Source organism: Oxyura jamaicensis, chromosome 1 (genome assembly GCF_011077185.1).
Source record: "Oxyura jamaicensis isolate SHBP4307 breed ruddy duck chromosome 1, BPBGC_Ojam_1.0, whole genome shotgun sequence".
In the NCBI taxonomy this organism is placed as follows: domain Eukaryota; kingdom Metazoa; phylum Chordata; class Aves; order Anseriformes; family Anatidae; genus Oxyura; species Oxyura jamaicensis.
The window spans coordinates 44,238,548-44,374,657 of record NC_048893.1 but is presented as its reverse complement, the minus strand read 5'-3'; the positions used below and the strand labels follow the sequence as shown (position 1 = coordinate 44,374,657).

At 38.4% G+C, this 136,110-nt stretch overlaps 4 protein-coding genes and 1 long non-coding RNA gene across 17 annotated transcripts in view; all 5 read left to right on the top strand.

Annotated features, from left to right (window-relative positions):
- The window catches only part of SLC17A8 (solute carrier family 17 member 8), a 28,336-nt gene extending 13,193 nt beyond the window's left edge, over positions 1-15,143 (top strand). The window contains exons 4-12 of the mRNA XM_035336352.1: positions 1,562-1,676; positions 2,132-2,219; positions 4,940-5,026; positions 5,809-5,948; positions 7,348-7,497; positions 9,302-9,434; positions 10,771-10,881; positions 12,276-12,403; positions 13,060-15,143. Of these exons, the coding sequence (XP_035192243.1) occupies positions 1,562-1,676; positions 2,132-2,219; positions 4,940-5,026; positions 5,809-5,948; positions 7,348-7,497; positions 9,302-9,434; positions 10,771-10,881; positions 12,276-12,403; positions 13,060-13,398 (1,291 nt within the window). The 3' untranslated portion in view covers positions 13,399-15,143. The remainder of the gene's footprint in view (positions 1-1,561; positions 1,677-2,131; positions 2,220-4,939; positions 5,027-5,808; positions 5,949-7,347; positions 7,498-9,301; positions 9,435-10,770; positions 10,882-12,275; positions 12,404-13,059) is intronic.
- An 11,480-nt stretch (positions 15,144-26,623) lies between these two features.
- NR1H4 (nuclear receptor subfamily 1 group H member 4) lies at positions 26,624-71,258 on the top strand. Of its 3 annotated transcripts, none has more exons than XM_035347351.1 (10): positions 26,624-26,753; positions 37,899-38,035; positions 47,396-47,758; positions 53,196-53,348; positions 56,749-56,882; positions 57,391-57,489; positions 58,545-58,644; positions 60,179-60,325; positions 68,764-68,877; positions 70,304-71,258. In XM_035347351.1, exons 2-10 carry the CDS (start codon positions 37,951-37,953, stop codon positions 70,540-70,542), a joined length of 1,434 nt encoding a protein of 477 aa, XP_035203242.1. In that variant the 5' UTR covers positions 26,624-26,753; positions 37,899-37,950; the 3' UTR covers positions 70,543-71,258. The 3 variants fall into 3 exon arrangements, with proteins under 3 accessions (XP_035203242.1, XP_035203250.1, XP_035203234.1); XM_035347359.1 differs by lacking the exon at positions 26,624-26,753 and adding an exon at positions 31,225-31,381 and having other exon boundaries at positions 53,196-53,336; XM_035347343.1 differs by lacking the exon at positions 26,624-26,753 and adding an exon at positions 31,225-31,381.
- Positions 71,259-71,555: 297 nt separating this feature from the next.
- GAS2L3 (growth arrest specific 2 like 3) lies at positions 71,556-87,816 on the top strand. Of its 4 annotated transcripts, none has more exons than XM_035336281.1 (9): positions 71,556-71,591; positions 76,088-76,135; positions 77,138-77,306; positions 77,967-78,085; positions 79,372-79,513; positions 83,164-83,227; positions 83,944-84,082; positions 85,005-85,112; positions 85,822-87,816. In XM_035336281.1, the coding sequence occupies exons 2-9, from the start codon at positions 76,106-76,108 to the stop codon at positions 87,244-87,246; spliced, it is 2,196 nt and encodes a 731-aa protein (XP_035192172.1). In that variant the 5' UTR covers positions 71,556-71,591; positions 76,088-76,105; the 3' UTR covers positions 87,247-87,816. The 4 variants fall into 4 exon arrangements, with proteins under 4 accessions (XP_035192172.1, XP_035192181.1, XP_035192162.1 ...); XM_035336290.1 differs by lacking the exon at positions 71,556-71,591 and adding an exon at positions 72,145-72,163; XM_035336271.1 differs by lacking the exon at positions 71,556-71,591 and adding an exon at positions 74,672-74,819.
- A 13,892-nt stretch (positions 87,817-101,708) lies between these two features.
- ANO4 (anoctamin 4) overlaps positions 101,709-136,110 on the top strand; it is a 218,113-nt gene continuing 183,711 nt past the window's right edge. For 2 of the 8 annotated variants that reach the window (XM_035336220.1, XM_035336205.1), the window contains exons 1-2: positions 101,719-102,066; positions 104,609-104,845. In XM_035336220.1, the coding sequence (XP_035192111.1) occupies positions 101,895-102,066; positions 104,609-104,845 (409 nt within the window). In that variant the 5' untranslated portion in view covers positions 101,719-101,894. Of the gene's footprint in view, positions 102,067-104,608; positions 104,846-132,741; positions 133,174-136,110 lie in introns of those variants that run through there. The other 6 variants (XM_035336210.1, XM_035336222.1, XM_035336231.1 and 3 more) reach the window with 4 other exon arrangements.
- LOC118172427 lies at positions 114,017-115,780 on the top strand. Its single transcript, XR_004753694.1, has 2 exons — positions 114,017-114,069; positions 114,771-115,780. It is a non-coding gene; the product is annotated as an uncharacterized LOC118172427 (long non-coding RNA).

Here is a 136,110-nt window from a genome sequence, read left to right as displayed (position 1 = left end):
AGGAAGGAAGGAAGGAAGGAAGGAAGGAAGGAAGGAAGGAAGGAAGGGAGGGAGGGAGGGAGGGAGGGAGGGAGGAAGGGAGGAAGGAAGGAAGGAAGGGAAGAAGGGAGGGAGGAAGGGAGGGAGGGAGGAAGGAAAGAGAAAAAGAATCTGACAACAAAAAGTTGTGACACAACAACCCCATGCAAATTTTCAGTTCTGTAACAGGATCTAAAAGGGGATCCTCCTGTATATAAGCTTCCACAGATGCTAGAGTCATGAACTCTTATATTCAGTGTGACACAGCTTTTTAAGATCATTTGTGGTACAGAAAGCAAACCTGAGGTTTCAGTCTGACAGGTGTTAAGATATATGAAATCTAATAAATCAAATATAGCTCAATCTTCCTAATGGTAGTAATTTAAAGGGTTGTTCCAACAGGTTGTTCTCAGTCCCTTTCTTGGTTTCCAGTGGTGTTTTCCATAGTGCAACAGCCTCAGCTCTCCAGATGTCCTTTTATGAACTGCATAAGGGAACATAAGTGGGCACCCAGGGATGCTTTTTCCTTGCACTTCAGCATCAGTGCCTGGCAAACCTGCAGCCCATCCCATACTGCAATGACTTCTTTGTGTCCCAGCTGTCCATCATGTCTATAGTCACTATGTTTTATTATTGACACAATGCAGTAAGCGTGCACCACTCTTTGGTTAAACTTAGGAAAGCCCAAGTCTGTGTGGGGAGAGCTCCCACAGAGCTCCCACTATGGTAAAAGAGGCAGACCCAGCTCTGAGTATCATCCCGGGGCCTCTGACTGTCCTGGAGTTTCAGTGATGCTGCTCAGATCTATAACTATCACACAGAGATTTCTGCTGCCTGTTTCTCTAATGGGAGGTAATACCTGGGGAACTGCAAATTATTTCCCAAAAGCAACAGGCTTCATGGGCATTTAGACTTGTACCCAGCTCTAGGAAGTGCTCTTCCTGAGCAGGATAAAAAAATATTTGTATCACGTTTTTCATAGAAACCCTCTTGTAGAAACATCCCTTCTATGCCACAGTTACAAAGGACACTTGCCGCTATTATTTAGAGAACTGATGTTGGAAAGGAGTTAATCTTTAACTGTTCTGTTCTATGTTTTAGCAGCAGAAAGTGAAAATAATCAGCACACTCACATATTTCTGAAAGGCACTTACATCAGGCTTTGCCTGATTTAAGTTAAGCCCTACTGATATAACAGAATTCAAGTACTTTCAAGGATAGATGTGCTTCTCACAGTTCAGGTCTCATACAAGCAGCTTAGCTACCAGCTGGTGGCATAAAAACACCCATGTCTAGTTCTCTGATATAAAGAAAAAGCAAACAAACAAACTCAGAATCTTTGTTTCTGTGTACATTAGACTCCCCTTTCATTCAGGGAAAAAATGCGTTGACATTATGGGGACTTACCCGCTTTTAATAATAAAACTGCTTATGAGTTGGTGGGCAGCGGTGAGATTGTCTTTGAGACAGAACCTAAGTACAGTCTGAAAAGTAGATAATAATATTCTCTTCTATTGTTACCTTATTTTTTTTTCCCCCAAAGGGTATTTGGAGCAGCTATTTTTCTAACATCTACACTGAACATGTTCATCCCTTCTGCAGCAAGAGTGCATTATGGCTGTGTGATGTTTGTAAGAATTCTGCAAGGTCTGGTGGAGGTAGGAACACTCACCACTTTTGTTTTGGGAGATCTGGTTCTAAAACATAAAAATTTTGGTCAGGTTTTCTGATCTCTCTGCAGTTTTACTTGGTACTCATTTTTTCCATTGGTATTTTTAGGATGATATTTTAAAATCATGATAATTTATATTTTTAAGTTTATCTTAAAAGGAGATAAAGAGTTTAGGTTTATAGTGCTGGAGCTTTATCTAGTTTAGAATATTTGTGCCATCCATGGTATATGTTAAACAGCATTTTTACCCCAGCACACCTTACCATTTGACTTATTATTAATTAAGTTTACCATCTTTATACTGCAAATATAAAGGTCTTCCAGGCTTACTTAACCTTTTCTACATAGTTCCATGGTGACAGACAGGTTAAGAATGTCAGCAACTGCTTGAAGTAGAAATTCAGTGAAAGCAAATCATGTGATGTGTGAAATGTCTAACAGGGTGTCACCTACCCAGCCTGCCATGGGATGTGGAGTAAGTGGGCTCCTCCATTGGAGAGAAGCAGGTTGGCAACCACATCATTCTGTGGTAAGTTGATAGGTTTACAAGTATATAGGCATATATTTTAGTCATTTTATGATTTACATGAGAAATGCAAACCCTCTGCCTTTTGCCTTTTGCTGCATCTGCCCATGGCCACATTAGCTTGCACTCTGAGCTCAGGAACATGAGTCTTTTTTTTTTTTTTTTTTTTTTTTTTTAATGTCCTCCCTTTATTATTTAAAACCAATCCTCAAAATGACTCCAACAGTAAAATAAAACAAGTCTAGAGATGTCAGGTGAGAGAAATTACACTTTTTTTTTTTTTTTTAATTTGCTCATCTTCAGGGATTCTATTTGTTATATGTATTGAATTGACTCTTCTAATCAAGTATGCACTTAATGATTATTTTAAAGGACTTGAGCACTTGGTCAGACTTGTACTTTGCTCTGGTTACTGGGTCCCTTTCTAATGCTGGCAGTCAACTTTCTGGAAGATGGCTGGTGAACAGTTTCAGAAGACTCTGGGGAGAGGAACCCAGTGGAGAGATGGGAGAAATCAAATTCTTTCATTCCCTTTGGAATTTTTCTAGCCTCTTGCAAGAGGTCCTAAACCTTTTTATGGCTCAGGGAGCAGGAAAAATACTGAGGTTTACTTGTTCTTCAAGGAGGATACTGTCTTTTTGGTTACAGCCACACTATGAAAAGTATGGCTTCTTTTAATTCCATTTCCTGGGTAGCAGTTTTTGAAAAGAGATGCTGCAGGTCACTCTGCACTACCACATTGTCTTGCTAGAAAAAATGACTGTGACTCTCACACCTTTCTGGCCCTTTCATTTCTTCTTTTGGCAAGCCTGCCTAGCTGCTAATTCCAGAGAAAACTGTGAGTACTAGTATCTCCTCATTGACTCCAGGCTAGATTTGTGTAGATGGCTACATGGGAGGAATGTAAAGTATAAACCAAATGTACTCCTTCCACTCTCACCCTAAAAGGTCCAGACGTGGAGTATGGAGCTGAAATGTTTCTGCTGCTATTTCAGATGAGTTGTGTTGAGAGTGACAGAAAAGGCACTACTCATTATTTCAATCTGTCATTTCTCATCCTCTAAGACACCCTCATCATCTGTATTTGGTGTCCTTTCCCATTTGTAAAAGGGAAATTGGACAAGTGAGCCGGTGTCTAATAATACTGAAGAAAAAATAGAAACAGTGAGATTTTGAAGAGTGAGCAGGTCAGAATGGAGGAATAGAAAGCAATAAAAACAAATGTAGGTGGTAGGGTAAAGCCACCTGTAGATAAATGTCTGTTAGAGATAATATTCAATAGAAAATGTAAGAGTCACAGAAAAAAAACAGTCTGTCCATTAGCAGGGGAACTGGAAGCCTTGGGAAAATACAGTACTAAAATACATGTGGAATGGTAAAAAGAAGAGTAAAATGTGAAAAAAAGCCTTCTTTAATACTGTGTGAATTTTATTTTTCTACAAATGACTCCAGGGTATAGTGATTATTTAGGCATTTCAAATTACTGCGGAAGAACAGACCAACAAAAACCCTCTACACTCAATGCTGAATTCCTAGCATGGGGTAGAGAAAGATCCTCTTTCTAGCTCAGCACCCATTTCAGTTGCTACAGAGCACCAGTACTTACAGCTGAAAGGTGAAGAGGAACAATGGAAAAATTAGGAAGCACTGTGTTAACCATGTTCCCCATTTCTCTGTTTTCTTGCCTGGGGCTTTGCTACTGCTTCAAGAACACTGACTTACACAGAGAAAAAGGAGAAGGGTCACTTCTGATTGCAGAGAAGTATTTGCTGAAGAACAGAATGAGGTGTTCCTCTGCATTTGCCAGCTATTTTAGGTTAAAGGTGTTCATTAACAAAGCACGTAATAATGTCAAAAAAACTATCTGATTCTCTGGAATAATTCAAAGCAATACATCTCATATGTGAAGCCACTGGCATTGTCTTGAACTGAAATCAAATATTCAGATTACAAGAATTCACCTTCGGGTCTTCATGGAAATTCCTTGCCAAGCATTTAACTACTCAGCACTTTCTGCAAGTCACTCAGCAATATGTTTCACCAGTTTTACATATTTCCCAATCTGAAAACTTTGGCACTGCCCACTTTTTTTTTTTTTTTTTAATATATATATATATTTTCTTTTTCCTGATAATATTTGGCTATTTATTCCAGCTGTTTGTCCATGCCGCTGACATGAACTAAACAAGGTTAAACAGACTCAGGGTTGGTCTGAATGCTTCCAGCCCTCATGGTGCTTGTTGGGTGGTGGGGCTAGAGCCAGGATATGAGCTTCTCAGCATACCTGCAGCCACTGGGATTTCTGGACACCAAGAAGGTTTTTGAAACTTGGGCCGCTGGCTTCTCTGGACTTTACCTTCAATGCCACAGGGTTAGGAGGGACTCCCCTCTTCAGCTCATAAAACTTATGCCTGAATGGTTGTATGCCAACTGTGTCAGCTTTGCGAATCCCATTTACCCATTTAAAGGGCACAGCCCTTTCTAGCTGCAAAATGAGCCAGGTGATCCCACCCCACTTAGGGTGAGTCCTTCTCACCATCCCAAGCAAAATTTCATAGTTCTATCACATATCCTAGCATGTATGTTCAAAAGAAAGCAAGATGCTGCTCACGCAGAAGCATCCCTCCAGTTCTGCCCCTGTGTGCACCCGCCTATCTGGCTATAGTGAAGACTGGGCTCATCTATCATTGCTGACATGTTTTCTTTACTCTTTTTCTCCCCAGGGTCTTATGCAGGTGCAGTGGTCGCCATGCCATTGGCAGGTGTGCTAGTACAATATATAGGATGGTCATCAGTCTTTTATATTTATGGTGAGTTGCTCAACATAGAGGATCTCTGCTCCTGGATTGGTACTGCCAGCAGTTTTGTTAAGTCTATGTATGTATCGAGTATGAATCAAAGTTGTTCTGGGGAGTGAAGTGGTTACAAATGGGTCTTCCACTTCAGTCTCAACTTATTGCAGCTTCTAAAACTTTTTTGTAATCTGTTGTACTGTGTTTTAAAATTCTAAAGGCCAGACTACAGCCCGCAGTCACCCAGTGACAGGACTGGATGCAGCTGGGCAGGTTGCTCCGTAGCAAAAACACTCAAGTGTTTAGTGTCCAAGAGCACAAACTACAGCGCGTGGGGCAGCATGTGCTGCCAACGGGGAGCCTAATGCCTCTGAAACCTTCTGCTCTGAGAAATCTGCCTCATGTGGCTGAGTTGGGTTTTCTCTGTCTTCTCTGGAGACACAGAATGCACCGTAAGATTTGCCATTGAAATCTGTTTGTGAAGTCCTTGTATGCAGAGTGTGACCATGTTAAGATGAGACTGTTTTTTTCCTTCTCCTGGTTCTGCATGAAATTTTGCTTCTGCCTTTTCTCTGTCCCACATGTACCATGTCATATGAGTGACAGAATACTCAAATGCTTTGCAAACAGGCATACAATATACACAGAGTTGGGAATCATTTTTTGTTCCTTCCCTGAGCATATTTTCTATGTAGACTTGGTTTAATCGGTTCTTGGAAAAAACTTCAAGGCCTGTAGATGTTGAAGTATGACTTTATTGGCTTTTAAAACCAAGCTTTGCTTTTCCTTTCCCTCTATAGGAATGTTTGGGATAGTTTGGTACTTGTTCTGGCTGCTTCATGCCTATGAGAGCCCTGCTGCACATCCAACAATAACCAGTGAAGAAAGAATATATATAGAAACAAGTATTGGAGAAGGAGCTAGCCTAGCTAGTGCAAACGTAAGTAAAAAAAGCTTTTTAGTGGCTGGTTATAATTTATGAGCACTTTGCACAATGTTAGCATATAATGGGATGGATACTGTTAGCTTCATAAGAACAGCAAAGCTATTTGTGTTGATGTTTAGGGGCTTTTCATCTTATGAAATTTGCAGGATCAAGCTCATGCAGCTGGACAAGTGCAGCAACAGGCAAAACATGTAGTGCTGTTTCATCTCTTGACTTACAGAGCACCCTCAATCTAGGGAGGGGAAATGAGTGGGGAGAGCAGGGAACAACACACTCTGATCTCCTGATCTTGAGTAATAACCAGGCTTGTTAAAAAAAAAAAAAAAAAAAAAAAAAAGCTTATGGAAATACCTAAATAAGAAGCCCTGCTCTCTCTCACAGCACTTCAGTACATTATTTCTGTCTCCAAGAGGATCCTGGAAGATCCTGCCAACTTAAAAGCAACATCTTATTTTCCTATCACAGTTTTTTTTCATTACTTCAGGTTATACTTTTTTGCTAGATATGAGAACAAAAGATATTTCTTGATATACATTTCCTTCTTGGATTTTAGCCTTGAACATTATGAAAAAAATAACTTCATACTCTTTCCTCTACATGTTTTGAATAACAGTCTTGGTGAAAGTATAAAGTATCAGACTCCTTTTGGGCATGCTTCTGAAAATTGGCTGAAGTTACTCAGGTCTTTTTTGGAAACACACACTTGTTCCTGGTCATGCTTTTGCTCTTGCTGTACAGTGATTTTACTCCAGAGGACACTAGTAGCACCATCATGTGTTCACACATGTCTGCAGGCATACAGTTGCTTGTAGAACACAACTACAATTTTAATGAAAGGTGAATACTAATGCATATTGCCATAGTTACTTGATTTACCAACTGTGGGTTTTTTTATTTTTTTATTTTAATAACTACTTGTTTTTTTATTATTATTATTACTTTTCTGAATGAAATGAAGTAGGTTGAAGCTGCCTGCTGCTGCACTACCAGGTGTTTTTTAGCTTGGAAAATACTTTTTTCATAATCCCTTTGCTGGAATGTCTCAAACCTCATTACGTCATAAAGTTGGGAACAGCACAGTATTTTCTCTAGTTTTCTTTGACTCTGATTGATCCTGTTATCTCAGCTATGGGATTTCAGACGACCATTTGTAATTTCAGTAAACAGAGCAGTAATAGTACGGTAGTGATCCTAAAAATCTTATCTATTCCAAGAAAGTTTCTCTGCCTCTCTTTTGCCACTAATTCAGGACATATCATTTCATCCACTTTCATTGTAAATTGGATGCAATACACTGAACAGTCCTGATAAAGAAAGATACTAATCTCTTCATTCTGCCTTATGCCTACTCAAAAATGTCTTTTTTGTTTGTTTGTTTGTTTGTTTTTCCTAGAAATTTAGTACTCCCTGGAAAAGATTTTTCACTTCAATGCCAGTTTATGCAATCATTGTGGCAAACTTTTGCAGAAGCTGGACCTTCTATTTGCTCCTTATAAGTCAGCCCGCTTACTTTGAAGAGGTCTTTGGATTTGCAATAAGCAAGGTAAACGTCTGAGATGAAGCAGTGACCTTCAGACCCCACCACAGGAGATCCAGAGTGCTTGAGGATCTCCAGATCCCTCTTGAACCATTTCAGTAGATTATTCCCAGTAGCTGGAATGGCATACTTTTACTGATCTGATAGATGTGAAAGCTTGCTAGTATCAAATTATTAACAAAAAGACAGAACTGGAAAGTTACTTTCATTGATAAAAAAGAAACACATCATCAAAAAAACAGGTAAGTAAAGAGAAATGCACATTTTGTTTAGTGTTACCTGCCAGGCAACTTTTATCCTCCTTTTCTTTGTTTTTCATTACATTTCATTGACAATCAGGGGTCAAATTCTGCATGGACTGATATTGCCTGCCAACTCAGTAAAGCCAGTGTTCCTACACTACCTCTTCAGATCTTGAATGAGGACTGAAAAATTATTGTTCCAGAAAAGTTTTTTTTTTTTTTTTTTTTTTTTTAAAAAAAAGCAACAGTACTGGTTATGTTGTAAATTATTTCAGTATAACACTATATTGTTTCAATATAACAATAAATTATTTATTCAGAACAATGATGCTCTAAATGGCCAAGTGCAACACTAATATGAAGAAAAGGGCTATTGAGACAAAATAGGTTTGTTTATTCTGAATTCCCTTTCATAAATGCTAGAGTGTTCACTAATTAAAAATGAATGTAAAACTGCCTTAGTGTCAGTATAAGGAGGCTATACATCCTAGAAAATAAACTCAAACTTCCCACTAAATTACTTCTTCAAAGGAAAACTTCTAGATGATGATATGCTGGCCACTAAAATTTTGCAAAATACCATCTTATGGTGTATATGGGATAAGTACCAGAGCTAAGAGTAAAAGTAAGAATTCTTTGCCAGAAAATGAGAGAAGAGGAACAACAAGGCTCTAATCTCACAAGAGTAGAAGAACATGCATGACTTCAAAAGTAAGCTTAATTATTTGTAAAATTATATAATAATATCAGGTTTTATGTTGAATATTCATTTGTTGCCTACACAGTCTGCAGGTGCTACCTTCATTAAAATAGTGGCAGGTAATGGAGAGAGATTTGTTATGCCGAAAGGCACTCCTTAAGAACATGAATAATAAAAACACATAAAAGCAGTTCAAAACCGAGGCAGAACAGCCTAACATAGAACACATAAGGAAGGGCTTTCTGGTATCTACAAAGGAAAATGTTAACAGTTCTCTATGCAAGTTTTTACTGCAATCACTGGAAAGCAGGGACAGTGCATGATATTTCTAAGGTGAGATTCTCACTTTTGCTCTGGCTTCTCCTCCTGGGCCATGAGGAGGTATTCACATCACCCTGCTTTGGGCATCTACTCTAACTAGCTAAATTAAAGCAGACTTGTGCTCCTTTGCTGGTTGTTGGAAAGAGGAAAAACTACTTCGGAGCAGCAGCTCCAGACTTTTTAGACAGGGTTCTCTTCTTTTTGTTATAGCTTGGGTCTTTTGCCTGTGACCCCTTGCATAGGCACAAGGACTCAGAGCATGAAATTCCTGGGAGAAAAGCTGGTACTGGCTGAATGGGAGCATGCTGGAGTCTCTCAAGCTCCTAGAAATCCTTAAAGCCTAAGGTCACCCAGGTTTTGTTTGCAGGTCCTGTTGGAGGAAGGACCCATAATCCATACAAAGATTCATGTTAAAAATATGTCCAAGGGAGGGAAAAAAAAAAAAAAAAAAAAAAAAAAGAGAAGAAAAGAGATACAGTTCTTGATCTTTTCCCCCTAAATCCTGAGGAAGTATATGGGCAGTAAGCACTCATTTGTCTAATTGCAGGTTGGCCTTTTGTCTGCAGTTCCCCACATGGTCATGACAATCATCGTACCCATTGGAGGGCAGCTAGCTGACTTCTTACGGAGCAGGAAGATTTTAACCACTACCACTGTAAGGAAGGTCATGAATTGTGGAGGTACTGCTGGATTCTGAAAATACAATATTACAGTTGTGTGCTGCACCTGATGCAGATATCATAGTTTGGTCCACGTTTTATTGTAATAAGAGAAAAAAAATCTAGCTTACTTTTACAGCTGATTAATCTGAAGCATTTAATAGAGAGCTGATGTTAGATGTCCTCTTGCTGTAAATCCTTACTCATCAGGCACATCCTTTTACAAAGAGAGGAGGATAGACGCATTGTTAATAATTAGAAAGGCAATAAGGACTCACTCAGATGAGATTGTGATAAAATAGGTCTCATCCTGCAAATTTGGATCGACTAAGCTAGCCATGTCCTGTGGTGCTGGAGAGACCCCTTCCCAGTGGAACCAGCTTTGCATTAACTGACTGTGTTCCTGTGTGTTACTTCCAGCAGAGCCCACTGACAAATTTAGGCTGGAGGTGTCATGTAAAAGAAAAGTGGGGGAAGGACTGACTCATTTTTACTCAGCACATAATATTTTTTTTCTAGTTCAGTCACTAGAACTGAAAAATCAATGACATCTGCATGTAACTGGGATATACTAAATTAGAGCAAAAATTTGAAGCCAGATAGCCTGTGGAGTCATGCTCCTCTGCCAGATCCTGTCTTACATTATTTATGGATGGCACAGGCTTCCTGAAATAGAGATGCCTGCAGTTAGAGATGCCACACAGCCTGGCTATACATCTTCACAAAGAATTCTCATTTTCTCATTATTCATTGTATTTTCAGGGAGTACTTTCAGTGTCATTCAAAAAAATAAACAGAAGGATTGTAATGTTACATATTAGAAAATGATAATTTCCAGTAATGCCAGACTAGAATTGCCTGTGACACCCAGTCATGTCCTATTGTCTTGATTACACACTTATCTGGAAAATACTCTTTTGTTCCATCTGCCAAGAACTTGTCACATCACTCTAGCCATAAAAAATTGAAGGCAAAATGTACTTTTCTCCTTACCCCGTCATGTGTTTTGTTCTGTGAATTTTACAGTGCTTTTCACAGAATCACTTTTTCATTATTTCTCTCTACTGCTCAATGAATTAACTTCCCCTGTTCCTTGGGTCACTCATACAACAACAGGGAGTAAAAAGTATATTCTGAACAAAAATAAATATTAAAATATTCCTACAAATATATTCTCAACAATAAATATTTTAACATTCTTGCAAATCCACAAGGCTGCCAAGTATGTTCAAGAATAGCTTTAAGATATGACAGAACTTTGAGTCATATTAAGCTACTATTTTGGCTAGATCTTAATGCTATCTCTGTGACTAATATTATTTAGAATGTAATTTATTCCCATGTGTTTAATTTGAAGGCTTTGGAATGGAAGCAACCTTGCTTTTGGTGGTTGGTTATTCTCATACAAAAGGTGTGGCTATTTCCTTTCTGGTGTTAGCAGTAGGTTTCAGTGGCTTTGCAATTTCAGGTAAGAATAATCTTAATATTGATTTTATTATTATTATTGATTTTATAAAAGTGATGTTATCCTCACTGTTGTCACTAACATAATTTCTATTATTGTGTTTCCTCTTAGCATGGCTCTTTAGGGGGTATTCCCTTCTACTTCCTAGATCAGGAATAATTTATTTCTCTATCTATGAAACGTGTTGCATGTAGAACATGAATCTTTGAAAGAACCTGCTCTATATTGTTTGCATTTTACAACAGCTTTGTGCTGTTTGGTTTCTAATGCCTATTTATGGTGTTGGACACCTCTTATCCTTCCATAAAGGGTATCTCTTAAAAGAGGGAGAAATAATTACTTTGAAATTAATAGTTACTCAAAGAGTATTGGTTGCAGCCCCATGGCCAACTGTAGCTGCCAGTTTGTTCTTTCTAGGCCAGTTCCATCTCTGTTGTGTCCTATAACCACCCCTTCTCCAGAACAGCTGTTTCTGCCAGTTGCATGGGGCTTGCCAGTCTCAGACTGACTTTGTAGCTCCACCACTACCTCTGCTATTAAAAATAACATAACTCTTATGAAAATAGAAGCCCACCAGCTGGAAAATGCCAAGGAGGTGGACCTACTGAACAAAACTGACCAGCAAAATAACTGCTGGTCTTCAGTCTTCTCAGGGTTACACAGATGGGAAATAGTTGTGCTACTCAGTTATGAGGTTTTTGCTTGGCAGGCCATTTCTATAAATCAATTTTTATTGTAGAATTTTCCCAGCACTCAGCTTTTTACTGTACTTAATCCCATGAATTTGGAATACATCACCCTTTCTTGTGATCATCCATGGTTCATATGAGAATTTTCATTACCTAAAGCCTAATTATTATCTGAGCTGAGTCTTACTATTTGTTTTTATTTCTTAATTAAATATTTACCCAGAAGATATGCTATAGTCAGGGTAATTAATTTACTTACTGTTTTATATCCTGATTTTGTTGTTGACTTTTTGTTTGTTTGTTTCAGTATGTTGTTAAAATTTTCTTTAAGGAATTGGAAAATGTGTTTAAAAAACACTACAATGTAAATAAAAAGAAAACTTTTTTTTTAAACATCAGACAAACAAACATCAGACCTCCACTTCCTAATTGAAAATGTTTGCTGAGTGCATTGTTTCAGTATAAGATGGGACTTCCCACTACCAAGAAGCAAAAACAAACTGTTTTCTATACAACATAGGTGAGGAAAAAAGGGTGTTTGACAAAGAGTAAAGAGTTACAACACATCTTCCATCTTTATCACTAAGAAAATACTACCCTTCTTATATGTGTTTTCCTACCTGTTTCAGCCTTGTTCAGCCAGACTGGCTGGAGAAAACCCTGTTGGCTTGGTAGCACAGAGTTGATTATTTCTCTCATGTGTTGTAGGATTCAACGTGAATCACTTGGACATAGCCCCGCGTTATGCCAGCATTCTCATGGGGATCTCCAATGGCGTGGGGACGCTGTCAGGCATGGTGTGCCCACTCATTGTTGGTGCAATGACAAAACATAAGGTAACAATTCTCCATGTCTTCTAGGAAAAGGATTACATTATGCAGCAAAATTTAAGACATTTCAAAGCTTCCTGGGAACTCCATTTCATCATCAGTCTCTGCGGCTTCTTTCTGTTGTTGTTTGTTTATTTTAAAAGTCCACTTCTACAACAGTGCAGGGGCCAGATTCTCAGCTATTAAAAACTAATTATCTGTGTAGGGAGATATTATTTTATACCACCTCAGGCTGAGTCTCTGCTATATATCTATTCTAATAGGAAATGATTAAGGGGCCGACTTGGGAAACTCCTCTGCAATGCAAATCTGGTAGGGTTCCTAAGCAATCACCGATTTATGATTAAGATTAGCTCAGTTGTTAGTGAGAGCTCAGCTTTTCCAACTCCATTAATATTTCATTTTGCAGAGAGAACCTTCACTGTAGTAAAAAATAAGCAAACAAAAACCAAAATAACAAAATCCAACATTTTTCTATTCCATTAGCCATTATTATGAAATAAAAAATCTTCACAATACACCTCATATTTTTTTCTATCTGTACCATCAGGAATCAAACAATGATCACAGTCATTGTTCAGTATGTGCTAATTCATGGTCCAATTCACACATTAATATTTCTTTTTACTGCAAACTTAATGAAACCTGCACTGTTCTTTCAGACCCGTGAAGAATGGCAAAACGTCTTTCTGATTGCAGCCTTGGTGCACTACAGTGGAGTGATATTCTATGCTATCTTTGCTTCTGGGGAGAAGCAGGAATGGGCTGACCCTGAAAATCTCAATGAAGATAAATGTGGCATAATTGATCAAGATGAACTGGCTGAAGAAACTGAGATGAACAATGAAACTTTTGTAAGTCCGAAGAAAATGTATGGTGCTACCAGTCAAAACACTGAAGTACAGAGAAGGGAATGGAGAAAACAAAAGCAAATAACTCAAGACATGGAAGAACAGACTTCTTACCATTATGAAAATAGAAATTTTCAAGATTTGTCATAGTACTTGAAATTGTAAGGTTTGTATAGCAGTTACTCCCATCTCCCCTTCTGCCTAGCTGCCCCAAATCATCTGGTATCCATATTTATTTTCTTATTCAATTGTGTAAAATTGGCTTTGTGGCCAGACACAAGGAGTGGTAATTCCCTTCTAACAGTGGCACTGAGAGAAGTGACACTAGGTCTTCACTCTGCCACTGGATCCCTTTGGAAGAAGCTCCTGTGTCTGGTAGGGGATGTACAGACCTGGTAAAGATCCTTCCTGGTGGAAGCCTATGACTGCGGGTACAATGAGTGCCCTCACCTTCTCATCTGAATAGGGAACGGACAAGGTCATATCAAATGGAGGATCCACAGTGATATATGTGGTTGTTGGGGCTCTAGCGGTGTGAGAATTTGCCCTGAGGGACCCTGTTTTACCTTTTTAGGATTGTTGTAGGTTGACATTTGAGCTGCTTAACCCATGTCAAACTGCAAGCTCATGCTAAAAGATCAAAGTGGAGGGAAAAAAAAAAGATTTATGACATGAGGCTCTAATTAATTACTAATAGTCAGTCAACAACAGGAGGAGGAACATATAGCAAAGATAGCACAGTATTGCTTTAACAGTTCCTTTAAATTGATCATCAGCCTGCTTCATATGGATAGTCCACAGGGTCTGGATAAGGAGATAAAATGGATACTTGTAAGATTTGTCCCCCTCCAAAGATTTTGTGCCGGCATGAAATAATTTTGAATACAAAATCATCATTAGTGATGCGATATTATTAATCCTTATGAAAGGAAATCATCATCCTGCTGGGATTAGGTTTCTCACTCAATTCATTATTGTGAAGTAATTTAAATATATTTTTCTAGTATTATAATGATAGAATTCCTGATGTCAACCCCAACAATCTTTATTTAGGCAAATGAGCTTACACAAGTAAGGTCTTTAGTTCTAGATCTGTAACTTTTTATTCATCTATGCCACAGTCTCACTGTTGCTATAAATGAAGCACCGTACCATCTAAGAATTAACAGAATATCTGTGTCTAAAAGTAATTTTATTTTGCTATAGGTATGTGGTTTACAATATAACGTGGCTATAACATTTTCCTACAAGTTTAGAATCAACCAGTGGAGCATGCTGTGTCATCACAAACAGTTAGCTGCAACTCAGAGACCCATTGTGGCATTAATATTCATTTCATAATGGAGAATTTCAGTAAGATATGATTTAAATTGTCTTACATTATTATTATTGCTTCATTAAATCAAGTGAAAGCGATCCTGTCTAGTCTATGATGTGCTTTGTGATATTTCATTATTGTTGTTCTCATGTACCGTATACAGCCACTGTGATGCACACAAGATGAGAACATTTCTAATACTCATTTTGCTGTTTTGTTGAAGCACAATTGAATACCATGAGTGGAATTACACTTGTACATTCATTTGAATCTGTGGATGATTTATTTTCCCTACAAATGTAACTAAACACGGAGATCAGGAAGTTAGTGAATTCTCTTTATATGCCACTTGTTCATTTCCTACCCAGCAAAATCCAATCTACAACAGTATATATGGATGAGAAGTAAAGTGAGGTGAAGGCATGTCTAATGTCATTTCAGTGAGGATTTTAATTGGTATTATCAGATAATTTAATTATATGAGCATTGTTATGGTACAGTGTAATCCTACCTCGACACAATGCAGTTTATTAATAAGCCTCTTCATATAGATACTTATTAAAAATTTTACACATCAGTTTAGACTAGAGTTGTTTATTTCACTATTGAATTTTAGAACAGATAGAGGAAAATATAATCTTTCTTGCAGTTGATAGTCAGCATTTGGGGATTTAAGTGGCAGGAGGCAGACAAATGCTCTAACCAGTATATCAAAAGCTGGATCAGCTGATGTCAAACTAGGTTGCAATATCCATCACATCTTGTGATAGAAAGAAGGCCACTTCTTCACATATGCACAAGACAGGCAGCTTCTCCTTCTGCTTCAGTCATGTAATATTCACATAGTTACTACAGGAACTCTTTATCTGGAAAACAGCATTATGAAAGGATTTAATACAAGAATCTAACTGTAATCTGGCAGAGCAAAAGAGGAAGAAAATCAACTAGCTTTAGTAAGAGATGACCACGCGATGATTTTTCAAGTAATAAAGACGGCTAACACTACAGTTTCACTAAGAGGAACACAAAGTGAGTGAATGGTTTTATTATGACAAAGAATTACAAACATCCTGAAAATTTCAGAAACAGCCAAACATGAGAGCTTGGTTGCCTCTGTGGTCAGTGTAGCTGCTATTTCCTGCTGACATAGATATGTATCACAGCTGTCAGAAGTGACACTTGGTCAGTGTGGAAGAGTCATTTCATATCCACAAAGAGACTACACTGAGTTAGTTCAGAAAATGTTTGACTTCATTGAACAGTTGAGCATAATTTAAAACCTTGGAAGAGATGGTTCAAAAAATTTTGAACAAGCTTTTGCATATAAGCCCTTTATTTTCTAAATGTAAGTTCCACAGGCACAATATTATGTCTGAGAAGCTGAAGTTATGTACGTACTGCAAAGCTTTTCTGGGCATTCAGACATTTGGGCTTTCTCCCTTTTCATCTGTTTTAAAACTTTCTGTTGTATTGCATAAACTGTAAACACCAGCACTGATTGAAGTTACTTTCTTTCCAGGAAATCTTTGTTACTTAACTGTTTGATCTACTTTGTGGCTTCCACATTACTGTATGACCAAGGATTAAGACAATTTATTGAGATTAAATAGGCTTCATAACTCCAGGATTGCTGGATCTCTTTGCCTGCAATCTACTTCAACAGTCTTCTCTTGTGGGATCTGAGAGAACACAGTCACCGAGGGTGTTTCTGCTAAAACTGTCTTCTTAAAATATGTTAGAATTTGAAACATTTAAAGAACCAGGAAAGCAACTGACATAACCCGAACCTGACTCCTAAAAAGTCACAGCTCCAATGTAATGGATGCAAATAACTCAAATGATGTTTTCTAAGAAATATTATTTTGATTAAAATTCAGTTATTGCATTATTTGCAGATTTTTCTTTCCCCATGTCAAAAAATGTTTCTTCACATTTTCAAATATAAAACATCACTTGTACACTCAGTGTTTGATTTGAAAATAGCTTTCTGATTGTAGAAGGAAGAAAGATTTGGTTTATATCAGAAAAGAAATCTGAATCAAGCTAGAGGAAGATACATCCCTCCTCGATGTCAAACAGTAAAATAGGCCACAAAATAATAATTTGAGTAGAGGAAAATAGCACAGTAAGTCCTGTTCACTGGTCTTTCTTAACAAAGCTACAACTATTATTTCCTTGACACCTGTTTTTTTTCCAGGTACCACAACAGAAGCTTAACAGTATTTAGTACTCCTCTTACATTTATGTAAGCATCAAATGAAATTTTCTTTGTAGTAAGAAGGGACAAATTAATGACAGAAACAATGAAAGTTCACCCGAGTAGAAACTTATCCAGGGAAATAATCACTTGGTCCAAAAAAGCATACAGACTTCTGGATAAAATACATAACAAGCACATCCAGATGTTAGCAAAGTGCCAGGAGGAGTCTCATGTGTGTAACATAATTAATTTGAAAGTAGCAAGGCAAAAATTAATTCAAGGTCATGCAAAATGTGTCATGGCTTTAAATGAATATTTCCAATTGACTTCTGATGTCAGTTAGTTGCAGAGAGCTTTAAGCTTAGGCATATCTTTAAGGATTTTTTAAAAGGAAAATTCCTCTAAAAAAAAAAAAAAAAAAAAAAAAAAAAAAGATTTCTTAATTCCCATTCTCCTTTGAAGACCTTAATTTGAAAGTGGTACTTAACTATTTGTATTTTAAGAGAGGAATGAGAATTCTGTGATGAAAAAAGCAGAAAGCAAAAAAGAGAAAAAGCAAATGCAAGTTGTATTTGAGAGACACTGCAGAGAGAGGGCTGATGAAGGGCTGAATTCAGCATCAAAATTCCAGAAACAGAACTTTGTGTTTTGCAGATTTTTGAGTTCAAAACCTACAAGATGGGTCAAAACCTGTTATTCTGTATGGCACCAAAGTTCAGGGAATTCCACTCACGTCTGATTTCAAAGTTTAACTGTCATGAAATCAGGAATAAATAAATTGAGAGATCCAAAACCTTCATTCTTATGCCATATGAATGCTTATGTTGTGTAGACAACATGACTCACACTACATAGCTCCGTGTGTATATGCAGAAGAAAGTCTGGTAGGCTTCTTTCTAAAAATGCTTTTAATTACTCACATACTGATACCAGTCATTTCTTAACATCCAGTTGATAAGAGTGTTTAGATGTGACAGCAAAAGTTGTCCCCGTTATATCTCAAACATTTTGGGATTTAGTGCTTATAATGCTTAGCATTTTTACAGCTCTTCTACATGCAGAATTCCATGAGGAATATGAGGAATATATGTAAAAAATGCAATAAGATTTGGTTTCTCTGTGCTGAACTATCTTTGAAATAACATAATGAGAGACAACAATTTTTTCCCTGAGAGCATACCATTTGGATATTTTAAGTCTCCTTCATAATAAAAGTTTGCCTCTTTTAGCTTCTCATTTAATTAGTGTATTAGATATCTGCAGCAGCCAACAGACTATGGTTGTTTATCTATAACTGGGTTTATCTGCTCAATAAAGCCAGAGCTCAGAATCTTGCTGTAGAAAATTGGCATCTACTTTGCTCCTTGTTTTAGGCTCAGTTCTAGCACACAACAAATTTAGAGCTCCTTTGAGCAGGTCATGGCTGCTCAGTTAAATATGTGTTAGGCAAACTAGAACTCATGAAAAATAAATCTTCATTAGCTCAGAGTTCTGGTTGTCCAGAGGTTTTGTCATGAATCACCTTCAGTAAGAGAACAACTTTTGTAAACCAGGAAATATTTAAGGTAGCCAATAAAGATAGCTATCCTCTCAGGAATTGGCAGTCACCGCCAGCACTGTGCCAGGTATTTTCTGTCTGCTGGGCATAGCTGTAATGAACAGCAAGGGAATTAGTCAGAGAAACTTGCTGATGCCATGATTAAGATAAGGGAATGGGGCTTTCTCTTGTTTTAGGGAGAGAACTTTGATCCCATCTGCTTGTTCCCTGCTGCCTCTCCATGTGTGTAATCAAAAGAAAGATGTCCTCAAAGACTCAATTTATTTCCTGACAGCAATCAGTTCTGTAGTTTGTGCTGGTAGAAATTTGCAGGGATTATAAGCAGCTTATGGATCCCTGCTGATTCAAAATGGGCAAGGGAAAATCATAGTACTAAAGTACTAATCTGAATCATAGTACTAAAATCATAGTACTAAAGTACTAATCTGAACTTAGAAGACATTACCTTTAATGAGAAAAACAAGTGAAGGACAATCAACATGAATGGGCATATTGTTACTCCTGTGGAATAGTACATTCATATGGGGCAGGCAGAGTCAGCTTGGAGAACCCTAGGAAGTAGGTTTTCCCTTAGCAAGGGAATGCAATATCCTCTGTCCTGCACTGTTCACTTCCCATTTCCCATTGCTCTATGCTGGCTGCAAATTAAGTGTTTACAGGGCTTTGGGCATGGTGCAGAAAATAGCTACAGTTGCAGTGGATCTTATATTTATTGTGTATGTTCTTGTTTTTACCAGTGGTTTCTCCTGACCTTTGCCACCTCATGAAACGGTACATGAGACACTGGGAAACATGCAATCAATAATAACAAAAGTTTGTGTTTTTTAGCAACTTCTGTTTTTTTTTTTTTTTTTTTTTTTTTTTTTTTTTTTTTTTTTTTTTTTCAGAAAGAGGGTCATTTTGGGCCGACAATCCTGTTTGCAGCAGCAGTGCAGCTGCAGCAGTAGCTGAAGCATTACACTGGCTGGCCAAAGGTCAAGGCTGCACTGGCCTGCCCTGCTCTGTCTGCTCTGCCAGTGCACAAAAGGAAACACCACCCTTAGACAGAGCTGAGGGGCAAAGTCACTGACAAAACTGGGAGGGAAACTGCAGTCGGGATCTCTGTGCCCTACCCTTGTTGGCTGAACTGGTTACAGGAACTGTAAGACCATGAGAAACAGCTGGTGTTTCCAAGTCCATTTCTGCATAGTTCATGAACATTTGTCCGAGTTCCAATCTCTGTCTCAGCTTTTCTAAAAGCTTAAAGCTGTCCCTTGCTGATTGGTACCCACTGCTGCTATATTTACTTCTGGCAAGGTGCAGTTCCTTCTCTCCTAAGCTTTATCCAGAGCTAAGCCTCATATTTTCCCCCAGGCTAGCCCAGCTCAATGCTCTTGAGTTGCTCCTGTGATCCCTGTGCACATAGTGCATCCATATGTGCAGTGGGAGGGCATATTCGTATCCCCACCATGCAGGAGCTTGAATGACTTCAACCTGCGCTGGTGGCTCTGCTCTTCCTTAACATTGTGGGGTCCCCTCAAATTGTGGCATGCACAAGGCAGGTGTAAAGGCAGGCTGAAAGCCACTACGCTGCTGGCTATCACATGCCATGGCTCAAGCAGCAGGATTATCTAGCAGTTGCTCTTGGGCAATTATATATCTTTCAGAGATGAAATGATGTTGACTTGAGCCAATTATTGAGAAAGAATTCCCCAAAGTTTTACAAAAGAATTTGCCTCTTCAAAAAGGCCCGTAGGAGCAGTTTGCTAACAGGCTGTTCTCTGGCTTGTGTCAATGGTTGAGTTTATTCTTAAAAGACACAGGCACTTGTTACGCTCGAGAATCATAGGTTGTTTCCTTGAGCCATCAAATAGTTGTAAGTGCTGAAGCTCAGCAAGCCCTCCAACCCAACATAACAAATATGTAGATTTCCTTATCAGGAATGTTTTGTTTGAACCATTTTAGGGAGCATAGTTTTTCCCTTCAGCAACATTTTTTGTTAGCCCTTCCCCCCAAAATTATGAAATAACTAAAGATAGGTAACGCTGTCAAATTTGTGTGGAATTTGAGTTTCAACACATGGAGTGCCTCACAAAGTGTAAGTAGGCTTAGCGTTTTATTTTGTGATGCTACATTTTCTTCAGGAAGCTGGATTTCTGTAGCTAGGGACTTATTGAAAGGGATGTTAATTAGTTTGCTTACTCCAAAACATGTAATTTATTACATCATCACAGAACAATTGAGGTTGGAAGGGACCTCCAGAGCTCATCTAGTCCAAACCCCCTGCTAAAGTAGGGTGAGCCAGAACAAGTTGTCCAGGACTCTGTCCAGTAGTGTTTTGAGTATCTCCAAAAATGGAGACATCACAGCCTCTCTGGGCAACCTGCTCCAGTGTTTAACCACTATCGCAATGAAATATTTATATTTTTTCTTATATTTATTTTTTTTCCCCTGTATTTCAATTAATACCTCTTTATTCTTGTACTGGCTGGAACAGAGTTAATTTTTCCTTGATCCTTGGCTGGGATAGAGTTAATTTTCTTCTTGGTAGCTGGTATGTTGATGTGTTTTGAATTTAGGAAGAAAATAATGTTGATAACACTGTGACATTTTAATTGTTGCTGAGCAATGCTTACACTAAATGAAGTACTTCTGAGCTTCTCCTGCTGCCCTTCTATGCCAGGTTTGGCATAGCAGGTTGGACATTCGTTGGCTGGTGGAGAGCAATTGTGCTGTGCATCATTTTTTTTTTATTTTTTTTTCTTTTTTCCCCCTATATTTTTGTATTAAACTGGCATTATCTCCACCCATAAGTTCTTGCAATTTTACTTTATGTTTTCAATTCTCTCCCATCTCACTGAGTTGGGGAAGCATTGAGCAAATAGCTCTGTGATACTTAGCTCCTGCTGCATTAAACCACAACATCTTGTCACTGAATATTACTGAGAAGAATCTGTCTCCATCTTCTTTACTTCCCACCTTCAGGTATTCATACACACTGATGAGGTCCCACTTGAGCCTTCTCTTGTCCAGACTGAGCAGACACAGCTCTCTCAGCCTTTCATTGTATATCAAATGTCTCAACACCTTAAACAGCTTCATGGCTCTTCAGTGGACTTGCTTCAGCAAGTCTGTGTCCTATTTGCACTGGAGAGCCTAGAACTAGACCCAGCACTCCAGATGGGTCTGACTGGGGCTAAGGGGAGGTTTCACCACCTTTGACCTGCTGGTCTTTTTTGCCATGAGGGCATATTGCTGGCTCATTTTCAATTTGGCCAGGACACCCAGGACCTTCTCTGTTAAGCCGTTTCCCAGCCGGCTAGACCCCAATATTTACTGATGCACAGGGTTATTCTTTCCCAAGTGCAGAACTTGTATGTCCTTATGTTAAACTTCATGAAATTCCTTTCAGGCGATTTCTCCAACCTGCCAAAGCCCCTCTGAACGGCAACACACTCAGCCAGTGTATCAACACCTCCTCTCAATTTTGTATCTTCTGCAAAGCTGTTGAGGGTATACTCTGTCCCATCATCCAAGCCATTAAGGAAGATATTAGGGCCCCAACATTGACCTTTGGGGCACATCACTAATGACTGCCTCCAGCTGGACTTCATGCTGCTGATCACAACTCCTTGAGACCAACAAGTTTCCTATCTACCTCACTGTGTGCTGATCCAGCCTGTACTTCACTTCATCATTTTGTCAATTAGGATGCTATGGGGGACAGTGCTGAAAGCCCTGCTAAAGTAAAGCTTAAAGCTCTCCCTTTGTTCACCAAGACAGCCTTCTCATTGTACAAGCCTGATAGTCTTTCAGCACTGTCTCCCATAGCATCCTACTCCATTCTAAGGCAGACCTCTATGCATTCCTCCTGCTCCTGCATGCAGGGCAATTCCAGTTTCTCACTGCCTTCCTCTGCCCTTCTTAAAGAACCTGTATTCATCCAAGGCAGCACTCCAGTACTGTGAACTATCCCACCATGTCTCTAATATCCCAATGAAATCAGAGCCCAGCAGTTGCACACAGACCTGTAATTAGTCTTGGTTTTCCCCCATGTTGCATTAGGGAACAGCTAATTTTTCAGCAAGAACTGAGTGAGTATCCACCTTAAAAGGATTTTTTTAATTCTTTTTTTTTTTTTTTAATAAAAAAATGGAGGCACTATAAATTTTTAATTCACTTCTAAAAATCCGGACTAGGAAGTAGATTGCTAAAATACTGTTACACTGTGATACTAAGTAGAGGGATGAAGGGTGGGTACAGGAAAATAGTGCTTTTTCACACCTCAGTTATTGCCTTGAAGTAATCCAAGGTCAGGTGTAAAGGCAGTCAAGGTCTCATTTCATTTCAGCACTTGCTGGCTGACATTCCTATTACAGAAATCATTGTGTCTCTGCCCATTTTTCTGGCAACCTCATAAAAAAATACAGTTATTTGGGCCATCATAGATCAAGCTTTTCCACTTGAAGAAATAAGAGAGAGCATTATTTACAGGACAAAGATTTATAACATTCAAGAAGCTTAAAGTATCTAGTTACATACAGTTAAATTCCTGGAATATATTGACAATATTCCAAATAAGACTTTATCAGCTTCTTTGCAATACAGTCCGTTTTACTGGCATGCTGTTCAAAGGTTTCTGTTGCAACTCATTTAGAAGAGTTACGTAAAACGATGTAGGAATGAGTGACAAAGGTTTTATTTATTTCATTTTATTATCTGTTGACTTTTAAAGACCTAAGTAACAAGACAGGTTAAGCAATGAGTTAATGATTAAAATGATAAAATAAGTATCAACTATGATAGTTTCAAAAGCTCTTTAGAAAGTATACAGTATATAAAATACACTTTTCTGAGGTATAAGTTGAAATGATTTGCAGCTTCAGTGATGATTTGTCTTTTTTTGTGCTACCACTTAATTACAGTCTCCAATATTTATTCATTATCATATTTCTTGGGCAAATTATTTTTGTTTAAACTTTAATGTCAGAGGAGAGGCACATGTTTGGTATATCACATTTTTAATTCAACTTTACTCTATAACAAGTTATGCTTTGCTATATTTTCCTAAAAGATTTAAGAATTGGTGATTTTTCAAGCAAACATCTGAATATAGAGGGTATTGTGCTACAGCAGTGACACTAATGTCTGGCATAGTTCAAGGTGCTCATTACCTACTTGGATAGCAGTTCTCTCACTGGGACAAAAGCAGTTCCCTAACATTTTCTAATTTTGAGTTATCTTTCTTGGACTGAATTGAAAACTGTAAGAGCTAGGTATGCCCTTCTTTGGCCCTCCCTGGAAAGAGTTGGATGTGCAGCAAACACAATGCTGTTTCAGGGTTTATGTATACTTCCAAAATGATATCACATACTCAGGAGAAAAATACTTTCTGTTCTTAAAAATTGATGTCACTACAATGATTTTTTCCCCTTCTATCAATCTTTTATTTGGCAAGATGTGTATTTATTGGCTACACATTAATGAAACAACCAATCTGAAATAGTCATCTGCTAATATCTGTGTAATTTCCATGCATAAAGGAAGGAATCCCTTTTGTTATGTTTACATGAACAAGCATTACATGTGGGAAGTCATCATTTTAATAGCTTTAGAACAGCATCTTTAGAACAGCATTATTTGTATCTAATAATCATACTGTTGTTCAAGTTATTGCTGCCTTTGATGCTTTCATCAGCTTCTATTTCTGTTTTTTATCATTAGCAGATATTACAGTGGAAAGTACTGGAAAAAAATTAGGGCACAATATTTGCCCCTCAGATGTCAGTGACATTGATTTCTTTGTTAATCACAGGTGCAGATTCTGTTTCCTTTGAGTAGAAATAGCAACAGCTGCACATATGCACACACATATGCTTCAGCCAAACAACTTCCATATATAAGTTGTCTGCAGCTAAGACTCAGCTGTAGTCCACATGATAACCAGAACAGCAGTTCCCTAGCTCTTGATCATTTGCTCTGTCTTGTTTTAACTTTTCACTCAAATTTAATTCATGACTTTGAGTTTGTCTGTTTCTATAAATAGGTGTGTAGGACTGAGATAAGTTATGTAACAAAGTGGGAAAAAGCAGTTCAAAGCATGGCATTGTTTTTTTTTTTTTTTTTTTTTTTTTTTTTTTTTTTTTCTCGGTAGAGTCTTCTCACAAATATGGAGCCAAACCAGATCAGAAAGTGAGACTTAATTTTCCATGCTACATGGAGGCTGTTTCATGTGGCCTGGAGAATTTTTCATTGAGCAGTTCTGTACATCACAGTGGCTGGTAAGAGGGTTCCTGCTTGCTGCTGAAGCCCACTTCTCCACTAGGTCTTGCTAGACAAAAGAGTTAACACCAATACCAGCTGCTTGGTCCAGCCTTTGTTCAAAAGAACTTCCTAGCTGCTATTTCTGTAAAAAGAACACCTCTCCTTCCCCCTTTCCCATTGTGGTAATTAGTTTATTTGCTCAAGAAATACAAGTATGTCTAAAATAAGATGTTGAAACATTGTGACTAATCCCAAAGACTCCTGAGGACTTATTCCACCATGGATTAGCTGCTGAGGCTGAGAGCAGCCTCCTATATGAGCAGGGTTCATCCTCCTGGCAGGACACTCCATTGCTCAGGGGAAAACACCAGTACTGGGGAAAGACTTGTCAGTGAAGAGAGGAAGACCACATTCCCTCCCTAGCTTGAGGCAATTTTGTGGAAACCTGGAGGGAAAGGATAGGAACTTCTAATTTGGCTCCAAATTTGTGAGGAGCCCATGCAGAGGGAGGAACAGTGTCATGCTTTGAACCGATTTTTCCACTTTTTCACATAAACTATCTCTGTCCTACACAACTATTTATAGAAATAGGCAAACCCCAAAAGTAAAAAAATTGTAAGACTCTCTTCCTTGTCAAGGTTTGGCAGGAGGCATCATCAAAGACAGAAAGAGAACTATACAATTTTCTCATGCATATAATCTACTCTAGATAACACGTTTTTGTTATACTATTTCTGTTGTTGGGTGAGATGGGAACATGAAATATATCTGCCAAGTGAGATTTGAAATAAATGAAGGATCTGCCAATGCAAATGTTCATGTTTTGGGATACAACCCAATTTTGGACAAAAGGGGTATTCAGATTAGGTTTTGATAAATAAAGCTTTTCTTTATAGTGAGCCCATGTTAATACTGCTATGAGATAAGTAACATCTGCATTTCCTGGTTTGTGTTGTTTAAATCTAATAAAATTACTATTGCATTTATTTTCTTTCTTCCATAAAGGGAAGTAATATATTTTTTTCAGAATGGCAAGATGTAAATTGAAGATAAGAAAAGAAAGGAAAATAAACGGAAACCCTCAATTCTCCCAAGATCTACTGTTTCACATTCCCTTCTTCAACATTCACACTTACTCATCCTTCAGATTTCCTTCTCTCCTCAGTACCAACTGTTTTTGAGGTGGCTGCCAAGAGGATGGTATCAGTGACCTGGGCCCTAGTGCACGGAATAAGGATCCTCTGCCCAGGTGTCTGTTCACCCTTACTGTCCTCCGTTTCACCTGTGTTTCTTAGTCCCCATAACACAGACATTGCCTACTCACTTGCTCACTTGCTCACAAGCACCCCACATAACCATGCATAGCCAATGTTACTCCAGATTAATGAGCACTTCACGTGTGTCACAGCAGGGGACTATTGCTGTACCTCATGCTTTGTTTGTACCTCTGTGGGCCCCTGTGGTTAAGGATACCATTGTTGTGGGAAAGCCATGGCCTCTTTGCTGGAATGTGTCTATGAGCTGTGTAATTTCAGTCAGTCATCTCACCAAAATTCCCTATACTGGGGTGGGAAGGGCTCTACAAACACATTCATGGATGCCTCTGTTGGAATTAAGATGGGGATAATCAAAAGATAAAGGTTATATACTTCCTCACTTCACCAAATTTGACAAATTTCACCTATGTCCAGGATCCAAAATTATCTAATTTTCAGCCCCTTTTGTTTTTCCTTAGGTGAGTGGAGTCACAAATATTCTTCAGCTGAACTTGTGACATGGACTTTTCATCTTAGTCTTTCCAGCACAAGTTGGACATTAGATGTCTAGTCCTGTTCGAGGTATCTGAAACTGTGTTCACCAGTTGTCCTACTTCTGACAGGAATAAAGAAACAAGCTGCTCTTAAAATCAGAAAAGGCTTTGAGAGCAACTGTATATCAGGAACCAAAGGACATTAATAGGTCTTGATGGCCCTGACTGTCCTCCGCTGGGGCCTCCCCTACACAGAGTCAATTGGGTCAGGGTACTGTTTAAGCTCAAGCCAGGGCGTTCATTCCTGGCCTGAGCAAAGCATGAGGTGTTTTTGGTGTCTTCTCCTGTGCTGGCTTACTGTAGGTAGTTGACTGTGGGTAGGAGCTGTAGCCTGCTTCATCTCCAGTCCTGGGATGAAAACAGGCTGACGCTGCAGGTAACGTATCTCTAGTCCTATACCTGGCCTTGACTGATCTCTGGATGGGCTGTGGGGCCTGATTTGCCACCCTGCTTTTTCTGGGCCTATTGCGATTAGAAACTGGGCCCTGCTCAGCCACTGTGGGACTATCTTTGGTTATTGACTGCTTCTCCTCATGAAGCAGCCCTGCTCCTCCCTGATCCAAAAATGTCTTCCTTGCATAAGGAAGAATGCAGTTTCTTCCAAATGGAATCCTGAATGACTTCTCACAGCCAAATCTGATGTTTCCCTTCCCTCTGGATGTGTAGGCAGATATAATGAGCTTTCTATCAACTACCAAAAGTATGATAGCCCCCTGTGCCCTGGGTGGTCATGGAGCTATTGGGGTAGGATGGGGCTGTTCCCCTGAGCAGTGGGTGCCCATCTGGGGTGCAGAAATGCAATGAAAAGAGCTGTTTGCGTGCCATGCTTCAGAGCATGGTAGTTCCTCTTCTAGAACAAAAAGTATAGAACAGAGGAATGGACAACTTAAAAGGCCAATATTGCCTCTGACTTGCTAAATTGTATTAGTGGATGCTCCTCCTAAACCTCCAAAGTTATATGGCTTATACAATCCATTCATGTTATGCAGACTGTACTTCCTCCCCTATCCTAAAATAAATGGCTTCTTGTTAGCCATTGAACTACTATTAAACATCTTTCTTTTCCCTTGATGCTAAACACATTATTAAAATCAAGTTGAAATTTAAATGTTTGTAGAAGGAATTTTCTTAGTATGTTTCAGACAACAATTTAAAAGCCCATTTAAAAATATCCCGATATCTATTTATTAATGATACTTCACTCATCACCTTTGACATTTAGTTTAAAATAACTGCTTTTTAATGAAAGGGTAGAACATTCAATTACTGGAATAGATCAGCATTTCATATTTTTCTTTCTCTCTCCAAATATTTACATAAATGAAGGCTAACCCTTATTGAACTCAATCACTGTCTTACTGTATAACATCAAAATATCAAGAGGAAAAAGCTTTACTTTGAAGCCTCTAGGAGGACTTCTTATCAGCTAATACTCTATGAACATATTTAACTGAGTTTCCCCTAGTAACTTAGCTGTGATTCCTCTAGTAACTTTTAACCTTGTAACCCCTAGCAGGAAGCAGAACAATATATGCATGTAATATCAGTGCCTTAATTAAAATGTAAAATAAATGAGAGAGAATCTGATGTTATGGAATAACTAGAACCTATTTATAGCAAAATATATTCTGAATTTCAGTTGCAGTCAGCTACAGGGAGGTAGACCATGCTCCACATAATGAAGTGCATTATCTGACTCTGTTGCTGATTCCACGTATATTCAGCTCTTCCCTTGCACCGTCAGCTGTAAGATGGTATCTTGTTAATAACATATATCCTCTTCCCAGAGCATGCTAGTTAACTATTAACTGCCTGCCATCAGAGAGGAATTCCCCCCTTAGGACTGATTGTTCCATGGTCATCTTACAGCTTCATGACTCTACTTTAAATATGTGAGTGATAAAGACAAAATACTGCATTACATCTGTGCAAAACATATGATTGTTGAACAGTCATCCCTATTCAGATACCACATAATCAGAGAGCAACTAATAACTAAAAGGCTCAGGTCAGTGAAAGGCTTATTCAATAATCAAAACTAATCTTAAAAGTGGAGTTAATTCTCCACTTTTTAAATACAGGAAGGGGAAAAAAGATGAACAACTGCTAGGGTTCATTCACCAAAACTTTGCTTCCCATTTCTTTCCTATTATTATTATTATTTTTTTTTTTTTAGCCTGTACAGAAGCAACCTTATCTATTAAGATTACTTAATTATCTTTGTATGATAAAATTTATTGTAAGCTGCTGATAATTTGGCTATCCTTCAAGAAATAAAATATTTCCTTTTCATTACATTGATGAACAGTGATATTTCTGAGAGTGCCTAAGAGTAAGAAATGGCCAGCCCAAGTAGACAGGCACCAAAAGTGTTTTAAATGACTTGTGTTCTCTGTGCAGGAACAATAAAAACAGAGTGCTGAAGGGATGCAAGAAAAGGTGTGGGTGACTCTGTTGTACAGTGTCCATGCCACTGTTTATAACCAAGCTAGAAACTTTCCCAGCTAAAGGCAATGGCTTGTTCTGGGACACAGCATGGTCTGTGGTGTGGGCCATTTAGAAAAGATATTCTGTATATAGGTAGCTGGATTTGGATAATTATCCTGCCACTTCTCTCCCTTAATGCTGTTTAGATAGTCTCATTACACTACAGAAGACATTTGTTTTGCTCTAACTGCTTTTTATTAAATTTTCATTTGCACATCAGGCACAATAAAATATGAACACCTGGCTTGAACTAGTAATGCCACATGTCATTGCTACACGCAACATCTCTTTTGATTGTGTGGATTCTTTCTTTGCTTTTTCCAATAATGTGTTGAAAGTATTGATTAGTGGACAAAGCATCACTTTGCCACTTGCCTTTTTATTATTGTAGGGGAAAGGAAAAACATTTTAATGCAACAAATTAATTGGTGAATGGAGATATTAAATTTTTATTCTTTATTATTATTATTATTATTTTTGTGAGCTCTTCTCTGTCTGTAAAACAGCATCCACACAGTGAGTGAAAAATGCTTTTGTGGAAGTTTTAACAGAAGGTTGGTCTCTAGGGGCTTCTAAATAGCAAATGTGCTATGGCACTAAATATCTAGGACCAGTCTTGCAGGAAACAGAAAGCTGAAAAAGGATTTAAGGTCTTCAGGACTTGTCAAGAGATGAGACATAATATGATGTGAGACATAACATTTGTTGGACATCATGCAGCTTCTGCTGCCTCACCTGGTAAAGGACAAATCCCATTACTAGCCTGAAGATGACTGAAGAAAGCTTTTTTTTTTTTTTTTTTTTTTTTTTTTGGCATGTGTTTCCTAGACACCAGTAGTGGACATTTACTGAAAAGTGTCAAATAGGATGTTGGCATGGTCTGAGTTGTAGAGACCACCTGCCTCTTGTGAGCAAGAGCATTTTGGAAGAATTCTTTTCTTAGCAAGCACTGTCAATTTTGCTAAACATGAATTTGTAAAACAGAAATCTCATCATTTAGAGTGTGGTGACGACTTTCAGAGAGTCAGCCATGAGGACTGAGATAACTTTGGTCTTAAATGTCCTTAGTAGTGCCTGATAGAATGAATTGTAGGCAAAAGTCCCTGAAAACAGTGGTATGCAGTCTTATGGCTTTGATCTCTTCAGAAACCTGACAGACCCATGTGTGTTTGGCTACCAGGGAAGGGAAAGAATATGAGAAAGACATAATACATTTTAAAGAGAAAGATAGACAGTTCCAGTTTCCATGAGGCAAGACTGAGCATGAATACACCTTTTCTATTTTTTTTTTCCTCTTAAATGGAAGGGAATGTTACTGTTGATAACTTCAGGGCCAGTAACTCTCACCTTTCTCCCAGAAAGGAATGTGTTTGTTGCCCAATGCCTCTCTCCTGGAGTAGGAGGCACAGCTTTTGTGTATGCACTCTTGATCAGGCAGTGCAAATATGAAGAGGAGAAGGAGGGAGAACATATACTGTAGGGCAGACATGAACTCATTAACCATGACTGATGCTGCCAGCTGTCCTTCTGGCTGAAGTTTGTCTCAATTCTATTGCCAAATCAACTGATTCCCAGAGGATATGTTGTCAATACAGAACAGAGAATTATTACTCTTACTGTGTAGGTGTGATGTTGTAACAGAACAGGCTGCATTCATCCTTTATTTTATTTCTCTGCTGGGTAAATGAGGACATTTTTGTTCAAGGCTACGTTTTTGTCAGTAGCAAGAGATCAGTATTTTCAGGTGAAGTGCAACCATGATTTGATTTACCTTCTACAGGTACCAATTTCTTCCCTTTTTGCACAAACGGTGCATGAGTGTGCTAGGCTTAAAGTAAAGGGTCTTAGTTTCATTCCTAAAGCTTTATGGGATGAGCCCAAATCAAAACTATGTGGTTTGTTAGAGAGTGTGGCAGATCTGGGAACTAAACTTTAGCGTCCACAAATCCCTGGAATGCTGTAAATCATTCTGCTTCTTCAGTACTTGGTGTAATACTCTGAAATGCTCTATTGCCCTCATAAGTGTAAAATACAACAGAAATACTTAAAAGTCAAGTATATGTTTTGGAATGCCTTTTGGATTCCTTGTCTGGAAAAGAAAATGATGCTGACAGTGTCGTAAAAAAAAATATGTATGCAAGAAAAGTGCACAACACTTTTCAACCACACAGTGCTATTACCCTACCTTTTGAGCCAACTGCCCCCCTGCACCCAGCCAGAGTATTAATGAGAATTTCAAGTCTCTGTCTTGATGGGCAAGCTGGGATTCACAACATTTTAATACAGCCTGCATTTAGGAAGTTTCGCAAAGAAAGAATTGTTAATGAGTAATCCTTGTCCATTAGGGCACTGAGCCAATGAGCCCAAGCTTTGATTCATTGTGTTATCACTACAGGCTTCTGCTAAACCTAAAAACAAAACAAAACATAAATGTTCCTGTGTGAGAATCACTAGGATACTGAACTGAGTGCAGAACTGTTTTACATCCTGCCATCCACAGTCTTGCAGAAAAGGACAGTAAGTAATAATTCCTTAAATAAATATATTTTGCTGTGAAGTTGCGTAGTATGGAAAATTTTCTCCTCTGAATTACTTAGAGTATGTTAATGGATTCTTGGCCAGAAAAAAAGAAGGATTTCTAAAACTAATAATTTATGAAAGGATAATATATGGAGAAATGATTTAATCTACAAGACTTGTGCAACAGCAGAAACTCTGCTTGGGAAACATGTTAAGGTTATGGAAAAAAATGTCAGTGTCGGAATTTGTCATTAGAAAACTGAGTTCAGTGTCTGTGTGTCAGTAAAAAGGAAAGGTTAACTTTGACATAAGTTTTTCCTTCAGTAACGCAATCTAGTTAATTATGTGCCTCAGCTTTATAATTGTACCGGTTTGCTCTTTTTTAAATTTATTTTTAGAAAATAAAAAAAAAAAAAAGTGTTTAATAGGAAAATGGGATGATCTGTGAGGGGATAGTTATACTTGTTTTATGTAATTTCTTTAACTGTCTTGTGTACAGATTCCAGGTGCATCTTCCGAAGTCCAGGACTTTAGCACTTATTTCACAAAACTAGTACAAACAAAAGGGGGTTTCACATTTCAAATGGCTACTGTTTAATTTTATTTTATTTTTTTTTTTTAAGAAAACAATATTTTATTTTGAATACTCCCGCTAGCCATTTATCTTCAGAGTACTACAAGAGTGGCACAGTTTTGACTTAAATTTATTTTTACTTCTATTGCTCATGTTACAGACAGCTTAGAGATCTTGTACTAGATGGAGGTCCCGCTAGGCTAGAAGGGAGTTCAAATACAGGTTAAGATAGAAACTTTGCAGTCTTATGAGGTTAGCCAGGAAAAAGATGTTAGAGAACGGAAGGTGCAGAGAAACAGTATTTAATTCATCCCAGGGACAGTCAGAAACTACCCCACTCTTTGAAGTTACATGCCTAGGTTCAGAAATGGCATCAAATCTTTTGGCAGAGTTTTCAGTTCTACTTGTCCCTGATGTGAAGATTCACATTTTCCCTCAACACAAGCTGTATGAATATCCCACACTTCATCTGTGTCTTTTGTTGCCTTGTTCCTTTGATTTTAAAGATCATATTTAAACAAAACAAACAAACACAGTAAATTTCAACCAACCCCAGTAGCAGTCCTGCCCTTGGTTCTCAAACTTGCTGGTATTTTTGCTTGTATTCTGCATCAGTTGCTGCATAGCTGCCACTGGTGCCATGCATGCCAAAGCGCACTGGCAGTGAAAGGCTAGAAATGAGGAGTGCAAATCTTCATAACGCTTTCATGTCTTTGATACAGTTTACAACAAACAAGAAGGCAAATAAAAAAGCCTTTCATATATGTGAGGCACCACATTAAATATTCTACAAAAAGGCTATGAGGCCAGATCAAAAGCTTGTGAACTAGATGAGAATATTCCCATTAATATTAACAGTGTGTGGATCAGGCCATAGGCTAATGTTGTTACAAAAATTTCTCTTTGAGAATTGGCAGCCAGATGTGTAAAGAATAGGACTAAATTACAGGGCAGAAGGAAGGAAATGTACCTCACTATTTGTATTATTATTATTATTTTTTTTTTTTTTTGCCAGTGCTTTGATATGTCTGTCTTTACTGAGTACTTGAAATATTCAATGATTTTTTTCTGAAGGTAAAATTCAATTTGATTTTTATGGAGCTTTTCTGATGATCACACATATTTATTTTACCTGAAAGGATGGGTCTATAATGCTTTTGTCTTTCAGTGAGCCCAGTTGATTTTGACTTTAATTACTTCATTAAGAGGATTGGTTTTGCTTACACAGAAGCCAGGGGAAGCTTTGGTATTGGCTACAGAAGGGTCAGAGGCAGTCCACTGTTAAGAGTCCACAATAAACTGAAACTTACACTCACATGCAAGTGCATTTGTGTATACATATATATATTGGAATACACCCAGGAACATATAACCCATAAGAAACCTGAATAAACATGTATGTACATACATGCTGTATTATGTGACTTATTTCACCATATGTATCTCAATTTTGATCTTAAACATCAGATATATAAACATGCATTGACTGACTGTTTTGAAATATAATTGAAAATAATGTCAAGTAAATGGGCATAGATTTTAATTTATATATTCTGATCTTTTTCTTTAGTGCATAATTTAACCCTATGACATAATTTCAAAAGGTGGAGTAAATAGTTTTTTGAATAAATTTAGCTAAAGCAGTTTTTTAAAATACTGCTTTGTTACTTACATCATGACTCTTAATTTCTCTTGAGAGGTTCTTATTTTGAAGAGCACTATTGATTTCCTGTCCACCTATTGACTTTATTTCAGCTTTTCTCCTGATTGAGTATTTTTTTTTTTTTTTAGTTATGCATCAGGGTGGAACATAGAATCACAAAATGGTTTGTGTTGAAAGGGAACTTAAAGATCACTTGTTTCCATTCCCCCTGCCAAGAGCAGGGACACCTCCCACCAGACCAGGCTGCCCAAAGCCCCATCCAGCTTGGCCTTGAACACTTCCAGAGATGGGGCATCCACAGGTTCTCTGGGCAGCCTGTGCCAAGTCCTCACCACCTTCTGAGTGAAGAATTTCCTCCTAGTATCTAACCTAAACCTGCCCTGTTTTATTTCAAAGCTATTACTCTTGTCCTGTCACTCCGCTCCCTGACACCAAATCCCTCCCCAGCTTTCCTGTAGGCCCCCTTTAGGTACTGGGAGGCTGCTGAAAGGTCTCACCGGGGCCTTCTCTTCTCCAGGCTGAACAACCCCAACTCCCTCAGCCTGTCTTCAGAGGAGAGGTGCTCCAGCCTCCTGATCATCCCTGTGGCCCTCCTCTTGACATGTTCTAATACATACGTGTCCTTCTTGTGCTGGGAGTCCCAGAGCTGAATGCAGTAAACATCAGTCAGGTATGCTAAGTTAGTTGAGTTTAATCTAGATATAAGTAGATAAAAATACACTTCATGTAAGGAAACTAACAGGAGGTATAACTATTAAAGTTTAGTCATACCAAAGGTGAGAATATCAAAAAGCACTTCACAATTTAATGAGTGTAGTTGATAAATAAACCTGAATTAAGAGAGTAATTGCTGATCCCAATTCATATAGATGAACTGATTCTGGAAGCTGAGATTACATAATTTTGCCACCAAACCAAAAAGCCTTCTATCTTCGGAAAAAAAATATTTCTGCTGAGAGGTTCTGTGCATAGGTACTGTGCTGCAGATGGCACTGTATGTCACCTGGCTGTGTCACCAGCAAGTTGGGTACTGGGTACATCTGTATGTCTGCTGGGTGGGACTACCCTGCCAGCCAGAGCAGTGCTCCTGGAGTTGTGCAGTGGGAGCTGCAGCAAGCTGGGATCCCAGCTGTTTAACTGCAGCAATGGCCAAGGAGGATTAGGCTGAGAAGTGGCTAATAATAGGACGTAAATCATGGAACCAGCTCTTTGAAGGCAGAGGAGTCTACCTCTGGGTCTGTGATGGCTTGCAACACTGACTTATGGTGGCCTATACTATTTTCTAGAACTGAATTTGTGAAAGAACTGATGTTTAAGTGCTCTGTATTGTGTATGTGGTGTAGGTCTGAGAGCTGGAAATTAGTTGCTGCTAAATTACTAATTAAATTAATTGTATAAATCTAACAGGATAGGTGGTTCACAGCAGGTTGGATTCATGAGCATATCAAAGCAAAATATCAATCAATATTTAACGAAGAGTTTGGTGTTCAGGAAAACTTACAATAGCAAAGCTACCTGTAATGGAAAGTACATTTCTAGCCTTTTTAATGGTGATCCTCTCTTATGCATTGCAGAAATCCTCAGAAAATAGTATTAATTTATTTCATGAAATCCAGTAAATGGCCTACATCAGCTGAATATATTAAGGGAAATGCCTTATTTATTATCTTATTATCTTATCTATTTTATCTATTTTTTTATCTAATAATAAAAAAAAGGGAACTCTAAAATCATCATGAATATTTGACTGGAACTGAGTTCATCCAGTTCAAAATTGATGTGGTAGGAGAGGTGGAGTTACAAAATTCATAATATCCTTACATACTAAGAAGTTGCACTAAATACATCCCCAAATTTATTACCAGGAACGATGCACTATTAATGAAATGTGTGTATGTGTAAAGAATAGCAGATTCTAAGAAGTCTATCTTGAGGTTAAAGAGTGATGTTAATTACTGGTGTTAAAAATCAAAACAAAACAAAACAAAAATGTGATAGCCTGAAAGGAAGAAAAATGTTTATATACAGTTCAGAAGCTGTAAAAATACAAACAAAATATTAGGGCTGAAAATGCAGCTTGCTTTCTTTTCCCTATCTGCAGCACAGACTAGAGAGATGTAGGTTATATACCCAATAATCTAACTGCTCATTAAATATATAACTGTATACCAAAATACTTTGTAATTGATGTCTTTTTGGGACTCCATTTAAAATGTCCTGATATAATGCCCAAAATTCCCTAAGAAAATAAGTTCTAGGTTTTGTATGAACATATAGAAATTCACAATGCCAACATCACCATTTCAGACACAGCAATGTTAGCTCCTATTATAAAATCCAATAAAGAAACACGAGAAGTAACAGCAGTGATGGAACTTCATCTTCAAGTTTGGCTGCAGGGAGAGAGAATCCTGCAAGGAACTGACAGAATTGCACTCCTCTGGGCTGTAAGAAATCTATTAATGGGCTTGCACTTGAAGACAGGGTAGGGATCGCCTCTCTCATATCTTCAGCATGAAAATCCAGAGAAAACTTCAGAAGCCCTCTGAAGATGCCTGATTTTGATTTTTCTCCTTATAATTTTCCATTATAAGAGTCCTGACTGTGCTGCTGTCTTGTCCACTGAAGGACCCTTCGAATGGAGCTGTAAGAGAACCCCCATCCCCTTTTCTTGAGGTGTTTTGGCAGGGGATACCTTCCCCAGCAAATGTGATGGAGATGATGACATGGCTGGAAGTAGATGTGGGCCTGCTGGGATGACTGGGCCGGTTGTTAAACCCCATGTCAAGATTTGTGGAGTTTTTTTGTTGATGCAAAACTGTTTCTGTGCTAGATTCGAGACTGTGTGTTTACATGTTATTTGCTGCAGGACCCGTATCTGGTCTGTGACACAAGCAGCTTTTGACATTTCTGAGTAAACTGTTTAAATTATCTGTGGGCAGATATTTAAGATGCATCTGTCTAATTAGAGGGCCTTTGTTTATGTTAAGAAAGAACTTAATGAATCCTTGTGGACAAATCTGAATATAATTACACAGTGTGCTTGCTGGTCTTGCAAACTACTTCCCAGTCTGCTCAGCTCTGGGGCCTCCTGCTGCATTCACATTTTTGTCAGATGACTTCACTTTTGCTAGAGAAACACGCTGAGCCCTCACTGGGAAGCAGACCAGACTCTATCTCTCAAAAGACTACTGTGATTGGAAACATAGTCCTAGGGATAATCCCATGGGAATGAAAACAAAGAAAGAATTACTTAAAAAAAAAAAAAAAAAAAAAAAAAGGTTTTTTATCAACTTTATTCAGAATCTTCTTGGTGCCTGCGTGAGCCCCTGAGACACCTCCTTGCTGGACATCTGTTCTTCTTCTGCCCCAAATGTCACCTTGAGCTGTCCCAGCTCACCCAAATGAGCACAACCTCTTTTCCTCCACCCAAACTGGCCAGACCTGGGTACGGGAGCCTCTTGGCCTGCCTTTGTCCTGAATGCAGTGCTGCCCTAACTATAGCCCCCACTTCAGTAGGAGGCAATGGCAGGGTCCAACCCCTAGTGGTTGGAGTGGGAAGGAGATGACCCCGTTGGTTTTTCTGGGTTCAGTGCCAATGTCAACCTTGGGAGATAACAGCTGCTCTTACCCATTAGGAAAGTATGCCAGTGACCAGGTACAAACATCTCCCAGCTTCCTGATCTGAGAGAGTTGTATGGCTGCTTGAAACCACAAAGGGAGGAAGGAGGTGGGCAAGCCTGGTTATTAGAGCAAGGCTTTGCTTTCTGTTTTTTGCCACCGTTTCTCTTCAGCCAGTAATTACCCAAGGCAAGATAAAGAGCCAGTTGCTGGAAACTAAACTCAAGTTTCCTGACTTGGAGTCTTCTGATCTAACCATAAGCTTGTACTTTTTCAGTAAGTGAAACCAAAGAAATGATGAAAGAGTGGTGAAAAAATAATGCAAACAATTAGTATTTCCCGGGAAAGGGGCTGGGCAGCATGTCCTCAGCAGGTCAGCACAGTGTTTCAGTCTGAATATTTGAGCAAGGTTAAGCATAAACTGCCATTGGTTTTAATTGAACAGCAGAAGGATGGCAAATAAGATACACCACAGTAAGGAAAAAACAAACAAACCATATGCAGCATTTTATTTGAAGGCTTAATTAAATATTGTAACTTCAAGCCAAGTTTTGTTACAGTAAATATTGAAACAATCTCCTCAATCCTGCCTTACAACAGGTACACAAAAATGAATTATGTTGTGTTAAATATCGTTTTTGTTTTATATCTTCCAGGATCTCCTTTTGATTTTTTTCTTAATTATATTCCTCCTGAACTGAAGAATAAATGGGATCTGAAATGAATTTAATAGGACATCCCCAGCTAGCTACTGCAGATGGATTTTCTCTTGTTGAAGGTCCTCATTTATTTGGTAAGTTACCAAATTAAGGATAGTTTGCTCTTTTAGCTTTACTTGGAAACCTAGAAGAAAATGCATTGAAATCATGTCAAAGTCAAGGATGTGCAGTTGAGACATGCCAACCTTCTTGAATCATCAGTTCCTATGGAAAGAAAAATAATGAATCTGTGGTATTATATAATATTTCACACTATATAATCTTTCTTGCTATTGCTCTCATCAATGCTGATAGTAGGTTATTATTGTAACACTTCTAATACCTAATGGACAAAAAAAAGACACTTAATGTATAGGCTGGATGTTAACTTCACATGAGTCATTTAAACAAAGCTAAGCAAATGTGTTTTTAGTTAATTACTAATAAAAGTATACTGCAATAAATTTGCATTGCTATACTATGCATATTTATGACAGTAATTTCACCTAAATTAAAACTGTGGGATTACTATTAAAAACTTACACTATTAATGTCAACACACAAGAAAATGTGTAATGTGGGCTGCAAAATCTCTCCTTTTCCCAGTTCCACTAATTTTTTAAAGGCTAAACATGGGCTTGTTAATGAATGAAGAATTCTTGGTCAATACTTTGTGACAAAGGGGACGCTCTCTTCTGCTCAGAGAAAAAAAAAATGAGAGAGAATAGCACATTTTTTAAGCCTTTGTTTTGGCAGCATAGGAAGACCTTTGTTAAGTGACATGATATATTGAGAGCCTCACACATAATACAGACCCCCACAGAAAGTGCTGTAGGCACTTCAGAAATTTCCACTCCAAATAAGACCAGATTTCTGTCTTTTTGAATGATAGAAGAAAACCGAAAACATTTACATTTCATCTATCTTAAATAAGAATAGCCTCTTGGGTTCTGAGAGACTCTGAAATGTAGAGCTACTCCTGCTGCAGAGCATCTAGAACTTGGGAGTGTTTCTCTGAAGAGGACCACCTCCATGCAACTAACCTAAAGTTATTAAAGATAACCAAAAACATTGTGTTACTGTATGTTATTGCATTTTTTTTCTCTAAATGTGTTTTGTTGTTGTTGTTGTTGTTTTGGTTTTTTGTTTGTTTTTGTCTGTGTGAGGAATACTTTTTAGCAGAGGAAATGTTTTGCCAATAGTTAAAAAAAAAAAAAAAACAAGCAAACAAACAAACAAACAAAAAACAACAACAAAAAAAACCAGCTACATATAAATAGTTGAAACATTGCTACCTGTTAACTCCAATGTCAGGTCATAATACCCAAAGAAGAGGATGATATCCAAATTTAAGGTGCCAAATTTTATATTCAATCATCCCTTTAAAAGTCCTGATGAATTGAGCTAATTCAGGTCTTTAGGTTTTTCCTCTGCTAGTGAATTATTTTGAAAGAGAATCAGGCAGCTTCAAAACACAAGGGAATATGTTAATGTAAAAGACTTTTCCTCCACATTGATGTCTCATTCAGAAATTTTCAGGTGTTCAGAAGAGGGATTGTCTTCCTCATTATAGATATTCAGAGTTTACCACAACGGAGATTAAATTCAAACTGACATTTCTGTAACAGAAGGAAATAACATATTAAGGGATTGAATCAGAGGTTCTGTTAGGAAGGAGACTTAGCCTTCTTGTTACTTAAGCTGACTTCCAACTGGTTTTTATGGTCACTTGGTCCTGTTTTGTGGGTTGTCACTCAACTAAGTCTCAAAACTGAATTCTTTATAAATTTGGTGTCTTTTGCTTTTAGAGATGGAAGAGAAAAAAAGAAAAAAGAAAGAATATGTAGCTGAGTCCATAGAACAAGTTACCCATTGTGGAGTGATTTATGATTCCATCTTATCAAGATTCTTGTAGGAATTGGCATTGTCTATCAATTTTATATTTGCAAACTACTTGCATTTTTTTGACATTGACATTCAGTTTTGTCAGGTAGTGACTTGTACACCCAAGGAAACAGGAAATAATTTTTCTCTTAAATGACCCTTAGATTATACATTTCTCACAGAAATTCTCACACATTACTGCTCTGATGTAATAAAATTAGAAATTGCTGACTTAGAAACATCAGCCTTTATTAAAAAAGTGTCCTTTTCAAAGATATATTTTCACTTTCTAAGAAAAAAAAAATCCCAGATGAAAGAAAATGCAGAGGAGTGTGGGCCTCCATGGGACCTGTCCTGTTAAGGTGCTTCTCTTCCTCAGTCAAATCCTATTCTTATTTCACATGCCCCTTTGAATTAAATAGGGCCAGCTTTGTCAAGACTGGTCCAATTTGCTAACCTGCATTTTTGAACCCCTGTAACTTAGGACCATAATCCTGGTCTCATTTAAAACCTTTAGGAGCTTTGTAGCTCACTTTAGAGCCATTAGTCTGTTCTGTGAATGCTTCCACAATGATACACATGGACTGAATTGAGCTCCTCTGCTTTGCTCCAAATTGGCTGGAGGTAAGCTCTGCCCCAGATGATGCTGAAGGACATTAGAAGAGCACTGTGCTGACACTAACAAGCCTAGCTGCAAGGTTTAAAAATTCAGCTGGGGTGGCACTGTCCTAGAAAGACTGTTGCAAAATGATATTTGATTACAGCTACCAATTACCTTAGAAAGTTTTCTATTTTAGGGCCAATACATATGTTAGATACCCATATATCCAGTATCTCATCTCTTTCGGTGGTTATCACTTGTCATTTTTTAAAAGGGACTGAGATAACTTGCAGACACCAAAAATACCTCCTTCATATTTTAAATGTGGTGTGTAAACATATATTTGTATGGCATTTGAAATATATACAACATTACACAACATACACGTAATAGCCCCATTCCATTTTCTGTTAAAGCACCTTATATAGGAGTTATTAATATGCAAGGTATCAGTTGTAAAACTTCAGCTATGACAGAATGATTTTTTGAAAAGAAACTCAAGAAATAAGTCAATATTATTATATGTTTAATTTGAATAGAGATATGTTTGAAGTATTTTTGGTGGTCTGACAATATTTTCTTATGATGTAATGTCAAAACAATATGACAAGAAATGCTATCCTCATTGTACATGTCCCTATCTGAGAAAAGTATTTTGCAGTGAAAAAGCACTCTTAAAATCTGTATTGATGTGGACAAACAAAGAAACAAACAAAAGAAATGTAACAAAGGGGAAAAGAAAGCAACACATCTAAACTTGTCTTAAATATTTGACAATGTAAGAACAACAATTGCCACTGCAAATTGTAAGAAAAGAACTGTACCTAAGATGAACTAAAGAGACTCACTCCTTTCAGATAACTTTATATTTGTTCTGGTTATGCCTTTTAAAAAAATAAATATATATTTTTTTCAATAGTAGCAGGAACAAGTGTCCAAACTGATTAAACACCTTCCAAATCATAAGATCTGTTAAATAACTATTTGTCTTCAACACCACCTGGCAGGTGATGAAACATCTGTCTTCATCCTTGCACAGAAGATAATTAGGCTTGTAACAAACCCCCAAATCAAAAAGAAACAAAGCAAGACAAATTAAAATAGAAAATCATGTATATATAATAATTATTGTGAAGAGAGACAAAGTAAACAGTGTGGGATCTGAGGAAAAAAAAAAATCAAGAAAAAGAATGTAAATGAACAGGACTCTGAGAATGAAGGTTGCACCATAGAGAAAGACAAAACCAAAATGCATGTGTGATGCTTCCTTTTGTGAATATGTGTGAGCTCTATGAATCTTAGCCTGGAAAGCAAGATGTTTTGTGAAATTACACAGTAATTTTGCACTCTGGGGCTTAATTCTCTGGCTATTTACTTCCAGGTGTGGTCCTCAGATGTACTTCTGACCACAAATCTGATGTTGGGTCTCAGGAGCATATTCACAGTTCTAAATAAAAGAGGCTGAAGGGGCCTGAAGGGGCACAGCACCTCTGACTGTCCATCCTGACACTATACAGTTCTTAGATTTCTCTAGGGCTCTGTTTTGGATTGCTGTAGTAGGTGTCTTTAAGACATGGGCTAACTCCAGGAACTGTACCGAAAAAGGCAGCTTTTAGACAAGACTGCAGAAGATTTGCATACCTTTACTCTACGCTGTCCTCTAACACTGTCTCAGTGGGTTCAGGTCTTAGCTGCCATCAAACCAAGGCATGCAACACACTCTCATTGCTTCATGCCACTGTGATGGCATCCAACAGAACCCTCACATTATTACTTTGATTATTACTGTGATGCTTTGAGCTGAAATTACACATATTAAACAAGAGTATCTGAGCCACAGGGAGGCTATGTGGGCCCAGAAGAGTAAGGTCAGCAGCAATGCCTTCAAAGTGCAGGTGCATCCTGTCCACTCTAAAGAGAGATACCTTTACCCCTAAGTGACATAAAGGAGAACTGATCCTTGGCACATGGCCTTGAGTCAAGGAGGTCTCCCTGGCACTCTTCTATGTCATCTTATAGATGTGTCCAGTAAGTCCTAAGCACGCTTTCCTGTTTTGTAGAATACAAGTATTTGTTTGCTTAAAAGGCACACAAAGTTAATCCAGTCAGCTAAAACATGCTTTTTGTGACATGGAAGTGGTTAATCTATTGCACAGAACTGCCTGACGTTGTTATACCTTTACTGAGAAATGTTTTAATAAACTCTAATAGTTACAAAAAAGCATCTCAGCTATGTGGAGGCACCCCCTTGAATGGAAACCAAATTTTATGCAGGTAAATTCACAGTGGGAGCAGGTGTTGCTATTGTTTCAGGCATTTACAAACAAGTTTCTCTGTAATGAAGTTAATCAGTAAACTATGTAACCTCTGGCCTGTGTCACTCCTTTGCTAGTCTTAAGGAAAGTTCTCACTGTAAAGAAGTCAGCAAGATATAGACAAAGCAGAACAAAGAAGTTTTGTTTCTAAATAGTCTTTAGGGAAAAGGAGAGAAAAAGAGAGAAAGGACTGGGTACCTTAAAGACAGCATTTTTCTTCAAGAAATGGTCTGACTGAAGACTGCCTAAGGTAGGATAATTCTGTGATCTCATTTAGGTGTGTGTGTTATCTGATCTTATGTTCTTCATTGAAACTATAGGTTGTTATAAAGTTGTGTTGCTAAAATCCAAGTGGTCTTTCAAGATCTAAAAATTATTTGTTTGGAATTAAATCAGGATTTCATTAATGGTTGTGCTATGGTTTCCAAATAACTTAATCATGAATCTTGTGCCTATTTCCTTAAGTTCCTTCATGAATATCCCACAGAGTGCCAGAGGCTCATATTTCAAACCTGCTCAGATTTTTTTTTCCTTTATTAGCTTTATTTTAATGGAACAATAACTTTTACATTAAAATGTGATATCATTGTACTTTCTGTAATATTCTGAATAAAACTGTATTATTCTTGAATCTGCACATAGCCTCAGTATAATTGAAAACACTTTCCTTAAGTTCTACATGGAAAAATTATTTTCATTTCTACAAGCACTTAAGCCTATATCAAATATTTTTAAGGTAAAACAATCTGTGCAAAATTTAAAGAAACAAAAGCAAAAGTCTGATGTGTTTCAGTTGCAAATGGAAAGTAGATGAAAAGTAGAAAAATATTTGTAAAGTTGTGACCACTTCCATGTAAGTGTTTCACTTTGATATTGGTGAATGTTTCAGACTTCTGTAAAATGTTTTAATTGAAAAACATTCTTTTGTAAAATATAACTTAAAAGATCAACTATAAGTAATATATATTTGTGTATATTTAAATAGTCTTTAAAATTTTAGGAAGTAGGCTTCCAAAAGGAAAAACAGATAAATGTTTCAAAATAGCTAAGACTATGCAAATATAAAATAATACCATATTCCAGTGAGTTCATTTCTGACTTCACTTTCACTCCTTTTTACTACAGCACCTCCAGCGATTTCAGTGGGCTGTCTCATGCTTTACTGCCACTGCATGAGACCAGCCCATCTCAGACTACTTCTGATGTCTTGATAAAAGCTAATGTGCATTGTGCTTACCAAGATAAGATTAATAATCTTTTGTGATAAGAAACTGTTCTAGACTTACATATACTTTGCAAAGCATAATACTAAAATTTGGTGTGATTTTAAAATGTCATGCAAGACAGTGTAGTGCGCTGTATGCTTCTGAAAGCAGAATCCCTCCAGCCTTTGTTAGAAGCAATGTGCACACAGCTGGCTGGGGAACACTACTTAGACCACGTTTTGGATTGGGTCATAGAAATTCTTTGCTCCGGTAATTTCAAAGCAGTTAGTTACTATTTCAACCTCACCATTTGTTTCATTTTTTTAAAAAATATCTCAGAATAAAAGGACATTTCAACCAAAAAAATGAGACAGTTTCATATTTATAGTGTCTTTATGGAACACCTCTACATTTCAAAATATTTTTAGGAAAGATTTAAATCACTGATGCTTTGAAGCAGACCATTTCTTGTAATGTTTAATTCTAGCCTTATTGATAATTTTGTGGGAAAATCATCATTTGACAATTGTTGTTGATCTGCTCTGGGTAAAAGGCATCTCGCTTAACCAAGTCAGCTAATTTCTAAGGATGAAATAAAAATGTCCACAAAGCTCTTCAAAGAAGACTAATCAGGTCAACTTAAAACAAAATAAAACAAACAAAAACAGCCTTAAGCTGTAGTCGGAAAACCTATATAGTTACAACATAAATATCCTTAAAAGTCACTCTAGTCTCCATGAAAGTACAATCTATACACTTTCCAAAGTTTTAGCTGTAACTTGTTTTACATAAAACAAGATTGTGTTCTCTCAGTCTCTCTCTCTACCTTGCCTCTCCCTTTTCCCTTCCTTTGTTCTGAGCATGGAGAGAATTCAGCTGATTTTTTTTCTCTCTGTCTCTCTTTCTTTTGTATTTTACTTTACAGATTGACTCAGATGATTTTTATCGTTCCCCAGAAGCTGAATAAAATTAATGATTATGGAGATTTTTGTAAACATCTGCAATGCAATTGGTCTGCACTAGTTTAAATGAATGCCTAATATTGTCTCAGTATATGCTGCAGTTCTTTAACTATCCTGACTTTTTAATAAGTCCTGAGATAAGTTTCTGCTGTGGAAGGAATGTTGCCTTCTCTTGTTCTTTCAAAGGACCAAGTAGTTCAAGAGACTGATACAGAGCTTTTGTGAATTTTCCAGGGGATGGCACAGAAATAAAATCAACAGTTTCTTTGTTTTCATTTTGGAATATTCCCACTTTCCGTTAAGAAACTCAATCAACTAAGTAATTACAAACTAGCAAATGACAGCTTAGGTTTCCATGGTGAACAGATTCCTTTCCAAAGAGACTGGATGATTTGTGTAATGATTGAACATCTTGCAATTAAAATAACACTGTTTTTTGTACCTAAAGTACTTTGAACGGTCTCAAAGAACAGCAGTACCAGCAAACTGGAAATAAAATTAAAGAAAGACCACATTTTAAAATCAAAGACCACCATTAAAGCTATAGTTTGCAAGACCTTTCTTTGCATTAGAATTTCATACTGAACAGCAAAGGTCAGCATCAAATCATCGCTGCCTTCATCCTTCCCATGTTTTGTCACTGCTGCAGCTGACGGTTATCAGTGACATTTTAGTTTTGATGCACAAAGCTCTGACTGCACCTCCAGACTCTTCTATGGAGTCCTCCAAATGCCTGTGTTTTTTCTGAGGTCTCCATATTACTTATATAAAGGACATAAACTTTGGCTTGGGGAGTGCCTTCTGCTATACTTTAGTGTAGTAACTGGGGCCTTGGCATCTTCTGGAGCAACTAAAGGCAACCATAACTAAACTAATTGTTAATAATAAATGGCACCATTACTTTTATTTAGGTTTCTGTCCCATTTGTCCAGACTTGCATCTTGCTGCTTATGCTTGAACGAGAACCTCCACATTTGCTATTGGCAAAAATGTGCTGTGGACAATACAGTGCTCAGGAAGTGCAGCACAGTCAAGTAGGAAGGAGAGAAAGCTGCAGAGCAAGAGCACAGGACCTTGAAAGTGAAAAAGTATTTGAAAAGCAAAGGTTAGTTTCTGTCAGTAACTGAAGTGAGACAAAGGAGAGGGAAGAATTTCCTCCTATAGATTTTTATTCTTGGCTGACATGTTCCTCAACTGTCAGCATTTCTTCATTGTTTCTGATTCCTCAGAAGTGAAGGAGCCTTTCCAGGAAACCAATTTTATGTCAGCAAAAACATTTTTGAGTGCTTTAGAAGCACTGCTAAGTAATGGTCACCAACAAACATTTATCTATGATTTCCTTATAAATTCTGCTGTTGAGAGTGGGACTTGGCATCTTCCTGGAAATATGCATTATTTTTCTCAGACTGTCTTCTTGGAACAAATAAAGGAACTGTCAGAAAATATGAAGTAGTTTGCAAATAACTTTTTAATTAGTTTTCCAGCTGGTTGATATGGGCTTGCTTTTAATTATATCATCCAGCATCTGTTAGATGTCATTCTAATTGTGTTATTGAAAAAATGAGATATAAGTTGTTTGTATTTTGAATATGACAGACAGAATGTGATGGACAGAGTTAAGGTAGCCTCCAGATACTTCTTTGATGCTGACTTTACAAGCTACTTTTACAGAAAAGGATGCAATTCCTCGTCATAGCTCATTCACCATTGTCAAGTTTGTTGCTGGCTCAGAGGTGAATAGTGCCGGCTTATGGAGGTGTTTCACATGAGAAGTGCACCAATGCTCTAAGTCTCACAGGCTTGTAGGGGCTGGGGACCTGGCTGCAGAAGATGGCTGACAGGGAGGTCCCATTTCACCACGTATGTTAGGAATATCTTCCCCACTCCTTCACGGAGCCCCCACTGACCCCTTTCAGGGCTCTTCTTGAAGGTTTATTTCATCTGCTTAGTTTTACAATTAAGCCTCAGCCTTGCCTTCTTTCCCCAGTCCAGTTTTCCCCTGTCAACCGTGTATTCATTTGAAATTGTATAGAAATTAACACAATGCTTCTGTCTTGATCTAACTTTCATAAATACTATAGATTTATTTATTTATTTATTTTACTTTTGTTTGGATTTCTTTTATACTGCTGTAAGACCTAATTCAGGTTGCTAGCTTCTCTGTGGTGTGGATTGTTCTTTATTGCAAACAAACCATTACTACTTGCTGCACGGTTCCTTCAATGTTTTTGTGTGTAAGTGGCAGTGCAGGACATTCCAACAATAATGAAGGAGTGGCTGAGAATGGGTGGTTACTCTGAAAACATCCTGCAGTGAATGTGTATAGGACTAGGATCACATCAAATCTAAGCTCAGAATGCATGGTCTTCATGGTTATGCCTTGTTGTTTTTGAGATGGATGTCTTAGGAAATGGAAACTTCTCTGACAATTGTGGTTTCATAGTTGTAATTTATTATTATTATTATTATTGGCATTATTATTTTCCAGGTGTCCTTTCAGAGCCAATGAGTTCTCCAGTGCAAGAAGCAGATGTTTCACCTTACACACAGTACAACAGTGTGCCATTTCCCCAAGTTCAGCCTCAGATTTCATCGCCACCTTATTACTCCAACCTGGGCTTCTACCCTCCACAGCATGAGGAATGGTATTCCTCTGGGATGTACGAGCTCCGAAGAATTCCCTCAGAGACCTTTTACACAAGGGAGGGCGAGATAATGGATATCCCTCCAGCCAAAAAGCCTAGACTAGGTCACTCCACAGGAAGAGTGAAAGGAGAAGAGCTCTGCGTGGTCTGTGGTGACAAAGCCTCTGGGTACCACTACAATGCTCTTACCTGTGAAGGATGTAAAGGTAGGATGAAATCAATTATAGAATACTATCCAGGTATTAAGCACAGTGGTATCAGATTTTCTTATTTTCTTATTTTCTTGATATTTTATACAAGTCATTAAATATTGTAGAGATTTCTATTTGGATATGTTGTGCATTATTCTGTATTTTCCCCATGACAAACTGTCAGCATCCTCCACCGCTGTCCTGTGAATACAGAGAACAGCTGGCCAACCTATGGCTCTCAAGTCATCATTAGTTCTCTGTAAGCTTAAGAGTGACTTCCATGCAGAGGGCTCTGATGTCTTGGTGGCTGTTGATCCTGCTCTGTGCCTGTGGAAGGAGCCAAACCCATGGAGGCCCCTCAGGATCTATTTCAGTGCTAGATTGCCCTGAAAATCAACTGCGATCCCAACCCAAGTGCCTTCTGTAGTGTGTATTGAAGTGAAAGCTGTCAGCCCCCATCTGCAAAATGTTCCCAGAGAACCTCTTTCACTCAGCTCCCAGCACATATGGAGTGCATCCTCAGGTTTGTGAAAAGAAAGGGCCTTTCTAATTCTAGACTTATTTCTAGGGACAGCCACTATTCCTAGGGAGGGAACTTTTTCAGGTTGTATTCATAGCATAAAAATCTTCCTTCCTAGGAGAACGGTATTGACAAATTCGTGTCAGGATAAAACAGGATACAGAAAACGTTTGGCATTTTTGGAAACTTTATTGCCAGATATTTTATCAGAAGCGAACAAAAAAGATATGCTGATGGAATAACTATTATACCTAATGATGGGGCTGATGTACTATAATAGGAAGAAAAATAATGCCCCAGTTTTTCATTCTATTTTGTGAATAAGTATTTCAGTATGGTTTCCGTTCTACAGATAAGGGCTAAAAGCTCAGACATTGCAGAAGCACTGAAATACAAGGCTGCTAATCTTAATGTGGAGCTCATTTTCATGGACGGTGGACTTTGAACTAATTTTGGGTTTTGCTTTACCTATTGTGGATTTACTTCTGAGTACAAAACAGACCAAAATGGTCAAACACTCTAAACATAAGTACAATCAAGGGTCAATAATACCAGTAAATATGAGATTTCTTTCTTTCTGCTGCCTGTGTGAATTGTCTCAAAGTAAAATATATGAATTAATTCATACTAATTCTGTCATTATAAACCCAATTAAACTCAGTTTTAATGTAAAGGTTCCAATTCATGATACATTAATTCTGTTAGTAAGCTACACTTACTGTTTATTAACTTGATTATGAAATTACTTAATTTTTTCAAACACTAACAGTTACAAAATGTGGACTGTTTAAAAAATGTCTTTAGGAGCGAGGTTAAAATCACTGGGTAAATATATAGACTAAAAGCTATGGCAGAAGGAAACATGTGTCCACGTCTCTACTGATTCAGTTTGAATCACTCTACATAACCATAATTTTACTGCTTTATTGGGATAATTTATTTTATGTTTTCACTCCATTTCAGGACTGCAACATCAATTAGAAGGAATAGTACCCTTGATCAAACATAGTAAAAGTTGAATTATTTAAAGATAATGCATTCAGTTTCAACAATAAACTTCAGAGGTGGTTAAAGTAACAGCTGATTCAGTAAAAAGATGTGCTGAGGACAGTGATTCTGTTTGACGAGGTGAAGATGATACTGTCTTTTCTAGACCTCTGATCATTCTTGTGTGTCTGTGGAATTTTTCACATTGCTATATCTTACCTCAAGACACAGTGTACAAATGGGGCTCAGTAAGCCATTTGGCATCCAAGTATGAGATTAACTCCTTTTCAGCAACAAGACTATTTATTCATGTTCTATGTGATTCAGAATAATACACAGATCCCTTTCTGCAGGACTGGTGCCTACCCTGCAGTATCCCTGCTCCACTGATGCTGTGGATGCTGTAATTCAAAGGGGGAGACTTAGCATGCATGGAATTCAATCCTCTGTGATGAATATATATTTTTTTGTTTTTCTTCTTTCTTTCTTGGATAATGCATTCAGCATCACCCTCCATTCTTCATTCTTCCTTCTTGGGCAGAGAAATATTAAGATCTTATTTATCTTCCCTCATGAGAACAGCAATCTAACGACATTGACAAAAATATACACCCATATGTATATATATATAAATACATTATCACCCATTAACAAATAAATATGAACTATTTCATTAATATTTTACAAATTAAACAGAACATTTGCTCTCAGAGGATAGTTGCCTGTGGTACTAATTAAAAAGAAAAAAAAAAAAAAAAGAAAAAAAATAAGAAAAGAGAAAGAAAAATAAGAGGTTATCCCAAGGTTCTTCTCACCTCTAATACATCACTTTAGTAAATGCTGCCTTGATCTACAATAATAGCATCACAGTTGTTGTCCATAAAGGACCATTCATGGGCAATATTACAGTATAAGGATTATCATATTAAGCTTTAAAGCCTGCTGCTGTAGAGGTCATTTCTGAGACAGTGTTTGCAGATAGACATCAAAGACTTTCTTTGTATAGCCTTAGTCTGTATAGTGGCACTGGGTTTTAAGGGCCATTTTGAGATGCTACAGAACAAGTGTGATATAGCATTGCACTTATCCAATAGAGACACTGAATATGTTCTGCCAAGAGAAGAGCTGGTTGTGAATTCCCTCTACAGAGAGCAGAGGTAAGAGTTTTGGCAGTCTTCAAACCATTGCTGACAATGCTTGATGTCTCTTATGAGCATACTTTCTGTGAAGAGTGGTGCTACATAATCTTCTCTTCGTGTTGGCACCCACCACGTGAGGATAGGTGGAAGGAATGCTGTTGTACACCCTGATAGTCTGATAGAGTGGAGCAGGTGCTTTGTTAGCAACAGTGAACTTCAAAAACTTTTAAATTGAGATCCCCAAAACAGTTAGACACCAGTATGGCAAACTGAGATATTTACAAATCTTTCATCTACATTTTAAACAGCTGTCTTCCTTCAATGTTCATAATTTCCATGAGAAAATCAGCATCAGTAATGTTGGAGCAACTCTAGGCATAATTAATCATATTCATGACTAGCTAAGAGAACAAAGCAAAATCAACATTTCCAGCCAAATGTTTTTTGTAATTTGGTAAGATCAGATAAAAGTTATGCGGTGCCAGAAAAACCTTCACCTTTTGGAGCTGCCCCTTCATTATCCTAACAGATGCCATTTCTCATTCATCTACAATTTTATTTTTTTTAAACTTCCCCTGGTATAGATGGTCACACATAACATATTTGAAGCAATTTAAGTTAATTTGTAATTTTTAGTAAAGAACATTTTTTTTTTACATTTTTTTACTCATACCTAAAAGCTAATTTAAAAATTATGAAGTCTGTTCAAGAAGACCATGATTCAAGAGTCACTTCATGATAAAACTGAAGTGAGAGTAGGGTTAAAACTAATTTATTTTTTTTGTGTGTGTATGTATGAAAATATATATATATACTTCATTTCTCATTTAACTTTTCCAAAAACCTCTTTTTAAAGAGCAAATATTTGACCACTTGAATCCTATTGGCTCCTATCATGTTACATCCTTATTTTTGCATTCTTTCACATTCTTTTGTGTTTTTTAAACATTCATTTACTAAATCTCTTTTTCTTTGTTCCCCCATGAAAAAGCAAACACAAACCTTGTGGAGAGGGTGAGTGATAAATTGGACTAAGAATGTCAAAAATATTTGAGTAGGGCTTTTTAATATTTACTACTGATTAATATTTGTCACAAATTACAGGATTTAATTTAACAAATAATTGCCTTTAACTGACACTGAGAACTTACAGCTTAAATCCAGGCCTTTATCTCCCTTCCCTGAGCAGTAAATGGTAATGTATTAAACACCACGTGAATGATGGATAAAAATAATGCCTAGGGCTACAGAAGGTTCTAAGCAATCTGCATTTCAAAGGAGACTGGTGCCAGTCAAGTATATTTATCTGAAAAGACACCAATAAAACAGTATGAAAGAGATTTCAAGCGGGAAATAAAGCAGATTCAGAGAAATGCCAGATATTTTTTTTTGTGACCAAATAGTGGAATTGTTTTAGTGGTAGCCACACACTGGTGCTTGAAGGAGATAATACAACTATAATAACTTGGGCCAAAGTTGGGAAATTGTCATCTGACAATGGCAAAATCATCATGTCTTCTACCACGTTATCTCACCCAGATTCAACAGGATGTTTTCCCAGGCCAACACATTCTGAAAACAAGCAGACAAGTCCTTCAATGGACAAAAATTTAGATTCACATCTGAGTGTGGGAGACTGTATGTTATCTGGTGCCTCTCCTGCTGCATGAAAGTGCCAGGTTGGAAAACAACTGTGTTTTTATTGTACCAGCCAGTGGCGAGGAGAAAGCAAAAGTTTTGTGAATAGTTTTGGTTAATGTAAATTTACAAAGATCTCTACTTTGAATTGCACTATAAATAAGTTATGTGCCAACAAAAGCTCCCAGGAGTCTATCTCAAAAGCATGCCCTCGGATGAGAAGGAGAACTGAGCTTCCTGCCTGTGCTATAGAGAGTTTATTACATCTGCAGCTGATGCTAGTCTCTGCCATGAAGGATAACATAAAAGATAGTGATGGCACAGCAAGTACCACTAAAAATCAGGTAACGTTCATTCAAGTCATGATTGGCAGCAATGACTCTGTTTTGTGATGACATTTATTGTATTAAATTTCGTATCTGGAGCATTGCATGTTTTGCCCATGGTTCTTCTCTCCGAGATGTGCTAGGCAGCAGCCAAATAGTAGATTTCTACAGACTGAGTCAAGGTCCTGTAGACTTCTGGGATCAATTGTGGTTTGCAGTTACCACTGTGCAACTTTGCTGTGAATCCAGTAATGATACCAGTTCAGCTACTTGTGTAGTTGAAATTATGTGACTGCTTAGCTCATCAGGTGGACAATATTCAATGAAAGAGGCTGGAGTATCTACACAGAGTAGGAGGCCACATGTACACTAAACCTGGGGGTAGGCAAGCAGACCAGAACTTAGGATTTCCTGCTTCCAGGGGCTGAGGGAAGTGTACCTAGTTACACAGCTCTCTTCCTGTGTGTTCTGCATCTCAAGAGACTTACCAGGCTCATATTTTTTTCACCAACTATTTGTATGGCATCACCCCTACAGCTCTAGTACTGTAGGCATATTTCAGATATAGGTCTGAATTTTCCCAAGGCCGACAGTTCCAGGGCCTTATTCCTAATGTATGTACATGCAATCTTCAACACCCAACCCCCCCCCCCCCAATTAAATTATACAACTTTGATACTATTCTCAAAGCAAACAGCAAGAATGTAGTCACCTAGGCACAGAAACTAGCAGTGCAGCAGAACTTTTGTCGTTCAGAAAACCCAGATGGAGGTGCTCATCAATTTGATTACTCTGCCGTTTTGAGTGTTTTCTTTTATCTATGTCACTGTTGTGTTGTGCAGGGTTCTTCAGAAGAAGCATCACAAAAAATGCAGTATACAAGTGTAAAAATGGAGGCAACTGCGAGATGGACATGTATATGAGGAGAAAATGCCAGGAGTGCCGTCTAAGGAAATGCAAGCAAATGGGCATGTTGGCTGAATGTATGTATACAGGTATTTGCATCATATAGTCAGAGCGTGCAGAGAACACATCAAATTCTTTATTTGTTTAATCAATATGGTCTTAATAATAAACCTATAAATGATACAGTCTAGAGGGTAGCAGGTGCATTAAAGATGATGCTGAAACTATGCATCAAATCCTATTGGAATAGGCAAACACATTTGCTTCACTACTCTTTCTGGGCCTCTCCCTGTCAAGTTCTTGCTAGTCCAAATGCTGGTATTCAAACAACGTTGTTTTTCAGAAAATAGGAAGACTGCCATTAACAGGAAATTTCTGAGGGATTGCCAAGTGTATGTTCCCAGACCTCACCCAGCAATCACGCAAAGCCTTCTGAGGACTAGCCCTATTTTATAGTCTCATTAGCTTTTTGTGTGGTGCTATGGATTTTCCTGCCTTGAATATAGACACATAGGTAGGACTGGGTCCAGAAATGAGGCTGATGGACTTTAATAATGTTTCATATTAAAGTGAATACTCTATTCAGGCTGACAGCTTATAAACTTCACTGAGCAACTCAGAATAACAGGAATATTGGAGTGCAACTTTAAACATGTTTAAAGCATTTGGAGTAAAATGTTTTTGCAGGCTGGCTCCTGAAAATGGTCTGTAAACATCTGCTCTTCTGCCTTTCATGAACAGATTTATTTTTCTTGATGGCTCCAATCATTTTAGCATGCACATATGTGTGACACCAATTTGGGTTCATACAGGAAATTAATCTACTTGGAATTTTTAATATATTTCTATCCCTCAATCTGATCAGAAGATGCTATATTAACTGTTGGTTTTGTGAGAAACAATAAGCTCCATCAATATTTGGAACACACTGCCAGCATAATGTAATTAATCTTTCATTCTGCAAATTGAACAGGCTACAAAGATCCCGAGATATGACATATTCTCATGCAGTATGTAAATATATGAACAGACACCACCACTGAGATGACAGCACTCAGTGGGTCCCTGAGTGTCAGAGGAGAATGAGTCCCCCGTGGTGCTCATCCCAATCCACTGTTCCAATATTTGGAGGGTTCAAAATAGCCTGAGTGACTTAGTATGACAAAAAGTAAGTGATCACTGAAAAAAATAGGTCAGCGTAAATAATACTGACTAGGCAGACATGAAACTTTTAAACTGGCTGATCATTTTCACAAATTGGCACACGTGAAACAAAAGCCAATGAGTGCCACTGCTATTTGACTCTCTCTCTGCAATGGAAACTCTGGGTATCTTTTGTCGCTCATGACTTAAACATAAGCGTGCTCTAATGTACTGCAATGAGGATGTTCTGCAAGGTACTATTTAATGGCTTTTAAGTAGGAGTGTGTTGTATAATTGCTTTTAGTTCAAGGCAATCCAGGACAGTAAAACACAAAGCTTCTAGGAGTATAGAGCATTTATTTGAAAAAAAAAAAAAAAAAAAAAAAAGTGACTAGGAAATAAAAGGCTACCTTGAACTTTGTTTCACTTACTCATTTTGTAGGATTGTAATTACAAGCACTGTGGATTCTTTTTTCCTCTGAACAAGGAGGTAAAGTCTTATAAACGTTTATGGTATGTCTACTCAATAATCCTACTCCTGCCCTTTATACACAAAAGATCAAAATTGCTAACCATCAGGTTAGGTTGTTTGCTGTGGTTTTGTTATAAACTATAACTTTCTTGTGTGAAATGTCTACTTAGGGAAGACACAGGTTATGCCACTCTTCCTGGAACCTGATAGCCAGTTAATACTAATGGAAATCCTACTAGCTTTTAGGTAAAAAGTAAAGCCTGTTTCTCACATGAGTTTTCCAGTTAACCTAAATGAAGTCAGAATAAGATGTCAATGTACAACTCAACTCTGTAGCAGGAAGCATAAGAAAGTCTAGTCTTACTGCTTAAGGCAAAAGTAAACATTTTCCCTAGGAAGGATAGTATCCTAAGTTGGTGGAAAATGGTACAAACCCATTAACACTGCCAAGGTATCCATCAAATTATATTTAGAAAACAAAATCTATGATGTTGGGCAGCAGCACAAATTACATGGCACAATACCAATTATTATCTCCACCATTCCTATTCCCCCCTTTCAAGGTATTATTTGAAGGTCTTATTTGAATCATGTAAATTTCCTCTTTTCTCAGGAGTTCAGGTAGGTTATTTTATATAGGGCTTAAACAGGAAATTAAAAACTATCACAACGAAATTCACTGTTTTCATGGTATCTTCCTCTACCATCATATACTCACTGAATGAGCCTCTTTTCCTGCTCTGCATTTTCAGAGGTGAAGAATGGGAAGGATACTTTAAAGCAGCTCTTTTTTTTTAAAAGAAAAATAAAAAAGAGCCCTGCGCTGATAGGTTTATTTTTAGATGAATATTTAGCTGTTTACTTTTTCATTTGTGCTTTCTGGCTGTCTTCCACAGGTTGTTTAGGGTACGTATTGTCCCTTTCTTTTGTTAGCACAAGCAAATTGCTAGTTTTTTGTTGTTGTTGTTGTTGTTGTTGTTTTTTTACATACACATAAGGGTTCTCCTTGGTTCAAGGGACTGAAATGCGAAATGTAGCCTAGAACAAAAAAATACAGCAATGCAAATGTCTTTTCAGTAGGGCAAATTAAACTTTAGAGTCAAACCATGGCTTTATTCAGTCCTCTAAGACAAAGGGATGCAAAATATCAAGGCATTTTAAACATTAAATATTAACATTTTAAATTAATACATTTTTTCAGGTACATTTGCCAGTCTGAGTTACTTATGAGCCAAAATTTTCAGCTGTTGCTATATGTATGCTATCCATATAATGACACTCCAATGGCTAAAGCCTGTGAGTCTTCTTCTAAGAGGACTTTGCAAAGAATCTGCACTATAGCCATAGTAATGCTTAAAGATTATTGAAAATATCCACTGCCCTTTGTGTAAGAACAGCAGCACCTCAACTACTCTTTTGGATCGGATCACAAGCACAGTTTTAACGACTGTCTTCTAGTTGTCCCTGTTTACTGTGCATTGGTTCTGGTCTTGGAGCACAAAAAATGACTTCATTTTGGATGAAGCAAAGCCAAAAACATACTCCATCACACTCCCATCACACTCTGTCTGTAACACCATATTAGAGCTGGTCCAAAAACAAGCCTCCTTACATGCACACTATGTGAATGCTGAGTCACTAGCACCACCTGTTTTGCTCTGTAGATGGGCTCCTATTGGGCTAGACTACTCATTAGTGTATAGTTGTATATCTCATTAGGCTCACATCCAAAGATAATGACATGTTCAGGAAATGTTCTGTACAGGTAAGTAGATTTGTTAGTGTAAAGGGCATTCATGGGCATGTTTATGTAGTTAGTCAGTGCCTAAAGCATATATAAATCCAAAAAATACCTATTGTATTGTGTGTTCTAGGTCTGTTAACAGAAATACAATGCAAGTCAAAAAGGCTACGGAAAAATGTGAAACAGCCCCCAGATCAAACAGTCAATGAAGATAATGAAGGACATGACATGAAACAAGTGACATCTACAACTAAAATGTATAGGGTAATAAAATTCTTGTAATAGTTGTGGCGAGTTTGAGGTAAATGTGGCTTGTACAGTGAATAAGTACTCATAAACTCTATGGAGCTATCTGCATTAATTAAAAATCCATTTCCCACCCATGTCAAGGAAATACCTTGCACATAGAAGTAGTTTTGATATGTTTAGTCAAAACTCTGTAAAGCATCCATAAATATTTTTTTTGTGATATATCTCAGGTATATATCATATATAGTGAGGAGTGATAGTGAAGTTTGAGCATACTTATTTATTTGATAATTGTTTCCTAATTTCCAAGAATAAACCACATAAACTCATGCTATTTAAAACCCTTAAATGTTTCCCTGTGGACTTCTGTAGAAATCTGAAGTCTTGTGGTGGCAAGCAAATCTCATCTGCTTTACTCCAAGTGTAAGAAATAGGTGTATATCTTTTGCCTAACACTCAAGATGCTAGATCATTTCTATTTAACTGTGTTTCATGATGGGCTTTTTTTTTTTTGCCAGTATAGGAGAAAGTAGAATTTACTCCAGAACAGCAGAACCTTCTTGATTACATCATGGATTCATACAGTAAACAACAAATACCTCAGGAAGTGTCAAAAAAGCTAGTAAGTACATTGATTGATTGATTATTGAGATGTGGATAAAAAAGCTGAGGATTAGGTAGACTATGGGTTTAAGTTTACAGCTTAGACATGCTGCAAGGGGACATAAACTCTGCCATTTAGTCATTAGTTAGACCACATCATTGTTTACTAAATTTAAATGCTAAGAAAAAGCTTTCTACTCTTTGAAAATACACTTTTATACTCAAATGTAACTTTCACTGATTGGAGCTTTGTTTTTCCTTTATCAGTATAGGTAGTGATTTGAGTTAGACTTCCAAGCTTCCTTTCTTTAAAGCTACCAGCCTGGAAACTTGAAAGTCTTTCAGTTTATTGGACCCAAACTCCCAACATCTTCCAGGTTTTTGTTTAATTCAATTTTCTTTCATTTTCCTCTATATCTTCTAGAAATTCTGTTTTCCCTTTAAAAACTCAATTTTTCATGCTAAGATGGTAAAATGTTGGGAAATAGGTAAAAGAGACAAAAAAAAAAAAAAGGTTTAAACAAGATTTTTACTGTTTTATTTTCACAAAACTGTCATGTTAATTCTTAAAAAAAAAAACACAAACAAATAAAAACAAGCAAAACAAACAAAAAAGATTATTTTCTAATTTCTCAACTTTGAAAAATAAAAGGAAGACGCTTGCAGGGGGATGGCTGTATAACCTGTAATTAACTTGTGCAACTTATTTCCATGGGAGTTTGAGGAGGTTAAAAATAAAGACAATTCAAAAAAGAAAGTAGACAAATTCATGGATAACAAGGCTTTTGGTTAAATGTTATGGTTTACATATAACTTCTAGCTCAAGAAGTGCCTAAATCATTGACTGCTGGACATAGCATTGAAAATGTGACATGCTTCAGGGAAAGGACACCGTCTACTTCTATTTCTTACATCGCCTTCCAAAATACCTGTTTTTGTCAACCAGTGGAGACAAACTGCAGGATTAGACAGACCTCTCACATGATCCAGTCTAATAATTTTTTGTATTTTATGTTTTTAAATGTGAAGTGATGATGAATATTAACAGATTTTGTTTGGTCTGATTTTTAACAGTTACACGAGGAATTCAGTGCTGAAGGGAATTTTCTGATTTTAACAGAAATGGCTACCAGTCACGTTCAGGTTCTTGTGGAATTCACTAAGAAACTACCAGGTATATCCAGTCTGCTGGAGCAAATTTTGTTACTGGAAGACTTAGATACCTTCAGTTGCCATTTGATTATTGTATTTTGAATGCCATATGAAAACACCATATTAAAACACATGCATTCTTCAGACACTGTCTAAGGAAAAAGGAGATTTGCGCTCTGCAGTGAACATTTTGAATAATTCAAATTCTGTCACTCTGGGATGTGGCACTATCTATTGAAAAACAAAATGTTCAGAGAAGAGGTTAGGTCTCTAGAGATTTTTCATGTATCAGTGCAATGCCAAATAGTTTGCCTGTAAGTTACCACTAACCTCCATCAGACCTGTGCTCTGCTGCCTTTCTAGAAAAGCCTTTAAGCCATGACATCCACCGAATTATGAGTCTTAAAAAAGAACTTTGTCTTGTTAGAGGCACCAGTACTTATAGATCTTGCGTGGTGTTTTTATGGACAAATTCTGAAGACCTGAGTTGTTTATTTTTGTTATTGTTATTGTTGTTATTGTTATTAAACCCCCAAGTGGATGTTACCTCAAGAGTGAATGCTGGGCATAGTACAGGTTCCTTGTGAGACAAGTCCCACCCCTCCTTCTCTGCCTGGAAGCTGTGTTTACAGGTGTTTTCTCACCAGCTTCAAGCCTTTGCCCACCCTCTGAAGCCAGTCTCCTGCTACTGCAGCACTTGGAGCTGTGCTTCCAGCTCCTTTCTCTGCACTCACCCTTGGAGCCACAGACCAAGCCACCCTGAGGAGATTCTTCAAGCACTTTTTTTTTTTTTTTTTTTTTTTTTTTTTTTTTTAAGGAAGGTGCACTGTAATGCCTAACTGTAGGAAAATATTATTTTCCTCGCATTCCCATGATACTGACCCTTTATTTATGTGTCTTGAGCTTGCTTCAAAGGCTGTACTGTACTGTAGCTGTAACTTTAATTTTATGCTAACTGGACTACCAGCTCTCAGGACACGAACAGAGTACAAATTAAGCAAAGGGGTACAGCGGTGTCAGCTGACAGATGCTAACACAGCTCCTTAATGGAACAAAGGAATTGATCATCCTATGTGCTGCTCTGGTTGAATGCAATCACTGGTCAAGTTCAGGATTATGTGTGCACATAACAGACCTGAGAGTGAGCAAAGCTATGAGCTAGAAATTTGATAGTGTTTGGTAAGAAGGAAAAAGCCCTACCAGATTTCTGCAATCCAAATGGCTTATGCTGCAGAAAAGGCAAAGACGTGATCTTGAAGTCTCCACAAATGCTGTCTGCCTGGCTTCTGGAGCTTGATTTTTGTTCAATTGCCAGTAGTGATAGGGAAGGTCCCCACTGAGTCTAATTCACCTAAACTTCAGTGGGGACCAAGTCTGTGTTATTTTATGGAATCTAGGTTTCAGCCTCTGTAGCACTTGTCAAGCCATCCAACACCAGCATCAAGGTTACACAAATGTGTAGCACCTCCTGTGGAAGAAGTTCAGGGCAAAAAGTACTTTTCTGTTGCTGTGGGAGTTTTCTGTTGCTGCCTTACTTATCTATAATTTCTTCCTAGGCTTCCAAACCCTTGACCATGAAGATCAGATTGCTTTGCTGAAAGGCTCAGCTGTAGAAGCCATGTTCCTCCGTTCAGCTGAGATCTTCAGTAGGAAACTCCCTACAGGACATACTGTTCTTTTAGAAGAAAGAATTCGTAATAGTGGTGAGTATCTTCTTTACAAGGAAAAAACAGAAGGCACCATTGCAGTTCTGTGTTGGTATTTTGACCTTGAAAAGTTAGTAAAATTGTTTACTAGCATTGAAACAGGTTTATCTAAATGCTGTTCTTTACATTAACTAGAACAAATCTATTTTAGCCTTGAGTCTAAAGATCATAAGGTAAAGGTTTATTCATAAATACATTGCAAGCATTATGAATAATGCTATATCAAATAAAACCAGTGCAAGTCTCCAATGACAAGCATAAAAGAATGATGAACAAAAACCACCATTTCAAATAATTCACATAAAAGATCATTATTTATTATTATTGCTTGCAAATCCAATTACTCTAAGAAACAAAGAAAGAGAGAAGGAATGAGGGAAACGAAGAAACAAGGAAAGAAAGGAAGGCAGAGGAAGGAAGGCAGGAGAAAGAAAAAGAAAAGGAAAGAAGGAAAGAGAAAGAAAGAAAGGAAGGAAGGATTTTAGGATATTACTGTAGATATACTGTGGAATGTTATTGTAGAAGGGAAACATCTATTCTTAGTGTCTATTTAGTAAAACTGACTCAGTGCATAGAAGAATTATAAATATGGAATATTCTCAGTATATTTTCTGCTTCTTAAGGTCCTGCTTAAGGTATAAGACTGGAAAATGATGAAAAGCCAAACTGGGCTTGGTATTTGTTCCTTAAAGTAGGCAAAGATGTATTTTGCTTTGTTACATAGTCTTCATTCTCCACTCATGCAATACACAATGTGTTTTGCCTTTTTCTGTCTTGACAAACAAACTTTACCTACCCCTCATCTAGTTATTATTAAAAATTCAGAAGTAATAAAAATTATCAATCAAAGAGGCTGTCTATATTCAGGCTGCTTTGATTCTGTCTTCCTTTATAATGATCTGTCTTCCTTTATAATGATCAGAAGGAAAATGTATAGGAAAGCATTTAACCTCAGTACTAGTCGTGGAAATGGGCTTGAACTCAGCTCTGAAACTCTTAAAATCCATGACATGAAGGGACTAGCAATGCATGGAAAATGATGGCAATGTTTATATATTTGCAACCATTAAAAGGAGTCAGAAAATGTGAGAATAACTTCCTTGCTAAAGTTTTGGTTTTAGTTTGACTTAGCATACTCATTTCTAGGTTTACATTTGGTAGTTTTTTTGGTAGTTTTTATTTTGATTTATTACAAGAGGCTGTTGTTTGAAGGACTGGAAATAGGTGGTTTTGAGAGTGATATGGATAGCTTGTAGGCCAGGCTCTGCAGTCAGAGTTAAAATGAACCACTGTAACTTTTTTAGTGTGTGTATATGTACACACTGCATATATACATATATGTATCTTACTGCTCATGGAAAATAAGGCTTTCTGAAACATCTTTCCTCAAGACAGGATCAAGTTGGGAGCATAAAAAGACATACTGCTGCTATAATTGCTCCCTCCCTATATTGCAGGAGGACGAAGCATTACCCAGCTACTTGCTGCTGGCTGCATTTTTTCCTTCCACTAATAACCAGAATACAAGATATAATACTCTTTGCCATGTATTCTATTTCTCCACGTTGTGCAAATTCAAGCCTACTTAAAAGCATTTTCCTTGACTGCACTTAATGAGCTTGTAAGAGTAAGCAAAAGTAGCTTGTAAATCTTTGCAGTTGTAGCTGTGTTAACTTTACTGCTGCTACTGCTGCTACAGATGATGATGTTAACTATAAGATCTACAGCACAGACCCAGAAGTCACTCAGAATTTTCAAGCTCGCAAGAGTCCTTCATTTTGGATAGACATTGGCTCATTGTCATTGCTGCATGCTAGAGCATAGCTGTTCAAACTGGCAATGTCCCTTGCATGAAAAGACTTAAATGTGGGTTTAAAATTCCTCTTTGCCTGCTTGGCATGCTTTGCTGGCTTGAACAGCAGCCTGTACCAAATTTGATATTAGGGTAGGAACTTTTATAGCCTGTCTCAGCCTTAACCAGTAATGACATGTGCTTCTTACAAAAAGCGCTGCAGCTGACCTTTATCATGCTGTAGAGTGGTCCAAGAACTGTAGAACTGTCCAGAAGAGATTAAACTCAAGTCAAACAAAGAAGAAAGCCCAGAAGAATTATACATAAATACGGGGATAGGAACTTCACTTTAAAATACACCTGACTGAGAAACAAGACTAAATACAGCAAACCACAACCCCACAAAATCAGTTGAAAGCAGCAGAGGAAACAGTGATAGCTGAATGAGAGTTTAGAAATCAGTTTAAAGGTAATGAGTGAAGAAAAAGCATCAGGACTATTCATAGCTTCTAGCGAGGTCCGAAGTACTGTCAGGCCATCAGCCATAGATCATCATTAGTCAGAACTCCTATCCACATATTTTAGATGCAGACAGGTGTCAGAATGTCACATAAGTCCTATTGTCACTCCTTGATATCTGTCTCCATAACATTGAGGGTATAGGGAGAGATCCTGCCTAAAAGTCACAAGCTGTCCAGACTTTTGTCACCTGCTACCATGTCAGTTTGGAAGCTGCTCTCATCTATTAATATTTATGCCTGTATTTTTATTTATTTTTTTTCTGATAAAGAAGCCAGAGATTTGACGGTGATGACCTTTGAGCATGAGCAGTATTCATTTTTATTCTCATGCTGATGAGGTATATTTTTATTTCTTAGCTTGAGCATATTGCTTAAGTCCTGGCACATCTCAGTGACTGCCTTTGTGCCCTTACAGTCTCTCCACAAGGTGTTATGGAAATTCTTTCATTTGCTGCTCCTGAAATTGAAATCCTCTATTACTCACTCTAATATTGAGACTTAATGAGAAATACAGATGTTTTATGTAATGTTAATGAGAGCTTGAACAACTTACTCATCTTACTTGATGCTTCACTGACACATACACCATGTTGTCACCGATTCACTCATTTTGTGAAAAGTTGACATCTGGGTAATTTAATGCTTAGTTTTTTTCTATTATTTTGAAAGCAAATTGTCTGCATTGTCTAGCAGTAAAATAATTTAAAAAACACTGCTGAAATGATGAATGTTTTCACAGGGAGCATTTATACCTTGTTTTCCTAATGACATCTGCTTTCAGCGATTATTAAGAGACACGGATTTTTATTTAATCATTTTATTCTTCAGAGCACTTCTACTAATTTCAGTATCAGGGAATTAGATACCATCCGATATGAATAGAAATGGAAGAATCTGGACCCAAACTTTCAGTTGGCAGCAGGACTCCTGTCATTGTGAAATATGCTCTTGTTTTCCTGGATGGGTTACAGGTGCTGAAGTACAATGAAATCCAAGGCAAAAATGAAATAGACAGTATTTCAAAACATTGGAAAGAGGCCGCCTTTTGCCCTTGAATGTGGATACAAAGTTCCCATTGATTTGGATGAGACACCCCTGCAACTTAGGACAAAATTTGGCAGAGGAACAATGGATACCTAACCACTTCCGCTACCTTTGGCTTTCATTGATTGTTAGTACTGAGTAACCATAGTGCTTCAGAACTCCACTGTGTTGCTGCCAGTTGTGCAGAGAAACTAAATGAAATGATCACCACTGTTGAGTCCAGATAATGTCTGAGAGAGTAACCTGGCCTTTATCTTGCTCCTTATTTCCAAACATACCTGCACATCATAGCTGTCTAGCCCTCCTAGTGGTTGTGTGCATCCACACAGAAGGAGACGTTTGCCATCTTGTGACTCGATCCCAAAGCGGCACCCTGCCAAAAACATTTACAAATTAGGGCCACTTTTAATTAGAGTATAGGAAAGAGCTTTTCTGTTCATATACAGTCCTGCATGATCTACTATGCTGACTTAGCCAGTGCCATGAATTACAAAGTGTATAAATCATATCTACAGAGTTAATTTATGCACATGAAAATAAGAACAGATGTCAGAGGACCCAATCTCTTTTCTTCTGCATAAGTGTGCCTCTCCAGGCCAAAAACTTACTTAGATAAATAGCCTCGACTCATGAAGACTAGCTCAAGGCAGTGCAGATGCTGCTGCTGTGTGCCAGGCTGCACCTCTCTCCTGACAGCAGGCACGCAGGCCGCTGCCAGAGGATGGTATGTGACATGGTCATTTGCATCCTCCTTGTAGGTTTACTGGGGTTTCTGCTCTTCCAATAATGGCTCCACGGTGGTCCTACTAATTGATTTTGAGAAGAAGGGATTTTGCTGTCCAACTTGTGAATTCTTTTTGGCACACAGTAACCTCTCATTTAAGTTGCTCACCTGTAGAAGATGAGGTCAGAGGAGAGGTCAGATGTCCATGTTCTGGTGTATCTTCTCTGCTGGCTAGACTTTCCCCTTTTCAGCTCTCAGCATCAAAAAGGGGAATTCGGTCAGTGTTTGAAGGGTCACTGATACATCTGAATAGATTAGAAGGCAGTGTTTATAACAAAAACATTGCAGCCTGGGAAACAGTTCTGGTAGATGAAGCACTGTGAAAGATAAGATGTAATTTTGAGAGTAATTAATATATTTCATTTTCATAAAACACCTACTAATAAACTTTTGGTTTAATACCCACTGGCAGCTCCATGTTTATCAAGAAAAAAACATCTCTTCATCCATATTAATCACACAGTGCTAGTTACTATTAATTAGTACTTACTCTCAAGCTTTCCTCCTGCAATAGATCAATCTAATCTGTTTTAATGAATAGCCAGAATAAAAGAGAGAATACTGGTCTCAAAAAAATTGAAATAATGATGTGATATCACAGGGAAAAAAAAAAAAAAAAAAAAAAAAAAAAAAAAAAAAAAGTATATGCCAGGGCTATGTTAACCAGGTGTAATTATTTACAATTGGAAACTGCAAACCTTGTGAAAGCAACAGTCTTTTTATATTCAGTGCAGGGAAATCATAGGAACAAAACTCTAAAACACAAGGCAAATTCTGAAACAATACTGCATCCTAGGCATCCTAGGCTACAGAGATGAATGAAATTGTGTAAGAAGTAAGGGGTGCTGAATGAATAATGCTCACAAATTTGAATCTCCTCTAGTCTAATGCTGAAGGCCATATTCAATAAAGGTAGTATTTCTTGTTGACTACCCTGGGGTTATGCCACTCAGGCATTAACATAGCGAAATCAATTAAATTGAATTGCAGTGTCTTCAGCAGATGATAGGGTTGGGCTGGTGGTTAGGCAGAAATATGTGTAATTCAGGATGATGCACCACAAAACCCAAAGGGAGGTCCAGTCCTTACTGCCTTAATGCCACATGATGCAAAGTTTTTGAAACCTTTTCGAAAAAAGTTAAGCAGGAGGCATCATTAACAAGGAGCAGGAAGTTCTGCCTATCTGATATAGTGTGTACGGTGCTCTCATCTGAACTTAATAAAGAAGGTTAAACTGAGCTAGCTTTTCTGTTCTCACTGAGGCCAGAAACACATTATAACTATTTGATTTTTTTTTCCACTTTTGGAGTATGATTGGTAACACTGACATTTGAAAAGCCATATAATTCATTTCTCCTCCAGCCCTTCTAAGTTACAAACAACAAATCACCTTTAATTCTTTTTCTGATAACCTGAGTGGAAGTGACATCTCACACAGTAGATAAGAGAAAAAAAAAAAAAAGAAAGAAAAAAAAAGCAAGAACTATAAACATGTTTCCTGCCTTTTTTTTTTTTTTTCTTTTTTTCTTTTTTTCTTTTTTTTTTCTGGTGGAGTTTATTAAATCCAAACTGAAGCACTTTCAATCACATTAGAAAACAGCCCCCTCTTGTGATGGAACAGCAGTTTGTGTAACGTTCATCCAGAATAAGGAAATAACCAGGAAAGGCCAGCACAGACAGGATAGAGGCAAAATCAGTAACCAGGAAAAAAAAAAAAAATCCATTAGCCTAGCTTTAAAATTGCTCTTTTGCATGGTTTTGTTCATAATTGCCTTGTGACATACATCTATTTAAAGACTTCATAGTTCTGGTGGTTTTTGGTTTTGTTTTGTTTTGTGTTTAGTAAAAGTAGTAAACTTTAGCAGCATTGCTATAACATCTAACTTTATTTATCCCTTTCCTCTTTATCCCTTTTTATCCCTTTTTACTCCCTCTTCTATTTTGATTTATTTCTCTGTTTGGATTGCAGTAGTGCGGAGACATGTTCTGATGCAATTTTATTTGCTTTCTCATTTACACTCCCCATGCTTTAGTTACTTAATGTTAAATTATAAGCTTTCTGGTGCAAGGACTGTTTTACTGCATACTTAAGGGTGCAAGGAGGACCAGAATTTAGATATTCCACACCTTGTTCTTCACCAGCATCGTTTTCATCCCACTCTTGTTATACTGACATTAGGACTTGAGGAGCTCTGTGGTCAGTAAAACAATGAACAATTTCATCCAGCTGAAAAGTAAACTGACCCCCCTCCCCCCCCCAAAAAAAAGTAATAATAATAATAAAAAAGGAAAACGAATCAAATGATGAATGTGAGAAACAAATGAGGAGACTCTTAGTCACAGCCCACTTCCTCCTGTTTCCTGCCCGCTGCCAAGATGATGTGCCCAGCGGCATGACACCTTGCCTGGGGAGTTCTAAAAATATCTGCAGTTGTCTTGGACTTTTCTCATGACACTGTTGAGCTATTCATGAAAGGAATTTGTTTGCTCTGCTTTAGGGCTCAGTTAGACTTTTTATTTTTTATTTTTTTTCATGGTTCTAGATTTGCATGCACTTTAAAACACGTGTGTTCCTTATGCATATTGAACTACAATAAAAACTGCCAAATAGAGACAGGCAGTTGCCCAAACGTTAGCAATAACAAGTGTTCAAAATTTTAATAGTTTGAATAGTTAACTCTAGTGACTAATGACATAAGTTATGCAGCATATCCGATGGTCTTTATGAAGCTCGAGCTGTGTTACTACCACAGGATGAGCTGACTCTTGTCATACAGATCTGCTTAATGGCCTTAGACTCTTCTCAATATCATTGAGCTTGCTGCAAAAACTGGATCTGTGGTCTGAAATCTGAAGCAAATTTAGGTGGTAATGTCACGTGTTTAAATACATCTTTCAGCCACGAAATGTGTCACACTCTGCAAGACTATACTTTCACTCTGCTGGGTCACATAACTATTCCACTGATTGAAATTAGTTGTCACTGTCACAGCAAAATGTGACTTGTTCATAGTTAAGTCAAGTGACTTTACATTTCCTGTCTTTGGGTTGCATCTGCTGAGTTTCATTTTGAATTTTTCCCCTGTTGGAGGCACTCCAAACCTCACAGCACCCTCTGACTACCAGTCTTGGATTTCGTGTTGCATAAAATACTCAAAACCATGTTATTTCAGTTTCCAAACTAAGTTGTAAAGTCTCATTCCGGAACAGCTCAAAACTAAACAGAATGAAATGATGAGAAATCCTACAACTCTATTCTATAGCTCTGTGAGAACAGAGGAGGTTTCTGTCCTTTCAGCCAAGAAGCATTGGTTTGGATCTCTAGACCCTGTAGGTGCTGCTGTGTCAGAGCTGCAAGCATCTGTTTTCAGCAGTCTAGTGACTGCTCTGAGTGACTCTGACACACTATTTACAAAAAAAAAAAAAAAAAAAAAAAAAGAATAAGAAAATGGATGTCACAGGACCTACTTCTCTTTTACACCAAAGGGCAGAGTAAAGTACATCTGTAATCTAAGGCTACGTCAGAACAGTGTGACTGATGACAAAGTCCGTAAGAGGAAGCCCAGTCGGCATGCCCCAGTGCAGTAACCCCAGTGGGTTTCACTGATGGATCAGGAGAATCACACAATGCCAGCTTAAACTAGGCTCGGTTTTAATTATTTATGGCTCCGTACTTTATAATACACTAGTTCATGCTGGAAGGTAATAATAGTTGCAAGCAAGTTGATCTCGGACTACAGGTAATCCTAGCCCTAGCAAAAGTTTCAGGCTACATAAAAGGAGCAATTAAGGCTCTTCATGGAGACAACCAAAGCAGCTGCCCAAGGCAGATAGCTGTATGGTAGAGTTGGCCTGGAATTAAGCCATACACCCTGAGAGGTTTCCATATAGCTAATGTAAATGTAGGGAACATGGGACTGTTTCACAGACTGTGAATACTGGAAACAGAAGACATCTAGGGTATCAGCAGACAGCAAGAAGAACACATATAAGACTTGTCCTGAGGAGCAAGATGGACAGACCTGTAGAGAAAATGAACTTACTTGAAAGAAAGTCTTTGAAACAAGGTGAAAAGAAACTGTCGGAGCTTGCCTGTTTCTACCCTGTTCTGGAAAACAAGGGCATGCTGGCACTTTGTAACTAATTGTATTGCATCAGAACTGATTTGTGTAGTAAATTTCTCCCACTAAGACAAACAGTCAAGGTTTCAGATATTAACGAATCGCTCAGTGGCAATAAACCAGACTATTTAAGTAATCGAAATAATGCAACTTTTTTATTTTTTTCTTCCCAGGTATCTCAGATGAATTCATAACTCCCATGTTTAATTTTTATAAAAGTGTTGGAGAGCTGAAGATGACACAGGAAGAATACGCACTGCTCACAGCAATAGTTATCCTGTCCCCAGGTAACTTCTATTTCAGAATTAAATATTGGTGCATTTGGAAAGAAAGCATGAGGTGTGTGACCTGAATCTCATAAAAACATACTTTCTACACAGAGTAAGCAAGAATACATGCTCATTCGGTATATTCACTTGAAAACAGGCAAACACAAACTCCAAGTGTCCTGCTACACCATCTGGCTTTGTGTACATGGAAAAAAGTGCCTAAATACCCTGCTTGAAAAACATTATTGGTAATTTATCACTGCTCAGGATGATGGGTTTGCTCCTTCAGAAAATCCCAAATGTGGTTACATGTGTATCAATAAAGCCCATTGTAGAATGTCACATTTTTTAAAAGGCAATTGTAAGACCCTCTATGCTAGACCTGAGAATGGCAATGAAGGCCTTCAGCCTCTATTGCACAAACAGCAGCTGGCAAAAGTGGGACAGTGGTGAGTTGTCCTTTAGGCTGTAGAGAGTTCAAAACTGACTTTTCAGTAGTATTATTGTAATACTGTCAGGCTTTGGTGTAAGAACCAATTCTTTAACAACACAGAAGCGACATGCGAACTATGGAGAAATTGCACAGTGCCTCAGATAAGCTATTGCTGGAAGGGAGGAGAGAAGCCTGGTGGTTTAGGAGAAAATACTAAGGTTTTCAAAAAACTAAATTTCCAAGTAAGGCTTCACTCAAGGTGGGAAAGGTGAAGCAATTCCATTGCTCTTGGAGTCAGTGCTGATCAGGATTTTTATTTTTATTTTTTTTACACTAAAACTTTCAGTAACTTAAATAACCCAGTCTTCCTCCTTTCCTCCTTTCCAAGCATACTTTCATACTTCCACAAAATAAAAAGAGAAGTGTTGTCCAACATAAGTGACTTCATCTGAGGGTGACGGTGTTTTATTTTTTTTCCTGGTGACTTGTAAGCACACTCAGAAGAGTGTGGCCAAGTTCTGGCCAAGTTCCCTGGTTGTACTACATCTCCAAGGATTTCTGCTGTGCTGCTCAGTTGTTGCAGTGCATCACAGGACATACTCGAGAGCAGAACGTCACTGGAAGATGATGATAAAACCCTTGAGAAACATTCCCTAGTTAAAAAGCAAACAACAAGAAACCAACAACAACCAACCACATTAAAAACACAGAAACAAACAAACAAAAAACAGCAATAATAGAAAACAACCCACAACTCTTTACTTTTGAAAAAGTTTGAAGTTTTCCTTGGATAGAAGTGGGACACATGTATGAGAACCCTGAGCCAGAAAATACAACATTAAGGCATTTTTATTCCCTCTTAATCTGAAAAGAAGTATTCTTGGTAGGTGTGAACATCAGTGCCCAATGTAAATATATAAATATCTTGATATTTGTTTATCGAGTAAATATTTACATTGTATCAGAGCATACCTTTGCTAAATACTTCTTTTCTTTTGAAACCATAACCAGATCGACAGTACATAAAGGACAGAGAGTCTGTGGAAAGGCTTCAAGAACCCTTGCTGGATATTCTGCAAAAGTTCTGCAAACTTCACCACCCAGACAACCCTCAACACTTTGCGTGTCTTCTGGGCCGCCTCACAGAATTACGGACATTTAACCACCATCACGCAGAGATGCTGATGTCATGGAGAGTGAACGATCACAAATTCACACCTCTTCTCTGTGAGATCTGGGATGTGCAGTGATGGATATATATATATTTTTTTTATTTTAAGGTACATATATTATTAAAGGACCACAAAGCATTTATTTTCATAGAAAAATACACCACAATACATTAAATTCTCTTTATTGGATTTTTATAGAAACATGCCGTGGATACAAAAAAGTCATTTTGTTCATTAGTCACTGAATACCATGTAGCTGTAAGATTTTCGTGTAAGTTGTAACTTTCTCTGTATTTATATTCTCTGATCAGGAAGAATTCACCATCTCCTTGGAGGAGCCCCGTTAATTCCTTCTGCAATTAGGCTGATTGCAGTTGCAGTTCCTCTTGAAAAACGGGGCAATGCATGTTTCCATTTGTATTTTTTTTTTTTAATTGCAGCATCTTCGCGCTTGGCCTCCTTTAAAGAGCAGATGCCAGATACTTACTGCAATAAACCAGCAGGCTTGATTAACGCTGTAGCCATTCGCTGTCTAACCGTGGCGCGTGTTCGCGTAAAGATGCACAAGCCCTGATTTCTGCAGGCGGTGAGGAATGATGGAGAAAAGGCACGCACAAAATAAAAGCCTTTTTGTGACATGGAGGTGTAACTTCATTTGCATTACTATTTCACAGTAAAAGTTATACACCTGCATGCTTTGTGTGAGCGCAGCACGGGCCGTTTTCCTTTATAACGGTGCCACCCATGACTGTATTGCAAAGCAGCAGTCCCATAAACACACTTTCCTTGCCCCTCGATGTCTCGGTTGGCTCAATTTTATTCTCAACATCGCTCGTTTCTTGCCTGGCCACAAACAGAGGGGCAGCTCACCCGCACGCCGAGCACAAGCACAAGATGGCGGGGGGGCACCCACACCCCCCTCCACACACACCCCCCTCCACACACACCCCCCTCCACACACACCCAGCCCCGCCCCTCACGGCCCCGCCCCGACAAGCCACGCCCTCCTCCCCTCCAGGCCCCGCCCCTCGGGCGCTGATTGGCTCTTTCGAACGGAGCAGCCGGCGCGGGGCGGGGCGGGGCGGGGGAGCGGAGCGTGGTGCGGCGGCGGCTGCCGGCGGGTCCCGGTGAGTCCCGGAGGGTTCCGCGGGGGGTGGGGGGGCGGCCGTCACGCGTGGCAGGCGCTGGTGGGGGGCAGCTGTGGCCCCGCAGCTTGCAGGTGGCCCCCCAGGTGCCCGTGGCTTGTGGGAAGCGGAAGCTGGGTGTCTTCCAGGGATGCTGCGTGCCACCTTCGGCGGGGTGTCACGTAAAGACACGGGGAAAGTGCGTGGATGCTTCCAGGCACAGCTTGGTCATTCATCGCGTGTACCATTTGTAGTGATAAATGCACGTGTGGGTCTTTCGGAGTGATGCAGGGTTTCCTATCGCAGTCCCAGCATTTTCCTCCTGACGCCGGCCAGCCGGCAGGCTGCTAGCTCGCTGGGCGTCAAGCGGTGCTGCCCTCCGTGTGGCACTGCTGGGAGAGGAGTGGGCTGGGAAAGGGAGGGAGGGAGGGTGAGCAGCAAGCTTGTTTCCATCGCCCTGCTCAGCAGAGCTGGCTCACGGCAACTGGGTGGCAGGGTAGAAGCAGGCTGGATGCTCTTGTGGAGGAGCCGGCTGCACATCTGTGATGTGATGAACCCCTTGTTCCTGAGCTCAGGTGGGTTTCCTGAGCCCCGCGGGCACTCCCCCCTTTGCAAGAGGAGAGCGGGTGCACGCCGTGCCTGCCCTCGTTGAGGGGTGCGGAAAGGCAGCCCCCGGGGAGCGCCGTCAGTGCACCTCGATGGAAGGAGAGGGCTGCCACCTCCGAGCCCTTCCCGTGGACTGACCTGTCTGGTTCTTTCCCCTTCGTGCCTCTGAGGCCTCCCCAGGGAAGCAGAGCTCCTGCTGACTCAGCCGTGTGGCAAAAGGGCTCTGTAATTGCTGTAGTGACAGAGTAGCGCTCCGAGGATATCTCCTGTTGGGCTAACCTCCCGTCTTCTGCATGCTGGGATATGTGCGCAAAAAAAATCTTGGATATCCTGGGGGTATCTTTCAACAGATCCTGATTTGACAGCTTCTTTCATTTCAGAGCGTTTAAAAATGTGGGTTTCAGTAGGTGCTGTCAAGACAAATCCACAGTTTCCAGCTGCTCTGGGTTAGTCTGTTGTGACTACCTTGGCATGTTGATGGAATAGAAGATGATGTGTGATATATCCTAAACAAAGGGTGAAGATGTAAAACTACCTACCCAAGGTTTCTTTAATGAGTCTGTGAATCCCTTCGGGTTCCACGTAAGCTAGATCAATGGCTGCTTCATCTGTGTTTTACATAGCTGCAGAGTTGTGGATTTTTTTTTGTTTCCTTGTAATCTGCGCCATCTAATAAAATGGGATTTGGATGTGGCTCATCTTCTGCTAAAGAGCAGCTTGTAATTAGTGTAGCATGTCTTGCTGGTTGGGCCCCATCTGTAAAACCTGATACAAGTGATACTAAGCAGGCTATCTTGGGTAGCATCTAAGAGCATGTGCTTAGCATCCTGAGGTATTGGCGTGAAGTGCTTTAGTATTAGGCTTTGGTGCTGCTGCTCAGGTTTCCTGGGGGCAAAGTGGTGGGCAGCACTCTGGGCAGCAGAAGCAGGCGGTATGGTCTTGTGAAGCTGTCCAGGATGTCTGCACCCCCCTTCCCTGTACCTATGCCCTGTGTCTGTGGATATATATTTTTTCCTCCGTTCTTTACTAATGTTGGTCCACAGCTCCAGTCCTTTACTTGAGGCTCAGCAGTCAGGCAGCTGAGGGCAGCTCCTGCCTTCCCCAGTATATAATTTGGGGCTGACCAGCCATCTCTCAGTAAATCAGTGTTGCAGTATCAGCCCTGCCATCAGGTACTACTAAGCAGTGTTTCTCCTCTCCTCCCATCCCTTGGAGCCTGTTGGCAGCAGAAGGGCCAGAGGAAATGAGGAGTTTTCTGGGAGTGGTGCTGGTGGTCAGGAATTTCTACATTTGCCAAGCTTGGAGCTGTTGGCCCCTGGACGGGAAGCACTTGCAAGTTTCTCCTGCTTCCCCAGTTTAACGGGGTGCTCCTAGGCACCATAGGGGTACCAGCTGACCTGAAAATGGGAATGGCATGGCCAGACATGGCCAAATAATAGTATGTTTTCATTCTGGGGCCTTCTCTTTCACAGCTGTGACACCTGCACACTAAATGCCTGTTGAATGAAGGTGAGTTGAAAAAGCTGATGTGCATAGGAACTGATAGTTTTAGCTGGAGCTGTCTGAATTTGGTATCAAATACTTGCTTCATCAGTTGCATAAAAAATTTTTGGTGCAGGGAACCCTACTGGTTTTAGAATAAATCAGATCTGATTGTGACTACCTATTCCTGCATTGCTTTCCTTGCCATGACATATTCTGCACCTTTGCACGTTGGCTGCTTGAAGATGGGAGATTTCTGGGTCATCTCATCCCATGCCTCTCCCTGTCGGTGCTGAGGCTGTGTTGAACTGCACTCCTTGCAGTCTGAGAACAGGACTGTTTGGAGTTCTGAGAATGGGTAACGCTTAAGCTAAATTAAACTTCCAACTCAAAATCCACTCAGGATAGTCTCTCTCATCAGAATTTTTTTTTGTTAAACGCGATTCAGTTGCCCCAATAAGCAAAGCCATCTGACTTCCTAAAGAGCCCTGAGGCATACGGGCTTACAAAATAACTTGTTTTAGAAGAACAGGCCCTTGAAGTTCAAGTGCCACAACTTTCCTCAATCTCCATATTTTTTTAAGACTGGATTTTTGTTAGGCATTCTACAAAACTGCAGATGCTGAACATTCTTGTGATAGCTGTCGTGTGAATATTTTGCTTTGTTCGTGTTTTGAGCACTCCCTGTGAATTAGGCTGCCTTTTGTTCTCCTCTTGGCAGTTAGCATGCTAGAGCTCTTGTTAGCCTATGTGGAGCTCCTTATTTTAATGAGACCAACTTCTCTACTGGCTCTTCTGCTGTTGTTTTATTTATTTTTTTAATCAATGGAGGCTCTTACTGCGACTCTCTTGGGACAATAGCTTTCTTATGCTAAAGGAAAATGTATTCCCCTGGACGGAGCTGTGGGAAGCATAACTTGCTCATTAGTAATGCTTGGTATATACCCTGTCCTTCCCTTGTTCATTCATAGAAGGAAAAATAACATCAAGGGGAGGATGTCTTTCTTTTTTTTGTTGTTGTTGTTTTTAATTCCCTAGAAATAAAAGTAAAGGAGAGGGAAAGATTGAGTATCTTTGAGTCCTGATACAAGGAAGTGCCTGTAGTCCAAAGACAAAGCAGTTGCTCAGTTGCCTATCGTAGAGGTAAGTTGTTTGAAATTTCTGATATGTGTGGTCCTATGTGATGCATGAGGCTCAAGGCAGTACGAGGGGAAAACCAGCAGCACCTCTCTGCTCTCTAGTAAGGAGGAAGGGGGGATTTTTAGGAGCATTAGGTCCTCTGTGTTGGGTCTCATGGCTATGTTGTGAAGCAGATGGAGAAGGTGAGACGTATGCCATCTGCGTATAACACTGAAGTATTTGAGGCAGGAGACGGGAGTGAGTAATTTTTAAAGGCAGCTACGTGAGTTACAACTGCTGTTGACTGCAGTCCGTTTTTCAGCCTAAGGTGAAGTTTTACTGCAACTCTTAAGTAATGTAGCAAGAAAATTGTTTTTAACTGGCTTAAAGACTTGCATGGGTACATTTGTAGGTAATGCTCTTCACAACCACAGCGGAGAGATATGCTGAGGAAATTCCTTCCAGTATGTGCCTATACAGCTAACCTGGTAATGCTGCACATCTCTAAACCTGGAGCCTATACGGACAGACTTCCAGATCCCTAGCCTAGTGCAGAACTTGTGCTGGGTTTTTCTACTATTGAAAACATTGCTGGAAAATACTGTGTTGGTTGCAGGAGCGAAAGTGTTGACCAGAGTGCCTCTGAACATTTCCTTAAGGATTGCTTTGCAAGGGTATTGTCCTGATAACCATATTGTTGCAAAAACTTGCAGCATTCTATTGAAAACTTAGGTTTATGGTAGCTGCTTGGAAATCTAAGTGAAAATCGATATAGAAACTAATAAAAACATTGATTTATCTCATGTATCTATGCAAGAAGAAATTTTATTCTTCAAAATGTTTTTCTCCTTTTAAGATTCTTCATAATCTTTAAACTATTTAAAGTAAATTCAGGATGCATATGTGTGTCTGAGCGCGTGTACAAGATATGCTTCTGGTAGGTTAGGAGAGAGTAAATGCCAGAACTATTAAGTTAATAATGGTTTGAGTATTAATATTTCTCTTTGGCAAAGTAAATGCCTTATAGCTCTTTAAAACAATGCAACTCTTTGAGTATTATTTATGCACATGAAGTTCATTGCTACTTTGTGCTGTAATAATTACTACTTTATTCAAGGGCAGAGAGCTGAAATAGCCTGAACACTGGATCAAAACCTTAACTGAAAAGATACTTCCTTCTTTCCTCCCTCCCTTCCTGATTAGACATGCTCTTATTTTGCCTGGTGAGTTTTTATTGGGATCTTTCAGAAAGCAGGAATGACTGTAGTAAAAATTCTTTTCTCTTTCCCTAGGGGGAGAAGCTAATGTAAATGCAGGTGACCATGCAGAATGCCGTTCAGGTAAATGCCTTTTGCAGTGTTCAAGTTCTGTATAATACTTGTTTACGCAAACTCTTCTACCCTGAAGCAGATGAAATGCTAGAAACCCTGGAGTAATCTCTGTACTTTTTTTTTTTTTTTTTTTTAAAAAAAAAAAAAGTATTCCCTTTTTACAAATGGACTAGAGTGGCAAGATAGTTAACCCAGTGTTGTAATCAGGTACGTGATACTTTCTTTTCCAAAGTAGTATTGCCTAAGAAGGTTTCTAAGTTAAAGGATGAGATTATTTAAAAACTTTCTTGATAATTAAGAGGTGTTTTTTAAAACCCTACATTTTAGTTAATCACTTAAAAATATTTTGGACAAACATACCTCCTGAACTAAAGGAAAGTAGCCAAGAATATGGGAAGGACTCCTTCTCTTTGTGAATTCTGTATGTGACATTTCTGTGCAGTCCTTTTCTTGAAATGAGAAGGTACCTATCAGTCTGAAAATACGCAGTCCTTAAGAGAAATACTAAGGATTTATGTTCAAGTGTGTGTGTTCTTACACAGGAATATTTCCTCTTTTAACATCAACACTTTAACAATTTAAATGCATCAGAAAAGTTTGATCAGATAAATCAGTAGTTTGCAGTAAGTTTTATGTTAAACTACAGACAGTATTATTTAATATGTGCTGAAGAGGGAAAAAAACAAACAGCAGAAATGTTATGCATTTTTTTTTTAATTTCATATGCAGTAAAGTATGTCTTTATAAAGCGAAAGAATATTTGTTTATAGCCTCATAAAGGTAACTGTGAAGCCAAGAGAATGAAGGTAGTGGTGCTTTTAATACAGGAGTTACTAATGAGAGCTGCAGCATTCTTGATTACTGTTGTGTTGGTTTGGTGTGTCTGTCTGAAGGGAAATTAAAACTTACTCTTTGAATAATAGGTATTTAGCATGATTCAGAACTGAGATTTCATCATCTGAGTGCAAATACTAGAACTCACTGTCTTGAGCTTACTGAAATCTCCCACAGGTGTGGTTTGGAGATGACCTTCCCTTAAGTCCCCGAAGTCCTCTGACCCCCAGACATGGCCCAGGCTTGGCAGATGTGTGCCTGTATGACCAGTGGATATCTGTGCAGCATGAAGCAACTTTGGTGCCTATGCAAGAAGATCTGTCAATCTGGCTGTCTGGCTTGCTAGGTGAGGTTAAAAATAAATCACTGTCCAATAAATTTCAAAGCACATTCCAATATCCAACTGAACACTTGACACTTAATATCCATTATGCTATTAAGGCTTGGTGCATTTGAACCTGAATGGTTAGGAGAATTGCATTAAAATGCATGTTCTGGTTTCAGATATTATTAGCTTCCAACTATTAAAGGCAAGATGATTAATCCTTCTAATTTCTATTTCTGAATCTTGCTAGTTTAATTAAGTGAATATTTGATTTTAGTTTACTTAGATATTACTACTAATTTTTAGTCTGTTAAATTCCTTTTTTTATATGGGGGGGATAGGTGTAACGTATAGTTGGACAGGAGGAACAAGTCTTTCTATAATGTTTCAGAAAATGTTTCAGAAATTCCTTTGTAAATGCTTTCATTATTTTATTGCTTCAGTGGCAATTTCTTTGTGGTCTGGTGTGTAGATGGGAAGAACTATTCAAGTTTGTCAACCTATGTTAAATGAGCCTAAGCAATAATAGTGCTTAGTGTTGATCACCAGACATCTCTTCCTTTGTGGACCCTAGTTTAAGGGAAGTCTTTGATACTCAAACACTGTTTGAATTGCCTGGAAGCTCATATGAAAATTCTCTGTCTTCTGTGGAGTACCTCCAATGTTGGCCTTCTTTTTTAGGAATTGAAGTCACAGCAGAACATCTGCTAGAAGAACTTGATAATGGAGTACTACTCTGCCAATTGGTTGGTGTTCTTCAAAATACAATTAAAAAATGTTGTAGCTCAAATAACTTAAGGGTGAGTTATTTTTTAATTCATATATAAGCTCTTTAGTTTAAGAAGTAGTAAAAGGAAAGCGGGTGAGATTTCCCAATGTGGAGTTCTGTATGCTGTGTATCCAGAGACTAACAGCAGCGTGGCTTTATAGATGGATAAACTTGTTCTATGCAATAATTAACAGTCACTTTTTTTAATCGAATCCTAAGGTCCTTACCTTACCTTACCTTAGTTTGATTTCAGGGAAAGTCTTGCCAGAGGAACATCCAGTCTAAGACTGGACTCTGCTTGCTCCTTTGATAGCAGCATTGTGTGTTGGTAACAAGATACCCATTGACTCTTGGTGTTTTTTTTTTATTCCAGAAACTAGTGGGTAAATTCTATATAGGTTAGTCATGAAAGCGTCCAAATTGAGATGTACTTGGAAATGGGCTTCAGTGTTTTTGTTAGGAACCAAGGCTGAGCTGAAATGTGACTCTCAAGCAACTTGCAATCTATGATTCTGTGTTTATAAAATGAAAAATAGTGCTCTGTCACTTTGGAGTATAATACCATGTACATGCGCAATGCATGTTCAAAGTACAGGTACTCAGTATAGTTACAACATATCTTGGATTTGTCAAACAATAGATCACCAGCTAGTGTTCCTTGATAGACAGCATTTCCACTGGTGAGGGGGGACCATTATCCAAACCTTTTTTTGTATGTGTTTAGGTTTTAGTGTTTTATCTGTATGAGGGCATTTTTTTTTTTTTGGTTTGTTTTTTTTAAGGAGGGCACGATGCCTAACTCCTGTACCTCTGTCCAATAAGAATAAACTGTCCCTTGCTGATTGATTTCTTCTGCTTTCTAGGCTGGGCTTTAAAATGTTGCAACAGGGCATCCAAATGCTGTCAAGTCTTGTGCTCCAAGTCAGGGAGTTTAGTTGGCTTGGGGTTCTCGGTCTGTGCTCATTCTACTGGTATGAACAGAGCCTGGGAGGAGGGAATCATTGTCTAGCCCTCTGAAAGTGCCAGTAAGACTTACACCCTGGGAAACGGGGAAGCCAACTGTATGGGCAGTTTTGGGAGAGGTTGCAGAGCTATGGTTTGTTCATTCAGTTACTGTTATCATAGATAAATGGAATGTCTTCTACATTAGAGTAGCTTTTTTAACAGAACACATGGTGTCTTTCCTGAACCCCAGATAATTATCAGTCACTGTTTCTGTACTCTGAATTTAGGGCTTATTTTCCTTTGAAAGATATGCTTTGAAATTTGTTGGTAATGTTGATGTGTCCAATGTACTTTGTTTTCTTCCCTTGTCAGAATTTTCCAATGAGAAAAGTTCCATGTAAGAAGGATGCTCCATCAGGATCTTTTTTTGCCAGAGATAATACAGCCAACTTTCTTAACTGGTGTAGGGCCATTGGAGTTGATGAAACTTACCTCTTTGAATCTGAAGGTTTAGGTAAATGTACCTTTTTGTAAGACTTGTTTTGATCTGTATGTGGATAGCTGCCTGGTCCGGGAGAACTGTTGCATATAGTCTTCTGAAGTCTATATAGTCTTTGAGACTGGATTTGTCTGGTGCAAGTTATTAATGATTTTATTTATTTTAAGGCAGTGTTTATGTAAAAACCTTGAAAGATCAGTTCAGTAACTGCTTAAACATGAAGATGCTTTTCCAGCCTTCTAAAAGTGCCATGTGGGAGGAAGAGAGGAGTGAGAGCTGGGCAGCAAACTCTCACGTTTTGCTTCATTAAAAGGCTGACTGAGAAAAGAGGAGTTGTGGTGTCCCTTCCCCTCCCTTCTCCCTATGCTTTAGCTGTGCTGGAAGATCACAGGGCCCTGGAGTCAACTCACAATAAGATCCTTTATTTGGTATTAGAGCTCGTTCTTATTGCAGAAAGTACTCAGAATAATGCATTCATGACTGCTAAATTTGGTAACTACATTGGGGCGTTGGGCCTGAAGTGACAACAGTCTGTTGGTAATTAAATTTACTTCAGGACCTACTTGACATAACTCTAAGCCATTTTTATTTTCCTGTCTAACAAGATAGTTATAAAAATAAATATTACCAACTGTGTGTATGCCTGCTCCAGCACACAGCCTGTCACTTGTAACAGCTACTAGACAGATACTTACAGATGGAATAAAATTTTTTGACAGCTAATTAAGAGAATGTGCTTCCATTGTATGGCAAATAATAGTTGGTAGAAGAACATTTCATTATGTCAATGAAAAGGAATTAATATAAACTTTTGTTTGGTGAGCCAACTACTTTTTTTTAAAAAAAAAGGCAAAATATATTCTCAACCAACAGCAAAAAACCTGCAAGAAGTCTTAATTTTCAGTAATCAAATGAATGTGTCACAATATTTACTAGATTTTCTTGAAGTCTTTGTATCGTTTAATGCTATTTGAGTGGGAGGTGCTGCTTTGACTAAGTGCTTTTCTTTTAAGTTCTTGCTAGTTGGACTACCTATGTCTTCTCTGCTGCATCACTCGTTTTTAAAGCAGTTGAGAAAACATCCTTATTTGCATCTGTCTAATTCTCATTTAACTAGGGAGTGTTTCTTTTTTCAGAGCCATGAAATACAGATGAGTAAGAGAACTGGGCTATAAGAAAATTAGTTCTAGCGTTCTGTGTTTTTTTTTTTTTTTTTTTCTTTTAATTTCAGCCTGTGTGAATTTCATTGCTTAAACATCTCAGTTCCTTTACTGGATGGGTTACTAAAACCTGTTTAGCCTCCCTGAGATAAGCAGACAGGATTTCCTAATGCTGTGGGTTTTGCTCATAGTCAAGAAGTGTTTTGAAGTCTGATTGTAACTCATGACACAAAGTTGCTTCATGGCATAAATATCGTCTGTGAGCCTTTCTGGCAGTTGAAATGAGCAGACTTGCAGCCTCCTTGATGACACATTCTTTCCATTGATGTTGTCCATCAAACTTTCAAACCATTCTTTATGAATGAAATAGGGGAAAGACAACTTGATAGTTCTCCTTTCCTGTCAGATACATGTAGCAGCAACTCCTGAAAAGTAGGGGTGGCCATGGAGGAAATAAATTGCTCCTGAGATATCAGGGCAAGTAGCTGTCATGGGATGCCTTTGACATCAAGTCCAATATCTCAGTTTCTGCTAAGAGTGTTGTTTTTTGTTGTTTTTTACACCATTTCTTAGAGCTGACAGAACCTTTTGGATTATTTTGGGGTCAACCTTCTGTTGTAGATTTAGCCTTCATAATCAGATCTTTTAATATAAGTAGACTAACAAATGTGAGCAAGAACATCTGACTCCATTCTCTTGTTACACTTCAGGAAATATTTCAGACCTATTTAAAGTGAAGTCATTTTAAATATCAAATTGAGCATCCAAAAGATATTAATTTCATCTGTAAATAAAGAGCTGGATCATTAAGTTTCTCTTCAGAGTGAATTTTCATTTTCTACTGAATATTGTAACTGCGCAGCATGAAGGAAGTCAGACTTATTTATATAAAATTCTATATATGGTTTTTCCTATATCTTATATTTGTTATGGGAAGGAAAGAACGAACAATGCCCAACTGTATTGATGGGAGTTGAATGACCTTTCTCCTAGCCTTTGGTTTCTGAGTTATTAGACAGCATTCCTAGTTGGCTAAGAAAGTACAGGGCTGCCTTGTTTTCTCGAGCATTCAAACAACTTATTATGGGTTACTTAGAAAATGTTGACAGCATCTCAGTTTTGAGGCTTAAGCAGAGGCAGGGAGGAAGTAATTACTTGTATGAGACTTAAAACTATTTTATTTTCTCTCCTTTTTCTCTTTTTCCTGTTTGTACACCTAAAGATGGAAGTTGCAAGAAACCAAAAACAAATCAGACGTTGATTTCCTTCTGCCTTTTCCGTTCTGTAGTGTGGTAGTAAAAATAATTGAATCTTTTCATTCCAAAGTTGTCAAGAAAACCCTGAAAGGCTGCCATGGTTATCTACATACCATTTGGCTATCACTCTACCTAGATGGAAATCTTTCTTCAGCTTCATGATTCATCCAGATTCATGATTCCAGATTCAGGAGCTCATAATTTAGTGGGCCTATGCAGTCAAGTGCACAAAACTATTATAGCTGTTCTGAAATGAGGGGTGTGCAGAGCAGCTCTTCTAGGTACAGCCCTGGAAAAGCAAAGCCTAGTGCAAAACTCTGCTAATAAACATATCTGAGCTCATGTTGCTACTTTTCTGTGATAACTGCCAGTACCTGTTATTCAAGTCTGAGTGTTTGCTCTTAAACCAAAGTCATCGTCACCTCTTACAGAGGGTTTGGCCTTCTTTCTCAGAGCACGGACTCACCAAAATTTCAAATTCTGAAGAAAACCTTTGGGTCGATAGAGTGGGGGATGATAAGCAGGGAGGATGAAAGGAGCACGTAGTATGAGGTAGGGCTCTACAGGGGAGCTGCCACTGGCAAAGTGGTATCTTCTAGTGCAACTGAGTGAATCTGCAATGTGGACGAATCCTGAATTTTTAAAGCAATAAGAAAAAAAATATGCGTTGCTGAAATTGTGACAATCACCTGGACTATTCTTTCACAGTCAGTGATTTAGACCACTAAGGCTGACTGGCTGTGCATAGGTATCCACTGGTCAGCTAGACCTCTTGTGCTGAATTCTCCCATAGCTGTTCACCTACAGAGTGTGAGGTGCATATCTTTGTATGTGCATAAATTAACAGACAATAAATTTTCTTATTTTTCAGTGTTTTATGCTCTTATAAGACTGCTATAATGTATTTAAGGATAGGGAAAGAAAAGCTCTTCAGCTCTCTTGCTTTCCAGTTCATGTCCAGAAGGAACAGCAAAAAACACAGCACATTTCTCTTAGGACATAAAGAAGAATGTAATTTCAGGAGTGCCAGGATGAATTTAGACACTTTATGGACAAGAAAATTAGAGTTGAAAAGCATTTTAGTGCTTTATCCATGATATAGTACACCTCAGATTGGCTAAGTGGACTAAAGTAGCATGCCTCTAGGTAGAATTATAACTGAATTGTAATAATCTAATATTTATTTTCTGTACCTAACTTCAGAGGCCTTCCCACAGCAAATTCCCTTTTATTTTTAATTCCATTTTAGTTTTGCACAAGGATCCAAGACAAGTGTATCTTTGTTTGTTGGAAATTGGACGCATTGTATCTAGGTATGTGATCTATACATCCTCTTAACTAGAAACTGAAATATATATTCTATTAAGCAAAAGCTAAGGCAATTCTTGGTCATTAAGTGCATGCACTAGATGTTAATTATGTGCAGAAAGTAATGAGTAGTATTTCTAGGACTATTGTACAATATGAATATTTTTCTCAAATATTTATTTCATTCTTGTCATGGAGAGGTGCTGATCCATTTATTTTATATAGCTTTCTTATGTAGGTTTATTTTATATAGGTTTTTATAGCTGCGTTTAAATGCTACCATCAGGTGGAAGAATTATGTCAACAGAAAATGCTCTCTTAAGGTCTTTTTTTTTTAAAAAAAAAAAAAAAAAGGCTTTTTGGTAGCTTTATGTAAGCTTTAAATATGAATCAACTCTATTCACTAAATTTAGAATGCTATTTTTTTGGCACAGAGCAGGAAGCTTTAAGATAGTTTGTTTAAATTGGTTGTGACCTAAGTTGTGCAGGTTTGGACATATTGTTATTGCCTTCCCCAGTAGCTCTAGGACTACCTTTGAGAGGACTTCCACCAGAAACTTGGAGCTGCTTCTTCTCTTTGGATTATCAAAACAATGATTCCTCTGAATAGTAGTTCTACTCCCTCTTAGTCTAGCTACTCAGATTTTTTCTTGCTTGTCATCATCACTTCTTTATGTTTTCTTTAGATTATTAATTAAACTTTCTACTTAATTGTGTTGAGGTATGGAGTTGAACCTCCTGTGCTAGTAAAACTGGAGAAGGAAATTGAGCTAGAAGAAACATTGCTAATGACCTCTGGACCAGCATCACCTGTTAGCACAGCAAAGTCATGTTGTCACCATGGGGAACTACATGAGGCAGTAAGTACTTATTTATTGTGAAAAGGTCTTTAAGTCAAACTCGTAGCCTAGTACTTGTGTGATCTGGCTCAGTAATCATAGACTTAGTTTTTCATCTAATATGAGAGCTTTAAATAGCAAACAGAAGTGTATGCACCTCTTTTAAACAATTTTTGTTTTGTTTTTGTTTTGGAGGTAGTGCCTCAGTGCATATAACTTACTTTGATTCTCCCTTTCTTTCACTGCTGCTTTGAGTATAGGAATTAGCCTCTCATTCAATTGTTGTGCATCAGTATTCTATGAATGTATATGAACTTCATCAAATGTTAAAGTAGGCTTTGAAATGCTTCAACAAATACTTTAAATAAAACTTTTCCCCTTTCCCCACCTCCTCTAACTCTGGACTTTTTTGGGGACTACCTGTCTCCTTTCATCAGTCATTTGCTTCTTGGGTGTTACATAGAAGATTAACTTATCAAATTATTCTAAAAAGTGGGGGGGAATGCTGAAGTGCCTCTGGGCAAGGTGTAGCAATAGATTTGGTTCCGCTGAACACCAATTTACTCACAGGAGAGATCCAGGCACTTGTATTTCAGTTTCTTGAGACCATAACCATGTCTTCAAAAGGTTATGAGTGGAATTTGATGCTACTATGAACAAATCTTTAAAAGGAAAATAGAAATATGTTTAAATTAAAGAAATCATGAAAATTGGAGTTGGACAACTCCAAAATAATTGTCTGCATGTACTCTTTATTTCTTTTAATCTTCTGTTCTCCATTTTGAATCTTTATGTGGCTTCAAGAAGAGATTTTCTAGTGAGGGAAGAGAATTCTAGTGTTTTCTTAGATTCTGTGGTGATAATATTTAATACAAGAGGTACTGATTATTTCATCTATTAAACCTGCATCTGTCAAAATACTAACTGATTTCAATTTTAATAGGTTAAACATATAGCAGAAGATCCTCCTTGCAGTTGTTCCCATCGATTTTCAATTGAATACTTATCTGAAGGACGTTATAGACTGGGAGATAAAATACTTTTCATACGAGTAAGTGGTTTCTCAGTACTACAATTTATATTCTTAATGGGTAAAAAATACTTTTAAATATATATTTTTTGTATTATTTTAAAATTGCAGAATGATTTAGGTTGGGATTCCACATGATCCAATCCCCTATTCAAAACAGGTCTAGATAACTATATTTTACAACCATTGATTTTGCAGTTACAACCACACTAAACTAAGCAAGTTAATGCTTTTCTGAGTTTCTAAAATTTCAGTAACAACTTGCAGTATAAATAAGGATAATGCAATAGAATATCCTGAGAAAAGTGCTTGTTTAAAATCCGGACACTTGAATTTATAATTTGCAGCCAGGTGAGCATTCTCTTCAGGAGAGATAAGAATTCATGGGCTTAAAAAGTTATGAGGATGTTGATAATTTGAACAAAACCTGTATCCAAAACTCTGTGTTCTAAATAAAAATGCTGACAGAATGGTTGAAATGCATTCTTGTATATATATTTTCATTACTGCCTGCAGAGAATCATTATGTGTCAGGAGAAACCAGTAGAAGAATTGGGAAACAAACTTTACTTAATATATAGTTTCTTAAAATCTTTCCCTGTAAGGAAAGGAGGTCCTATTTTTGGTTGATTTTCAATAAATTATAATGTATGAAGAAGACTTAGAGCTGCATAAAACAAGATTTCTCATGTTCTTCTCCTGTTCCCACCCTCTCTTCCTCCATTCTCAGATGCTACATGGCAAGCATGTGATGGTACGTGTTGGTGGAGGCTGGGACACTCTTCAAGGTTTTCTGCTTAAATACGATCCCTGCCGAGTGCTTCAATTTGCAACATTGGAGCAGAAAATCCTGGCATTTCAGAAAGGTGTCACCAGTGACAGTGTTCCCAGCTCATCAGCCAGAATTCAGGAACCTCCTGTCATGAACCCAATGTCAGCTGTCAATATGTTTCAAAAGCAACCATCAAAAGCCCCTACTCCTGTTCCAGTAGTAAAGGCTGTTCATGGGGCAACTGTGAAGAAAGCTTTATCTAAACGTCCTCAGTCCCCTGCCTTGGCATCACCGAAAGTGCCAGTGCACCCATCATCTGCTGCCAAGCTGTTGTCAACCAGACCCAAACTACATGGGTCTTCAGCAATGGGTTCACAGTCTCCTTTAAAACCATTAATGGGCACCGCAAAGAAACTGGAGTCTCCTGCATGCAACTTGCCAGCTCCTGCTCCTTCACAGCCTGCCAGCAAAAGCTCTTCATCTGCAGGATCAAGAACAGCTCTTGTTCACTCTGAAACGTTACGCAAACGTATTCGGTCCCCTGATGCTCCAAAGGTGAGATTTGCCCTGGCCCAAGGCTCCCCAGCACCAGGGATGCACTCTGTTGTTTCATCCTCTAAAAAACAGTTGTCTCAGTTGCCTGCAACAATTGAAACAATGGCTTCAAAACAGAAGCATGTCCCCTCTAAATGCAAACCTGTACCTGTCACTAAAACCAAAATTAATTCTGTTGCTCCGAGGTCAGCCCGGCCACCCGTTACAAATCTGCGTACTGTTGCCAAATTTTCACATTCTCAGCAGCTCCTTGTAAAACCTCCTTCTGAAAATACTTCTCAGGCTTCAGGAACTGGGTCTCAGAAACCTCAGAAAGCTACGCAAACAGCTTCTATCCTGGCAAGGAACCTGAAGACTGCTTCAGTCCTAAAGCACTCGGCTTCCGCACCTTCCCTGGCAGTTAGTAAAGTGTCAAAGTCACCACCTGCACTTGTATCTAAAAGCAAAAATGTACCAGCAGCTGTCAATAAGAAACCAGCCACAGAGTGTCTGCAGACCCAAGATACCAGTAAAACCCCTGAGGTTGTATCCACTTCATCCAAACCTCCTGAACGCACTCCCCTATCTGTTGTACGGCTTCCTCAAACTTCAGCCAAAGTGGCAGTGACCAAAAACCCAGCACAGCCTTCCACAAAAAGTCAGCCTTCAACCAGAAACTTGCAAGTGAATGGAATCTTGGTGCCAGCAGCCAAGAAACCTCTCTCTAAAGCAAAATCAGCAACAGCATGTAACAAAGGAGTACCTAGTGTATCAAAAGGTCCGCTTCTGAAGAACAGACAAGATGATCACTATTTTGTTATGACAGGGAGTAAAAAGCCCAGAAAGTAATCTTATTTGTTACCTTCTGGGGAGATGCTAATATTGTTCAAATGGGGCCTCTTGTATCTGCTATGCTGAAGGGAAAAACAGGTTAAATAACACTACATGTGCCATGTCAAACATTAGGCATAATGTAAGTTATGCAGCAAAATGTACAGTAAGAGCTGTATTTATTTTGCGGTTTAAAAACTTCTACTTAGATATGTTTAGAGGTGAGCTTGCTTGCACTGTGGAATAGAGAATGTCCCTGTTTGCTGCTAGCCTGACCTGCTGTGGGGAAAGGCAGGAGAGAGGAAGGGAAACTGAAGCTGCTGCTGCTCACTTTCAAGGGAGTGAAGCCTATTCAAGAAATGTCTACCTAGGGCACAGCTTGAGCAATTCTGCTTTTTCAGGCACATTTGCATCAAGGCCTGTGATAAGTGTTAGAGCTGTGCACATGCTATAAAATTTCTAATACCTCAAACCTATTGTTTTTTTTTTTTTTAATTTGTACTGTTTAAGTTCAGCAGTATTCCAGAACGCAAATTTGTGTGACCTGCATGTATTAGAGAAAGAAATCTCTAGTCCTGTTCAGTTTGACAGATGCAGTTTTCGCTGTTCATTGTCCCCCTAAATTCCTTAACGTGGCTTCAGCTTCCTTGGATGTGGAGCCTCCTTGGCTTGGGTTAAGTTGGACATGGAAAGTCATGTCCTTAATCACACTCTCTTGTTGTGCCTTAGTGATACTGCTTCTAAAAGCTGGGGGAGGCAATTTTGCTTAGTATATGTTCAGATATGACTACAGGTAAGCTCAGTTTTCCTAGAAAGCTCTTGCTGTGTGGGCAGAAGTAGTGCACGGGTGCTTTCCTGTGATGGACCCCAGAGCAGCTCCTGTCATGGTGACACTGGGCGATGAGTCCTGACCTGCACAGGCAGAGCCTCGCTGCTCTGCAGGAGCGGCATTTATCCATAAAACTGACTCATTAAATACTTCTCAGTGCTAGGGGCCGATTTTGTGGGCAGTCTTAGTCTGCAGTGGCCTTTGTTGTTTTGTCTATGGAGATCTTATTACTGGCTCTCCTCTATTACCTTTTGGGAGGTGAAGAGTAGTTTTCCAAAGAGCTAATGAGGGCCTACATTTGCCTTTTAACATCTGAAAGTGCCAGAAAGCTGAGCACCGTTTATACTCAGCTCCTGAAGGCTCTTATTGGGTTAAACGTCTGTGGTGCTCAACCCTTAATCCTTAACAGAAATGAGTTTCATGGTAGATGAATAAAACTACTGTCTCTGGGAGTAGCATTGTTTGAGATATTTCAGGTTTAATGAACCTATGAATGCCAAGGAACTCTCAGGTTCTGTGAGGAGACACTGCTGACTTCCATAGACTTAGTTCTCTCCATTCCCAAGATGTTTACTTATGAGGAGGTGCGTGGAAATCACAGCTTCTGATGCTTATATATATATATATATATATATAATATATATATATTTTTTTTCCTGCAATAAGCAAGAATACAATAAGCAAGCATCATAAACTAATAGAGTTTTCATATGCATTGGCAAAGTTATTGAGCTACCCTTCTGAGCACCTTGTTAGCTTTGTTTATTTATGATTTTATTTATGCATCTCTACTGTAAAATACTGCTTACAACCTGCTGGGAGTAAACAGTAAATAACAATATGCAAACTGTAGGAGGAAAAAATCAATTTTAATACTGTGTACATAAGTCCCACAATCTTACATACAAAGTTGTATGTTTGGGGACAGCCTTATCACATGTTTATTTTATAAATGCACTGGCCAAAGTCACTACTGCAAATGTTAAGGATAGTATTGACTGCAGGGGAGTGTTTTCATGTTTGATAAAATTGACGGTTTCACACTCTGAAAGCATTTTGCAGTAGATGACTTGCATTTGGTTTTGGGCTTCCAAATAGTGATCTATGATGCAATATCTCATGCAGATTAATAGCAAAATTCTTGGGGTTTCTTTCTATACTGAGTCTGGCTGGGGTGGTGTTCACTGTCTTCACAGCAGCCTGGTGCTGTGTTTGGATTTGTGGCTGAAATGGTGCTGATGGCACAGCAGGCTTTGGGCAGTTGCTGAGCCCTGCTTGCACAGGGTCAGGGGTTTTTCTTTTCCCCATTCTGTTCCTCTCAGCAAGTGGGCTGGTAGTGGGTAAATGGCTGGGAGGGGAACATGGCCGGGACAGCTAACTTGAACTGACCGAAGGGATGATCTGTGCCACATAACATCATGCTCAGTAATAAAAACTGTAGGTAGAGGAAGAATGTGGTGGGGGGATTGTTTGGAGACTGGCTGGGTATTAGTCTGCCTTTGGGAGGTGGTGAGTGATTGCCATTGCATCTCTTGTTGTTTTTTTGTTTGTGGTGTTTCTTCCCTTCCCTCCTCTCCCCCCTCCCTTTTTCCTTCATGTATTAAATGGTCTTTGTCTCAACCCATGTGTTTTCTTGCTTTTGCTCTTATTCTCTGCTGTCCCAGGGGGGAGTGATTGAGTGGCTGTGTGGGTGCTTGGCTACTGGCTGGGTCAACCCTTAACACTTTTTGAACTGTTTTCAGGTTTCTTAGCAGTACTTTCTTTAAACACGGCATCTAGCTTTTTTTAACAATGACTTCAGAGAAAATGAAGTGGATGGCTTCATCTTTGTGATCTGTTAATCTCATGTAATAGACCAAATTTTATGGTTCAAAATGAAAAGGGTGAGATGAGACACTGGCACTGAAAAAGAAAAAAATAATCCTTTTACTTTTGAAACCTTAAACAGCTTAATCTAAGGGTGGTTCACCTGTTACATGTGGGTAGGCTTGGTTTGGTTTTATATTATTACAAAAATAGTATGAGCATGGTCTAACTTGTGCAAATAATTGCAGTCTCCAACTTTGTAGTCATTCCTGTTATAACTATGGATGACACATGGCATGAAGTGAGCAAACAGTCAAAATGTAACAAAATACCTCCTACTGGAAATACATACTTTCTGCGATGTTTATATTGCCAAAGGGCAAGTCTAATCTTCAGCTTGTATTACTTTTTGTGTGGGAAAGATAACTTGGAGCAGGAATCTGACTGAATTCTCCATGTGTTATCAGTCTGTCTTTGAGTACTTATTTGAAATAAACATATTGCACCTTTTTACATGCACACATTTTTTACTGTCTTTTTGGGGGGGGGGGGGCTGGGGGGAGGGGAGGGAAAACTGCATATTTTTCAGAAGGCTTATGTCTTGCTCTACCACCACATAAATTGTAGTTTCAATATCAGGGTATTATAAAGACATAAATAGCTGCATCTAGTCTATTGCTTTGTTTGGAGTTCAAGATCTATGAACCTTGTTTTAGTAAAATACTATCTGAGTAGAAGGAGCCCCTCCTACTCCTTTTCTACCGGGCAATATGCCTGAGTAGTTTCAGGTACACCTCTGGGTTTTATTCTTTGGAGCTCTACTTGAAATAAAAAGCACCTGTGTGCCAGTCTTTTCAGTGTTTACATCTTCTCAACAGACTTTAGACCCATCTCTGCTTCTGAGGTCATCAAATCAGAACAACTTCTATGTTAGATTCTAGCTGCTTAACTAAAGTCTCCCATTGCTATTCCTGTGTGGAGTTCTGAAGCAGGGGAAGCCAAGTTTGTTTGTTTGTTTGTTTTACAAATGTATATACTGTATAATGTATCCCTACGATTATGTTCTAAAGTCATACTGAAGATTGCAAATGAGTTCATATCAAGCTGTAGATCACAGTTTTCTTCCCAAAGTCCTGCATATTCACCCAGGAAAATTTAGCTCTGCTACTAATGGTTTTCTACTTACAATGGAAAAAAAACAATTGGACCATCCTGCCTTTTGGTCACTTCATTCTGAACAAAATGACTGCAGAGGCCATTCAGATGGATTTTGGACCCTGTATGAAGTTGTCTTGAAATGGCTAAAGTGTACCTAACTTAGGGCTGACAACAAAGAAACAGCAGCAAAGTCACGGAAAATCATAGCCCACTTAGGTATGCACATAGGGCTCCGGGAGCTTTGTTTTCATGTGGCTGGTACAAGGGCCCTGTAGAGCTGGGCTGCTCTGTAACACCTCAAAACCTCTTTCTCCTTTCTGTGCCAATATCTAGTTCAGGAGAAACACGAAAATACAAAAAAACACAAGCATCAGGCAACTACTAACAGTCAGAAAACTCCTGAACTTGGATTTGAGCAACCTGGTCTACTGAGAGGTATCACAGATGTTTGGCAGCAGGCTGGAATTACATGATCTTTAATGTCTCTTCCAACTCAAACCATTCTATGATTCGTGAAGAACAGTTGACTGACTGCAAAGTATATATCCATGCAGTGGGTTTACATGGCAAGGTTTTGGTAGTGGGGAGGTGGGGGGGGCATAGGGTTGGCTTCTGCGAGAAGAATCCAGAAGCTGCCCCATGTTAGATAAGGGGCCTGCTGCTGGCCACAGCTGGGTCAATAAGCGATATTGTTTGTGCCTCTGTGAGAGCACATTTAACACAGGAAAAAAAAATGCTCCAGAACAGCAGCTGGGGGAGAGAGAGGAGTGAGAAACAGCCTTGTAGGTGCCAAGGTCAGCGATGAAGAAGGGGGAGAGGTGATCCAGGCACTGGAGCGAAAATCCACTGCAGCCTGTGGAGGGGCCCCTGGTGGAGCAGGCTGTATCCCTGCAGCCCATGGGGGAGGCCACGGTGGAGCAGGGTTCCACGCTGCAGCCTGTGGAGGAGACCACGGTGGAGCAGGTGGACCTGCACTGACAGAGGCTACAGCCTGTGGAGGACCCCCGCTGGAACAGATTCTAGACCAGACCTGCAGCCCCTGGAGAGGAGCTGATGTAGGAGAACAGGGTCTGGGGGAAGCTGCTGTCTGTGGAGGACCCAGGTTGGAGCAGTTTACCCCTGAGGGATGGACCCCATGGTATGGACACATATCTGGAGCAGTTCTTGAAGAGCTGCTGTCTGTGCGCAGCCCCTGCACGATTGGTTCAGGAAAGACGGCATCCAGTGGGAGGTACCCCACGGGGAGCAGGGGAAGAGAGTGACCGAGAAGGAGCGGCACAGACGAAGTGCTATAGACTGGCCATAAGCCCATTCCCCTGCACCGCTTGGGGGAAGGAGGTGGAAGAGGGTGGATGGGGTGGGGGGGGGGGGGGAAGGTGTTTTTAGTTTGTTTTCTTTGTCTCTCACTTAGCTTGTTAGTAATAAATTTTTCTAAGCTCCCTACGCTGAGTCTGTTTTGCCTGTCATGATAATTGGTGAGTGATCTCCCCGTCCTTATCTCAACCCCTGAGCCCTTTGCATCGTATTTTCTCTCCGTTCCTCTTTGAGGAGGGGGAGTGAGAGAACGGCTGTAGTTGAGCTCGGCTGCCCACCCGAGTAAAACCACCATAATCCAGTTAAAAGGACTTCAGTTATGGGTTGGTTATTTATATATATAAATAAATTGGTAAAATTCAAGGCAGTTTTCCTTCTACGACTTAAGCAGCCATAGTTTTAAAGTGAACACTCTACAGATTCTTCTCTATTTCTCCACTGGGGAAGCGAAATCTGTTCATGAGATCAGTGAGTGTTATGGCGCCCTCTGGTGTCTACAAATTTAATAGCTGTTCCTCAGACTACTCAGAATCCACAGGCAAAACCTTTCTCTTTGATTCAAATTAAACCTTTTGGCTAGAAAAATCCAGACGTGGCACGCAATTAATAATGTAAGAGATGTGTAGTTTTGTAAGACCCTTTAATTTCAGGCAAATACATTTTGAAAATCTTTTCATGACAGCCAAGACTGAAGAAAGATCATTACAAAAAGTTTTGAAAAATAAATAGTGTGAAATTTAAATAACCTCAGCACTTTTACAGGTTTCAGACAGTAAAAGCATTACAGTTTTAAAATATCTGAGAGGTGTGGTCTGCTGACAGCACAGCCTTCCTAGGTAGCCAGTAGTCCCCATTAACTCAGAACTGAACTTTCTGGTGTGTCCCCAGTGCAGATGCCAGCAGCAGATGGCTTTCTAGTTGGGGAGGGGAACTGCTGCTGTCTAAAATCAATGCTGTTACGGCACTTTGTGTGAAGTATTGCATTCCAGATGGAAGAAAAACCTTACAGGGCAGGAGACAACTGGCCGTTTCCCTGAGGAATGTAGATAGGCAGAAAATGTTGACAGATTAGTAGTGTTAAGAGTTTTTTGGTGGTAGATTTGCAGCTAGAACTTAGATAACAAATTGGTATGTAGTGCTGAGTCAGAAAGTACTGTGCAAAGCTGCAGTCCTACAAAATAAAGCTAAACTTGCATGTTTCCTCCAAAAAAAAAAAAAAAAAAAAAAAAAAAAAAAAAGTGGATAGTCACACAGAGGAAAAGTATCATAAAATAATGTTTGTCAAAATACTCAAATATGTCATGTCACACAAACCATATTAAGATTAGTTTATATGCATATTCACATTGTAAAATTGTAAGTTCTACCTCTCTTGCATTTGAAGATAAAAGTAATTGCTGAAGTTCAGAATCTTGTAATTTGCTGATTCTTTATATAACCATTATTTTTTACTTTTCTGAAGCATAGCTACTGTAACAGAGAGCTCCCTGTACTGGAACCTATATTCCCAGAAGAACATAAGTAATTACCATGGTGTGTCATTCTGATGAACTGTATGCTTCTCCTTATTATTACTTTTTGCTGAGCATACTATTCTATAGACACCTGTGAAACAGGACCATAATAAATTATTTTTATTGTGTACATATTGCGGCATTGACCCTTGCAGTACTTTGAAATAATTTAATACTGCATCCCAATAAAAGACCAGCAGAATGAGTTTATTTAAATGTCAGATTAAATATATATGCTTTGGATCTCTAGTCCTGGAATTAGACTCCTGTATAGTACATCAGATTTGGGAGGGTTTTGTGAATACACAGTTGTATGGTCTGAATTTTATATATCCTCAGCTATAGCATTTCTGTTATCTGATGATCTATATGAAAATTGTCATAGAAACCTCTATGATCGCTTATACCTGATTTTGGCTGTGTAAATGAAAATGGTGGGAAGTTTTTTGTAATATTTGTTTAAAAACCCACCAGTTTCCTCTACGATTTGGGACTTTAAGTAATAGTCCATTTACATTGAACTCTGAAAGTAACCTATTAGGACTGTTAAATGAAACATTCACAGTTTAGAAAATGTGATAATTCTGATGATCAGCACTACCTTCAAGTGGCATGGATGGATTTTGGATTTTGACACACACTTTCATTAAAAGTTATGTTTTTTGTTTGTTTGTTTGTTTTTGTTTTCTTTTCATGATGCTATTTCACTCAGCATGTAGAAGAGAGCTCTGACTGCATGAGCTGTTGTTCAATACTTGGGATTCTCCCTGTACTTCAGCATATGGCCCCTTGCCCAATTCTCTACCCTGTGCTGAAGACCATGATTCATTCTCATAGGATTTCTTCCAGGACCACGTCACTGGCCTCTGGGTATTTCCTGAGGTGTAAAGCAAACAGCCTTATCTCCTTAAACAGAAGGAAAATCAAGGCAGAAAGTCACTGAAATTAAATTATCCACTCAGCTGAGGTAATTGAGTTGTCTTGCACTTCATTATTCAAAGTAGTTAGTGTGATACAGGACTGAATAACTAGAAAACAACTTCAGGGGACTTTATTCACATCTGGGAGTGTTTAGTAGCCTTGCAAATTTGACTAATGGGTTAAGTCAGGCACCTGAATAAAGAGGAGTAAGTCTCTTGTGAGAGGGGAAGTTTGGCTTAATTGCCTGGTGCTGGTCTGAAATTCACAGAGAGCTCATGTTCCTAGAGGCAGAAATTAGTTGCCTCATGCAGAAGACCAAAAAATCATTCAGTTTTCCTGCAGTAATGAAGTGGGCCATCCCTGTCTATTCATCCCATAAAAACAGAAGTAGGAAGTCTTCAGGAGATTGCAACTCAGCTCTTAAGTGTGGAGGCACAAGCAATTCTGATCAATTTAATTTTATTTCATAATTTTATACCACCTTGATATTATTTATAATTTTATTGTGGTTTTGTGTATTGATCTGTAGAATAAAACATGAAATATTCTTGGTGTTCTATAAGCTCTGGATCGTACTGGTAGACACGTTACCACCATGAGCATTCATGTTCAAATCAAGAGTGGGTGCTTGTGTTTTGTGTAAGATTAAGCCAGATTCGGACAAGGCCCTCAGTTTGGGTTATAAAGGGATAGTCCAGTCCCTGCACCAAAAGTTAAAAAGCAATTAAGAGAGTAACTGCATAAAACATACAGCTGATGTTTTATTAATCTTTATATATATATATGCTTATATATATATATATATTGTATTTTCATAGCCAATGAGTAGTTAGCCAACAATCCTCAAGAACATTTTAACAGAAATGAACACTTGGAGGACTATGGTTAGCGAGAGAAATTGCTATTGCTGTGCCTGTCCAAAAAGGCATTGCATGACTGGTTTTCCAAAAACTGGGTTTCAGAGTGTGTTAAAAAGCTTAAAAAGTATGTAAACTTATTCTAGGTCCCTTACTTCTTCTCCCTCAACCCTTCCCCAGTGCAGCACTTGTATTCTACAGTCACAAATTCATACCTGTGGTCTTGAAATTCTATTTTTAAGTTTCTATAATGTCATTCAGACATTGCCTTCTCCATCTTCACCCCTGGAATGACAATCTCAAAAACCACCTTAGCCACATGCTATGCTCTGTTCCTTGGAACAAGAAACATTTTCATAACTGGAAGAGTAAGAAGCACTGTCTCTACAACATTGTAACATGTCTACAGAAACTCTCAAACCTCGAATTAACAAACTAAGAAATTTTGACCAAGAGCATCTTGGTGACTGCCAAGGGGTTGGATCAGTAGGAAAATTGCCTTTGTGGTGCTGGATTACTGAATAAGATCTCTGCAAAGCAAAAGTGTGCAGTTAGCAGGTGACCTTCTTCCTGCTCTCAGACTGTCTCTTCTTCTCTGGAAATACTCTTCTTTGAAAATGTTCACCACCATATGTTCTACTAGATAATGATTTAAAGTAGCATTAAACTTTGCTTGCCTTCACTTGGCACAAATAAACAAAAATGAATTTCTAAAAACACATTAAAATTCTATATTTTAGAAAATAATAAGTGTTTGTAAGTTCTGCTTTTTATCTTGTGTGTGTGTGATAACAAAGCATTTAGTTTTAGCTGAACAAGTACTGACCTCTCTAAAATCTGATTCTGTACAGGCAGACTAATAAAAGTTCAAGCTGCATGATCTTCCCAGACTTCTGTAATTCATAAAGTATAAAACCAACAAGAAACATAGTGATGTTTCTTGAGGCTAAAGTCAATCCAGTGTTTTAATTGGAGCTTTTTGTGTAATGGTGTCTTGATAGGCTCTTTGGAAACAAGTTTCAGACTCCATGTGTGTCTGCATGCTGCAATTCTATGCAGGAGGATTTTTCCAGCTGTGCTAGCATCCATCTGTGTGTAATGTAAGACCACGCTCAAGATGCTGGGAGAGATCTTTCAAGTGAGCCAGTACAACCCTCCTTTCATCTTTTCCTCAGCTGTGCAATAAAATGTAGTGAAAACTTACGTTTGCCATTAAATTCAACTGGTGTAAGTCAGTAATAACAGATGAGTTTTAAGCTAAAAGCTGATATTTTATATCTGTTCTTTTGCTCATAATCATAAATACTGAGCTAGAAAACAATCCCTTATTTTATTAACAACGAAAACTGTCTAAGACTCAGTAATTTAGGGCCAAAAGTTGCAATAGCTGGAGAGAAACAAGTGTTTTAGGATTGAAGTTAAAATGTTAGGAGTCTGTGTGAGATCAGGAAGGGGGTCAGAAAAGTTGAATTGTCATTCCAATTTGGCTGAAATTTCTAGTACCACTACACTATCCGATGACAAAGAAAAACAAGCTGCTCCATGTGCCATCTATCAAACTGTTCGTTTTAGTTTGGCAAACCTTACGGAGCCTGATATGCTGAGACGATGCTCCTCTGGTGGAGGAGGAAGAAAGTTTGCCCTACCTTCATTCCAACTGCAGAGTCTGCATTGTGGAGGTTAAGAGGTAAACTGAGAACTTTACACTGATATTTAAGTTATCTGTGATGTTAGATAAAGAACCAGCTGTCTGTAATGTACATCTGAATATATATGACTTAGGGAAGTCTGATCCTAACTTGCATCCAGTCCACAGTAAAATTTTCCAAATAGATTGTGATTGATGTTCTCATTTATTTTTTTCTGTCAAGGTCTACAGCAAATCCCATATTACCTATTTGTCAGCACTTGCAGCAAGAGGGTGGTTTTCTGAATGCAGTTCTCTTTTTTCTAGGTATGAAATCTTAGTTAAATAGAGAAACCTGAGCAAATTTCTTGTTGCTGTGAAGTATAATCCTATCTTCTCCTCTTCCATAGAAAAAAGTAAATTTTTAAGATTTATTAAACTGCTATTGAGCCAGAATATCACAGTTACTGTTGTGAAGAAAAGCTGTTAGGCTTGTTGGTTTTGGTAGTTAGATGTCAGACCATTTAAAGGTTTCTTCCTGTATAGACTAGAGAACACAGCAAGCTAAAGCTCTAGGCTTCTGTTACTGACATAGATCCTTCCGTGCAAAATACCCAGGAGAAAAGTTTTTCTCCAATTTTCTTTTAGGTGTTTCCAAAACTGCTATTTTAATTTTCTCTTTCCATAGGATGCACTCTCAAAATCCTTAAGTAAGAAGACAATATATATATATATATATTTTTGCAGTTTTTGAACCCTGGGCTGATCCATTTCTGCCAGGTGCTCTGCCCTGTGCTCTGCAGTGAGACCAGGGGCTATAGCACCTTGTTGTTATTATCAGATTTTGCTTTGCCCGTATAGATGGCTAGTGTGATCTCTGTCATATGCTTACGATTTTCTCTCTCTCCTGGATTTTGGTGCAAACCCTCTGTAGAGCAGGGCCAGTAGCATTGGTAGTGTCTGGTGCTGCTTTTTCCTGCAGAACTGGTAAATGCACTTGTAGAATTTCCTCTCCACAACAACCTCAGTGCTTATTGAACCCAGCAAAAACTGGAAGACTGAATCACAAAACGGATGCTTGGAATAATTGTTTGCACTGCCCATCTTCAGGAGATTAATTTGACCAGCTAGGTAGGAAGTTAGTTCCTTTATGCTGTATCTGTACTTAACTGAGTCAGAGAAAATTCTTCTTGAGAATAATTTACAGACCACAGTTATGATCTTGCTACAAATAACTCTTGAAATGGTCTTTGCTCTTGCTATTTATTAAAAGAACTGGGGGAAACTGCCCATCTAACTCAGTTAACTGAAGTAATGCAGAGAGGATATATCTTTCTGCTTTATGCTGTAGGGTTTGCTATGTGTCTCTTCTGTGGTTGAAACCCAAACTCTGTCCTTGGATGTGCATGTGTAGTCTTAACATGAACCATAGGAAAGTCCTGCAATAGTAGGTTCAATAATAGTACTCATTTTATTTCTTAAATGTTTGTATATGTTTGTGTACGTATACATATATATACAAATGATATTTAGCAATTTGTTTTTTCTATTAAAGATCTCATTTTAGCTTTAGTTTTTAGCAAAAATTTGCACAAATACCAGTTTTCATCCATTCTAGATAGGAAATCTGGCAATATATTATATCCGTAGATATTTGAGAATATCCAAGAGTACATATCTGAAATGAGAGGCAGTAAAAGGCTAAATCCCTTTTCCACAAAGGGGAAAGGATAGACTGCCAAAATGGAAAATAAATATGTCACTTCAAATCCTTGTTAACATTACATGGATAAGCCACTTTTTTGTATCTGGCTAAGTGTTAGATATTCTTCTGCTAGCTAATGCCAGCATTTGAAAGCCAGGACAAGGAGACATTAAACTCAAAAGCTTGAATTGGGACATATAATAAGGCTAAAAGCTGTTTTTCTGCTTAACCCAAACTTTGAAAAAAGTCCTACATATGCACTTTCAGTTTTATGCTGTGTGAGAATGTCAAATATGCTTAGTTGGCACAGAGTTTCTTGAAAGTAATTATTGTCATCCCATTTGGCTAAATTTATCTGTATATACGTATACATACCAGAAATATGCAAGATTAAAAAATGCTGATATAGGCTAATGAATTGTTTTACTTTGTATACAGTGGTACTGTTGTTGCTGTATTACCTATAAGTTGTTTATACCCTAAATGTATCTTTCCAGGGGAAAGAAAGGCAAAGCTTTATTCAGGACAAATTATTATGAATTCATCCAGAAAAATACTCTGTATAAAACTACTAATTCCTTTCTGTGTAGGCTAGTTAGCATCTGTTCTGCATGCAAAACTGTATTATATTAGTAGAATGAAAACAACAACAACAACAACAACAAAACATTATTTAGTAAAAATAAAGTCTCAATATATAATCTTTTACTTATTAAAAAAATAAATTTTGCTTCACAATATATGTTTATGTACATGTGCTTTAATATACAGAAAAAAATACAGCAAGTATGTTAGATTAGTATATTGACAATTCAGCTGTACTCCTGCAGAGTTTGGACAACTTAAACTTTTGTTTCTGTATACATGTTTATACTTCTTAATATTTTCTTTGGAATACTTGGTGACTACTTTTTTTTTTTTTTTTTTTAATTTCTGATGAAGAACAGAGGTGATGGCTATGAACGTGCTATGCACATCTGTCTGTTTAATTGCAATAGGAGTATCATGTAATGATTCTGTAACCTGTTAATGTGTACACTGGACCGTGGTGACTTCAAGGGGCCCATCAGTACAGAAGAGATGTCCTCTTCCATGGTGTGCTTCTGCTTTCTGGATCACGAATGCCAGATTGCTAGATGAATTTAGTTTAAGATGATGTAGGGTTAGGGTGAAGAAGAAAGACAAGGATAGTGCTGAAGAGCAAGGTGCTGATCTATCTGGAAAATAGATATTGTCTGAATACAAAGGGGGAAGAATCTGCTGGGGACAGAAATCCTCAAACAGAATAGTTGGGTTGGGGAGAAACTTGGATAAAAGTCTTTCCTCAGCTTGATCTATACAAGATACATGCATGTTTGCTGTTGGGCTTTAAACACCCCATTCCTCAAATGCTCTATCTCCTTAGCCAATAAAAACATTTTCATTTGAACATTTTCCTAGCAATCATTCATCTGTTGGATTCCTCTACGAGGGTAAGTCTCTTAAAGACCCAGTATAGCTGGACTTATTGCTGCAATTTGATTTAAAATAGTCTGCAACTTGATGGAGACTAGAATACCATCAAGATGGGGATATTCCACTTGCTGAGGGTGAATCTCAAAGGGGACTGCACCAGATTCAATTTTGAACCAGATGTTTCAAACCTTTCCCCACTCCCAAATCCTGTTTTTGTTTCCCCATCACTCCCACTTAAAGTTGATACATTTCCCTCTCTTTTAAGGATGATGCTTGTGACATATGGCTTCATTAAGTTTTATTTTCTATTTTTATTTATAATTTATGTGGGCTGGTCACTGGTTTTGCTATATGACCTTTTAGACTGTAGATGGCACTTTAAAGTTCATTATTAGCATATGCATCACCCTCTGATTCAGTCAAAATGGAGAATAGCAGGATTTCCCTGTATCTTCAAGTTACTATATTCTTTTTAAGTAGGTCACGTGGAAACAGGATCATCACTGTCTGCAGAGAACAAAAGGGACCGAGACTTTTCATTCTGCTTAAGACATTTGGAGATGAGGCATCTAACCCTTCTTAACTGCTTAAAAGGATTAACCAAATACAGAGAGCATCTTCCAGAGCAGGTACCCCAGGTGAACTCTGATCTCAGGCATGGTCCTGCTCATGTTCTGTCCTCCTTCCCTGCATTACAGGGCTTTTAATTGTCCTGGGAGAGCCCCAGAGCTGCTGCTAGAACTAGTGGGGGGGGGGGGGGGGGGGGCAGGGGGGGTGTCCTGCCCCACCTGCTCTAGCTGTGACCAGCAGCAGCAGGCCCTCCCCACTGTGATGGTGTCTCTCAATGGGTTGCTCTGCTAGAGGGATTCTGTAGGATGGTATCTTATCAGGAAGGGGTTTTTGGTGTTTACAGACAGTTGTAAGCTGGGGACCGACAGTTGAGTTTAAGCCTCTGGAGGAGAACAGCAGGGTCTGCAACTTGGGTGCCCCTGGTCTCCTTCCTTCCCGGGGCCTCTGCAGAGGACGGAAGGGGGTAGCTGTCCCCAGTGTGTCTTGGCTTTGTGTTTTCTGTAGAAGGTACTATGTGGGGTTTGCTCTCCATACATACATACACTTCTTACTGCACCATCTTTTGTGCGGGTGTGTTTGGCTCATCCTGAAGCAGCCTCACTTCCCCATAGGCAGCCACACCTGGCTGGCCTTACCATTTTCACTCAGGGAGGCTGTGCACCAGGAAGGTGTTAACTGAGCGAACGCGTGTGTGTCCCTGCAAAGCCTCCTGAGCATGTTGGAGCTTTTTTATCTCCTGTGATGGAATTTAGCTCCCTATGGAGCTCCCCAGCTGGAGCAGCAGCCGTGCAGAAGGGGAAAGGTGTACCTGACTGCAAGAACTGGGACTAGCTGCCAAAGTGAGAGAGAGGAGGAGGGGAAAAAAAAAAAAAAAAAAAAAAGCTTTAAATGGCAAGACTGAGCTTGCAGCATGTGGCCAGTGTGTTCCCTGCAGGCTTCAGGAGGCAGCAGGAGCAGCAGCGGAGGGGAGAAGAGGTGCTGCAGGATGGGGGCTTCCCGCACACCAGCCGGCAGCAGGGGTCTGCGGGTACATGGGGCACGAGGGATGGGCCATCGTCACCCTGCAGTGGCCTGCAGCCCAGGTAGGGCAGGCTCACGGACCATGTAGGGTAAATAAATTCTTTGTCTCACTTGGGTAGTTTGGGTTTGTTCTGTTGTGGAGCAGAGGCAGGAGTTTACCAAGTTATTTTTAGTGTATGGCATTCCTGTGGTGATGGGGGAAGGAGGAACTGGTTTTGATGATTACTACTGAAGGAGGATATATAAAATTTTAGGTTTTCAGGGAGAACTCTTTGCATGGTGGTGTCTGCGAGACAACCAGCCTGGGAGCAATCCAGGAGCAGCAGACAACTTTTAGGAGATGCAAATCAACCATCTCATATAAAGCTGCAGGGAGGAAGGGAAACATTCGTACTGGCCAGGGCAGTGCCTAAAGAGTGGTTGTCTGATAGGAAAACCTGAGGGACCGGGGTAGCCAGGTCTGTATCCATTTTCAAGCTTCAAAATTTATTCCTCAGGGCATTGATTGCATCTGCAAAGCTCTAGGGAACTATCAAGCCGCTTTTTGTCATCTTCACTGGGAGAAACAGTTCCAGAACATGCAATTTAATTTAATTTACATATTGCTAATAAAGAGTGCATGTACTTGTTTTTCCGCGAAGCGTAGCTGTACCTACACACCTGGGAGGAGTGTTAAGCTTACAGCAGGAACATTGTCTGCAGATCTATAAGTGCAGCTGTGCTTCCAGCCGTAAACTCTATCACGCCGTGAAGCAGTCTCCTTCAGCACGCCTCAGCAACCCTTTCCCTGCCTTGGGATCGAGCAGCTGCATTGAGAGCTAGATATTGCTTTCCCTGCTTGCTTTAAATTGTGAAATTCTTGGTACAGTTAAAAAAAAAAGTGTAGTCACTGCAGAATATTTTTTTATTATATTTTTTTTTATTATTTTTTTTTTTTGGGGGGGGGGAGGTATTTTATTCTGTTTCAGCTGCTGCTTTGCTTTCAGCCAGTAAAGCAAAGCAGTCAGAAAGAGCCTGTGTGTGTATCGTGCAGTCAAGCACATCTGTCCATGCAGCAGCAAGGTTAGACAGTTCCTTGCCTTTGGCAAGGATTCATGATGTTGTGCATACCTTGAAAGATAAATTTTTGAACTCTGACAACTTTTTAAAGTGGTTTCTGCTATTTTTTTTTTCTCTTTAGGTGGTACACCTTCAGAGCTTTTTTTTTTTTTTCTTACAAGCTTTCTAGTTCACCAAGCAGAAAAGAAACCACTGCTAAGGCTTTGTGATTTAGTAATTTAGCCTTATGACATTAACTGAGTGTCCTAGATTTAATTATTCTCTCTTTCTCTCGTGCTTTCATGTGTGTGGAAATATATCTATATCTAGATATTTATATCTAGATACACTTATGTGCTATCAATATATATGCATTTTTTTAGACAATTATTCTAATGTGGCTACAAGAAGTGGCTATGGCAATAGCTGTTGTTTACTTGTTTAATCTCAATAGCCACATCAGCTAAAACCTTGGATGGTCTGTCTTCACTCAAGAGTTCTGAGTAGTTTTATTTACAACTTCTCCATAGTGTAGCTTAGTTTGTCAGTCTCAGAGTCTGTATGTTACAGGCTTACAGCTGCAGCATATGCTCCGTTGAATAAAAACCTCAAAGAGTAACTGGAGGTTTTAGTATAGGCAGTATGTTCCTGAATAGATTAATGGATAAATGAGAAAACTAATGGTCTCTTCCATCTGTAGTATTTGTGGTTTGTGGTGTCCTCCTCCCACCCGCAAAAATCAATTCTATGTGCTTTCAGATGAGTTTATAAAATGATTCTCTATCGGTAAAGGTGAAAATCAACGTGTACTGGTAATGATATTGGAGAAAGGAGGGGCTGCAAGCTTATTTAAAAAATTGGAACATAGAATGAAATGTTATAAGTGCTTATGGATATTTTCTCATTATAAAATATGCACATGCACAGTCAAAAACTAGCCATAAAATCTATATCATATGTACATATTCATGCTTTCATCTTCCTGTGTATTCGTAATAAAGCTGTAAGACACGATGGTATAACAGTATTCTTTAGTCAGTGTGCACCTGCATACAGAGAAATCCAAACAACCACAAAGAAAGCTGAGTAAAAAGCTGTGTTTCAGGTACACTCAGACAAAGCCATCTGCTGCCAGCTCCATGGTCAGTATTGTTGCTATGCTGAAATGTGTTGTAGGTTACAACAGAAATCTAATAATATAATGGAGGTTAGTCCATCAGAAAATCTACCAATTCTGTTTCCAAAAAAGCATGAACCAAAATTTTGTCTAAAGAAAGGGGTGAAAGTAGGAAGGATGGGGGTTAAGTGTCATCTACTGCAATCCTCTCTGTTTTCTAGTAACATTCTATTGTATTTCACTGAGCTTTCTGCAGTGCCACTCTGTTCTTTCTTTGGAGTTGCCACACCTGAGAATCCTTGATGTATGTATATATTTGCCTAGTGATTGCCTCAAATAAACTCAAAATAGGAATTTATATTACCTTATTATAGCTTTTTTTTTTCTCCAAAATCATGAGTTATTACATAACGAGGGCACAGGTTTTAACTTCAGATGTTTGTTTTTAGGTTCTGATGCTGTTGGCACCCTTGAAATAGGACTGCTTCGTTGGAAAAATCCATATACATATGGAAACCCTCACCTCCATCTCACCTTTTCTGAAGATGTCTGTAGTCCTGTATTTCAACATTTTCCTACACAAAATGACTTATCATATCCATTATCCTGCCCAGCTTCACTTTCTATCACTCCAGTGCCTTCATACAGCAGTAGTAGTCAAGAAACTTTAAGTCAAGACTGTACAGGTAAGTAATTATTTCTTTCTTACACTTTGGAGCTTAATTTAATCAGCAGTTTTAGTGCTTAGTTAATATAGCTTTTAATATAGCTTTTTAATAGTTTTTTTTTTTTATATAGCTTTTTTTTTTTTTTTTTTTTTTTTTTTTTTTTAGTGCTAAGTTAAATAGCTTTTTCAGCTGCCAGACAGCTTTGACTGCTCCTAGGGAAGGATTAGACCATGGAAACTCCATCAAGGAATTATGCTTTTCCCAAGTAATGTTTGTTCAAACAAATTATTTCATGTTTTAAAGAGTATCAGAAATAGCGACATGTTCTCAACCACAATAATACATCTGCTTTAAAGCTGGTAGACCACCTTTATGATGAGGATGGAGCCGTAGTAGCATATGGAAACATTTAGGGTAGTATCATCTCTTCCGTGCCTATCATAAAACTGTGTGTGATGGAGGATACTCCCATATATCCATCGTGCTATGAGCACCTGACTAATCACAAGATAGGATGTACAAGGAGCATCCAGTCACATCCATGGGAATACACTTGTGCTTCCACCTGTTACAGGGCTTACATCTATCAGAAGACAGAGAAAGTAGCATGCCTGTCATGTCGTGTCTCAGACTTGAAGCACCCCTGAGAGAGATGGGGCTATGGTGTTTGGACAAATAACTTGACCCATAGTCTGCTCTCATTTGTATCTGGAGGATCTTTGCTTAGGATGACGGTAAGGAAGCAGGTCACAAACTCAGTGAATTTTTCTGGATGGCAGATGAAGCCCTGATCTACATACTTCCTGAACAGACCCTCATGTAAAGATTTCAGTTAATGTTGCCTCCCTTGTATTGCTAAGTGGGAGAGATTAGCAAGGTTCTGCCTAGGTGCCAGGCAGCTGAAAGCTGAAAGGGGTGGGTTCCTAGTGGATTCAGAATTGAAAGGCATAATGCTGGAAAAGGGCTGGTCTGAATACGTAGTGCTGTCCCAGTTCTTAAATGCATGTAATGCTTGCTGACAAAGGACTGAATGTGATCTGCAGTAAAAGTATAATCAACTATATATCATACTGTTGATTGTATTACTCTTTTTTCATTGTAAGTATTGTAGTACATAAATATAATTTACTGTAACTGATGTAATCATTTTGCCAAAAAATAATGGGCTTGAAACTCTGTGTTGATGCTGAAATCCGAGCAAAGCTGATTTCTTACCTCCCAGAACATTATAATCTAATGGCTCATCCTCCCAGGCTGGTTGGGTGCTCATAGGAGCCAAAAAATCCCTGGATCCAGCATAAGCACCATTCCTAATGTCTACTGTGATGGTGACACTTATAAAACAGGAGTGCTATTGCAATTGCTGATCAGTCTGTGCAAAGGTAAATGTGACTTTCATTTATCTATATTTCTGGTTCCAATTAAGAGAAGTGTGAATCTGCACATCCTGTGCACAATTCAGTGTCCTTTGTATGAACTCCATGACTGTATTCTAGAAGCTTAATATATATATATATATATATATAAACCACCTGCTTTAGTGATAGAAATAATGAACGTGCCATGAAATAATTCATATCTTTCCTATGCAAGGAGTGATGACTCCCGTTTTAATTGCTCACATGCTATGAAACACCTTCTTGCTACTCTAAGATTCACAAGCACCTGCCACCTAGAGGTGATGTTGTGGAAGGACGGAAAAATACTCGTAAGCATAGTAGCATAATAAAACTGTAATAAAGCCCGATAAGAAACTCCTAGCCCTGCAGAAACAATTTCTTGGGTCTGAAGCATGGCTACATATAGCCATGGGTGTCAGCATGATATTATATTAGCAAGTCAAATAAAAATGCCCTAGTTTTGTTCTTTACTTAAGGTGTTAGTGTCTTTGAAGAGATCACGGAGAGATGTTTAGGAAAGTATTACACTGAAAAGCAGCATAGCAGCCTGACTGGCAGGGCAGCACAGCTGGGTTGAGGCAATGTCCATTCCCAACAGGGTGGGAAGTGCTGGTGCAAAGTATGACTCGTAGCCCAGGGACATACAGCCTTCATACTGAGTTAATTTCCTGATTTCTAAATGCGCTGCAACAACAGATAATCCATGTGATTATTTTAAATCTAGATGCATGTCTCCTGCTGCAGAGATGGGGGTACTTTGTGTGAGCGTGGTGAAGTGTTCCTATCTACTGGTCAGTCATGCTCTGCCCTACTGCATAGGGGCCCAAGAAGGGTGTGGTGTGACTGGATGTGGTGGCTGCAACACCAGTGATAATCCTTACCTTAGTATAACACTTCTAACACAAAGATTCCTCAATTTTTTTTAAACATTACCAGATTTCAGGGACTGTCTTGCCATGATTGAAAAGCTTATTTGCAGCAAAGATAACAGCTGTTCAACAGTGTACAGCAATTCTCTGCAAGTTCAGGCAAGAGTACTGCATCAGCTGAAATGGGTGATGTTTTGAAAAGACAGAGGTAGATTGATTAATGAGGTAGAGTATATCCTAAGGCTATATCCAGGCTCATTCATGTCCAAGACTACTTGATAAGCTCATTTACAGGAACCTGGTATGAAAAAGAATACGGGCTTGCTGTGAAGTTACTCTCTTGTGAATTTATATCAAATTCTCTAACCTTAACATAATCAAAAAAGCAAACCATGCTAAGCCAGCAGTATACAATGGATACATGCATTGTAGTTTCAAAAGAATTATATTTTATCTACTGATACTGGGAAAATTCTGTCTGCTTCCTCTGCATGTTCAGAGCCTTGTAATAAGCTCTGCTTGGGAAGTTTGAGATGAATTTCAGTGTCACAATAAAACTTTGTGTTTTAAGACACTCAGTATGAAAGATATAGAACTGCAGCTAATAGCATTTGGGGAGCAGATTTCAGTGGGTGCTTTGTATACTACTTTGAAACATTACTTTCAGTTTGGTACATTTGTTGCTTCACAGTATTCTGTAATGCTAGGTAATCTACAGAGTAGTGACAGATTTTGTCCTTGCATATTGGAGTATAATTGACATCAGAAACAATTTTCTGTACTTTGGGAAGGAAATCTTGAGCTTTTAATATTACTTATCTTTTGAAATAACATTTTTGGGAGGATTGCACTGATTAATAAAAAATATACTTCTGCTCCAAATGGGACAAACCATGAGGAATTACTCTGTACTCATTTCCCAGCTCAGAAATCTTGTCAGGAATAAAAGAGAACAACTTAGTTTTGATAACTATTTGATAACAACCTATCAGTTTTTGAGTTGGTCCCCAAAGAGTTTCTGTTGATTAGCTTTGTCTGTTATTATGCTCATTATTCAATGCTTAATACATTAAACAATATATTTCAGAATACCCAGAAAACTGCTAGACTCCACCAGCTGGATTCTAAGCAATAGATTTGCACTGAGTCCAAAAGAGTTGGGAGCTGAACATTACATTTATTGTGTGAATTTCTGGTTGCAGATTTAAAAATACACATTAAAAACAAAACAAACAAAAAACCACAACAACAAACAAAACCAGTTAAATTTAATCCACTCTGCTATTGTTGTGTGGGGCGGGACAGGAAGCTGACTACACTATAACTGGAAATGCATGCATGAGTATAAATTTAAATATTTTGTTATTCCCTGTTGCAGACATATGTTTAGTATCCTTTACACTATGGGCATTTACTAACATCTATCCTCAATCTTCTTGGCTTCAGAGTTAATCCAGATCAGTATTGCCTTTCATCTCCTACTTCAGTAAACTTGGGAAATACCTCACCTGCCACTTGCTGCACAATTTTTCAATGATGGGACATTGTTTTCATAGCCATGTGTAGTTGTCTCTTTCCCAGAACTAACCAACCCAATCCTCTTCCCTGCTGTTTTATTTAAACATTTCATCATCCTTTTTGCCCTTTCCCAAGCTTGCTCCAATTTGTCTCATTTTAAGTGTTGTGCCCAGGAGAAGGTATGACACTGCAGTGAAAGTACAACTAGCGCTAATTAGTGTAGAATAGTTACCTCTTCAGTCTGTTATGAAGACACAAATTGATATTTCCCTAACTAAAATGTCCTTTTGAAGAGCACTGCTACTGATTCTATTTGCATTTGTTTAGCAGTACAACCTGCTAATTTTTCTTCATCACTGATATGGTTTAGTGGAGGACTTGTTAGTGTTAGGTCAGAGGTTGGACTTGGTGATCTTCGAGGTCTCTTCCAACCTAGATAATTCTGTGATGCTGTGATATCATAAGCATCTATTCTCCTCTAAGACTCTTCTAATGCATTTCTATCTTTATTTTTTTAATTTTAATTGTCTTTGATCTTTAGGCCATTCCTTCACCTTCATGTGGTTCATTTGAAATTCTGAACCAGTCCTACACGTGTCTTACAATACCTATCAAGTTTTTGTCATCTGCAAATTTTAAAGGAACACAGAATACCATAATTCATGAAAATATTCAATATAACAAGCCTTTGTCATCTTGAAATTATTTCTCAGTATTGCAACTTATAATCTAAATCTTTTCTTTCAACCTCTTCTGAGCTGAAATTAGCACACCTTCATCTGGACTGTATTTCTCTTTTTTATTATAATGACTTGTCCCCCTCATATGCTAGGTCAGCTGTTTTGAAAGCAATTATATTGATTTACGATGAATTTTTCCTGACAAATCTTTGTTATCATCTTGTTTTCTTCAAGGTGCTTACAGACTGCTTGATTTATTACTTGCTTTCTAACTTGTCATCATTTCTTTTCAAATATTGATGTTAAGCTGACTGCACTGTAATTACCTTTATTTTACCTGTACTTTATTTGCCCTTTTCCACTTTTAGGGGAACTTACCTCATCTTTCTTTGGTTGGAGTACTCCTTAAAATGTTTATAGGTTCCTAAATCCCAGTGAGGCAACTGAAATGTGAACTATGCACCTCTGTGCCTTTCCTGGTCTGTGCCTGAGTCCCTACTGTGTGAATGTACAGAATGGAGTTCAAGAGAACTTGTATTCCCAAAAAAGACAGAGAAAATGAAAAGGATGCAAGTCACAGGATCCTCTTCAGGGATGCATCCATGTCTGTCTTGTAGCTGATGGAAAAATAATTAAATAAATAAATAAATAAAAATTATTATGCTTGTGGTATACAACTTTTTGCAAGTATAACATGAGAAAACCTGAAAGAGTGTTCCAGCTTCCTTGCTCAAAACTTTTGGAAGGCTGGTTGGAGCTCAAGTCCATTGTTTCACCTGCATTCTTGCCACATCCCTGTTTTATTTTATCAGTGAGATTACAGCATCAAATATTTTCCGTTTGCATCTATGCTGTAGGATGGACTTTCACAGTAATATTGCCATCTGCTGCGAAGCTGTGAATACTGTATGTGACATGGATAAAACTCAGATTAACTTAGGTGTTCCTTGGTACTGTGCATTAAGCGCATACTTAAATGGATTCTTTGATTCTGCAGCTTCATTTTTTTTTTTTTTTTTTTTTTTTTGACAGAGCTATCTTGTCTCATGCAGCTTTTAAGGCCTGTTTTAAATCACACAGTAACATTAGGAAGCTATATAAAGAAATAATTTGTGACAGTGACTCCTTCTTAGTATGGTGCAGGACTCCAATTTATTTAATAAGATAGACACAAAGGAAGTGAGTGCAGTTGATCTAATGTTAGCTGAATTTCATAATTGTGCTAATTCAGGTAATACTGGACTACCTAGGAAGTTTTTGTTTGTTTTTCACCTGGAGAAAATCAAGGCTTAGAATAATTATAATGTGAATGAGGAGATGATTGATGGGGAGATGACAACAGTCTTGGGAAAGGGAGTACTAAATGGGAAGAAGATTAACAGTAGAGTTTCCCTGGTGTTGGTCCTGGAAAGAAGGTTAATATTTTTATGTATGATGTCTGTAAAGGAGGAATGCATTGATGATCTGTGCTGGTGAGTCTGAGCTGAAGACATCATCACTGTGGAGGAAAATCTGAATACTGTGTGGGAAGAAATGGATGGCTTTGGGGAACAGAAAAAGAGAAATAGGATAAAATAAAACAGTGCAGATTTCCAGATGGTACATAAAATGATTTTCTTTTATTTTTTATTTTTTTTTTAATCCTGCAAGCTGGGAGTCCTCAGCTGGAAATGGCTGAGGAAGATAAATCCAGCTACTAATCAGGAGTGTGCTGCAGCTGTGAAAAACTAAATGGAAGCCTGGGATGTCTCAGGTGAAATATTTGCTGCAGTGGGAGAGATTAAAGTTGTTTATCCAAATTGATTGCTTATTTTCAAAAAGAATAGAGATCTACCAGAGCTTAAGCAGAAAAGAATTACTAGTACAATATGGGAGAGGAGAGCACACCTAATAGGAAGAGAATAAGGAAGCTTACTGTATTTAGATTAGCAAGCAAAAGCAATTAAAAAAAGAAAAAAGAAAAAAATCTCTCCAGTAGATTTCATTTTCTGCTTATTTAATTATTTACTGATTTTTAAGTTTGGGAAATAACTATTACAAAAAACTGGTATCTGATACATTCATTTATCCTGATCAGCAGCCTTCTGAGTTTGATGAACCTGTTAAGTGACCCCAGGGGCGCAACTGCTGATGTTAGTACTTAGAAGTTAATGGGTTCCAGTTGCAAATCTTAATTTGAAGGGCTCATAAACTGTCTGGCTTCTTGGGGCTGTGTACAAAGGTGAAAGCCACGAGATGGTGCTGACACTCCTTATTACAGTTAGAAGCATTATGAGAGCAACGGAGCAATGTGTTGCCCTTGGTGTAACTGTTAAATGCAGAACTCAGTGCTTGTTATCCTCTCAAGTCAGTGGCTCAGTTTGGTCTGAAGTTTATAGTTATGCTCTGATTCTTGTTATGGGTATGAATACGAGCTCTGTATATTACAGGAAAAGAGGATGACAGAAAGAAGGGAATTGGAAAGGTGATGGTTATTTCTTTTGAAGTTGTGCCTTCTTTTTGCTCATCTTTCAGCTGCAAAGAGATTGATGAAATTACAAAATTGAGAAGTAGAAAGAAAATACACGTTTCTAATTAGACACGTGGGGGGGATTCTGGTTAGAATCCTCACCTGAAGATCTAGATACTACCTGATCTTTCATGTGTTGATGCCAATGGTAATATCTGCTGTGCCTACAGTGGTCCTGACTGCTTCTGCTTCTTTGCTTGTATTCTGTATGCTTACATCAAACCAGGAACCATTTGGGGAGGTTTGTTTGGTATTCTTTCTACAGTGTCTTTAGAGGGATTGAAATAGAAATAGCTTTCAGCAGTCTGGGAGCTCTATATTAGACAATCATAAAAATAGTGAGGTTTATAAAGAGGAAAAATATTACTTCCAAAAATGCAAGTTGGAAACTCTGAAGTCAGCTGAACCCAAAAAAACGATGCAGGGCAGGTGGTAACTGGTGCCCTGACTGGCAGCAACCTGCCTTTACTACTGTTGTGTCTGCTAACACAGGCACCGTGTCTCTGTTTATTAACCTGTTTGGCCAGGGGACAGGTTTATCTTTCTCATTTTTTTTTCATCCAGCTGCCAGCAGAGCCTCCCTGTGTTACAAATGGTAGCTGCTAACTACTTTTATCAAAATTAGGGGGAGGGCAATTTGTTAATGAAATACCTTTCCTGCAATGCTGTATTGTCTTTTGTTGCTAAAACACAGCATGCTTTTTTTCTCCTGCGTAAAATGAGACCAGAAGTGTTTAAAAATGAAATGGCTAAAAAGCATACTGACAAATTATGATCCTAAAAAAGAACATTAAGTATTTTGGTAACATCATCATCCTTGCTGACTCTCAGGACACAGAGTACTGTTAAGTCTATATTTTCAAATATCAGAATGTGTGTATTTAACCAATTTCAAGACTCTGTCTACCAATACAATTTATTTTAGAATTCAAAGATGTTCAATATTTTTTCCCAAAATTCATGGCTTAAAATAAGTACACAGTTGTTTCTAAAAAATTCACATTTACACAGAAGGAAAGAAAAATTTTGAACCTTCATTGTCTTCTGACCTTATCATAGGCTCAAGTCTAGAAGCTGCTGAGCTGCCTGGTTCTGATCCAGCAGAGCATTTAAGAATATGCCTAATTTTGGACTTGAGAGTTATGCCACTGAAATCAATTACCTGCTTCTCTAATGGTTCTTCCCACTTAGCAATGGGAAACTCAAATTTGCTTAAGAACAATGAGTTGATAATTCCGTTTATAAGTCATGTTTTTAGAAATGCTAACCAACATGGATCATGCTCTTTTGGTTGAAGACATTTAGCACAGAGAGTGCTAACACATGCTTCTTGTGCTGTATCAGTGCTTCAGTGTTGTTTTTTTAGAGCATCTTTAGAGCTGGAAGTGCATTTACTCCAGCCTTTTCTGCTAGTTTTTCTTCTGAAATTAACTACAAGTCCTTTCTTTTTATCTAAAATGTGGGTATTTGTCTTTTTTGCTGATCTGAGGCTGGCCCATTATTGCACAAACTTAAACTGATGCTATCACCATTTGCTCATTGCTGGTGCTTCATGTGAACTTAAACTCAGTAGGGTCTGGAATATAGAGTCTCCTTCTAAAATTTCTACATGGCTAACACTGGCTTGGATTTACAAGTTTTCATTCCTTTTTCTTGACATATTCTTTGTTGCTGACATCTAACAATGTCTATTGACCACAGGTGATGCAAAAAAAAAAAAAAAATGCATTGAATTTCGGATTTCATTAAGATACCTTTTCTCTGGGCAATATTTTGTTTTTGTATGGTAGCTGGTCAAAGCAAAAAAGTGTTAGGATGGAGTTATGAGTGGTACCAGAAGAATGTATTTACATAAGGATGTCTCTGAACCACTTTTTCAGTTGCAGTCCTCTAGCACTATGGAGTCGTAGTGCAAGATGGAAGTGTTTAATTAACACTTTAAATCTGATAGAGATTTACTGATGTTCTGTAAAGCAGCAATCTGTTTCTCTTTTCTGTCAATGACATGCTTTTCTTTGTGAAGAGTGTACCTATCTTGCATATTTTATAATCAAATTAATAGTGTATAGTAAAAGACAAGCATAAAATTATTATTTATGTAAAATGTTATTAACTTTACAGTACCAAAATGATGCATTTCCCAACTATATCTCCAGAAAAAATGTGTCCAGAAGAACACATTCTTCTGGAACACATTCTTCTGTTCTTTTTTATTTTGTTGCTCATTAGTGAGTACTGCACAGATAAACCTTGAAGTGTTGTATCTGTAAGTAGCTGATCTGTCCTTCTGCTGGAAATCAAATAATAATAATAATAAAAATTCTAAAGTCTCTGATGTTCATGTTGAAGAGAGTGAACTAGAAGAAAAAATAATGGCTAATATGGGAAAACTAGAAAGAAAACACATATTCTTAATGATTTTTTTCCTATTCAATATGGGTAATTAAGTCTTCCTTTTTTTGAAGGAGAAAGGATGTGTCAGAGTTGCAGATGTCAAGTAGGAAGTACTCAAAAGTAGCACTACAGTTCAAGACTGAGACAGAGAGCAGGAGTCGTATAATTAAAATGGAAAGAACTATGTAGATTGAGCTCCAATCAAGCCATCATTTATTTTGTTCCTCTGTCTTTAAAGCTTAGCTTAAGATAACTTGTTTCTTTCCCCTCAATCCCCCAATTAAAAAAGGTATTATCAATTTCCTGAAAAAAAAATGAATATGCAAATTTGAAATATGCAATTCTGTCTACTTTCACCTCTTTTGTTTCCTTCTCTTTGCTTATTTTTTTCTTTCATTTTGTATTTCTCCCTCTTCAATCTTTTGCCTAATATTTACTGCATACCTCTCAGAATCTCTTCCTCTTCTCCTTGTCCTTTCTCTCAGCTTTGTCCTCTATGTATATGCCCTGTGAATTTGTACTCACACCCCCATTTATTTATTTATTTTGCTTTTTGTCTTTGATTGCCCTCAGCATGCCTCTGCTCAGCTCTCAGGAGGGGAGAGCCTGGAGGAAGCTCCATGTAACACCTTTTCTCTTACCCTGGCTGATGCAAGAGAAGTGGTTTCCCAACTCCTGGCTTACAGTCAACAGGTTTTGCTTTGCTTGTGGCTTCAGGAAATTAAAAGGTTAAGACTGAGAACAATAAGACCAGAAAGACATTGTGTTGCCTGTTGCTCTTGTATATTCAGGTTGGATGTCCATGGGCCAGTGGAGACAGCAGGCTGCTGACCGAGCTGGCGAGGGTTGAGGGCACAGCGGGTCACCACGCTCTGTGGCAGCTGTCAACCTCTAGCTGGAGGAGGGAAGCAGGGGGCTTATTTGCCACTTGCTGATCTAGTGTCCAGTAGATTATCTGCAGCTTTGTACTTGTCTGATCAGTTCTAATACTTCCGTGGCATTTATGCTGAAGCAATGTCTTTTGGTTGAGAAGGCTGAAGTGTTTATTTTGACAGAGTTCTGAAGTCTACTGATACACTTGTGGTTGAATCCTTCTTACCAGAGTACAAGAACCTCCTTACTTTGGTTTTCATTTTGAAATTCAAGACTCTGATTAAACTCCTTTGGAATCAATGGGAAGACCACCTTGGGCTGCAGTATAAAGTAATATAACCAAGGACGAGCAAAAATTTACTCAAATTTAACCTAACTTGCTCAAGCATATGTTAGAAGCATCCCCTGCTGCCTCCTGTGTTAAGTTCATGTATTTGTATTACTGTGTTTATAGAGCTACCTCTACTTTGCTGTTACACAACTGCTCTCTCTGCATTGCCTATGATTCCTTTTGCCCTCTTGTTCCCCTTTTAACCTAGAAATAAAGCTGTGGAAATCCCCTGTAAGGGGCACTTCTTGTTGTCTGCATAGAAAGAAAATGTACGTATATACTCTGTGGATATGGAAGTAATTGCTGCTTTGCAAATGACAAATTCTCAAAGCCCAGTCACCGTTTGTGTGTCAAGAATAAAAACTGGAAACACACCTGAGGCACACAAAGTTGCACACTTCTTTCTTCTAAAATACTTAACCTTGATACTTCTTTCTCTGTTCCCAAAAAATTACACGATTCACATGCTTGGAAAATTTCAGTCTTTAAGAGGAAAATACTGCAGAGGAAAAATAAGATATTTGAGAAGAAGCTTGTGGGGGAAGGGAAAATATAATTGCAGCTCCATACATAAAGATAAAAAGAAGCTGCACAAAATGCTTGCTGAAAATAGGCTTCAGGGTGTTTTGTTGTTGTTGTTTGTGTTTTTTTTTGTTTGTTTTTTTTTTGTTTTGTTTTTCTTAGGCAAAGGTTTTAAACTGTGCCATTATTTAGATGGTAGGTAAATGAGGAAGAGACAGAAAGGTAGAGCAGTTATCCAACTATTCTGCAAGGTCACAAAGGCAGTTTTTGATAGAGGCTGAAATCAGACCCCTCTAGATGATCTTTAGGATAGTAAACAAAATATCGTCTCTTCTGTTATTAGTAGAGCTAATAGTTTATGACCTGCATTAGTAAACATCCTTTGTTCTACTGAAGTAAAAGGCATCTTTGCTATAAATTATGAGCAAGCAATGAAACTGTAACATAAAAATTTCTAGCTGTATGTTTTGTTGGGTTGAATTATATAATAATCTTGAACTGAGACAGCAAGACAGTGAGGATGAAATTAAATGAGTCATTGTTAAAAATAGGATCTGGATCTGAATTAGATGTTGAGTGAGCTGGGCAGCTGAATAGAGGATGCAATTTGCTGTGATGAATAGGCTGTGTCTACACTATATAAACTCTGAATGCTACGTAAGCTCATAGTTATTAGGGGGTTAGTGGCAATTTTAGTTGTAAAAATAAAATAAAAAAAACTTCTTAAAATGAAATAATCTGGGAATTGTGTGTATCATTACAACTGATCCAGCAGGGAAAGAAAAGCATCTGCCTGGTCCACTGATGGGTGTTGCCTTCTGCGCAAGATCATAGAATCATAGAATAATTCATGTTGGGAAAACACTCTAAGATCATCTGGTCCAACCTTCAACCTAGTACTGGCAAGTCCACCACTAAATCATGTCCCTAAGCTCCACATCTACACATTTTTTGAAGACCAGAGGTGGCAACTGAGCCACTTCCCTGGGCAGCCTGTTCCAATGCTACATGAGCCTTTCAGTAAGGAAATTTCTCCTATATCCAACCTAAACCTCCCTTGGTGCAACTTGAGGCCATTTCCCATTGATTTAAGGCTTGGTACCTGGAAGAAGTGTCCGATCCTCACCTCACTACAACCTCCTTTAATGTAATTGTAAAGGGCAATAAGGTTTCCCCTGAGCCGCCTTTTCTCCAAGCTAAACAACTCCAGTTTCCTCAGCTGCTCACAGAGCACTTTTTAAATCATTCTTTTTATTAAATATCATGAGTAGCAAGTGTTGAGATGACTGCTTAAGTCACAGAAAAATAGCAAAAATAAAAAACAGCTATATCGGCAAATATAGGAAATCATGAGCTCAACTTGGTTTTAAGCTATAGGTAGTTAGAATGGAGGTTGTCTCATGGCTAGGAAGATTCCTAGCCAATGTGGGAAGAAGAGATCACTTCTAAACACAGCAGGAAATGATGACCTCTGGCTATTACTGTGGACAGCAAGTGAATTAGAAATGCTTCTAGTCTGACCCAACATGCCAAATCATAGGTTATAATTCTACACCATTTAAAGCTGTAGCTCAATGAACTTGAGTAGTGGTTCACCTGCTTGTCACTGTAATTCAGGTGGCTTAAAAAAAAATCATTGAACATTTTCCATAACCATAATGGAGTAACTAATAGTAACTCTGTTGGATGGGTAAGTATTCATAATCAGATCACATCACTTTGGATAAAAAGCACCATCTATTATGCCAGTGCTGTGTAGGTATCCAAGTCCTCCACTTGGTTTAGATACTGGAGGGGGAAAAAAACAGGTTTCTTTGAGCTTATTTGGCATCATCGCTGTAGAGATGGCTGTCATTGAAATCAAAGTCTTGAAAAAACAAAACCAAACAACAAAACAGCAGAGGATTTGCTGGTCACCTTGGCAACAAGGCTTTTGATGAAGAGGTTGTATATTTGGTAATACTTTTTAATGACTTCCCGTTACAATAAATATGCACGTGTTTCCAAATGTTTATCTCCTCTTTGGTGCTCTAGTTTGATTTTCATATGTTAGAGAGAAGAAAACTTCTCAAAATACAAATAATTGTCTTTAAAGCATAGTAAAGCAACTTAATAAACATTATAATTATGTAATAGTACTATAATACTAAGCTAGTTTGCTGAAATCAGGTTTTTATGTAAGGTTAAAACATACAAATGGGGACTATATCAAAGGGATTCAGTGCTTAACTCTTTGGACATGTGTCAACGTTAAAGGCCAATTGCTTCAAAGCATGGTGGAGAACTCTTTCAATTAAGCAGTAGCTAAAATTGGTCATTTGTAGTAATACCACTACATTTGTTTGTAAATATCCAGACATCCTACACAGAGAGACTCACGAGCTCAGTAAAATTATTCACACACTTCTGCACACTACTGGCTCTTTAGTCCAGAAGTACAATCCTTGCTTAACTTACTTTTATTTTTTAAGAGTTTAATTTTCCTTTTAATTAATATAAAAATATTATTGAAACTTGCCATTAATGGTTTTTCTCAGCACAGGTATATAAATCAGTGAATGCATAATCAAAAACTGAATCAGAAGAATCATCAATGACTGAATAAAGAGGGCTTTGCTTAAAAAACCTTGACTGAAGTGAGCATCAGTGAAACAACTCCAGATATACTTTGGAATAACATGAGATCAGGTTATCTTCACAGAAATGGGACCCTGAAATTCTCATTTATTGCACTTATGTATAGGAGAACCAATACAGGACTAAGGTAGTTTCAATGCGTATTTTAGGATACAGTCTTTCCATCATCTGTAGTTTCACAAGCTCAGTGATATTGTCCTTGGACCATGAATATACTGTTTGCTCTTATTTAGAGTGACTTACTAATTGTGGATATTAAAGCAATAATAAATCTACCTTTTAAAAATTATAATTGCAAACTTTAATACATGTAGACTTGACTAGTACTGTACACATTTGTTTATAAATAAGGAATTTATGTTATTTATTTATAAATTCATTATCAGTGTCAATTAAATTTATATTTTATTATAATTGTAACACATTAGTGTAGTATGCACTAACTTCACCAGATGATACAATTCTGATCAATGCTGTTATCTGACTGTGACACCATCTTATTCCATTACTTCCATGCTAGTAATCAAACATTTTTATTGGTAGAATCCTTTTTAATGACAATGTATAGTCCCTTGTATAACAATTATTTAAAATATCTATGAGTCTGAAAGGCTTCTTTTTGTTTTTGTTTTTGTTTGTTTGTTTGTTTGTTTTCAAGAAGTGTTTAAAATTCACTTTGGGAGCTGAGGAGAAGCTGCAAGACTTACTAGATGTATTTTATTCTTAATGTTGTTTTATGGTGATTTAGGTTTCATCTGAAACCACTTAGATGCATTTCACCTCTAGCATGCCAGTTGTCTAGAAGTTGTTTGCATGCATAAGTACTTGCAGATTTGGATATTTCATTTAAAATTTTTTATATCTGTTTCAATAACTGTAATAAACATTCTGTTGACTCTGCAGATCCTGTGCATAGTTGCTTAAAATGAATCCTCCAGATCTGTATGCAAGTCTGTACAACGGTATTGGTTTTATTGCATATGTTTAAAACGTATTTTTTTTTTGTTAAATTCCTCCCTTTCTTTCAACCTGTTTCTTCCATACAAAGTAAAGATATTCTTGCTTTCAGCAGTGCATTTGGTTAATAAATTCTGAAATTTCTATGATGGTGACAAATGTATTAATTTAATGAGGTGGGTTAAATTTGTATATTAACATGTTTATATGCAGAGCACTTAGGAAAAGTAAATAATTAATCAGTGTAAATGTGTTTGTAAACCATTCTGAAAACACTAACATCTAATTATTCATGCTTATGGTTTTTAATGTTATTAGAATACTTGCTTTTTCTTTTCTAACCAAATTAAAAGATAGATATATCAGCAACGCTTAATTTTCTCAACTAAAGAAGCCAATGGATCAGGTGTTCTTCTAGTGATATCATGGATGATCTAGCAAAACATTTTAGCTAATATGTGCTTTTGAGCATATGACTTATCTTTCGACTTAAGCGGTGCTTTCTTTTTCTTTAGAATTAATGCTAAAGCATTTCTGTTTGACTGGGGCTTGAATGCTCGATATCTTAGTTGATGTTTTCGCAGTGCTGGCATTTAGTCTCCTGTGCACATGACCTCAGATTACACCTTTGCTAGTTTCAGGGAAACTTGTTGGTGTGAAGCTTTCTGGAGGTTTCACTCAAGAAAACTTGGTCAGTAGCCTAAGTGAAGAAAGTACTTGGTCTGCACTGAGAAAGAAAAAAGTCCTTCACTGGTGCTACAAGTATTTGCCAAGAGGTGGGACTTAAGGTTTTCAGAATGCATTTATTCTTAAGAAATTCTGACAGAGAGACACTGTGGGTATGAGAACAGGGAGACTTTGCTTGAGCAGAACGGAAATGGTATAGTGCCCCAGCACATGGGCTGTCTGTAGGGCTTTGCTCTCAGGGGATGCAGTTGCCCCACTCTTTTTTTTTTTCTTTTTTCTTTTTTTTTCCCTACAGCAAAAGCGGTGTTTCAGGAATTTCAAGTGACAGCTCAGGGAAGGATCTGTCAACATATAAAATGGGTTTTGGTTCTTCTGTTCTCTTCAGCACCTTTGTCATCAGGAACAAGTCTTTGGCTCTGACAGAATGAATTTGTACTGCTTTCACCTTTTCAATCTTGTTATTAAAAATGAATCCCAATGAAGCTGGCAAACTTAATGTACGTTACACCTTCAATTACAGTGAGTATGTATAGACAGCCACTTGGGAGGTGCAAGAGGAGGGGATGGGCGACTCATGCCAAACTGCAAGGGCAGTTTAAGGACTGATACTATGAGACGCCAAGTTACCGGGAGAAACTGGAAAGTCTAGCATAGATTAGTGTGTCCTCTCAAGGACAGGTGGCTGAGAAACATTTTGATCTTTCCTTGGCTACCTCATGCCGTATTTGACAAAAGTTGTTGTAGAAGCTGAAATGGTTTCACCTTCATGCCAGGCTGTCAAGATCTTTTGATTTTTGCACTGAGGAGACATTTGCTCTGTCCTGGTTCCTTTGTTCATCCTTTTTCACTGCTATGCCACTACGACCTTTCCAAGTAACTGCAAAAAACAGCCCTGTTTGTGGCAAGCAGAGACCCGAGTTGCCAATGCAGCAGAAACTCTGGAGGTCCCTTTTGTGCTACGCACTGTCACTGCATCAGTGGCATCAGAATATCTTCAGTGGGATTTGTGCCTTGGAAAACTGTAGCCCTTTTCTGCCTGAGCAAGTCCTGCTGCCTGGCCTCAAGAGGTAGGGAGGCCATGGAGGCACTCGTAGCACAGTGTGCCCAGAAAAACCTCTGCACAGGAAGAGGGGCAGCGCTGTGAGGAGGCATGCGCTCTAGCCCTGCAGCATCCACACTGCAGATGGATCCATGGCAACGCATGTCAGCTCATTTCCACATCTGCCTAGACAGAAATAACAAAAACAGTGTTAAATGTGAATGTGTGCAAGGGGCAGGGCGGCTAAGCTCAACCAAAGGAGAGAACATGGGCACTTGGTTAGCGTGAAAGGTGCAAGGGCATAGTGTTGTGCTGCTCTGTACATTCTCCTGCACTTAACGTCTGCATCCAGGTTATCAAAAAAAGTATCCTGAAACATCTTCAGAGTTATGAAATACCTTATTGTTGTTGAATGAACACAGAGTCAGAGAGGCGAGGTGCAGCTCTCGGCTGAGGCCTGCCAAAGCTGAGGAGCTGGATACAGGACACTTAGCAGACACCTGCATCTTCTTGCTGAAGGGAGGAAGGGAGCTGGGGAGCTGGCTGCTCTGCTGCATTGCCAGCAAGCACCAGAGCCTATGTTGCGTATCAAATTGAAACCTGAACTTTCAAAATGTTTATATTATTTCCACTGGCTGATAGCGTTCCAAAAGATAATTAAAATAATAATAATAATAAAAAAATCTGTGCAAGTACTTGCATGATCAGGGAAGTTAGGGATTTAATCACATGCATTCAAGCAGCACTGAGCACCTCGTGATCAAACTGAACATCCTGAAACTCAGCTCTCTCCTTGGGAAATCATATTTCATATGCCCAGAGATGAAAAGGGGCTCCTACAGGTCCATCAGGACAGGGCCCTGTGGCTCGAGCCTGTCCCACCACTCAGCGGGGCAGCTGGGGGCACCATGCACCTCCCTGGTGACAGGCTGAGCTGGGACATCAATCCAGGGCTGGGGCCAGGATCAGACCCAATGAGGGTCCTCTGCAGGCTCACAGCCTGGCCTGGGTGCTGTCCCTGCAAGACTCCTGGTGGTGATCCACAACCTGCCTTCCTCACTGACCTGGCTTCAGTGTCAGGGTGGTTTTGTGACTGCACCGGTTGAACCCTGGCTGGGATCAGAACACGGACGTGCTTCTGTCCTCTTTAATTATACACTGACTCCAAATATCTAAACTTAGCAAGATGTGTTTCTGAGTTTACAGTTATGAGACTAACTGTTCTGCTGCTTCCAACAGTGTTGCAAATTCTTTTTTTCTAGCCCCAGGCAATGAAGCAAAAGAAATGAAATGAGGGAGGAATGTAGAAGAAAATAATAATAATAATTGCTATAATTATCTGTTTGGCTTATTTTCTGTGTTCCTCAGCTGCTTATGGTGATCATTCTTTCATTTTCTTCTTACATCACATACTTTGCAATGGATTTTAGTGTGGAAATGGCCATTAATCTGAAGAACTAAACAATTGCTTCTTCCAAGGCTATACTAGCACTTCAAATCCACACCTGATAAATGTAAAGATGAGCCAAAATAGCAAGTTAGAAAATTGTTGTTCTGAATCTATGGTTTTGGAAAGTGTTTTAAACATGTCAAAATGTCGGTTTGGGGAATGCAAGCAGTCTTTCTCAGGGTGAGATGGGAAAAGAGAGTCAGAGCATGTCTGGCTACAAAAATCTCAACCTGCTTTCAGGACTGTTTTCAAGCTGTGTTTAACATCAGATGGTAATAGTATTTACGGTGCAAAAATATAAGAGCAAATGGCCACTGGTACTTCCAAGTATGCACTGGCCATTAATCAGTCTTTGGTGGTATTGGAGAACTGATGGTGTATCGTATGCCAAAAGTGTTTGTTTTGTTTATATTTCTAGTCTCTCTTGCCCAGTTATCTCCTGTACTGTGCACAGGACTTCCCTTCACAGTGTGCGCATGGGGAGTCGCAGATGGAGCATTGTGACATATCATTAGTGCCAGCTGGACACCGCTGCTTGCATGGTGCTTTACTGCTGTCTTGCAAAGTAATCATCACCAAAATCAGCAGTCTTTTGACCCAATGTTAATTTCATGCAATAGCAGGAGTTAACAGTTTATCACAATAATGGGAAATTTTGTTGGTTTTATTGAGGCATGAGAAATAGTTTTAAATGTCTGCTGTAATGGTGGTCAGATAGCTGCAGAACACAAAAGCCATCATATTAACAAATTCCTTGGATTGAGTTAAACCAGCACTTTAGAAATAAAGAAGTCATGCCTCTCATTGCATCCAGGTAGATGACTCATTTCTCCCTTTCTGTATATCATTTCTAGACGTTCTGTATCTTTCCTAAAATGTGTACCTTCCTTCCTGATTCCAAGGAGGTATAGGATTTTAAAACCTTTTTATCACATCAGTTGTATTACTTACATTGACATGCCTAAAGAGTGTACCAGCCTTTAAAATGGATAGAAAGTGTTTGGCAAGGAACCTGTTTTGCTCTGCGGGGGCTTACATGGTCTGGTCAAATGAAGAAGGCGACTTGCCCAGAAGCAGGGAGAATGGCAAAAAACATCTGACTGAGGAATACCCATGTCCAGCATCAAAGGGCTTAAGAAATTGAGCCTTTCCAACTTTTTAAAGTTTCCAAGTTGTTTAAGTTGCAGAGAGATTCTCATCATTCTTACAGCATTGTGAAGGCACATATAGGGAGATGGGGTAAAATTGAAGAGGACATTGCAGTCACGCTCTATCAGATAATGCAATGGTTAGCTTCCTGCATGTGAAAAAGGTTCTGAGACATCTTGTACATGAAAGGAGAAAGGGCAAGCTGAAATCTTTACTGCTTTACCAAGTGCGCCTTCTGTCTGCTTCAGCAGAGAAAGCTGCAAGTTCAGGAAACAGATAAAGCCAGATGATTATCTTTAAGTAATACAACTGCTTTTTTTTTTTTTTTTTTTTTTTTTTTTTTTTTTTCACCAGGGATATTCATGTCCCATGAATCTTCTTTCCTTGCATACGATTTATTGGTCTTTCAAGAAACTTGCTTAGAACCTAAAGCAACATGAATCCAAGATGTCAATATCAATTCTTTTTAGATATTAACAAGGACAGGCCTGTTGGGCTACATCTGGATTTTCTTCCTGCTTCTTTCTGTTGAGTTGTGTAGGACTTCATACTCTTAGCATGAGAAGTATAAGACGGCACATGAATGTGCAGCTGTCTTCCACATTGGCAGCAAGTGTCCAAGACTGCAAGACTGAACTGATTCCTGCTCCTTCCTACAAATGAGAAGCCACTTGAGAGTGTTGTTTATTTTGTTGTTTTGTTTTGTTTGGTTTTTAAATTAAAAACAACAGCAGTTACAATGAAAACAAGAAAATTGTGAACTGTAGGCTTACATACACAGTGGATTTGGATATATGCATGGGGAAAATAGGTCTGGAACTAAAACTGTCTATGCAGGAGAAATTAATAAATAATCTTAATCAGACAGAGCTGTTGCAATGTCAGTGATTTTTGCTTTTGTGTTTCATTTGGGATATATTGAAATTTCCCAAACTATTTATATTTTTGTTGTCATTTTGTTTTTCCCTGGACTATTTATAGTTTGGTTGCTTTTCTTTTTCCAAATTATAACTTTAGGCATGTGACAGTGCTCCCCAAACCTCCCTTACTTGTCCTGTGTGTCTGAGCAGCAGAACTGTGATTAGGTGCTGGACCCTCTACAGTGCACATCTAGCTTCTTTGTGCCCTGAGCCTATTGGCTTCCCACCAGACAGGTGTTGAAGGTGTATATGCAAAGCACAGTGTAACACTACACACATTCTCTTTTAAGGTCTCTCCTCCAAAAATGCATTTTAAATTTAGAAAGCTACTTCTCAAAATTTTTTTTTTTCTCTGCTTTTACAAATTGTGTCTAAATAAATTCAAGAAAAAAAAATCATTACTGGGTTTCATAAACCCAGAACTAAATAAAGCACTTCTGTCTGCTTCAGTCAAAATAGCTTTCACTGTCCCAGAACAATTCTTTACTTATGTCAGAAGAACCTGTAAAAATAATGCTGACTCTGATTTGAATCAAATTCCCCTCCCCCCCCTCTCCCAGTAACTCTTCAGTTTACCTGCCAAGCTGAAGGATGAGTTGTGTTGACATCTTTAGCCTCTGGTCTTTTCTGACTTTCTACTCTGGAGAATCAACAATAGTCTAAAAAATATTAAATTGTTTATTTTGTTTGGTTCACAGATTTTCATATCACATGTAGACAAAGATGAGTAAATACAGACAATCTATTAAGTTAATCACAAACATACTCATTTTATAGCAGTTTTCCATTATATTGTGTCTTATGTACATAGTATACCATTTATTTCTTGGTGGGGAGCCAGTATTTTTCAGCTCTTTATAAAAGATCTCTTACAAGGGGATACAAGCTGCTATTAAAAGTTTTTATTGAAATACTCTTGTCAGTGGCTGGCAGTATTTGACTGTGGCCTAAGGTGATGCATTTGGAAGTATAGTTCCAACTATAAGAACTACTTCAGGATTTCTGTTTTCATTTCCTCTTGCTTTCGGTAAAACACAGATCCAACAGGATTGTTGATTGTGACATTTCCAGAATTTCCTTTTTTTTTTTTTTTTTACATTAAAAATACATTAAAAAAATTAATCTCATGTTAAGTCACAAGAGAACACATAAATAATCCAATTACAAAGATAAAATTAGAATGTTTCTGTAGAAGAGAAACTCCTTTAAATTTTGATTAAAGAACTAGAACATGGGGAACTCATCCCAGCCTTAGTAGGCATGGCTGGCTTTTAAAAGGTCATCATTAGGTGGAGTCAGTTTCCAGAGTCCGATCAGCCAATTTTCAAAACTTCTCAGTATGACGCCCTTCATGTGGGAGGGAGAGCACAGGATAAAATCCAGTGCCTGAAATCCCAGTGAGTACAATGGGGAGGGAATGAGGCATGGAATGCTTCTTGTGTATGGGGATTTCTGGTTTCCCTTTTGCTGTTAAAGATGTTCAGGCCTTTTATTGTGATATGTGTATGTGTGTGTATATGCATCCATGGTTATGACTGACCAATAAATTTTGTAATTTTATTTGTATTTAAAAGAGAGTTCTTCAGTGTTATTAGAGTAATTTAGGTTAGAAGGCATCTCAAGAGGTCAGTCCAGCCCTCCACTGAAAACAGGACAAGCTCATACCAGCTTAATTAGTTTAGATTTTGATTACTTCAAATTAGTTTCATACCTTTAAACATGGAACAGTAGACATCAAAACAAGAGTTAATAAAATACTTTGTTTTTTTCATAGAGATCTTACATTCTCAGTCATTTTTATATAACCTTCAAAATAGCAGTGAAGATACAAAACATTTAGATGCCCAGCAATACTTTCTAAGTTAATACTGTAAAGTGAAATACTTGTCTCTCATGTCCATATCTGCACGTGTATCTCCTAATAGGTAATGTTCTTGTGTTTGCTTCCTCATGTTGTGGGGGGCTGGCATACTATCCTCTTTGGCTTGTCCACCAACTTTTGGATCTTGAGCAAGGAAGATGATCTAGCTTCTGGCAGTAAAAGATAAGTGGAACACAGTTTAATCTCGTGTTGGACAACCTGTCTTCTTAGTACTGTGGTTATCTGTACTAGAAGCTAACATACAGATCTGGCTTTTTAAGATTATGTTTTAGTGTATTCTAAATCATTGTTCTCCAATGACTCATCCTGGAAGTCTTTTTTTTTTCTTTCCTTCAAATGAGCAGCATTTTTTTTTGTTTATTTACAGTAAAAGCACAAAGATGTGTGGCAAAATAATTTCAGCATTTAAAAAAAAGCTTTTTTTTTTTTTTTTTTTTTTTTTCTGGATTATCTCCTGACCATCTATTCTGGGTTTACTGTAGATAAGAGGATAAATTCTTTGTTTAAAAGGGATGTAATTTTTATGGCCTATTACAAGTTTTCTTTATTGTTAGGAGTTTATTTTTTATTTTTTAATTAGGGAAATCAGAAATTAGTAGAATATTCTGTACCATTGAAATATGATCTGTAAAGACTGCTATAACTGATTCTTGTGTTTTGATATTGTCTGTAGGAATTTTACATTCCCTGCTTCTACCCACTAGTTTTGGCTTAAGGCTACATGGCTGTGGTGTTTTTTTGATTAATGGTTTGTTTGTTTGTTACAGCCTTCTTGAAGATGCATTAATAAAACACATACTTTGTCCTTTAAGATATATTACATGTATAATTTTCTTACTTGATTTATAGAGTCTTATTCTGAGGTCCTGAGGTAAAAAAAATGTGATATTATAAATGGTAAAACTGATAATGATATATTATTGGTATAAGTTGTATCCCTCATCTGCCTCTCCGTAGCTTTGATCTTTGGGAAATAGGTGAGGTGGTGGGGGGTGGAGGAAGAGACCTTCTTATGTAGGTGGAAAAATAGTTATGCTTAAATGTTAGAATTTATGTGTTTGTTTTTTGTTGTTGTTTTTGTTGTTGAGGTTTTTGACAAAACCTATGTTGTTTTTGCAAGCCTATGCCCTTTTCCCACAATGAAGCTATCTATCAGAACTTTTTATATGCTATAACTAGGAAAATTCTACATGACTGGAAAAAAAATCTGTGAGGGGAGTTTACTATTATTCCCTAGATAAATTCCCTTTACTCAGTCTCTAAAATAAAGACATGGATATTACAGATTTTTCTGCAAAATTATGTTTTAAAACATTTTTTGTTTTGTTTTGTTTTGTTTTTTGTGGGTTTGGTTTGGTTGTTTGTTTTTGATGAACTGTTTTTCTTCCAGGGATTTTGGTTTGATCATTGAAAAGCTCAGATTTTCTTATTCTTATAGAATAATCTTACAAACTCCTTATTTAGAATTAGGGACAGCATACACAGCAGCAGAGGTTTCTATCCACACAGTCTTGTCAGTTACTTATACTGCTTCCCACCTGCATTAGATTTAAATATATGTTAAGGAAATGAAAATCTAGATGACAAAATATTCTCTTATTTTCCATCTGGATATTTTTGGTATTTTTGGTACTTCAGAAATTGCTGTATGGATGATTTAAATTTTTATTTTTAATTCAAGGCAGAAAAGATTAGTGGTCATCTTGATTTTTCATTACCAACATATTTTCTTGAATTCTGTCATGTTTTCCATTTTTCTTTCCTTTTTATCTGCACGAGCAGTTCAGAACCTCCTTTAACAAATTTCTAATGCTACATTAGGAATGTAGCAAAATTACATGTGTGAAATTACATGTGTGAAAGTTGTGAACTATAAGTTTTCACTTTTCTAGAAAACAAGGATAGATTTCTCTCTGGCCTGATATTGACACTTCCTGACTCATTGTTAGCAGATTTGAAAAAAGTAAGTCACTTTTTTACAATTAGGAATTGTTTATTTATCTGAAAATCATTTAACAGCATTTAGTTTATCCAAGTAAAGGACATTTTGAAGAGTGAAGTCTTACAGTCGTAATAGATTTTTTTTCCTTACTGGATAACATAAAATAGAGAAAATAAAACATAAAATAGAAAAATAAAATAAAATAAAATAAAATAAAATAAAATAAAATAAAATAAAGTAGAAAAAATGCTATTTGAAATGCATGAATATTAATGTGCAATACAGTAGAAAATAGATATGGTGTCTCTTATAGTCAGGAAAGATTTTACAGTATACTAGGAATTGAATTTTTACTTAAAATATGTTGGACTGTCTCAGTTCTTTTGTAGAAATCATAGAGTAGTCCATAATATTATTAAAAGTAGAGAGATTCAATAACTATTTCTCTTTCGCCTTTAGGAGAAAAAATATCATAACCTGAGATACTTTGCTGCAACATTAACTCTATAGTTTTTTAACTAGAAACCACAAAGCAAATTGTTTTAGAATCAGCAGAAAGATATCTTATTTTAATGTATTTTAAAAGAACTGCATGACCTCAAAAAAAAAAAAAAAAAAAAAAAAAAAAAAAAAAAAAGATCGCTTGCAAAAATAACCTTGTGGCAGGCTAAGAGACCAATGACTAAGGAGAGACTTTGTCACAGTGCTCAATGATCAGTGTAGAGGTTAAAGTTTTGATAACTGAAAATGCTTCAGTCTAATGGATTGTAACAGTTACAAAATGGAAAATCCAAAAGTTGAGGGATGTTTGAACTGGGCCTTACCAAGTACTAATTTTCTTTAGTGACCGTCACCCAAGACAAAATCAACAGAAACTTTTCTGCTTTCCATTGCTCTTGTCAAGCACCTCAAAACAGGACACCAGGGTTGTGTCGAATCCCATGGAGAGGTGAGGTGCCCAAGCATTCTTAGCAAACAGGGGAGGAAGGTTTTATGCATTCTTACATTCTTAATTATTATTTCTTTTCTGTCTGCTTCATTTAATTCAGAGCTTGGAAACCTTCTTCATGGAGGAGTGATCCTGAAGGCTTGGAGAAACACAACACTTGCACTGAAACTACCCACTGAAAATTTTAACACCGAATTTTGCTTTATTCCTTTATACTCAGTTCTACTTCTTCCCTCTCCTCTGTGCAACCTTCACACAGTCAGCTGTTGAAGGGCACTGCAAAGCTAGGACCTGCATGCTGGCAGAGTCTATCACCCCTCTGCCTTCCAAAATTTTTCATTTTGAGCAGCTGGCAATTCAGTAGAGGCTCCAGTAGTTAGACCGGAGCTTTATTAAATCCTGGATATCACCTTTACCTTCCAGCTCAGAAATGTTGGTTTGAACTGTTGTCACATATGTTGAGGAGGAATAGAAAGAACGGCTCTGAAACACCCAGTCCTGAGTTTGTTTTGCTTTCTGGACAAACATGTACATAGGTAGGATAAAACAAACCTCAGTTTTGATTGACATCACAACCTTGGCTTTCTTTCACAAAAACAATCAAAAAATGACATTTTGTTTGTTTGTTTGTTTGTTTGTTTGTTTTTTACTCCTTTAACTAGATGTAGAAGAACAACTAGTTTCAGTATGTTTTGCTCAGGTGGCGTTCTACTGGAAGAGAAGAGATCGTTAATTATCTCCTTTCTGTGGACATATATGTGTTTTTCACCCCATTATTCCCTATCCCTGAAATGGTTTGAAAGATAACATTTAGGCAGGTTGCCAGTGACCCTGGCCCATGTTTATGGCCTCACCGACTGCAGTTCCTGAGGATTATGAAGAGGACCATCTGCAAATGAAGGGGGAGATGAAAAATCCGGTTTCCAAAGGAATTTACTCATTACACAATTACCTCAGCTATAATAAAAGGCTGCAAAGAAATTGGGATCTTTTGTTCATCAGAAATATGGATTCTGCACTAAATCAGTGGATTTAGTGAATATCTATCAGAGACTTCTTCCAGATTCTTGAAGGTGGCCTCAAAAGGAACTTAAACCTAAATTACCTGAGTGCTCAATCTTTTGCTCTTAGCTGAAAGCTTGAATTAATTACTCTATTAGCCTTTCTTCATGCCTTTTGGGTTGTTATAGCTGTCACCAGAGAGCATCTGGATGGCATCATGACAGCTCTTCCTGCTTTAGTGGGTAGCTTCTTCTGGCACCTCATGTTTACATGGTAAAACTTGGGGAAAGACCCTGCAATCCTTTCCTTTCACAAAGATTAAGTCCAAGTTTATTTGTTAAGAGACTCATTGGAAAATGTTCATAGCATTGTCCACTAAATTCTGCCCGTGACCTTGCTTTCTTCTCTCCAGAGCTGTTGTGAATGTTTGGTTTTGTATGCGTCTTTACAGGAGAAAAACGGAATTGAGAGCTTTGTTTACAAAGGACTTGTCTGTGATTTTTCCTCTGTGTATTGCCTAGTTCAAGGCTTTGTCTATATAATGTGGGGGATATTAAAACATGACCTTAGGGGTGGATGTGAACAGGCTTTCTTCTGTAGTGGGTGTCTTGAGACACTTTTTGAAGGCCTCAGTTTCCTGACAGTTTTCTGAAACAAAAACTCACCTATTTTACCAAGCATGTGGTGTGTCAAATAGTAACCTTTCTGCTACCATTGGAAAACCCTCTACCAGGTTTTAATTTATTTTCTTGTGCTGCTTCCTGCTTTTTTTTGTCCTCCATCCTATATTGGATGTATTTTTTAATTTGGTTGTTATATGTATCTTCCTACGTGCATCTTTGTATATGGTCATTTCGCCTCTTATTTGTTCTCTTGAGGAGCTGTCCTTCACCAGTGCCTTCTATTTCTCATGCAAACTTTACCTTTTCTGTTTTATTTTATTTTAAATCTTGTTTATGACCATTCTGGTATGTCAGCCTGACATTCTTCTATGGCAATCATTGCTGCCTAGTAGTGGAATTTGTATTCTCCTTCACTGTATTCACACTTTTAAACATTTCAGAACTGACCTGCTGTATTAAGTTGGACTTCAGACTGTTAGCTTAGGCTTTAGGCTGTAGAACCTCAAATTTTTATTTACTTATTTATTTTATGCCCCAGTCCATTCGTCAGTAGGTTTGTGTCATTGATGCATGGCGTATTTTACAAGTATGAGACAGCACTGCTGGGAATGCTTTGAGGTTCATTTTCCCCTCATTCCCCCATTAAACTACATGGCCTTTTCACCTTCTGAAAGGTGAATATCAGCTGGGATTGGCCATTTAAAAAACATTTTTAAAAGGTGAACATCTAACCTTGTGTGTCTACCAGCAGAGTGTCTGTTTTAATTAAATGCAAATTGCATGCTGTATTTATGTCTGCTCCACTGTGGATGGCATTGTGCAATAGCACCAGGAGATTTTTTCCCCATAGTCAAAAGAAGGCATTTATATTTTAGAAGCAGGAGCATTCTCTGGAAGTTGCAGTGCTTGGCAGCTTTAGTATTGACTGCATCAATTTTCTGATTGGTTTGTTAGGTAAAATGCCATAGAATGCTTTGTATCCAGATCTTGGGCATCCCTAATGCAAACTAGGTTGAGGTCTGTCTGTGTTAGGAAACAGCACAAACATCTAATGCTGTTGCTATTTGAGGGGGGTGCTGGAGGAGACCTTGGTTATATGTTCGGGGGGGATCTGCCGCTGTCAGGGTTTCATGATATCATGTCAAAAACAGCGCTGGCTTTTGCAAGGCAGTTCACAGCAATGGATCTGTGCTGTAAAATCTCTGACAGATTTCTTTCTCTTCCAAAGAGAAACCTTTGAAGATGAAGGAGTTTAATGTGTGTTTATATATGGAAACTACTTGGTAATAAATTGCAAAGTCAGATAATGCTGGGATTCAAACCTCTAAACTTTTCCTGCTTTTGTACTATTGCCCAGATGTAGAAAACAGCATATCAGAGCAGCAACACAGGAAAAACCTTGTAGTTTTCAAAACACTGCTCCTCAGAGGAGAATACACAGTGCAGGGAGACTGTTTGTGTATGGGCACAGGAAAGCTTGCAGGGGTTAAGCAGCAGATTACCCTAAAAGTCTTCTTGTGCAAGCAGGGACCGCACCAGGCTGCCGTGCTTTGGACAACTGTCACGCTGGAACAACTCAGTTCCTCTGATTGGGTACTCCCAGGCACTGATTAAAAATGCTGATGCCGTCTCTGCGCTCCTTTCCACTTGGAGGAGAAATCTCTTTCCCCACCCCCAAGCCCACCTCTAGCATGTAAGTAATGGTGAGAAGATGAAGATGAAAACAGTGCAGCCCGAATGACTGGAGAAATACAGCAGTCTGCCGTAGCTGCAGTGTTATGTAGGAGTCGCCTTCAGACTTCTTACCATAGGTTTTTCAGCACAAACTGCTTGCAGGTTTCAGAAGGCTGTGAAAGGACTTGCCATTGGTGCGTTAGTGTTTTCTGTGTAGCATCATATTGCCTTGCTTTTCCCTGGACAGCTGTGTTCAGAACTTCATGTGGAAATCTTTCTATTGAAGAGAGATAAAAAGGATCCTTAATCTGATTCTCTTTGGATCTTTCTATTTTTATGGTAAGTGCCAGCATGTATTGGCTGAGCATAGCTTTGCTGCAGTGCTCGTGCTCTCTCCCTCTTTCTCTTTCCCTCCCCCCTTTCCCCGTCTGTTTTTCTCCCCCTGTGTTCTTAGATAAGCCTCGTGACCTTCACTCAATACTAGTCATCATTTTCATCTACTTCACAGCAGATGTTAGCCAACTAACATACAAGTTTTCTCTTGATTTTGCTCTTTCCCCTCTCCAACCCGGGGCTCTGAAGTATTGATTGCAATCTGAGCGCTGCCTCTTTGTCCTTGAAACGGGAGGCTTGAACATTGCTCGCGATTGCCCGTGGCAGCGATGGGATAAGGTTTTGGGGAACCAGAATGAAAGGTTGTGTAAAAGTGTGACTCATTTCTGTAGGTCTGCACCTCTGTGCTGGAGGGGCACAGAAAGCCCCTGCTTAGCTAGCCATCTAGAAAACTCTGAAACCCCTCAGTGTTCAAGTGTCAGGAGTACATGTGGTTTGTGCCACTGTTTGTTATTGGTGTAGGAAGGACCATGCTTTTTCAGCATTTTCAACATAAGTCTATGTCATCAGGTGCTTGTAAATTGGACCCATTGCATCTTACAAATGCAGACTGGCTGGGACGGGAAGTTATAGCATAGGCAGCCCAATAACCCTGGTCCCTCTATGATCTACACAATTGCAAATTCCTAGCCTTTTGAAGTACTTTTACAACTTTGCAGTAGAAAAGAAGTGCATTTAAATTAAATGTTTGAAAATCTGGGCTTACTTCATCCATGCTTTAAGTCATTTTAACAGCTCTGATTTTGTAATTAAGAAAGGTCATTACTTAATCTGCAGTCAACTGTGCCTTTAGATATCCTTTTTGTTCTAGTTTGTTGCATTAGATTTAAAGTACATGCAAATATATTCCTTCTGATAGATAGATATATTTCTTCACTTTCAGTGTGAGGGAGCTGCAAATATATATTAACATATGTTGCATGTTTCATATTGTGAATCCATGATCTGGGTTGACTACGCATAACACTTACACACTGCAGGAATAATAAGACTTTACTAAATCTCCAAAGGTCTGCTGAAGGCAGGCATGTAACACCGGATCAGACTCATCCCAGGTTGCTCTGCCTTCAAAGCAAGGCAATGAGGTGATGTGTTTGCATACCTTTGTTTTACTGAGGTAGGATAAGAGTAAAGCTTTTGTTCTGTCTTTGCATTGCCTTGGGTTTAAACAAGAAAGATAATGATATCTGGAAATTGTTTTCATTATTTAATGTGTCTTACATTGTGGCTTAATAACATAATTTTTTCTGGTGATTTATTCTGTAATTCAGAATGAACTCACTTGAACTGCTTAGTTCAGCAGAGTTTGTGTACCTCCTTCCCTCTCCCAAATGAGTAAAAACTTTCAAACACTGCAGTTATTTTTGCATCCAAGTACAGAAAAGAAATGAAGGGTATTATGTCTTGTTGTATCGATAAGAGCGCGCGTTGTGGGCAGGACACTCAGGGATCAGAGCAGGACACACTGTGCTTGACACCTGCAAGGGGCACTGGGGAGAGGAGGAGGGATACACAGATCTGCAGGTAGGGGACTTCATGGTGCAGTGAGGTACCTGCTGCATTGCCTCCAGGGGATAAAAAAGGACATGGTAGGGGCCAGCATATAGCCCCAGTGTCAGTGGCCCAAGTCAGCTGCCTCATCAGCCCATGCGTTTTGGCATCATGCTGCACCCGCCGGTGCAGCAGATCTGAGACTTGTTTCCCTCCTCAGTGATCTGTGAGGGCATGCTGCAAACCTGCCTCCCCTGCTCTCTTGGCACCTCAAACAACAGTCATCCCTAAAGCAGTCCTCCCCACTGTCCATAACAAAAAAGCTTTGGCATCCAGTGGGGTCTGTGTGTTGCTTAATTTATTTATTTTTTAATGGGTAACAAAGGTGCCCGTGTTTGTTCTCTTCCTGGTTCAATAAGTGCTGACATAATTGCAGCAGCAAAGAAACTTTGGGTTGTGAAATAGGACTGGCAGTGGTCTTGTTAGCACACGTGGGGAAACAGTCCTAAGTACCTGCAGGTCATAGCGCTGCTTTTGGGAGACCAAGTTTAGACTTCTCTGGATTAAATGTAACGAGTAATTATGTTTGTACATCTGCATGTGGAGCTGTTTACTGAGCCCTTTTGTTCCTTAGACAATTATTGTAAACTTCAGAAGCAAGGGGATTTGCAAAATAAATGCACTATCTAAATAATTATGAAGATCAGTTAAGTATGGTATGGCGTTTTATTTTTTAAATGATTATTTTTTAAATCAGACATTCCCATACTTTAAAATCTGCATTCTTACCTAACATTTAATCAAAAGGACTATTTTCACTTGAAAAATGACTCATGTCTAAAAGACTATCTTATAAAAACGAATTTTTAACCTAAATGTATAATCACATTTGCCTTTTTAAGTAAAAGTTTAAAAGCTGAAATATATAAAGCAATGTGCTCTCTGAATAGTTGTGAAGCAAAAAGGAAAGGAGAAAAAGCAATAATATTGAAGTGTTTTTTTTCCAGTTTAAGCCACACAAGCTTGCAATGGGATGTTTATGTTCGGAACCTGATGTCTGTGTGATGCAACTGAGATGACTGCATCTAAAATCTGCCAGCACATCCTGTTGCAGACTCAGGGCCTTAAAAATAAAGGTGCAATCCCCCATAAAAGCATTGAGAGGTAGAGAGAAGAGTGAAATCCCCCAAATAACAACAAATCCAAGTAGGTAGATGTGCTTTTCTGTTCTTAGGAATCCCACGAATGCTCAGATACGGGAATGCATGGATAGTACTTCCTTGTTTCACAGCATGGTGTCATGTTAATTCCTTTGCAGAGAGTGTCTGAAGACTGCATAGAAAACAACTGCAGGGAAAAAAAAAAAAAAAAAAAAAAAAAAAAAAAAAAAAA

Excerpts from the sequence above, each read along its gene's own strand:
- GAS2L3 (XM_035336281.1), top strand. The coding sequence starts at position 76,106 with ATGCAGGTGACCATGCAGAATGCCGTTCAG. Across the intron at positions 77,307-77,966 it reads CTGGCTGTCTGGCTTGCTAG|GAATTGAAGTCACAGCAGAA; the intron begins GTGAGGTTAAAA and ends CTTCTTTTTTAG. Across the intron at positions 79,514-83,163 it reads CTTTGAATCTGAAGGTTTAG|TTTTGCACAAGGATCCAAGA; the intron begins GTAAATGTACCT and ends ATTCCATTTTAG.
- NR1H4 (XM_035347351.1), top strand. The coding sequence starts at position 37,951 with ATGGGATCTGAAATGAATTTAATAGGACATCCCCAGCTAGCTACTGCA. Across the intron at positions 56,883-57,390 it reads CTACAACTAAAATGTATAGG|GAGAAAGTAGAATTTACTCC; the intron begins GTAATAAAATTC and ends TTGCCAGTATAG. Across the intron at positions 60,326-68,763 it reads AGAAAGAATTCGTAATAGTG|GTATCTCAGATGAATTCATA; the intron begins GTGAGTATCTTC and ends TTTTCTTCCCAG.